Source organism: Helicoverpa zea, chromosome 23 (assembly GCF_022581195.2).
Source record: "Helicoverpa zea isolate HzStark_Cry1AcR chromosome 23, ilHelZeax1.1, whole genome shotgun sequence".
NCBI lineage: Eukaryota > Metazoa > Arthropoda > Insecta > Lepidoptera > Noctuidae > Helicoverpa > Helicoverpa zea.
The window spans coordinates 2,700,979-2,845,157 of record NC_061474.1 but is presented as its reverse complement, the minus strand read 5'-3'; the positions used below and the strand labels follow the sequence as shown (position 1 = coordinate 2,845,157).

Here is a 144,179-nt window from a genome sequence, read left to right as displayed (position 1 = left end):
GAGGACCTTGCCTCGTCAACGTTCGGTCGCCGGACGCTGGATGCCATCGGGCCTGTCCTGGATGGATGGCTCGATCCGCGACATGGCTGCCTCTCGATGCACCTGGTGCAGGTGCTGTCCGGGCATGGCTGCTTTGGAGCGTACCTGCACCGGATTGGGAGGGAGGAGACCCCAAAGTGCCACCATTGTGCAGCCGAGGTGGATACGGCAGAGCACACACTGGGGGTGTGCCCATCGTGGGCTGAACCCCGCCGCGCCCTGGTGGCAGTGGTCGGGGATGACCTCTCGCTCCCCAGTGTGATTGGTGCCATGCTGGGAGGTGAAGAGGCATGGGACGCGGTGGCCTCCTTCTGTGAGGACATCATGTCACAGAAGGAGGCGGCGGAGCGCTTGCGGGAGAACGACCCTCTCGCAGCGCCGCTCCGCAGACGAAGAAGGGGTGGAAGACGGCGAACACAACGTCCGTCCCCATCCGCCCCGGGGGGTGATCAGCGGGCGACAGGCGCGGGGGTGCCACCGCCTGCATTACAAGGATCGCCCCTTGTGCTCCGGCCATAATAGGGACCTCTCCCCACTGGGGGGAGGCATGAGGGGCCTGCCGTGAGGCGGGCAATCGCCGGTGGGGGACTGGATGCCATAGATTCCCAGACCCCCTCCACTCAGGCGAGGTCGGAGTGCCGCTGGGCCTTTTTAGTGGGTATACCGGGAACGTCGTTACCGGGGAGTCCCACATACCCCTCTCCCGTCCCCCGACGGGAAGGGCATGCGTAATAGCATTTTTTACCCAGCGACAACAAAAAAAAAAAAAAAGGCTATGCTGTCCCACTGTTGGACAAAGGCCTCCCCCATAGTCATCCATCTTTCCCTATCGGTTGCAATTTGTGGCCAGTCCTTGAGGAGGAGCGTACTTAATTTGCTTATATATTTTTTGTTTCTACCATAAAAGCTCTGAAACTGCTGTTGGTACAGGTAGCTACATTATTCTCGACAGTAATTCACCGAATGAATGGTTAAAGGATATTTCTTGATCCACACTTCTTTATGCTTTACCCACAGCACGACTTAATGTCAATAAAAATAAACAACAAAGTATTCATGTTCTTAAAACAATAAAACAAAATCTAAATGCAACCAGGAATGCTAGTTTTCACTTTACACTGGAGTGCAAAGAAAACAACACCTACAAACTACCCAGCTGACTTAGGAGAGTAAGAACGCAGCGAGTTTCTCAAACTCAATTTCTTTAACACCAATTTCAATACAAATATACATACGTAATAAAGAGGATTTTTTTGTTTGTTTGTACCCTGAAGGCTCCGAAACTACTGAACCGATTTGAAAAAATATTTTTCTTTTGGAAAGCTGCACTCTTCTCGAGTAACACAGATTATTTTATTCCAGTACGGGTAGTTGTTCCCACGGGACGCGGGTTAACTGCAAGAAAAAAGCCAGTTCTTGATAAAAATCAACAACACAAGCCTTAATGTTCTTAAACAATAAAACAAAATCTAAATGCCACCAGGAATGCTAGTTTTCACTTTACACTGGAGTGCAAAGAAAACAACACCTACAAACTACCCAGTTGACTTAGGAGAGTAAGAACGCAGCGAGTTTCGCAAATTGAATTTCTTTCAACACCACACATAAAACATTTACGAGGTATTTCAATGCAGTGTTGTTGAAGACAGAAATAATGGGCCAGTTGGAAGATAGTAAAGTTTTTGAAAGGACACAGGAACTGTATTGGTCTTACCACAAAAACTTAAACATGTGTGAAACACTTGTCTAAAAAAAGTCTGGCTGCAAAATGGACCTTATTTCAACGTCATAATCTGACTTTTTTAGACAAGTCTTAAACTGACGTTTAAAAGTTGTTGTGGTAAGACGGTATGAATTTAATCATTCTATAACTGTTTCAGTGGGTGGTAGTTCAGATTTTTTTATCTCAGAATGATTTGCCCCATTTTGTTTGTTTTTTTTTTTTATAGTAAAACTAATAGCAAACTGTATAGTTGATTGGCAGAATAGGCCATATACAAATTAAATAAATCAATACTCTCTTCGGTAAAAGGTTTTCGAATAATTTTCATTCCAGGTATTTTCTGCTGTCTCGAAAAATCTGAAATATATATTTCCAGCTAGTTACTGAGCTGTTTGTATAGTAAATGAAATATCGAATATATAGGATTTCCAGGATTTTTTAAACAATTCTTCGAAAACTTCGGAAAGTCTACGGATAGTTAATAAAATAAATAACGAAACAATTGGTATATTTACTTTATTTTATCACAAGAATTCTTACTACTTAATATTTTGTTATTAAGATTTTTGACAGAGAAACTGTTATAAAAATACTGTTCGTTTGTAGAAGAGTTATTTACTTAAACGGTAGGTAAAGTAAATAACTCTACCTATCGTTTCAAATCATCGTCATCATCATGCCTTTTCATCCGCTGGGCTGCGGCCTCCTTTCACACAGAGAAGGATTGAGCGTTAATCACCACACTTGCTCATTGTTAACTCACATTGTAACATTTTAAAGATATTTCATATTTTAGTAAACTGAAAATGAAAATAAATAAGTTAATTCACTTACTAGTTTAAGAGAAAAATTATTAAAAAATCCTAAACAAACCATAACTTTAACTGATTTTCTTGGTAGATAATTCTGCACGCCAGTGTACACACTCCCGAGAGATAAATATTTCATGTCTGCCGACAGTCATCGTTTGTTCTTTGACTTCGACTAATTCCGCCAAAAGATGTACATTTTCATGTACAATTTCAATATTGATATAATGTGTCTTGATTTCACTCATTATGAGATGAAAATGACGGTGCAATAATGTTGTTCGCAATATATTAATTTTGTGGAAAAATCAGATCTTGACAAATAAATCATGGAAGTTCAGATGAATTTTGGTTCCTTGCTCTTATACGCAAAAACTACTAAATGGATTTTGATAAAACTTTATAGTAATATAGCGTCAACAACTGCCTAGTCTTTTCTCAACTATGTTGGGGTCGGTTTCCAGTTTACATGGAGCTACTGCCTATCTGACCTCCACAACCTAGTTACCCGGGCAACCCAAAACCCCTTGATAATTTCCGCTAAGTACAGTAATATATAATACCTTAACTACTTTTCCCCGGGATGCGGGTAAAACCGCGAAGAACATTACAGCCCAAGTCATTGAAAACAATGACAATGCTGATTGCTGAAAACGTACTTTTACTTATTCAAATTCCCACCACGAAATCTCTCAGTATATACTCAAAACATTAGTAGCAAAAAACCAAAGATTTTTCTCGAATTTTCTTTCTAAACGACCGTGCCATTTATCTCTGAAATTTGGAAACATTAGCGGCTCAAGCTTACGGTGCTTACGAAATGAATAAAATCTTCATACATACGTTATGTTATCTATGTATTATAATGTTTGATTCCACGAAAAGGGGTGAAATTAGGCTTACTAAATAAGCAATTTTCACGTCAAATTACATAAGACAGCATCCCCAAAAACTCATTCACCGCTTCCTAGTGCTAGTGGGAGGAAGAAACCTGGATAAAAACATCCCAGCAATATCTTACACAGCTGTCTATTATAATTAAATTGTTATACATTTCAGTTTATTACAGTAGTATTATTATATAATATGTAAATGTAAATGGTACTTTGTCTTTCTATGAGACGGCTACCCGGCAGCTACAAAACGCTCTTCGCATACAAAGACAATGTACATGTGCACTTACACACACAAGCATAGCTCACTCGCTTTCGTAAAATAAAACGTAAAGGAATTTAAAAGTGACTAGCAGCATTTAAAGTTAGCTCTGTATTAAGTTGTAAGTAGAAAATGCATTTTATTTGCCGCCGCAAACGTTAAACAAGAGCCCACGTTATTTTTATTTTTTACTCCAGTCTAGCTAAATGCATTAAAATGTAAGCGTTTTTGGACTTTCTGTTTGTAAAACTGGTTTAAGAGTTTTATATTCTAATCTAGAGTATTCAGAAAATTTTATCCAAGCAAGGATTTTAACCACAATTTTCTAAACGACAAAATTCATTTGTATACCGCAAGTCTATCTCAATGTTCATTCAAATGTAATTTAAGCCAAATAATCCAGTGACTTAGGCAAATAATCTACACCCACAGAGTAAGAAAAATGAGTGGAGATGCCATAATGCAGGTAGGTCAGGCACCTTCCTATAGGTCAAATGTGTACGGTGGGCTTAACCAAAATTATAAGTTACGAGTGATCTAACGAGGCTTTCGGCTTCTTGGGACATCTGTTAAAGATTTTTGGTATTAAAAAAAAAATCGGGTCCAAAGAAGGCGTATAAGGGACAAGGGATATAGAAGACAGTAACGTTCCTCGTCGCTCGAACACCCGCATTTTGGCGCAGTACTTTTTTAGTACATTTTCCGTTATGGCACCTTTTTTTATTGGAAATCATCAAATGACCCTTCCCGCTATGCGTCAGTCAGCTTGAGGGAGGGAGTGTCACTCTTACTGACTAAAACCCATCATGTTTTTATATACGAGGGCCGCGGTAACTCTTTCGAATAATCTGGCAGGCTTTGCCCCTGGTGGCCCCCTTCTGTTATGGCACCTTCGTTAGTTATTTTGTTCTCCATGTCTACACTGTTTATCACGAATCTAGGCCGAAATACCGCCCTAGGCTGCACTATCAAAAGCCTAATATATCATATACAGTCCCTGGGTGCGCATTAGTGTCACTTCAAGGCATTGAGTCAAAAACAGGTAGGCTGAGCATTTGGGATAGTGGCAGACACATAATTTTGGTGTTTTAGGGCTGTAAGATGGTAAAAAGTGCATTCTTGTGAGAATTATTCTGTGTGAGTTACTTCTAGAAGAATCCAGATCTGACCTCAAAAGGAAGGCTATTTGATGCAAGTGCAAAGCAAGCAGTATTGAAAAGTTAAAAAGAGAAAAAGAGGAGAAAAGTTATTATGTCAACTTTTAATTAACGACTTAATCGATGGAAAAATAAACATGGCAGTAACTTCAAGAGACCGACTTCTAAAGTGAAGTATTTACACATATTAGTGTATCAAGCATTTCAGAAGAAAGGTATTGATTTTTCGCTTAACTACATTTTTGTTGGAAGTGGGGTTTTAAACACTAGTATGACGAAAAGGGTGAAGGTGAAAGGCGGCCGTTTTGAAGGCTGTCTTTGTATCCATTTGTGTGATTTTTTTTGCAGATTTTCAGCGTAATTTGATTAAATAATGTTGATTTTGAAAATACTAATGTTGGTTGAGTACGAATCATTGTTAGTGGTCGGTTGATAGCAATTACGTAGTTCATTTGTTATTAGTACCTACGTGTATAGCTGGGTGCGATTTAATATATCCTTTCTAAGAATAATACAACTTATTCCCGTAGTCCCTTAGTTAGGTAACATATAGGGAAATGTTACAAGTGATATGGGTTCACCAAAATATTGCGTTTTCCTCTCCCATCCTTCTCTGTCAACCGTCTATCATCCACTTCCTTCTTATCCATGTCACCTTTCAGACAATCAATACAAGGTATATAAAAATCATCTCCCGAGCCTTTTCCCAACTATATTAGGGTCGGCTTCCAGTCTATCCGGATTCAGCTGAGTACCAGTGCTTTACAAGAAGCGACTGCCTATCTGACCTCCTCAACCCAGTTACCCGGGCAACCCAATACCCCTTGGTTAGACTGGTGTCAGACTTACTAGCTTTTGACTACCCGTAACAACTGCCAAGGATGTTCAATGACAGCCGGGACCTACAGTTTAACGTACCATCCTAAACACAGGCATTGGTGTCTAAGATATATATTATGTACTTAGGAAGGACATACAACCTTAGAAAAGTTGCATTGGTACTTGCCTGTTCTAGAATCGAACCCGCGCCCTCATACTTGAGAGGTTGGTTCTTTGCCCACTAGGCCACCACCACCACAATAAATACAAGATATAAAAAACTCATTTTAAAAAGTAGCTTGAGAGAATTAGATTTCCTATCAACCTGTCTAAAATCTGAAACCAATTGTTTGAAAATTCACATCTCCCAAAACAAGATTTATTGGTCTAAGTGAGATATTGAAAAAGCAATGCCAATCTATTTTATTTCGCTTTTAATTTGTCTAAATAAGGAGTGACAACCCTGAGAGAGTGATATATTTGTACCCTAACTCTGTACGGGAGATTTATTAACACACGCAGTCTGGATTAAGAATTAGGGTTGTGTCTAAGGCGTATAGACTTTTATTTGTTTGGTGAAATTATATTTATTGTGCTCTAGGCGCTAGGTTTATGATGTCGCTCTTATTGTATTCATATACATAAGTAAAGACTCAACTATATATATCTGTACCAATATATGTATAAAAAGGAAATATTTGATTGTTTGAATCGAATAAGCTCTGGCACTGCTGAACCTATTCGAATGATTCTTTCACAGTTAGGAAGCTACACTATCTGTGCTGAACATAGTCTATGTTTTATCCGGGTAGGGAAAAAAGTTTCCCCGGCTAAATTGTCTTTGCTAACATGGGCTATTTTTTATCCGGGTAGGTGAAGAATTGTCCCGGGTTACTGGTGAAACCGCGTGGAACAGGTAGTCATTCAATCAGAAAACATACCTATTAATGAATGATATAAATTCTAGATCACGGACAATGTTTGTCTGGACATAGGATGCTGAAATGGGTCATGTTTGCAGACAGACAGACGGTCATTGAAGCAAATAAGCTTAGAATGACAGCGTTTAGGCAAACGTAGTGAAATGGAGAACTGAGTTTGAAGACAGTTTGAAGTACATATATTGTTAGAAAGAATACAATCTATAGAATGGCTTCAGAAAAAATAATGGAAGCAGAAGACCAAACCGACAACAAATAAAAATAGAAAAAGAACAGGAGGACGATAATGTAAATACAGCAAAAGGTAACTAGAAGAAAATACTAGAAATCAAAGAGTGTCGAATATTTTTTTCGATATTTCACCAGGAATAACAAACGTCCAGGTGAAGCCGTGATTAATATAGCTCAGCCTATCAGCCGAAGCAAGGGCAGACGTCGGCTGATAAATATTATTTATGAACAAGATTTATTGCTGAGGAAATGTACTCGAAATGTGTTGTTGGATTGTTTAGGTTTGGAGGGTCGGGCTAGGTCGTAGGGATAGTTATTGACAGTATTAATTATAGTGTCCAGGCCATGATAGCTATTTTTTCTATGGAGATTAGCCATGCATAGGACATACTATAATGCACGAGCATTTGCGCGGACACAGATGCACTCTCTATTCCCTTACTTTTATAGCCCGATAAGACGGCAATCTGGCACGAACGGTGAGAGATTAGTAGCAGGACCAACTTCACAACATCTTACTGGCTGCTTTGTGAAAGTTCCTTATAACCCATAAAGCATATTTCAGCTACACACAAAAATCTCGCTATGAGACTAAAAGACCAAACGACCGAATGTAACCGGACTTTCATGAAGCTCTTAGGGTAGCCCTTTGGGAGTATTTGGAGTCTTTAGCAATAAATGACATACATGCGATCAGACAAACTTGTCACTTTCTTTTGACTGTTAATTTCTGCTTCTTAAACCACATCAAAAACTTCAAACCTGTTAAAATCCAGCCATAAATGACCAATTTCTAAAAACATTAACTCTGCCTCTTCCAGACATTTCCTACTTACCAAACAGACAAACAAACAAAGAACCAATCGTATCAGAATCAGTAATAAACCGTGCTAGCCGACCTGGAAAACTGAAACATCTAATGACTCTTATTACCACACAATAAGGGTTAGAATTGCTTGGCAATGGTATAGCAAAAACAAAAGAGAGATTGGCGTGGTTATTGTTGCTGAACGTATGTGCGATTAATGACTGCCACAGAGTGGGGCTATTAAGTCAGCGGGTGTGTTTGAAGTGGGATTTTATGCGTATTTTGAAGAGCTACTAAAAATGTGCTGAAAAATAAAGCAGCTTATGACTTTAAGTATCACAGTCAATTGTAGTATTATAGCTGAAAAGCTAGTTTGGCTGAACGTGCTAACTCAGAACTGGTAGGTAACTGAAAAATTATTTCACTGGCAAAATTTGAAAAAATATTTCAGCGTTAAATAATATTCTATTTTCTGAGGATTATCCGGGTAAGTGGAGAAACCATGTACCACGGGCAAAAGGTGTGTGAAATTAAGTAGTTTTGTAATACATGCCTCAGTTAATACTAAATAGATCCTGGGTTTTGTTTTTTGCAAGAAGACATTGTTTAGCCGTTGAGTTTGTCAGATTGTTTAAATAAACTTTAGGAATATTTCTGAAAAAGAATGACGATAACTTATCTAAAGTTTGAAACGTAAAACTTCTCATAATCGCACTTTTCAAACTCACACTCGTGTTTTATTCCATCAACATTCATTAAACCATCTAAATCTCAGCCTTATTCAATCGCGATAAAGTTCATAATCTTTCACTTCTAGCATTCGTTAAAATGAATGAAGGTAATTTTCTTGTAGAAAGAAGTTTATCAAAGACCCTTTGGGCCGAACGTTTCCGAGTGTTGCCGAACGCGCCCGAACCGGAATCAAAAGAAATCTCTTGTTTGACTGCGATTCCTGTTTCATTTTCAGTAACTACCCCTTGGGTTTAGTGGTTGCAACTTAGGCTGCAGTGCATGGGGTTCCGGGTTTGATTCTTGGCCCAAAAATAAAAAAAATCTTTGTGTGTTTTTGGACATTTTTACACAACAGCTGAAGGTCAGTTCTTAAAGTACATAAACGGGTGTTACACCCTCTAGTAGAGAAAGTGGGTAATACCCGTATACTTTAATCTGCCTGACCCATCCATTGAGGCTGTCAGGTGAATTTTAAAAAACACTGACACTATGCTTGTTAGGTATTTAAACATGCAACGCACTTTATGAAACGAAGACAAATATGTAAGAAGGTACATACCTATTCGTTAGAAGTTTAATGGCCATCTGCACTAATATTAAAAAGCTGAAGAGTTTGTTTGTTTGAGCGTGCCAAACCCACTCACGACTGGAACAATTGGAAAAATTATTTCAGTGTTAGATAGCTAATTTATCTACAAAAGCTATAGGTTGTTTATCCATGTGCACGGAGTACTTCCTATGAGATAAAGCTAAAACCGCAGACGGAATCTAGTAGCCTATATCTACCTACCGTAAATATATGCAAAAAGATAAGTCAATATTATCCATATAACTTGCAAATACCGATGATATAAGAAAATACATGCACAAAGAATTCTTTTGAATAAAACATTCAATGTTCAAAGATATTGAAATTGGATGTGGAAATGTTAAAAGAGGTTAGAAGTCCTGTTGACGTCATGGGATTTCAGAGAACCGCACTTTATATTTACAATTCTACATAATAGCAATTCTACATACCGTGGTTTCACTCGTGAGTCGGCGGAATTCTTTTTAGTACCAGAAATATATCAACAAAATTTTAATAAAAAATTATGAGCGGTTCCCATTTTTTTTTCAAAGTAGTTTCAAAAGATCCGAAGATAACCTAACATACCGTCAAAAACTCGTCTACTTTACCTGTTTTGACCATCGATATATCGTTATAGAACATTATAAATAATAAAATGGCGTCCTACGATAGCTTTCCAACTCGTGTTGTGACGTGTGCTAGTTAATTTTCAATTACCTATAAAAAGGTTTGTTTTGACGCTAAAAATGATTCAAGCAAAAACAAATGTTACAATTCTTTAACCGACTTCCCAAAAGGAGGCGGTTCTCAGTGTTGTGGGAGCAAGTTTTTTTTGAGACAATATGAAACTTGTCTTTGAAGAACATTTATTCCCACGCATAACTTTATCGAATAACCACTTATACGTGGGTAGCTAACCAATATTACTACAAAGCTTAAAACCAAAACTTCACTAAGTACACAGTAACAATAAAAGCAAAATACATCAAAGGCATTTATTAAAACATTACAAACTCCCACGTTATGTCTGGAACGACTGAAAAAATTACGCAAATTAATTGTAACTTAATACTAACACAGATTATATAATAGTTACTACGTAACAGATAAATCACTCCATACAAAAAAGTCCATACCATAAAAAAATTTGTATGTAATGGGTTGGTACAGTTCATGATCTAAGTTTGCTTCTACCTACGGAAACCTTGATGTGCGAGTTTTATTTCGTCTACCTTACAACATACTCTCGCTATGATCACAAAAATTATCAACTCCTACTAGTAATTCTTTGAGGGTAGGTTGGGAGGTTCGCCTGGGTCGACACTAGCAAAACTTATTACAGCATTGGGCCAGAGGCCGCCGGGGCGCTTACCTACCCACCTAACTGTACCTACTTACTGCGTTTATTAAACGAACCATCGAAATATGAGAAAATAAGTAGGTACATACTATAGGTAATACGGCAGGCTAAAAAACGACAGTTCACTGTTTATGGTTGTATTAGAACAACCGTCCACTGAACAATTATAATACGACTTTTTTTGTTGCTCCATTATTACTTATTCTTTTGTTATTAAAATTAAAAATATTACAGTCAAATTACAGTTAGGTAGGTATCACAACGCGTGCACATTTATCTACCTTGTGTGTGACGCGCGTATCTCATGCTACGTTCAGACGCGCGCCGCGCAGCCCGGCGGGCTGCCTGGCGGGCAGCGCGGCGTGCAGCCCGTCGCGGGCAGGCGGACATTCAAGCTGTTCACACGCGCGCCGTCGTGTCAGTCAGTGCAAGAATGGCGAGCAGCGAGGATCTTGGTGTTGTTGCTGTCATAGCCTTTGGCTTAACTTATTTTTATTGGAAAAAGAATCAAAATGATGAACGACGTTAACAATTCCGCCATGTTGTAATCTCCGATCGTAGCGACTTTCTTAGAACGTTTAATCGTCACGAAAGCGCAGGAGAGACTGACTGCCCGCGCGCGTGTAAACAGTCGCCGGGCGCCCGCACATTCATCCTTTGAACTTTGCCAAAAAACCGACACTCGCCCGGTTCGCGGCATTCACGGGCACGGGCGCGTTCACGGGCTCGGGCGTACCGTTTACACGCTCGTGAACGTGACTGTGCCCGTTGAATGTCGATTTGAACGCGCGCGTGTGAACGTACCATCAAGAAAGCGGCAGCCGCGCTCGCACTGTTTTGAGTTGTTTTGAGACAGCGCGTCTGTGAACACGCACACATAGACACCTGCGTGACTCGAACGCGCTTTATATGTAGATTGACTTCTGTACCTATGTATTTTGTGACCGTGCCGTGGCCGTGCTTAGGGTTGCTTCTTACAATTTATTAATATTTAAATAGGAAAACAAAGTCACGCTTATTTTAAGATAGCCTTTTTTAAAACGCGAGTTTTTAAATGAAAAGTAAGTATCAAGTAGTAATTAAGAATATTTTTCTTTAGTTAACTATTGTATTGCCTACTAAAATGGAGTATGGGTACATATTACTAAATATTGCCTAATACGTAAGCATAGGTAAGTACTTAAGTAAAGCTTTCGTCAAAATCAAAGGCGGTTTCCAACTATTTTTCGAGCACAAGTGCCATACCCCATATGGTACAACTCCGTCGAGTGTTGATACATACCTAAAATTGGTTTCTGCGTAGCGACACGCGTAATGTTCCGAGTCATCATTAAGTTGGACCAGAATTATACCTACTTACACTCGAGATGTGTTTTGAGCTACAAAACTCACAATACAGTTCATATAACTAAGTAGGTATCTAAAGTATAAAAATAAGTATCTAATGATCTCTGTTGTTAAAATTATAAAGTAGATAAGTATTAATTTATTTAAATAAAATATAGAATTACTAGATAAGTTGGTACATATAAAATGTTTCTAAATCTTACAATAGTCGCATATAAACCAACACAACTCAAAATAATCCATCAGTTTGTGAGGTAGCTTAAAAAACCTAATAAAAACCAACAGCATAACATGCCACGAAATAAAAATAATAATACCTATTGGAACGCGCGCGGCGCGTGTGACTGTTGAAAGCCCTGAGCCGCGTGGGGCTACCGGTAACCCAGCGAGCGGTAGGCATTTATCGAGCGCAAGTACGTCGAGTGACAGAGGCCTGATACTAACTTAATTAAAATCACTATTTAAGAGACACTGGACGTTCGAGTAAAAGTAACAATATTGGTACAAAGTATTTAAGGCATTCATAATGAGAATCTGATAACCTAACATTAATAATAATGCATTCCAACTCTGTGAAACTGAGAAAGAGAAATAAATAAAGTATCTTGACTTAGCGCACGAGGTTGTCGCCATGTGGAATGCCGACACGGCTGTTATTGTGCCGATTGTCGTTACGGCCAATGGTCTAATAGCCAAGAGCCTCGACGAACACCTCATGAGGCTCTCTTTAGGCGGCTGGATCAAGAGACTGCTACAGAAGGCAGTACTCCTTGATACGGCGCGTATTGTGAGGAGGTTTCAGTCTCTGGTACCCTAATCACCGGTACCTTGGACCCTGTTCCCGATATCGGTGGCCATCTTTTTTTGAATTTGTTATATATAATTAATATAACAGATAAACTGTGTTTACAGTTTTATTGGACATTTTATATTTTTTATAATGTAAAATGTACCTTCTAAGCAATAAATAAATAAATAATAATAAAATTAAAAAATGTAAGAAATGTGTTGAGCAACCAATAAATGACAAATGCGTTCCAAGGATATTAACAACCAGACTTATTTTACGCGAATATTTTACAGCGTTTTCTCACTTTTCGATTTTCCACGTATCAAGCTGTAATAGAAAAAAGAGAATGAATGTAAATATGTGAAAAAAAATGGTTTATGATAGATATCCTAGAAGTGACATTCTTACCGCTTTCACGTTTCCATTACAATATTTTAAAAGGACTGCTCAATACAACAGGATTAGTCTAGGTACACTAGTCTAGTCTTTAAAATATCGTTATAGTGTCAAATTTCAAAGTACCATAATAGGTATAGTCTCTACAGACGAAGACATTCACACATGCATTTACATAATAAAGTTACTTTCGAATTAATAATTTAAGTAAGAAGTAAGATGATAAATTAAAACTTTCCGTTACAAAAGTTTTCCAAGTACATAAAACATAAGTTTCGAAGTAAAATCATTTGTTTTACTATCAATAAACATTCATATTTGTTCTACATCTTAAATACACATGCTCAAAACATTTCTAACAGTTTAACACAAAAACTTTTTGCATATTGAAAAACTTTTTTTTGAAAAATAATTTCACGAAACAAAGTTTTAAAGACAATCCCAGGAGGACTATAATTTAAAATTTGCCCAAAAATAATATGATTTCTTATGCGTTAGCTAAGTTTTTAGCTTTTTCTTATCCAATTTTTGGGCTATTTATCTTTTGGGTCTGACTTAGATTTTGGTTTCGACATAAATCTCCAAAAGTCTGTATTTTCTAGCTGACTAGTTAAAGTAATATGTTATTTGGAATTGATTTTGACATTAAATTGTGATAAAATACTGTATTCTATTATGATGTATTACTGGATTGATAAATTACTCTTTGTGTTTGTCAAATATTCTGTACTAGCTACCCGCCCCAGCTTCGCGCGGGATAACAGTATTTCCCCACTATTTAATGGGTGTTATTATACATACCTTCCTCTTGAAACACTCTATCTGATATATATTATTTGATATATAGATTTTTTGAACATTTAAGCGTAGAAAGGGACAGAAAAAGCGACTTTGTTTTATACTATGTAGTGATATACTATGAAAAAGGTTTGGTTTGTAAAAAAATATGTATTTCATTTAGCATAATACAGTAAATAACCTTTTTTTTTTTTTTTTTTTAGCGACGTAAAATCATCAAATGACCCCTCCCGCTGTGGGTTAGCAGCGGTGAGGGAGTGTCAGACTCTTACTGACTAAAATCGTCGTGTTCCGTCATAGGCCTTTTATGTACCAGGGCCGCGGTATCTCTTTCGAACAACCCGCAGCCCCGGCAGGCCTTGGCCCTGCTGGGCCCCGCTGGACAGTAAATAACCTGCAGTTGAAAGCGACCTGATAAAAAAATACATTTGTATAATCATGAGGTTAAAGCACCCCATGATTAATTAATATTCCTATCGATCGATTAATTAATATTCCTATCGATATTATGATTTCTCAATACTTGTTGTCGACAGAGCAGCGGTATTACCCCAATGCGGTGTTGAGCGCAAGACGGCTGGCAGGAGCTGGATGCGAGCAGCCGAAAATCGATCTCAGTGGCGTGCACTTGGAGAGGCCTATGTCCAGCAGTGGACTGCTATAGGCTGATGATGATGATGCGGTGTTGAACTTTTGGATTAAAAAGTAGTATATAGTAGTTTTATTCCGTCGATTTCGCGGGAGGCTACGCGATACCACGCAGTGCAACACGAGACCGCCTACTCGTATTTTTTGTATTAGTTTATAAGTATTGTAATGTCATTCACCTATTGTATTTTCTATCGGCCCTGGTTGCCTGCAATTAATAAACAAATAAAAAATATATATATAGGTATAGCCTTAGAAATCGGTCTCATAATCAAGATTCAATCAAGTCCAAAAGAAACAAATTCTTCAGCTTCATAGTAATTATTACATTAGTGTAGGTTGAAGTTCAAGACCTCAAAAGCAACATGCAAATAGAAATTCTTAGAACTACCTACAAATCTTATTTACGAGGAAATCATAAATAGAAGGAACATACAATTTAGTAAAGAGCTCGAAATGCACCTTTCACATCCTATTGAATGAAAGTTCCTGAGATACGAACTTCAAGGAAAACGATACATTTCCGAGTAAGAAAACTGATATTTCTAAAAGGTAACGTTGCACTAAAATATTAATAAGATAAGATATTGCTTGCTTTGAAATGACTTCCTTATTTTGTGTTATTTTGAAATAAACTTGCAGAATATTGCAATATAAAGCATTCATTAGCATGATGAATTTCTTAACTATGTACTTAATTGTAAACTCCAAGTATGTTGCTTTGTTAATTTAGGGCTTTCTCAACTAGTAATTATATGCTGGATTTATCCACCATCAGCCTTTTTATCGTCCCACTGCTGGACATATTCCTTCTCTCACACAGAGCGTTAATCACCACGTTTGCTCAATGCGGGTTGGTTGCCGATTGCTGACTTTATTATCCAGGTTGCCTCGAGATGTTTTCCTTCACCTCTTAACGAGTCAGTGGTGTACCTACAATATACAACACGTAACTTAATTAACGCACATCCTGAAATTAGTTTGTTCAGAATCGTTTACTGAATCGATTTATATCATTTTTAATACAAGAAATGACAAATTGCGAGCGTACATTCTGAAAATCTTGGCAAAACTGCAGATTTCAAGTACGAACACATGAAGTGGACTCTCACAGATACGTACATTTTGCCTATTCGTGAACTAATGCAAACATTTCGGTGGAATCCCGGCTTAGGCCACCACATTAGGCGTGCGCGATCCTCGGGCATGTGAGTAGCGCGGGCGCCGCGCGTGCGTCGCGAGCGCGTTGCGTGAGCGTCGCGTTTTGCTGCCCTGCGGCATTTGCAGCGCGCTCGCGGCGCGCACGCGCCGCTCTCCTTGACGTTTAACTGCTAAGGCGTTTAGCGGGCGGCGGGGATAGCGGGCGAAGGGGTAAGTACGCAACTCGAGCGCCGCGTGCTCGCCGCGAGCGCGTCGCTTGCACTCTTTACACATGCCGCAGGGCAGCAAAACGCGACGTTCACGCAGCGCGCTCGCGACTCCCGCGCTACTCACACGCCCGAGGATCGCGCACGCCTGATGTGGGGTCAGCCTTACCATAGTGAGTAAGTGAAACTATCCTACCCTATGCACCTGCTGATGATGATGACTCATTTTATCATCCATCCAGCTATTCCCCAACTATGTTGGTGTTGGCTTCCAGTCACCGAATCCGTTTGAGTACCAATATTTTGCTTGGAGCGACTACCTATCTACCTATCTTCAATCCAGTCAACTACACAAGACGATATCCATGGTAAGACTGACAGACTTTCTGGCTTCTGATTAGTCGCAGCAGCTGCAGAAAATGTACAAATGACAGCTTTGTCAGACTCAAAGCATATAGACATAGATTATAGCTGTTTCCTGTGAAAATTACTTACGCACCATACGTAATAATTTTCCAAATTGGCTGACTAGATCCAGAGATATTCACAACGTCACAAACTTTACTTCTTTTGTTTAGATAAATGGTCACATCCACAACACAACCTTGATCATGAATCTATGCGACTGCTAAGTGCTAATCCTAATTATACTGTCACGTGAAAGAATGCACCTACGCCTACGGGATAAGTAGTATTTTGACTATTATATTGCCCACGCAGACGAAGTTGCGGGCAACAGCTAGTTTTTAATATAGGTAATTTTTTATTCCAAAAATAATTAAAACTACGTAAATTATTGTCATATTAACCCTGTACAGTCAAAACAAATTCAAATAGACCGTAACTCAAAGTAATAAGACTTCGTGTGACAATACACGAATCTTTGGCTTTTTCCGTAGTTTCGTTATGTTGTTTCGAGTCGAGCGGCGCGCGGCGCGATATTTGCGTGCGTAATAGTATGACCAAAAAGTTCTCCAAGAATTGGTATAACTATAGTTCGGCCATTCAGAGAATGCGTTCCTGACACGTCGCGATTGAACTGACGACGTAATAACATTCATTGATTATTGATATAATAATGTTGTTTTAATGCTCCTCAATTGTTAAAACGGTAAACAACCAGCAAAAATATTTTTATCGTAACTGCAACGCCATTGCAAAGTTACGTCGTCAGTTCAATCGCGACGTGTCAGGAACGCATTCTCTGAATGGCCGAACTATAATTTAGTAAATAACAATGCATATACATGTTAAATTAAAAATTCAGTGCATGTATTATGATTATAACATAATATTCTAATTGGGGTGTTTGAGGGTGTGCGTTAATTACGTTACATGTTGTATACTTTAAAGTACGTACAAACTAAGAAAATTTGCATTGGCATTGGTAGGTTCTTAGGGTTCTCCAATCGGATGTAAACGCGCCACGATCGTGAACTTACTTTCTCTTTCAATCAAGGTACTAATAAAGGTTAATTAGTTTAATCACACCATCAGCCAAGCCTTTTCCCAACTATGTTGGGGTCGGCTTCCAGTCTTACTGGATGCAGCTCAGTACCAGTGTTTTACACGAACTGATTGTTAGTTTAATCTTAAGTACGTAATTTTATACCTACTTAAAATAAAAAAAAACAAGGTGTGTATACTTGAAATTAAGACCAAGGTTCCAAAAATATTTTCTGGTTGTAATTTAATTCCAGGACAGTTAAACAGTCAAGTGAAAATGTCCACTTTTACCTTAACGATTCAGGAAAATGAAGTCAGCTCTTTAACTGATAACATTTTTGAAACGTCACCAAAACGGGCCAAGGATAATTGTGAAAATTCTAAGGAAAATTAATAGATTTTATTTGGTAAGAATTATGGGGACCACGAGTTTAAAAAATAGTTGTACTTTGTTTGTAACCGACCTGTATGTTTGTATGTAAGTATGTGTGTTTGTGCGTGATTATCACACGTTTGGCTAAACTCATTTTGATGCCATTTTCAGCGTAGTATTTGTGAGACTACAGAAAAGGCTTTAGGCATGTGCAATTGAAATTGGTTTTATGTTTTTATAATTTATCATAATAATTATAAATGCGAAATTTCTTAATAAATTGATGGATTCGTATTTATTACTCTTTCAAACAGAAAACTACAATAAAAAAATTGTTAAGTCATTTAGGTGGAAATACTAAGCCTATTCTAAAAGAAACAACTAGTAAAATATAAACATATGGGTGAATAAACATAAGAATATACAAACATACGAATTGATAACCTCTGTTTTGGGAAGTGGTTAAAAAATCAGCTCCGTAATTGATGTCTCCGTGAGAATAAGTAGTATTACACATCCCTTGGGATTATTACACCTTGTTCGCATTTAGTGCAGACAATTGCCTTAATGAATCCTGTAAGAGACCGTAATTAGTCCAGTGTATTTAATTACGGAAATCACCCTTTATTTCTGTTGTCCTTTGAGGCTCAAGTTCACCGAAAACACATACGTATTTAGGTACTTCACCTGTTACAGCCTTTTTATCGTCCCACTGCTGGGCACGGGCTAATAACCACTCTTGCTCAATGCGGGTTGGTGATTTCAGACTACATAGTCCCGGTTTCCTCGAGATGTACTTTACCATCATTTCTTAAAAACACTATTTACTATTCACGTACAACATTCAAAGAAAACAGTGCTTTTTAGATAAACGGACGTCTAGGTTAACGGTGTACTTGGGCCTTTTTTTTTTTTTGTTTTTTTTTTTTTTTTTTTTTTTTTTTTTTTTTTTTTTTTTTTTTTTTTTTTTTTTAGCGACGTAAAATCATCAAATGACCCCTCCCGCTGTGGGTTAGCAGCGGTGAGGGAGTGTCAGACTCTTACTGACTAAAATCGTCGTGTTCCGTCATAGGCCTTTTATGTACCAGGGCCGCGGTATCTCTTTCGAACAACCCGCAGCCCCGGCAGGCCTTGGCCCTGCTGGGCCCCGCTGGGGTTGCTGACATCTCTTTGAGGAGCGCGTGGAACAACGCGCGCCGTCGACACGGGTCTGTCGTCTAGAAAGACAGAGGGACGATGAGCCACCCGAACTCACCGCCCACAGACCCACGCCTACGGTGGCCGGGAGTCATCTCGCGACACCCGGCGCCCATGGTGTCTACCTGGTCCAGCGCGGCGGCCGGGATGAGAGGTGCGAACTCTCTGGCGTTCCGCCTCCTCCTTCTCGAGCATGACCGCTTCGCAGAAGGAGGCGACGGCATCCCATTCCCTCTCGCCCCGGACCATGGCCTGAACCAGGGCCGGACGCGAGAGGTCGATGTGTACTTGGGCCTTACTGAAATAGCTGTTTCACTCGGTAAGTACACGCATACTTCATGATTTAGAATATAATATAGTTCGACTATACCTATTACAAACTTCGGGAATTAATAATTACATGAAATTGTTCCAACAAATAAATTCTGTGTTCGTATCTACACCTCGTAGATATGAAAATGTCATTTAATTGGTCTTATCCTATAAAAAATATATTTTAAACCAGCAATTTTTTTTAATGAAATATAAATCTTATCATATTTTATATAAATTGGTATTTTAAATAAAAAAAACTCACTACTACACAAAGTGAAAATAATGTGTAGTGTGTCTACACCAGCGGTTCCCAAATGGGGTTCCGCGGAACCCTGAGGTTCCGTGACAGGCCCTCAGGGGTTCCGTGGAAAATTCAAGATTTCCATATGGTAAATCGTTTCACTTTTGGCAATATTAAATTATTATTCATTTTCAATTAAATTGATTTAAATATTGCATTCCAAAATTCCATTTTGGCACCTTGTAGGTGGGTACCACTCGGGAGTGTAAGTCTCGTACTTTCGCAACAAGTGGCGGGGAAAGCCACGGCAGCAGATAATTTAATTCCGTTTTTTACAAATTGTGGATTAACTTAATACCTCCAGGTCTTCGGCAATCGGCAAAAGTAGGTAGCGAGTCGGCCAAAAATCACCGCATTTTTTGGGCTTATTTCATCGCCAGGATTATACGTTTTCATATATTTGACAGGACGTGAAATGAAACGGCATACGAGTATTTCCAGTGGCTATTTTTACCATGAATCAAAGTGTGACATTATTTCTAATTTTTGCACCTCCGCGGATCCGAAAATTTCGCGCTCGCTTCGCTCGCGATGCCATGTTACGTGTGATGCTTTGATGTTCGTTTAATTACTCAAGTGTCCAACACAGAAAAAATTTCGCGCTCTTCCGTCGAGGTTTCCTTTGATGTTTATTTTTTATTCCTCTGGTTCAGAAAAAGCGCTTTCTTCGCTAGCTGCTGCTTATTCGTTTGCATTTGCTTTTTTGTGTGGATATTGTACTTTTTGAGACCTTATTAATTTACAGTGGTTTTGTTTATTTTGTGTAGGTACTTAAACTAAAAAAAATTCGCGCTCGCTTCGCTCGCGATCCCGGTTACCACTGAATGTCTTTCAATGCTAGCGGGTGCTTGGAACTTCTTCTTTTAGTTAATGCGTCGCACCTGTACAAACCCAATCTGTTTCTTTTTGCGTTTACTTTGTCAGTCTTCAAACCGAAAACTATACACATAATACACAAAGTCAAGGGCGGCTCAATTGTTTTCTGGCCCGTGTGGCAGATAGCCATGCTGCGCCTGAGTATAATGAATATGTCTCTAACCATATAACCATTTGGTGCGCTACCACACGCCACGAGCCGTACCTAAGTGTATTTACGTCTTTAGTTTACTTCTTACTTAAGCTAAGGTTCCGCCGAAAAATGGTGAACCGAAAAGGGTTCCGAAGCCAAAAGAATTCGGGAACCGCTGGTCTACACATTATTTAAAATTTCAAAAATTCGATTCCATTTTTCAAAATTAAATTACTTATTTATTATTTTAATTAGAAAGTAAGAAACTTTCTCGTTACATTAATTGTTTCAATATACATTTATTTTGTCACAGACGTGGGAGTATTTGAATTAAGAATTCCAAATTTGAAATTTATCGCCATTTTAGATTTTGGAGAAATTCCTTCTATTTTAGTTCTCGTAGATTTATTAGGAATTTTATCATATTGTAGGCATTCTAGATTAGTGAAATTGATTTTTAAAAAGTTATATTTATTGAATTTAGTATCAATTTATAAGTATTTTAGCCCTTCTATTATGTATGCCTACTACATTCTAAAACTGTTTTTTTATCAACTCTCAAAATTTATTTGCCAAATATTTTTATAACTATCCAAAACAGAAGTTTTCTTGTATGAAATATATATAAGACGGTCTTTTTTTTCAAGAGAATGAAAGATACCAAAGAAAACAGATGTTGTCCTTTGTATTCATTATTTAAAAACTAAACAATATATTAGCTGCACAAATAACTGAAAAATATACTGCAAGATATATCACTACAAATAAACAGAGTAAATAATTTACTCGTAACTACAGGACTGAGTTTCAGTTACATTAATCTTTCGAGTTTTTAAGAGCTTTCTAGACAGAACAATTATTTTGTAGTAGCTTTTGTACTTTTCAGTTTATTACTAACTGAAAATTGTCTGGCTAGTTTGTTTTAGAGTGTGATATTAATCTATATCAAAAAGAAGAGTGAATTGATGTTCAACCAACAGTTCAACGTTCAACGAACAATTTAACTAATTCCCATGTATGGAGAAAAGTTATCCCATAAAATCTGATCACAGCTAGGTACGGGGTACAGGATGGTCGAGTAGGTTACGGTAAATCACATCATTTTCAATTCCTCATGGTTAGGGCACACCAAGATATGAATTGTATGAAAAGACCGGTTGGAAACGATCTGCGGTTAGCGTGTACCTGCAACCTTTTATCAACTAAACACCTCTTGGTGGACCTCATCATTATCATCATCAATGACCTTTTTACATCTATAACAGATGACTTAAGCTGTACCAAGTTCCTGGGTGGACCTACGCGAGAATCCTTGGTCAGCAACACGCATGCCTAGCGTGCGCGGTGAGTAAAGGTCAATACTAGCCTTGAGAAGGCAGCAATCTAGCAGTGGACGTTTTTCGGCTGTGAAGACAACTGGAAAACCATATTTACCAGCTTTCAACTTCCTTCTATAAATACGCTTTGCCCAAGTACTCGTAAAATAAATAGATTATTACCTCAATTTACCTACTTTAGGATGCAGTGCAAATAGACACAAATCTTCCTCTTTAAGCATTCCTAGAAGCTAGTACCATTTCAACACATAAATAAACAAAACTCAAGCTTGTAATAATGAGCAACATGGAATTTATTTAATAAATAAATTATATACTTCTTAATGTAGAATTTGCGTAATAGATCTACATAAGTTCTCTGTATAGATATTACCTAGATGCTTTTATATACATGAAATATTTCATTAAACAATCGATTTCACGCGTATGTAGATTGTTATTGCTTTAATGATAATGCTTTAGATTATTATTTAAGAAGAAAAAAAAACACTTATTAACACAAACGTGCTATCTACTTATCCTACTAATATTATAAATGTGAAAGTTTGTGAGGATGAATGGATGTACATATGTTTCTTATTCTTTCACGTAAAAACGGTTGGACCTGGATTCGGTTTCGTCAGCGGAAGCTAGTATATATAATAAGAATCTCGATTCTCAATTTCTATAAAAAATGTTACTCTGCTCAACGATTCTGGGAAACAAGCTATTTTGTCTTATACTTATTTTAGTACATTCCCACTAAACCACAACTAAGTACATATACAAAACTGAGTAAAACAGGCTTACATTCCCACGAAACCACAATATACATTTTTTTTTTATTTTTTTTTTTATTTTATTTTATTTTATAAATATCAAGCTATGTACTGATATATTCTTGGAGAAGAATATCAATGAACAATACTAAAATAGAAGTAGGTTCTAACAGCTGTGACGTTGGACCTGAATATTTAAATAGGTCAACCTATTTGGGAGAAAGATGTAGGGTGACCGTAAGGTACGGTTTTGTGGGATATTACTGAGTTGTTGAAACGAAACGTGCTTAAAAACGCTGATGCGAAGTCAAAATGTTTTTAAGGTTAGCTTGCGCTCTTACTAAAACGATATTAATTAATTATCTTAAAAAGGAAAGTGACTACAATGTGACCCACAAAGCGCCATTCATCATGAGTGATGACATTCACTTTATTACTTTTCTACAAGTAAGCGACCCGCCCTGGCTGGAGAATGTAGGTATACTATTAAGTACCTTCTTCAAAAATCAATCTCATTTATTGGAGAAAACTACAAGAAAATCCATTTAGTAGTTTTGACTTCACCCGGCACAAACTGCCAGGCAGATGCAGCGGAGAACATTGTTTTGTAATATGTAGTGAAATGTGCTTACATGATTAAATGGATTGTTGTCAAGTAATGTAAACACATAACTTGTTCTAGGTACTTTCAGGCCTCTATATGGGACTATCCCACACAATCCAAAAAGCATAATCACCCTACAACATGCAAAATACTAAAAAGGTCAAACAATTCCAATGGTGCATGCTGCCACTAACTTTGGACATAAACTAATATTATTTTGCAAGTTTGTTTGTGAACCAAACATGTTTGGCACACAAATGTCTCGTAGAAAGTACTGTTGTGATTTATTTTAGCTTTTCTTTGTAAGTTTTGTGAGAAATTGTCATTTTTAATGTGAAGGAGTAGATATAGATTGAATATTGCCATGAAATACCGAATAGCAATTTTTTTGATTGCTTTTAAGAATTACGTATTCATTTGGGTAATTTTAGTAACTATAACATACATTTGATAAACACATGCAGATTTTTCTCTTCAGTCATTTTCAGAAATTCATACATTTTCTAGCAATTTCTTCCGTTTCACGCATGCGTTACTGAAAACTAAAAGTTGCGATTTTTTTTTTTATCTTTCTTGATCTCTTTATAAGTTCATTTTAAAGGCATTTAATTATGGTAACACCAATTCTAAAAACGTTTGTTCAAAATCACGTTTTTTTCATCTTTTACAACAAACCAAAAAAATAAACTCTTAATAAATCAAATAAAACTTCACCAAGTAACTATTAATAAAAAATGAAGTTTTAAAGCGAATCTCGACTGTTAGTTAAGTTGTTTCTTGTTTACTGTTAAAGCTAAGTTACTAAGTCTAGGCGCTCGCTAGTGAATAGCTATGTTTTTCTTTTCGGACTAACTTCAAGCTAGAAAGTGTAGACTAAATAAGTTCAGTCGGTAATCTACATGTTTCTTTTTGTTAGGGTTCCGTGCTTATAAAGGAAATATGGAGTCTTATGGTCTTTTTTTTAACGACGTCAAAAATCATCAAATGACCCCTCCCGCTGTGGGTTAGCAGCGGTGAGGGAGTGTCAGACTCTTACTGACTAAAAACTGTTGTGTTCCTATTTTGTTTTTTCTCTGGTGGCTTGCTAAGACATTTTTCTCAGGAACTGCACCATTAGAATATTATTTCCGTGTAAGTATATCTGTCGATATAAAAGCCATCTTGTAGCACAACTTCTGAAATCGGCTTAGGATTGTATGTACATTGTGTGTTGTGTTTATTTCTTTTGAGACAAGTATTTTGTACCCAATGTATGTACGGAACCCGAGGTACGCGAGTTTAACACACACTTGACTGTTTTTGTTTTAGTTTGTGTCACATTACGAAATCTTCTGAAAAAGTCTTTCAAAACATTGTTAGATACTACAACAACCTACAGGTTCACGTCTTCATTCGCATTTTATTCAAACTATGTACACGTAGATTTAGAAGACCTTATCAAATTAAAGCTTGTGGCACATTATAGCAGCACCGCAACAGCACGGCTGCAGCACGGCGTCGCCTCGAATTAAGACTACGGCGAGCGGACAGCGCGCCAACCACGCGCTGTCCGCTCGCCGTCGGCGCGCCGGCCGCGAGGTGTAAGCTTGCTGTCACAGCAAACTCAATATTATTTTAAGACGATTATGATTGATGTTATGATTGAACACGACGTAATGGCGTTGTTTCGCTGCCGGCTCGGAGTCGGCGCGCAATTAGCACGCCGTTGGCGCGCTGTACGCATGAGGTCAGCACGCGGGCGGCGAGTCGAGTTGTGTGGAAGTGGCAAGCACGCTGACTGCTCGCCGTTGGCTTTTTCATATTGACATTACGAAATATATTATAATATACACGATTTAATGCTCTAAATTGAATGACAACTTAAATGCTGGTGTGGAGCCGTGCTGTTGCGGTGCTGCTATAATGTGCCACAAGCTTTAGTCTTACAAATAAGTACAAATGAAAGCCTAGTAACCCTTAAAGAGTACAGGCACACTACAAACTTTAAGTCGGCCGATAGTTTGTTTGTGCTTATAAAACAGTATAAAGATGAATGGAAATACACACGCAACAACGATCAGGTATTTGTCCGGTATCAGAACGACTAGAAACTTTTATTGAATTACTACTTTCTAAAGGTAATATATTTTTTGACCGTCTGTTTAGTCTGAAATGTGCGCGTAGACTAAGTCTTACAAATAAGTACAAATTACAGCCTTGTAACCCTTAATGACATGTCATTGACTAATTAAAATATTTTCTTAGACATAAGATTAGGGTATGATCAAAATAATCCCTTGTAAAGTCAATCACTTGGAGGTCAAAACTCAACCTTATGCCCCTTAATATAAGGTCAATATCTTTGATGTCAATGACTCGCTGACTCGTTTCTTTGATATTGTTTGTAACTCTTTTGTATGAATGTAAATTTTTGTGAACTTTTATAAGGTTGATATCGGAGTTTAATGAACTATGTTTACTACCTTACAATAGGCAAGATTTCGCAAATGTTTCTTCTGGTCTACTCGCTGTAGCAAACAGTAACAAATTGGGTGGGAACGAAATGTCCGCGAAACTTCATCTTTGTCGGGCAAGCACATGCTACTTACTCATCCTCCGAGCCTTTTTTCCAACAATGTTGGGGTCGGCTTCCAGTCTAACCGGATGCAGCTGAGTAGGTACCAGTGCCTTACAAGGAGCGACTGCCTATCTGACCTCTTCAACTCAGTTACCCGTGCAACCCTTGGTTAGACTGGTGTCAGACTTACTGGCTTGTGACTACCCGTAACAACTGCCAAGGGTTAAGGAGGAATTAAGGAAAGCACGGGCTACTATTGGACATATTTTTTCTTTGCGAACAAGTTTGTGTGGGATTTTGATAAAAGCACATCATATAAATACTTTTAACTTGAGTGCACCATTTAACTAAAATGATAAACGAACCACTTTCAGTTACTCTTGTCAAATCGCCGATTTGACCAATGGGCGGCAAGTATACGGCTGGTTATAGTCTGTTTATCGTTGTAGTTGAATGGTGCAATTCACTAGTATTTTTGCAGTAAATAAATGAATTCTACCATTCAATTTTAATTAAACAAAGTGAATCAATCTACATCAAGTTACCTACGCCTAATGTTCTAACTAAAACATCTCGAACATTCTAATATCTATCAATTCGTACCGAAAGATACTCTTGTGAATTGTGTACTTAATTTATTCACAAGTGATTAATTTGGACCAAGACTATTGGTTTTCTTGTTTTACTCGAAAACCGAGCATACTCTCAACTATTGAATTTTAATGACAAAATTCTAGAAGGATTTATTGTTATTCTGTGTAAATTGTCTTAAATAACCAACGACGGAAAATAACTTTAGGTAAGTACTAGATAAATAGTGATGTGCGTAATTCGTTTTAATATCGATGGATTAAAAATACTGACATTTTCATTTTCTCCACAGCCATAGCATAAGTCTTCTATAGAATAGAGATATGACGTAAAATTGTAGGATTTATTTTTATAACATGCATTGAGTTTTAATCCTATGCATTCATAAATTTTCAACAGTATTTATGTATTCAGTTTCTTGAACAACCCGCAGAACATGGAATTAGTTCCATTGTGTAGGTAATTATTATCGATCACGTATATTAAGGACTAAATATTTAAATCACAACAAATGTGATACAAATATTATTTATGAATATAGTGTGGGTATTTCTTACACCTTCAAGCCAAAACAATTTTACAGCTGCATCGACATTTTAAGTTTCTATATCAGAATAATATAATTATAGTCTACTTTTTCTCCGGTGTGGGATCTAAATACCGCCCACGAGTCAATGGTGAAGCGGTAGATAACAGGTTATATTATATTAAGGATTAAATAATATACCTACTTACTGAGTTTCATCTAGATCCGTCGTGTATTTACTCTATTTAAAGTACTGTAGCATAAAAATTACAAGCAATGTAAAACTATTGAAATAAAATGAAGTCACAAACTCGACAAAACGATCTTCTTCTACATTAAGTCAAGCTTTATCTCCTTGTAATTAGCGCAAAGTCTCCTGTCTCTGTCTCCAGAGTCAAAACGTTCTTTGTAGATTATAACGCGGTCCAGCAAATGTGTACGAAAATAATATTCGCTATGTTAATCGTCTGTTTATTCAGACTAATCTAGGATTAAGCTCTGTTTTACTAACCTAACGTTTCGGCCGCAACTTGACGAGATTTCGGGGAAAGGTTAATACTAGCACATTTAATATTTGCGCTCACAAATTAAAATAATTTCAAACGTAACACTAAAAAGCAGATTTTATTATTTTGTTTGGTCGCTGAAATGTTTTTCAAGTTTATTCAATAAACGAAATGTGTGCTCAAAATATTTTGTCGCAAATTGGGCGTTCTGTTTGTTTTATCGATATCGACATTTGTGATGTCAGTTGACATCACTATGTGAAGGATTTTATACATATTTAGTGCACAATTAAGAGTAAAATGCTAGTAGCATTATCGTTAGTTGTTTATTTTACTGTAATAATTATAGAGGTGATATTTGACTGTGTGATCATAAACTTAAGAGTCATTATACCATTCCTGTAGGTCTTTAGAACCTTAAATTACTAGAATTTGCGTCTGTACCCATTATAAGCTACGGCGGATAATCTTTCTTAAAAGATCATCTAGCTGTGCAGGACAATGTGACGAAGTCTTGTAGGGCAAAAGCTTAAGTGGAGACACAGGTGAACTCCCTTTTCGATAAGAGAGAGATTAGGCGCAAGGTTCCAAGGGATTTCGGCAACTGTGTATGTGCGAGGTATAAAATATCTGCTTTCAATCGGCGAAGTTATTCCAAGAACTAAAGAAAATGAGACGAATCCAAGACAAAAATACTGAAAATAAACTCCCACGTACATGTACTAAAACAGGTACCTTTACCAAAAAAAACACGAGAACGTGAACATCAAAATACAGGGTGTTATTTGTAAGAAAATTGACGTGTCACAAACATTTTGCTTAGTTAAGAACATTGGAGATACCAAACATGGATTAGAAAAGTTTGTTCTTAGGGCTGTCGCGAAGGGCTTTACAATTTTCCGACTGACAAGGGCTTATAAATGTTTTTGTTTTGTTTATGTTATGGGAAAATCTGTGAAATTGTTCGTTGTATGAAATTCCTAGGAAGTGTATATGTCGCAGGGATATGATAAAAACGGGGATATGATCAATTCCCTAAGGGATTTGATCAAATCACGGAGGATGTTAAAATAACAACACGATTTTATCTTTTCTCCAAACAAATCTAGTGAATTGAACAAATCCCTAAATTGGTTCAGTGAAATGACAAAAAAATTGTCAGTTCTTGTTTGGGTCGCGCTTGCAAACACTAGGCAAGCCGTAGGTGTCATAGATGTGCCTGTAAGAAAAATAATGTTTTATGTTATTCACGATGCCTCAAATCAGCTTCATGTTTTAATAAGTGATTATTACAAATAGGCATATCATACGCAACTAAAATATTTTTTAAAGAAATTTTTGTTGATTCTTTCAAAAATTAAAATATTGTTCTGAGTAATGGTGATTTTTTATATCAATATTTCCTTGTATTGCATACACCTGATTATCATAATTATGTAGGTATATCTTACCAAATAAACCTTTAAAATATCAAAGCAAAATTATTTTTGTCATTTCACTGAACCAATCTAGTGATTTGTTCAATTCACTAGATTTGTTTAGGGAAAAGATAAAATCGTGTTGTTATTTTAACATCCTCCGTGATTTGATCAAATCCCTTAGGGAATTGATCATATCCCCGTTTTTATCATATCCCTGCGACATATACATTTCTTAATAGCATTCATTAGGGGACACGAAACTACTCAACTTTTTATTAATATTCCGTATGTTTATTTATTTATTTTGTAACTGCTTGAGTAATAGGTATGGGTAAGGTGTGTACTAGCCAACATGATTAACTATTTGAATTGATTTTATATACAAATTTATGTACACAATGTTGTATAGTGATATTTAAATATTTGTATACGGTTCTTCAAACCATACAGACATAATTGTGTTGCTGGGGAGTTTGTTCCACCACTTCTTCTTCCCAGCAAAAACACATAGGAAGTGGTGAAGGGCGGGCGTTTTGGGGGCTGTCTTTTGTATTGACGTTCGAAAAGTGCTGATTTTCAGCCTACTTTGAATAAATGACTTTTGATTTTGATTTTGATTTTGATTTTGTTGTAGGTACAGGTATTATGTTTTGTAATTCAGAATCAATATTGACCCTATAGGCACAGCTAAACGAACATGGAAAGTTAAAGGTACAGTTGCTTATTTCAAACAATATCATATTGAACGACATTTTAGTGAGCATATGTGTGTTTGAACGTGTTTGTGTGTGTGTGGTATCCTAGGTATCATATCCTAGGTTATACGATAATGTACCTACGTATAACATAGGATATGTGTAACAATTCTGCATCATTAAATAATATTTGAATCATTTTTTATGATTTTTTTAATTGCTTATAATTTTATTTCCTAGTATATTTCAACATTTCCTAGAGTTTTTAATTTTCCGTTAACATTCATAAAAGACGATACTTTAATATGTTTTTGTTTGTCATGACGTGTTGTTAAGTCTTTTTCTTGTTGTTGTTGAATTACTTCCATGCTTGATTGTTTCTCCATTACGTATAATTTAGGTAGAAGATAACTTTCCCCCTTCTGATAAATTAAATATTTTTCATGAGAAATGATTATGTTTATGTAAATAATGATCTGCACGTGTGTTAGAGAGAGAGACTATGACCCTTGAGTTTGTTTCGGCATTTCTTCTCAGGGATCAGTCATTAGGAAATGCCGACCTCAGCGTTCTTAAAAATGACGTGTAAAAGTGATTTTATGTCCAACTTGCAAAATAAACGATTTCATTTCATTTCATTTCATTCCATTTTCATTTAATTTCATTTCGTTAGACACCTTATTCCCAATGTTGGACTAATTTAGTTGTAAGTTTGTGAATTTATTTTCATGAGTTCCCGGTTGGTTTAAAATCACTGGGTTTTTTGTCGGTATTTCGTTACGTTAGGCCTAGCTGATCAACAAAATTGTCGAATAAATCGAGTATTCAAGATTATGCTGTAATTTTTTCGTCTTTTTTTATATATTGTAATACTAGCTTCTGCCCGCGACTTCGTACGCGGATCCTGTCCCTTATGCCAGCGACTACGGGGTCAGCAAAATCAAAGATCTGAATTGTCTGATATTGAATTTTAAGGGCCCGTTGACTTGAAAACAACGGAATACGCATAACCATTAGAAACGTTCCATATATTTCATTTTTGTACTTTAACGGCAAAAGCACAGCAGACTAAACAAAACGCTGAGAACTGAACCGCAATAGACGTGACCATAGGGATAAAAGTAGTGATTCTAATTAGTCCGCATTTAAGTTGTGTGTGGCAAAAATATTACACGTATTATTACGTAAAAAACCATTAAATGTTACTGAGATGACAAAGTCGTGATGAGTTAGTGGAAGTCGTGGTGGTTTAGTGGGTAGAGAACCAATCTCTCAAGTATGAGCGTGCGTCTTTGATTCCAGGTCTGGCAAGTACCTGCCAATGCAAATTTTCTAAGTTCGTTTGTACTTTCTACGTATATTTTGAATACCAATGACGGTTATTTGGAGAGGATGTTAAACTGTAGGTTCCGGCTGTCCTTGAACATTCTTGGCAGTCGTTATGGGTAGTCAGAAGCCAGTAAGTCTGACCAGTTTTACCAAGGGGTGTTGGGTTGAGCGGTTAACCGGGTTGTGGAGGTCAGAAAGGCAGTCGCTCCTTGTAAAACACTGGTACTCAGTTGCATCGTGATTTGAAGTCGACCCTAACATAATTGGAACAAAGGCTCTTGAGATAATAACTACAATAATAATGAGATATAAGCACCGCAGGACATCTGAGGCTGATGACGGGGAGTAGCGACCCAGCGGGGCATATATACTGAGTTCTCCAGGGAGAGTATACTGCCCCCATCTCCGGCCGGTCGGAGTGAACCATGACGGGGGTAGGTCTCACGCCTCTGGTTTGGCTTGGCTGTCCAGAGTGGAGTCGCTAGAGCACTATTAGTAGCCCTGCTCGGAGGGTGGGTGCCTCATGGTAAGCACAGGGAGCGCGTAATCTGCGTTTAAAGTCCGCCGAGGTATCCTCACCCTTCAGCCGCTCATGTCCCTGTTGCCCTCTTGTTGCTATTCAGTAACTGGTTCCCGGGGGCCCAGTAAGTGAGGTGGCGAGTCTCCACCTGCCATTTTTACATGTACCTAATACATTGTCATCCACTAACATCCCATCACAATAGCCCAAGTAGTTTCCTCCATAGTTAGCAATAGTTTAGCACAGAACCGGGGATTGTCTTTTTTTTAACGACGTCCACCGGGGATTGTCCTTGGGTTCATTTCTATAGTGTATAAAGGGATAATCGTCGGTTTTGTGTCACCATTTAATAAAAGTTGTCTCAAAAGGGCTTCAGCGTGTTGGCTTCGGCCCCACGTTTGCCTACCAAAAATTCGGAACTCTGTAGTCCCGAGGTACGGAAGAGACATACAAAATAATAATGAGATATAACGCAACAAAGTCGGAGAGTGGGGAATCGGGACGCCACGTCTAGATATGTAAAATTTGTACTAAGCAGTGACTTAACACAAAATTCAAGCGTTGTTGCATCTTCGTTATTATTTGTTTGTGAGAGAGAGAAAAGAAAAATACGTGTCCATTATTTTAGGGTTATTTAAAAGACGGACTAATTACTTTTTTTGATTCACCATACCTATTTCATAACATTCATTTCTATACATTTCAAGTTTACTCTTGAAGTTCCACATCAAGTGTTCCAGATCTTCGATGTTTATACGTCAATAGAGAGTGCTTATCAGATTGAACCGCTTTTGCTAAAACGTCATGTCTTCATATGCTATAGTCTAGCTGGGCTCCTGGAGTTCCACATCAGGTGTTTTAGAGAGTGCTTATCAGATTGAATAACTTTTGCTAAAACGTCATAGTTATATATGCTATAGTCTAGCTGGGCCCCTGGAGTTCCACATCAGGTGTTTTAGATCTTCAATTTGTATAAGTCAATAGAAAGTGCTTATCAAATTGAACAACTTTTGCTAAAACGCCATACCTGTATATGGTACAGAGAAGCTGGGCTCTTGGGGTTCCACATCAGGTGTTCCAGATCTTAAAATTTATTATCTCAGCTGAAAATGCTCATCACATGAAACAATTTTTGCCATGGCATCATTTTTGTATCTCTTATAGTTTTGTTGGTCTGTTGGTGTTCTGCATCAGGTCTTCAAGTTTCGAAGATACATTATAGCCTATATGTTGACCAGGCTTAATACTGATACAACAAAGAAAAAATCATTGAAATCCGTCCAGTAGTTACGAAGATTAGCGTGTACAAACAAACAGACATACAGACATACAGACATACAGACATACAGACATACAGACAGAATTTTTTTTTTGGATTTGTGCTCCATTACTGTTTCTAAACCCCACCCAATTATTATTTTTTTAATATATTCAATGTACAGACACAGTTTTTTTACAGATTTATTATATGTATATAGATTGGGCAATTTTATTGTCTGCACTTAGTTGGTTTTTAGGGTTATGCACCCACAGGAACTTATCACTAAGACTTCGCTGTTCATATGAACTACTGTAGCAAGACATCACAAATTATGTATTATTGTTGTAGCTGTAACAAAAATACAAACAAATAGAATAAAATAAATAAATATTTAAGGGGGCTCCCATACAACAAACATGACTTTTTTATATAAAAATCTCTACAGTTTTTTAACTAAAATTACTTATATGTCATGTGCCTCAGTTCCTTATTTGCCAAGATAAAGGCCTCTTACACGTGTTACAAGTAAGTGCAAGCATTGCATTAAACTAAAAGTAAAATGTAAGACAAGTGACATTCAATCAATCAATCAAGCTTCACCCACTTTAAGAAACACGTGTGTTTTCTTTTCAATAAAATAAATTGTGTTTTGGTTCTTTACTTTCCGAGGCCTTCTCTGTAAGTATACAAACTTTGGTGTAAAAAACTGAGGTCATATAATAATCGAAAATTTGGGGATTATGTGTTTAGTTTTTAAGATTTTTTATAGACAAGTTGTTTTTATGTGCTTCCTTTTTTACTTCTGAATTGTCTCTGTATATTTTTTTTGCAAATCTTCAAATATATCTTCATTGGTATAGGTGATTGTAGATGCATTATTTTCATAATTAAAAACCCCAAGATGAACAAGAGTCGTGACCGATAAAAGTCAAAGTATTTGCCATGTTTTTTTACATGAAGTCAAACATTTATGATTTACAGCTTTTAATACACAGAATAATAAAAAAATACTGAAAACTCGACAGCCCTGTAATCCCGCAAGACGTACAGTACATACCAAATACGTAGATTTTATGTTTAACATAAATACGTGCTCAAAGTTTTGGCGACGACTGTACTCAATGTCTAGCAGATGTAGCACGTACAGTCGCGATGTTATGTGTTATTATTTTATTAGTTCATTAGGAGTGTAGGAGTAAGTTTAGACAATAGGTTTTGTGTCTGAGTTATAAATAGACTTGTTACCTAACCTACATATCTATCGGTTTTTCTCTGTGTTACATTTTATTCCTATACTCCGTTTGAATAGGTACTTAAGTAAAGTTAATTTTGATAAGACTTTTTACATTTACATAAATACATATGAAACAAATAATACAATTTATTAAGTCATCATCTCCCGAGCCTTTTCCCAACTATGTTGGGGTCAGCTTCCCGTTTAACCGTATGCAGCTAAGTACCAGTGTTTTCCAATTTAATTTAATTCAATTTACTAAGTGTTATTATTGTATTTACATAGATATTTGCCACATTTTTTTCAACTAAGTTTTTTTAATAAAAATTCGATTCTAAATTGTTTACGTTTCAATAAATTCCTTCTCAAACGTAGAATAGTTAGAAGGGTCCTGAGGTGTAAAGTACGTAGGTGGACGTATATAGGTACTTATTTGCTTATTTGAAGCTATCCAATAAGTAGCTCCTTAGTTAAAGACCAAAAATATTGTTGTACCTCGTAAAGTATCTACCTATCTAAGAGTCACAGTACAATACCGAATCATAAGATTTAACCCTTAAACAATACTACTATGTTATTTAAATATCTATTGTTAACCCTTTGATGCCCAGCTATTATCGTAACCGATCTCAGACAGAGACATTTTCGGTCCGAATTTAAAATTCACTGAACTATTGATTTTGGCGTCTCAGTCTAGATCTAGGCTGAATTATTCAGTAGCTAGCTAAAATGGCCTGGTCAGTTGGTTTATTTAGTTCATTAAGTATTTAATTGATGATAAACTTGACAAATATAAGTAGCTTTAAGCCCCTTGTAACATCATTGTAACATTATGGTATGCAAATAAATATGAATATGAATATCATCATAGTTACTTCAAAGATATTTTTGGTGAAATAATTTAAGAAGGACGGCTTTATAATAGTGTTTTAGCAAGTAGGTACATATGCCTATTTAGAGTACCCTAAAACAGTCGACAGTTGACGCAATGGTTGTCAATTTTTGTTTCTAAGAATCTCTTGATTCCAATCAAAGTTTTCAGTCGGTCTGATATTGGCTAAATTCCTGTTTTTTTTTTATGTAATTTGCGTACTACGATTCCACTGAATACTTTTCAAAGCGCCCAACCAAACTATCGGCCGACTATATAAAGAGTCTGTAATTTGCCCTTAATTCAATATTTTTATTAAAAAAACATGGTTGTAGAAAAGTAAACATATAAAATTTACTAATGATGAAATATTTACATAACTTATTTAAATAAAAGCCTAGAATATGACAAAGGATACCTACTTAGCTCGCATTTCAGTCTGAACGATGAAAAATAACTGAAAACGGTGAAAATTTTGATAAATGAACCAGTTCAAACGAATGACTTTTAATATTTTTGACACTTATTACGGAGTAAATAAATGTGCTTGACTTTTGTTTACGAAAATTATTGTTTATGACCTAGTATTTTTTCTTCATTAGGTATTTGAACAACTGGGCTGCGGGATTGTTCGAAAGAGTTACCGCGGCCCTGGTACATAAAGGGCTTAAGAAGGAACATGGTGGGTTTTAGTCAGTAAGAGTCTGACACTCCCTCAGGCTGCACCCACAGCGGGAGGGGTCTTTTGACCATTTCCCACCAAAAACAGGTACCAGAATAACCTTGGCCCCCAGATTCAGGCATTAGCCTAGTCGAGGGACTGAAAAAACTGTATTGTAATTATTTTTTTAACGAATAAATATTTATTTTTTATCATAAGTAGATATTCAGTTTTATATATTCTCGTGATTTTTATATTATTTGAAATGCTAGATATCATATATAACGCTAGATAATGCAGTTTCGTTACGAGAAAATAAATGAATTTATGTAGGTGTGTGATGCATGATCAAATCTTTTTAATTAAAAAAGGGTTAAATCTGGAATTAAAATCTCGCATACCTACCAATTTAATCTATCCAACAATTAAGTTTTTTTTTACCGACTGGCGAAAAAGACATGAATTTTTGCGATTAGTATTTTATTTAATTTCTATTTTGATAGAAATTCATTTTTTAAAACACAATCTTTGTAGATAACTGTTAAACTAATTGAGTGTTATTTGATTTTTTATTTTATTGTGACATAACCTTAATGTTTTGTATGATTTATTCTAGTGATTAACAATTTAATTTTATGATAAAGTTTCATAGTACGAGTAGTAGGTATATCAACTGTTTTTTTTTTTTTTATCATTTTATCATAATACATATTATTAACGTAGGTAACATTACAAATCGTCGTCATGTCAGCCGAAAGAGTACCGAATATGAAATTACAGACTAAGATTTGCATTACAAACTAATCGAATTTGTCAAGACAACATCATATAACTACCTAAAAAAAAAAACTAAAAAAATGGTCACGTTCTTGCTAAGGAAAATTCTAAGCACCTTGTTGACACTTCTAGTGACCCAAGGGCTGGTTTTTATTTCACCCAACGATTAAACATTGCCATTCAACCATAAGGACCAATATTTCGACGTTCTTTATTAGTTTTAAGTTTCTTTTTTATGTAAATATAGATTAAGATTACTTTTTAACAATGTACAGTTTATTTTTAACAGTAAAGGTAAAATATGTTATCAAAGCAAACCGCCTCCTATTTCTGAGAACACCCTATGCTAATACAGGGTGCGTCAATATGAGTAATAACGCCTTCAGCCCAGAGTTTTATTAAACGAAAGGAATGTTAAGAACACTGCCGCCGAATATTTCATTGTCTTTGCTTTGTGAGGGTTCTTCCCAAATCGGTTTTTTTTAATGGCACCAATTTTTTTACGATAATTCACTGTTTCTTTTTAACACTGATCCTGACAGTTAAAAGAAAAATAAAATAAAATAAAACATATTATCTGATACTAAACCTAGTTATATAAGTATACAGTGTTTTTTTTGCAATTATAATGTCACCAAAAATTTTATAAAAAAAGAACAACCTAAATACAGCTGTTATTTTAAAAATGCGCAATAAAATTTCTCATCGCTATCCTACTCTAAAGGAATTCACGAATGACAAATATTGCGCTCAAACAAAAACCTTATTACAGGGAAATTGACAGCTTTATAATGCTACCCAATAAAACTGTTTGAAACTTCAGCAGCTGAGTTAATTAACATAGCAAAACAGATAGACTGACAAAATAAATAAACAGACAAACAGCTATCTAATGATAAATGATGACAGCACTGTGTCAGTAATTATCTAAATGAACATGACAGCGTTAGTGTGAATGATGAATCCTGATATGCAACACTGATCTAATTTTAGGTGAAACGTTTTTGATAGCTTTTAAAGAATATATGATTGAAGTATTGCCAAAGTCAAAGTCACGAGAATCGTTCGATCGTAAGGTTCGATTCTTGGATGGGTGACCGTCTTATCATGACGAGTTCTTTCTCGTTTCGAAAGGTGGACAGCCAGTCTTACCAAATGCAGTCAATCCAAGTAAAGCACTGGTACTCAATTACGTCCAGTTAGAAAGAAAAAAACAAAATTGAATATTCTTTTTTTTATTTTTATCAGTTTTAAGGGTCCCATATAACGGCACACCGAAACGGAAAACTCCCCGAAAATGCCTGATTTGATATATTAAGCGTGGAAAAAAGCTTTCGCCGACTTAGCGAGATCAAACGTTCTCTCATTACTGACTCTTCATCAAAGTGTCTATTCTTTCTTTAGTCTGTGATTCAGAGCTGAAAGCATTTTTGGTGTACTTAATAATATTATCTTCATGTCCCTTTGTATTAGGAAATCATGTGGGAAGCTATAAGTGTCATTAAGACTGATTATAATATTCTTTGTGGGTCGAAAATTTTGATTTTCTGTAGTTATTTTGGCCTTTGTGGCAGTGGTATAATGTAGGCATATGATGATGTAGAGTGGGCGTTACAATTAGGAAGATTTCTTTGACCTTTCTGAGACGTCAAAATTATATACCCACTAGAAGACTAAATAATGACGGTCTAAATAATATACAGACGTAGAAATTAATATACCCACTATATTTTTTATTAAATAAATACTTATCACTTATTTTTGCTGCTTATTTCGTAGAATATTTAATATTGAAAGTCATGTTGTTAGTAAATTAACTATTTTATTAACATGTTCGTCACTTCGCCTACACTTGGTGCATTAGCTCGTTTCGTGGGTGCTTTTACAAAAATATAACACACGTGCACAAATATACAGCCCACGATACAATTTCCATTGGTTATAACTCTTTAGTAAAACTTTAGTAAATTGGTTTAAACTGACTGGCAAACGCAGCGTAGGATGGTCACCAGAGAGGTGCAATTTTTCTAAGAAGATCTGATAAAGGTCTCAGTTAGCCACTGGCAACTACTGCATATATTTGTATTTTTTTAATTTTGAACAAGTATTCAGAGAGTAAAATAATAAAAAGCTGAATTAGTATACTTCTTTACACTCAGTTGATGCTCTGAAGATTGGTTTTAGAGCACATACATATTATACATGTAGGTACACTGCTTAGGCTAAGCTAGTAAATCATCAGATATGAGTGCAGCGTGAGGGAGTGTCAGATTTTTACTGACTAAAACCCTCCATGTTCCTTCAAGAGCCCTCGATGCACCAGGGCTGTGGTAGGTCTTTCGAACAAGGGCTGCGGGTTGTTCGAAAGAGATACCGCGGCCCTGGTACATAAAAGGCCTATGACGGAACACGACGATTTTAGTCAGTAAGAGTCTGACACTCCCTCACCGCTGCTAACCCACAGCGGGAGGGGTCATTTGATGATTTTACGTCGCTAAAAAAAAAAAAAAAAAGGTCTTTCGAACAATCCCGCAGCGCCATCGAACTAACCCCATTCTAGTTTCCCTTTCACTATCACTTGTAAGTCATTACGAAAAGCCCCATTGAACTACTCTCAACCTTACCTTTCACTATCACATTCATTTGTTACAAAATCAGGTGTTTACTTATACTAAAATGATCCCCTAATCCTTCCTTACATTAGCGTAACACCATAACGACCCCCATGGGGTCTATCGCTCTCAGAAACCGCAAAAACCTGTTATTGATGACGTAATAAACTATTCCGTGTAATAACATCATTATTTCCCATAGAAAGAGATGCTGATCTAAGAAATGGATGATTTTGGTCTCGTTTTAATATTGATGGGTGAAAGTTTTGAGATTCTGTGAATGCTGAAGAGTTTTTGAGTCTTTTATGTGTTTTTCTGGATTTTACTGGGTATTACTAACATTGGGAGTAATTTCAAACTAGCTTCTGAAAGCGGTTTACCTGCTTCTCGGAGAAACTTAAACGTAAAAACCACCGAATGGATTTTAATGAAACTTGGCAGTCATTATCATCATCATCATCTCAGCCATAGAACGTTCACTGCTGAACATAGGCCTCCCCCTTAGATCTCCACAGATATCTGTTGGAGGCGACCTGCATCCAGCGTCTTCCGGCGACCTTTATGAGATCGTTTGTCCACCTCGTTGGTGGACAGACAACTTGGCAGTGATAGTCATATATTTATGTAAAGGTAGTATCAGAATAAAAAGTCGTGGTGGCCTAGTGGTCAAAGAACCAACCTCTCGAGTATGAGGGCGCGGGTTCGATTCCAGGTCAGGCAAGTACCAATGCAACTTTTCTAAGTTTGTATGTACTTTCTAAGTATATCTTAGACACCAATGACTGTGTTTCGGATGACACGTTAAACTGTAGGTCCCGGCTGTCATTAAGCATCCTTGGCAGTCGTTACGGGTAGTCAGAAGCCAGAAAGTCTGACACCAGTCTAACCAAGGGGTATCGGGTTGCCCGGGTAACTGGGTTGAGGAGGTCAGATAGGCAGTCGCTTCTTGTAAAGCACTGGTACTCAGCTGAATCCGGTTAGACTGGAAGCCGACCCCAACATAGTTTGGGAAATGGCTCGGAGGATGAGGTAGTATCAGAATAAAATAAAGGCTACTTAGTATCCAGGTGCGGGACGTACTTCGAGCATGGGTGAAACCGAGGGGTATAGTGTTGTATGTATGTTAAAGTATGCATGAAGCCTTGTTGTATGTATGAATCAAAAGTTGTGTGTAGTTGAAATGTTACCGAAAATTATAATATTACAAAGTAATAAATCAGCAGGTTTTGGAACAAAACTCATTACTTATTTTAAGAGAATATTAGAGTGTGTTTAGATGGTATTTTTAATTTCAAATGAATCTGTCTGGTCTTTTTGTAATATTAATTTGTATTATACCTGTATTTCTTTTGGTAAGTAATTTAAAGTTGTTAATTACTCGTAGGTGTAATTAAAATATTCATTAGAGTAATTAAAACTGATAATATATTTGCATCATAAATTATTCTACTTTGTTTTTCTTTGTAAAACAATCAGAAAACTGCTTTGTGTAACCAAAGCATTACATGCTATGAATATGTGGTATTTCCTCAGGTTAAAATACACAAAATTACACTTGTTTTTTAGTAGCAACAATCTAACAAATCCACCAATTTATATTAGGTACCAATAGTTAAAGAACTTACTACTTCAATAACAAATTAAATAAATCAGAAACCTTACTTCCCACTCCACACTCAACACTGAAAAAAAAAAAACCGAGATTATTCATCAAAAATATTAAACATTTCAGCTTCATACATCGTACATAAATACTTACATAGCTCACAAGAAAACAAAAACTTTAACACACACTCCTTACTAGCGTGGCTTCAAAAACAAAACATGGAAACATACAAACACATACAAATTGATAAAGAAGCTAATGATGCCTCTAATGAGCGCCCCGCTTCACTCCAGAGTACTTGTGAATGCAAGAAATGTTACAAATGTACACTTATGGCCATGGAGAACAAAATTAATAGCGGAGATGTCATAATGCAAAATCTGTTAAGAAAATAGCGCACCATAATGCAGGTGTTCGGTGGACAAGGAACGTTACTAGCTCCGTCACTCCGTCTTACACGTCTTCTATGGAACCCGCTCATCATCATTTCCTGAACCAACTATGATTGGGGAGGCTTCCTGTCTAACCAGATGCAGCTGAGTACCAGTGCTTTACAAGGAGGAATTGCCTATCTGACCTCCTCAAACCCAGTTACCCAGACAACCTAATACCCCTTGGTAATACTGGTGTTAAACTTACTGGTTTCTGACTACCCGTAACGACTGCCAAAGATTTTAAGTGGAATAAACACCCTCGTACTTGAGAGGTTGTTTTTTTTACCCACTAGGCCACCACGACTTTTTCCGCTGAATATTTTTCAAATAAATTCACCTTTTGAGGTTTGATTTGACAAGGAACCCGAATGTCTTCTTAGTTCTAGTAAGTGATCACGTCTACCGTACGTTGCTTGACCTACAAGAAGGATCCTGGCCTAGCTTCCTTATGGCATCTCCGCTAACTTTCCTTCCTCCGTGTTTACGACCTTTTGCATGAATAGTATAGGTAGGAAACACAGTGATAAAGTAAGATGGTGGGTGTTGCTCTACTAAGAAACCTTTGCAAAGATAATATTTATTATTATAAATGATAAAATAAGTTTTAAGTAGCTGTGAAGGTAAAATGTGACTTTAACATAGAATGGTTATTTTTAACATAGCATATGTATAAGCCTTATTTCTATTGCGCGGTATGTAAAATCGAAAAAAATATGGTCAAGGATTACTTATTCCAAGAAACAGTTCATTAAATATCCCAAAATAATTATACGATACTTTAAAACTTTAATCAAATTTTTGCGCACCATTCTCCAAAATATATTACTATAACTATTGAATAAAAAACTTGATTAACCCGAAAATGGCCGTGAATTACCTACACTCCAGATTACATTCTACATAATTTAAACCAGTAAAAAAAAATTGAACATATCCATATTTCAGTCAGCTGATTTAACGTAAAAAACTTTACAATAGGAATTTCAGCTCAATCTACATTTATACGGTTGAGAAATAAGAAAGTACTATAATCGTTATTCACAACGAATGGATATAAATTCCGGATACAACTCGTGAATTGCTCACGCGAAATTAAAAAAGAAAAATTGGTTTTTACGTGAGCTCCGTACACACTTGAGTTTTAAAGGTACAAATTAGATATTATAGTTATTATTTAGTTTTACCCGAAAAAAATATATTTAAGAATTGCCTGAAAAGCAAGTGAAAGTGAGGTGAGGATCTATTCACATAATTCATAGATAAAATAACGCAAACAATAGGACAGTAGGTAAACCTGCTAAAGGATTTGCAGTAGGTACAAATACAATACAAAACAAATGCATAAATAAATAAATGCTAATATTTTGAATTTGAAAATATACCTACAGTTTTCAAGTAAATTATCCTATTTATTAGTGGAAAGCTGCACCAAAAATTGGTCACTAGTTCATTTGTTGAAAACAGTTAACCTAGTCCTTGGTTTTATAAATTTAATTCTGGCTTTCAATATAAATTATAATTTAGGACAGAATAACCTTAAAGGGTTTAGAGCACTAAAACGTGAACATTTTAATGAGAATACCACAGATATTAATAACGACCAAAAATAATATAAAGCATTATAGCCTTATGTTCTCAGCAATAGAATATTTATGAATTCATTATGTACCACAGAGGAAGGAAAGTTAGCGGAGATGCAATAAGGAAGGTAGGTCAGGCGCCTTCTTGTGGGTCAAGTACAGTCGGCGTAACCAGTAACTAGAACAAACGAAGCGTTCGGATTCCTTGTGAACTCAAAACTAATCTGTCAAAGATTACTCTTGATTGATTGGTGGTTTTATTTGAAAATAATAAGCGGGTTCCATAGAAGGCGTGCAAGGGCAGCTGCAAGCTTCTAAGAACCATGGAGTTTGTTGCCTATTCTTCTCCATAGGAAGCTATAACTTTTGGAATGGTCAACTTGAATCAAACCTATTTATATTTTTGACGTTCTTGAGTGCTTGTAAAGGCCTAAATGAAATAAATGCAAAGTCAAATATTTTGAAGATTCAACCCCCGCATTTTCTTAGGAGATTTTGCATTATGACATCTCTGCTAGTTATTTTACTCTCCACGTTATGTACTGAGCCTAACTTTACGATTCGTATCGGATACAAACCTGCGTATCTCGGGAGCTGAAATTAACGCCCTCTAGAAATACAGGCTCGAGAACATATCATTTATTCACTGATGATGTCGAAATGTACGGTATATTGTTACTTTTAAAGGTTTGTAAAAAAGATCTCAGTGGCGTGCACTTGGAGAGGCCTATGTCCAGCAGTGGACTGCGATAGGCTGATGATGATGATGATGAAAGGTTTGTAAATTGTGCCGCTGTAATTGTGCTTGCCACTAAGTGTAATTTGTATCTGTGAAATTAGAGTCGAGGTTTAGGTATACATTTATGTACGTACATAATACTAAGAGGTATTTTTATGGGATTTTTCTAAGACCGATTGTTGTTCATTTTTTAAATGAAATAAAATAGTTATAACTACATTTAAGGATACTTACAGACAGTTCAGAAAAGGTATTCCTATTATAGGACAATTAAAAAAAATACTTCCTAACAATGAATCTAAAGATAATAAAATGTCACTTCTAAAATGATGGAAATGTAAGGAAGAAGAAAACATGTTGTGGCGACCATAAATAAAATTGGCAATTGGCAGGAGGATGACGGAGTATATCCAAAAAAAAAAAGAATTTAAACTCAAGTTCCTATTTCTTCCACCTTAATTGTCACATAAAACAGCTATATATTTAAACGTGGTTTATATACAAAAGGAAAAGTATCGACTTGACAAAACACGCTTACAGCGTGGTTCGATGTGAAGAGCACTCCCGACAGATTTAGATACTGATGAGTTTGTTCCGCTTGGTGCCGTGATATCAACCCTAGAGGTTTTTAATGTTTTAGAATATTTTAGTTTGGTATAATGTGATAAGAATACCGTGCAGGCCGACTTTCAGCCATGGCAGCTGTTCTTTGCGGAGGAGACAATTTACAAGCATACATGCATACGTGCATGTTATCAATCACCAACTTACGGACTCAATGCTCATGCTCATCAGGGTAAAAAAAAAAAACCACAAAGCGATTTCGGCCTGAAACGGGACTCGAACAAGGGCGCCTGCATAGCAGTCTAGGCTCAGTCTAGACCAGCAGGGCAGTTGAAATGTTCAAATTAAATCAATTCCAAGAGTAATGGACTAAGTGTTCGCATATTTTTTGTTTCTTTATCTTGGCCTAATATTACCTAGAACTTTTTACCCACGACAAAGTTTAAGACCTAGTTAAAATTCCTAATATTTTTACAGAAGAACAATTCTAATACCGACGACATTTAAAATGAAAATGGGAAAATAATTTGTTCTAATCCAAGTAATAAATATGGCTAACTTCCAAATTTTATTGTTTGAGTTATCAAACAATATCCCTAATGGTTTAAAGTTTAGAATTTATATATTTTAAGAGTCCTGGATTTAAATACGGGGGAATTTCGGAATCTGTTCGTTCGGATCGAAATGTGATTTTGATTGGAATGTTAATTAAAGCTGTTTCTAAGTTATTTCTTGTCATTTTTGACAGTGTCCTTCACATTGACAATTTCTGTAATTTTGGAATAATGATGAAGTAGATTAATAATCACTGATTTCAAGTGGATTTGTAAGTCATATTTAAAGTATACACACACTGCAGCCGGTCGACACTATATATACTATCGCCCGACGGTTTAGTCTGTCGAATAAAAAAAAACTTTTTAGTTTCAATGATATCTTATACCATTTCTTTGAAATAGTAAAAACTTCAATGTCTGTTAGGTATTATTTTTATCATATATGTATATTGCACTCTTTTTTCTATTAAAAAAAGAAATATTCGTTTTATTTAAGACTATTCCGTCTAGTTTTACTAATCCTTGAAAAATGGACAAGCATTGAAAAGAAAAACACCTACGCTTTACATTATATTGTTAGGTACCAAATATTCGAAACTGAGTTGCGTAGACTGTAAAATGCAATCGAATATAAATAATAGGTACACAATATAGAACCTATTTGCATAAAAATAGTATTGAAAAACAAGTTAAATATTTTCCAAAAATAGACGCAATGAATTTGAAAATTCAAATTCGTATTGAAAAAATATAAAATTGTATTGAAATGAATTTGTTCGGGAAATATGCACTTTACGACTATTTGCACTCTGCTGGAATTTTTATGAAGCAAACTGTATGATTGAATGATAAAAAATCTTTATTTTAAAATAACTCAGTATTTGCCTGAAGGTATGCTGAAATGGTATTTAATGTTTTAATAAATAAAAAAACATTGTTTTATTTTTGGCAGTATTGTCGTTGAATTTGTTAAATTTTTATGTAGTACTTACTGTTCCCCGCAGATCCAACCGTGGCCTGAGTCAACAATATCCCGCAACTGGTTAAAAAAGTAGCGTCCTTTACTGGGTTGAAATTTAATCTGTGTATAAAATTTACCAAAAAAAAAATGCGGAAAATATTCATTTAATTAGTTAGTGGATTAACACTTTTTTTATTAGCCCATACTGTCCCACTTCTGGGCAAAGGCCTTACAAGGGTTTACACAGCGATATTAAAAACATAGTGATAAGGATAAAATAAATGATGTAACAATTCCTTCAAGGACTGCTTTTTCTTGTATTTTAAAGTTTCAATACCTATTCATAATTTAAAATGTTACCAAGTCGCAATAAGAACAAACCTCTCGGCTATACTCGTGACCTTCCAAGGAGTATTATTATGCAAGAAACGTGATAACGTTGGATTTTAGCCAGAAAACTCCACCTAACCAGTTAGGTAATATTTTAGGTGTTAAAGTGGAAACAACGATTTGAGGTTATAATCTTTACGATCTATCTACACTTTTATTTAGTTTTTTTTATTCAATAAACAAATATACAAATACACATATTTACATAGATCATCATCTCCCGAGTCTTTTCCCAACTATGTCGGGGTCGGCTTCCAGTCTAACCGGATGTAGCTGAGTACCGGTGCTTTGCAAGGAGCAACTCTCTTAACTGCACGATGCAAGTGTAAGTTGTGGTGGCCTAGTGGGTAAAAGCACCGACCTCTGACGTGTGAGTGTGTGGGTTCGATTTCAGGTCGACAAGTACCAATGCAACTTTTCTAAAGGACGATGGGCGTTTTGGTACCCTGTCCAACAGTGTTGATTCTAGTACCATTGCGTAGGTCTTGGCAAGGCAAAAAATGTTTACTATGACGACTAGTCCCAAATCCTTGTCCATTTCGCGTGACATCGACTAATAGAATGTGTAATGTTCATAAATCATCAACGTAGATGTAGTTCTTAAATCGAACTGTATTTAATAAAAACTGGTAAAGTAACAAAAAACAGGAATTAGGCCTTCTTAAAATGTTTGCCTGCCCACTGCTTTAAAAAAAGACTGTGCAGACCTTTGCAGTTCACGCAGAACTAGGTTATGTATTTGATGAAAGTCTTTCAGTATTTACAATCAATTAAGGTTGAAAAGTTAGGAGACGATGTTAACATAGTACATATTACGACTTAATCTTGCTCCTCAAGAGTTGCTGAGATAATGATGAATTTCTTCTTAAAAAAAGATGAATAGAAATGTTTTGAACTTTTGTCAAATCAGATGACGATTGTGTTTCCGTAGTATGACTCCATAGACTATTACAACCTTTAGATTATAATAGAGTGTATCTCAAACAATGTAAGATGTCTATTAACTGAGTTTAAAATTATAACACTGACGACATAATATGCCTCTTAATGAATTTGCATATATGGATGACATACTTGTTTCTATGTCGATTCAATTTTTATCGTTACTGGGATCGGACAGCTAATTGAGGCAGGCCCCATAGTTTTCATTATTCTTCACGCAAATACCTTTCTAATGATATATCATACGTTACTGTTGGAGCGGGTACCAAATCCCATACAAAGTGCCCATTGTCCTTTGTATGTACTTTCTAAGTATATCTTAGACTCCAAAAGCTGAGAAAAAATAAAACATCTTGTTGAAACCTGGACAATAGTCTAAAATCACCAACCCGCATTGAGCAAGCGTGGCGATTAATGCTCAATCCTTCTCCTTGTGAGAGGAGGCCACAGGCCAGCAGTGGGACGATACAAAGGCTGTAACGATGCAAGTGAATCCGTCGAATTCGGCTAGTCTTGTATAATCGTGTTGTTTACAGGCCGTGTAACATTACGCCGTAATTAATATTTACTAGGCAATTAATGTAAACTTAATTAATAGCAATTCTCTTAAGGGATCGGCACTGGTCGTGCATATTGTAGAAATTGGTAATATCAAGTGAAATTATTTAATGATTGTTTACCGCATTTTCAATCGCGTCCCCTGGAAGCTTCTTCTCACACCCGGATAAAAAATTGCTTGTGTCACGTGGTTTCTATTATCCTGAGTAAATGTAAGTATTTAGGTACATACATAATATTATATATTAACGAAGTGATAAAAAATCATGATGAAATCTATTTTTACTAAAAAAAGTACCTAAGTAAAAACCTGCATTAAAACTCGATTCAGTATTTTAAATTAGGTATTCGTGTATATTTATATCGTAAAATATGTATGAACAAAAATATACAAGTTTTAAAATAAAAAGAAACAAAGTACAAGCCAAAAGTTTTCCACTTTAGTTTTATAACGCTACAGAACTGCATCTTTGAAATTTCACGTCACATACCAGTCGTTTTGTAGTCTGATCTCTTTGTCAACTTTTGGATGTAAATATGAGCATGTAGGTACACTGCAGTCATGTTAAAACATAAAATCTTGTGTAGTAAAAAATAAATCTTCAGCTATATAATAAAGTGAAAAGTAATTTGATATTCCACTGAAAAAAATAATCTTTAATATAAAATAAAGTACAAAGTAATTTAAAGTTGGACTGAAATAGCGTCTTTTAAAAGTTTGTCGTTTTGTGTTATTTGACTTCGGAAATGACTTAATTGTTGTACTAGCTATTGGCACGGGAACATTTTCCCGTACTGGGATAAAATATGGCCTACTTACATATGTTACTCGAGAAAAGTGTAGCTTTCCAACAGTGAAGGAATTTTTCAAATCGATTCAGTAGTTTCGGAGCCCTTAAGGTTCAAAAAGGGACCAAAAAAAATCTTCATTGTATTAGTATTGATAGTATAGACGTTTGTACAAGAACATAGGGTTAAAAGACCCATCAGTTTCCGACCCCAAACAGACAGTAATTTGAATATTCGATCACGTTACCAAAGGTCAAATCGAGAGCTTTGGATTTTTTTTTGGTACATCAAACCCTTGTCTTCGATGAAGGAAAATTCTACATAAGTACGTCTACCATGGAGCACAAAATAACTAACGGAGATGTCATAACGTAAATTCTCCTATGAAAGTGGCGCGCCAAAATACTGGTGTTCCATTGACGGATAAGACATGCTACTAGCTCCGCACTTACATGCCTTTTATGAAACTCACCCTCAAAATAAAATTACCAATCAATCAAGACCAATCTTTGACAGATTGGTTTTGCTTTGACAAGGAACCCGAAGATCTCATTAGTTCTAGTAACTAGTCACGCCCTCCGTATATTGCTTGACCTACAAGAAAGCGCCTGACCTACCTTCCTTACGGCATCTCCGCTATCTTTCCCTCCTCCGTGGTACCTACCCATGTAGTATTATTTATACCGTACGAGATTTCTTTTGTTTTTAGTATTCAAGTCTATTGGTACTCGCTTTGGTCCAATTCAAGTGTTGATAAGATCTATTTCAGCCTGTGTGATGTTGAGATATAAGATTTTCGCATCCCTGTTTTCTTTTTAATATGGTAAATAGAAGATAAGGAAGAATAGGTGTCGTGAGATATAAATAAATTGTTCAATATGGTAAAAGAAGGTACATATTTTGTATTTTGGAAAGTATAAAAACATTGAGAATAATTTTTAAACCACCGACGAAAAAACAAGGGTGTTATAAGTTTGACTCCTTTTTTTTTTCCGACGTTAAAAATCATCAAGTGACCCCTCCCGCTGTGGGTTAGCAGCGGTGAGGGAGTGTCAGACTCTTACTGACTAAAAACCGTCATGTTCCGTCATAGGCCTTTTATGTACCAGGGCCGCGGTATCTCTTTCGAACAACCCGCAGCCCCGGCAGGCCTTGGCCCTGCTGGGCCCCGCTGGGGTTGCTGACATCTCTTTGAGGAGCGCGTGGAACAATGCGCGCCGTCGACACGGGTCTGTCGTCTAAGCAGACAGAGGGACGATGAGCCACCCGAACTCACCGCCCACAGACCCACGCCTACGGTGGCCGGGAGTCATCTCGCGACACCCGGCGCCCATGGTGTCTACCTGGTCCAGCGCGGCGGCCGGGATGAGAGGTGCGAACTCTCTGGCGTTCCGCCTCCTCCTTCTCGAGCATGACCGCTTCGCAGAAAGAGGCGACGGCATCCCATTCCCTCTCGCCCCGGACCATGGCCTGAACCAGGGCCAGACGCGAGAGGTCGCCGCCGCCCAAAGCCTCGACGAGGACCCGGCGGTGCCCCTCCCATGCGGGGCACATCTGGACTGTGTGGTCCACCGTGTCCTCGGGGCTGTCCGCACAATGGTGACACCCGGGCGCCTCCTCACGACCGATGCGGTGCAGGTACCTCCCGAAACAACCGTGTCCGGTGAGGACCTGCGTCATGCGGTACGTGGGGGCGCCGTGACTCCTCCCGAGCCACTCCTCAAAGAGGGGACTTACCGCCACGATGGTGGCGTGCCCTAAGTTTGACTCCTATGTTCTTGTTTTATGTCTGTCTGTACATATGTAGAAATACTCCTAAACTGATGCACGGGATTGGATACAGTTATATTTTTACGCTAGCGGTGGTTCTTAAACATGTTTCATCAAGATCAGCTCGGCTATTTTTATCCATATTCTGTTCCATGCATGTACAAAATAATTCACTTAAAAATGCATATTTTCGGACTGCATAAATAAAAGGTCACGTAAAAAATGAAAAATTTATCCGTAATATCGTTTAAAACGACCCAGCACGTGTTCGACGTTATTCTAGCAGGAAATAAACAATCTGACCTTTTCGTATTTCGCTTGAAAAGGTTAAAATGCTTCGGTAACTTAACCTAACTTGAAGTTCATACAAATATTTTGATGCATAACAAATGCGGAGCTTAGGGGAAAGTCGACATCGATCTATGGAATTATACGGCTAAGTTTTGATATAATAAACAAGGTGAATTTGTTAAATTTTGTAATGTTAGTTTGTTATTTAACTGCTCTAATCTCTGGCCGTTTATTAATTAAGGAAATAGTGATTATTTTTTTTGCTACATGGGCTGAAAATATCATGTTCCAAAATAAAAGTACCTTCGAGTACCTAAGTACATGGATTTGTGTGAGTACCACACGGAGCTTTCAAACTTAAAAAAACAGTCTAACTAAATTGTAAGAATTTGGTTAGAACTATCGTAAAAAAATAATTCTTCGATTTCCAAAAATAGACCTTACTACCTCTTTATATAAGCTCGAATTACCTTACACCTATCTCTACATTTTTCTATCATTCGTGTAGAAACGCTAATTTGATTCTCGCTCCGTGTTACGTCATTTCTCAACTCTAATCAAAACTTTTTGTTTTCCTAACATTTTGATAAGTTCCGGTATTTTTTCTTTACCTATGTTTTGAAGTTTGTTCACTACCTGTAGGTAGATGTTTTTTTTAAATTGATTATTGTAGAAAGGTTAGCAAACTCATACTAATTGGCCACTAAAATTATTATTGGTAACTAAATTGAATTAAACAGAATGAATCGAACTAAAGTACAAGTTCCTTATAAGTTTTTAAAAATGAATAAATCTTCACAAATTTGTGTGTTGAAAGTAGTTATGTTTTTTATAATTTATAACTACGTAGTTTATTAATAAAAGCAGCGTAATAAAGGTTTGCAATGCACCTAAAACTTTACTCAATGAACGAACAATAACCTTCATCAAGGAAAAAAAAACTGTTTTTAGATAACATTTCCCAAAAAAGTTGTGCAAATTCCTCTACAGAGATCTCGATGTCACATTTATTTACTGAAGCCATATCGCCCATAAGAGATTCTGTTACAAAACTTTCAAATTGAGTTTGTGCAATTCCATGATAGATTGAGCTTGGCCTGAAGCCAACAGTCAGGCCCATGGAGGACACAATGACTAGCGGAGATGTCATATCGCAAAATCTCCAAAAAAAGTCATCATCATCATCATCATTCTCCTACCCTTATCCCAATCCTATTTGGGGTCGGTGCAGCATGTTTGCTCCTTCCATACTTTTCTATCTAATCTTCTATCCTAAGAAAGTAGCGCGCCAAAATGCGGGGGTTCGAGTGACGAGGAACGTTACTAGCTCCGCTCTTACACGTCTTTTATGGAAACCGCCCGTTATTTTCAAAATAAAATCACCAATCATTCAAGACCAATAGTTGACAGATTGGTTTTGAGTTGACAAGGAACCCGAACACCTCGTTAGCCTAGTGATGTCATCCTAACCGATTATCGACTACAGCGGCTGTTCTCATGTAAGGAGATTAGCCAATTGCGCAGGACATATAATAGTGCACAAGCATTTGCTCAGACACAGTTGCGTTCACTATTCCTTCACTCTCATAGTCCGATGGGACAGCAATTCGACACGACCGGAGAGAGACCAGGCGCAGAACCAACATTTTCTCTGATGCACGGGTGTATCAATCACTAACTTCCAAGCTCCGGGCTGCTTTGTGAAAGTCTTCTAAAACCCACAAAGTGATTTCGGCCCGACTCAGGAATCGAACCCGAGACTTCGTGCTCAGCAGCCGCACTTGCGATAGCTAGACCAACGAGGCAGTTACTAGTCACGCGTAATTGACCTACAAGAAGGCGCCTGACCTACCTTCCTTATGGCATCTCCACTACATTTCCTACCTCCGTGGCCAAGCCTAATTTATATTGCAAAGGCCTTGAGGCCAAAGTTTTAGGAATAGAACCATTTTCGCTGTTTTTTAACCGACTTGCATAGTGTAGCGGTTGCAAGCTCTAGTCTTCCTTTTAGTTTGAAGTGGTTTGCAAGGCTAATGTTGAAAAATCGTTTTTGCCTCTTTTGAAGTGGAGGTAGATTTTTAATGAGTTTTTGAGTAGCAGTTATTGTTTGCATAATTCTGGTGCCAATTAAAAGTTTTTTTGAGTTTTGGTGAGATACTGTAACGGATTGCCGTTTAGATTTAAAAAATATATATATATTAAAAAACATAGATCATATGAAAAAGCAAATAAAATGGCTCAGAGGTTGAGGTTAATCAAATGGACTTAATAATAACAATCGGAAAAATTAAGTTAGGTAATCTGAGATTATGGTTTCATTGAAATATAACTACTTTCATATTAATAATCATCTTTCAGATTTAAAATAATTTGTATTTCTTCAGCCCTATTCATGAAGATATTTTCTTCAGGTCTTTTCATAAAATTTTAAGAGCCCCAAACCTAGATGGCCCAACTCAAAAAACTTGATTTAAAAAATCATTTTGTCTTCACCAGCTGTGTACTTAAAGTAGGTTATAGGCCGCTCAGCATCAAGTTATGATCCTTTAGACCTAAGAGAAAATAATTTTGACAACCTTTGGTTTTGACTTTATGTAAGTACTTATTGTTAGTAGGTGTATTTTATTCAAAGTACGAAATTCACGAAAAAATGCTTGTGAGTACTTTTCTTAGTGATCAACATAAATTTGAGGATTTTAAGTTTGAGGGTGTCAGATAGGCACTCAATCTATGTACAACACTGGTTTAGTACCTGTGCTGCATCGGGTCAGACATAAGACCGACCACAACAGGCTCAAAAGAAGGCTGGTTAAGATGATGAGGATAATATTTTTGCAAGAAAGGACTGTGAGTGAGAGCCTGAAAAAAAATTTGAACATTTTCCAATAAGCAGGGGGCTGTAGCAATGTTAAATGTGGAGATCTCAAATGGTAAAATCTAAACTTTTATATTTATAGTCTAGTTCCGTACTTATTTTTATGAATACTGACATGACAAACGATATTTAACTGCTTCTAGACTATTGGATTTCTCAGATCATTAAGCACGTTCCAGTTTAAAATTTTCAAATATAATTCTGAATGAAGAAAAATGCTGGCTAGAAATCTAGATTTGCTTTATACAATATCAGGAAGAGGTTTTTTCTGGAAACTTTTAAATCTATGTATTATTAAAACAGCACCAATTCATATTACTATTTTATGATATTGCCACTTTTTCGAAGAACCCATAGTTATTTATGATTCATATTGCAGTTAGGTTTTAGTAAACAAATACAGCTGAGCCAATAGCTATAAACATTCTATATGGACGAACAAAATTACTATCACATATTTCATTCAAAATTGACCAAAAGTTTTAACATAAAACGCCAGAAACTAATAGTATTTACAAAACAGTCTTGAAAATTGTTTTTCTAATGAAATTTTAGTACTTACTTAACTTAAGCGTGCTAAGTTAAGCGCCCATTTATATTCCACGACCCTAAAATGTCTTAAATATTAAAGCTTCTAATCTAGGAATAATATTTGTGAGAAAAAATCCGTCGAGGTCAGAAAGCCATTGATCATGGTGTCAAAATTGGTGACGGGAGACTAGAAATAGGAAAATTGCTAGTCAGGTTTCCAAGGTCTGTTGTCACTGACAACATAAACTTCCGTTTTTCTTAAAACAATTGTTTACTTTGAAACTGTATACTGTTTACTGTGTTTTGGAGGGCACGTTAAACTGTAGGTCCCGGCTGTCATAGAACATCCTTGGCAGTCATTACGGGTAGTCAGAAGCCAAGAACGTCTGACAACCAGTCTTATTCTAGACCAAGGGAAGGGATATTAGGTTGCTCGGGTAACTGGATTGAGGTGGTTAGATAGGCAGTCGCTCCCAACATAGTTGGGAAATGGGAACTGTTTACTTTCAAAATTGAACGCGAAAATTCGTGGTATACCTACAATTGTTTAAAAAAAAGTGATTTTTAAGCTGATAGTGAACTTCAGCCTAAGTAAGTAGAACGTTAATAAAGGTTACATTACTGAAATAAGTACCTACTTCATGAAAATCTTTGAATCATTTATTTTTTATGAAGATTATTTTTAATTGGTACAGTTTTGTGATGTCTTGTTTCAATAATTATTTTCTTTACAGTTTGGATAAAAGACAATTCTTTTTTTATACCGTAAATTACCTCTGTTTATCTAAAGTACAGGTACCTTCGGGTCACTGGCAGACATGTGCCTTTAATCCAAGTACAGGAAAAATCTTCAGCAATTTTCCCAAATTATTCAAACATATTATATATGAAATGTCATACATGTTTCCTCAAATTAATCGTCATGAACAATTGTTTTGTAAACTTTACAAACAAAACATGACACCTCCTGTGTTCGCCAGGAAATTGCCTAAAGAGATTAAAGGCTACCTTCATCAGATTTGAACTTTATTAACATATCAAGGTACCTTACACCTTAATTACACAGACATAAGGTTGAAAATCTTCTGCAGTTTAATGTACATGTGTGAGTGTCAACTTTGCAAACATGCCAAGGTACTTTACACTTTAATGTAAGTGATATAAGGTTGAATTTTCTTAGCAGTTGAAAGTTTATGTGTTCAGTATAATATGTAAGCATGACAAAGTTTGCGTAGGTAGAAGTTATTAGATATAATTGATTGAGATAGTTCATTATTATAACTTAACAACATGCCAGTTTTCCCAGAAGGGGTTTGGCAGAGTTGTACATACAGTGCGCCCACGTTTAATTAATTGGTTTAAGGTCACTAGGTGTGTTTTTGCGATTAACTTTGCAAAAATTTGGGTCTTAAGTTGCTATTGAGAAAATTGGCCTCTTCTGGTAAAGAGAAGGAATGAGCAATTACTATGCTTGCTTAATGTGGACTGACGATTTCAGACTTTCAAACTGCAGGTTTCGTTAAGATGTTTCCTGCAACTGTACCAAAAATCATCAAAAGAAAATTTTACAACAAGTATGTTAAGGTTTAACTCATAAAAGTTACATTGGTACTTGCCTGACCGGGAATCGAACCGCACACACTTATGTTGAAAGTCTGCTTCTTTAACAGCCAAGCCATTACGAATTACCGAATAAGTATATCTTCAAAACCAAAATATTCATTCCCCTAGATTTTAGAACATTCAAGCGTAGATAGATAGATAGATATACTCTTTATAGTGTACACCAATTAAAAAAATAAACCGGCCAAGTGCGAGTCGGACTCGCGCACCGAGGGTTCCGTACAAATGCTGTATAGATAAAAAGTGAGTTTCGCGCCAACCGTTCAGTTTAGAACAATCATAGTTATGGTAATTTCGTGAGAGTCAAAATAGTTAATATTTTTTATTTTATAATATAACTAAAATAGTAGGCCAGTACCTTGTAAAAGTTATTTTATTGAAGTTATTTATATACAACATTTTATAGTCATCATTCAGAAATCTGATTGAAAATAACTAATTATGTCTTAAAGGTCATGGGGCATATCTGACCCGCTTTGTAAAAAGTGGCGGACATGAATCAAAGTAGTTTTAAATTGTGGAGAATGGTATGACGTTTCTTTGAATATAAATATTTTATTAAAATTCCATGGAGACGAATGTCCAGGATCGTTTGAAAAATATAAAAGACAAGCAGTTTCAGAGGATTGTACAGGTTGCAATGCTAGTTCTTATTGTTAAAGACATTTCATAAAGAAGGAAGGCGCCAGGATGACCAGGATCTGATGAGGATCTGGAAACCCTGAGAAATCGAGGGCAACTCTTGAATATTGTAGGCACGCATCGAGTCATAACCAGACATGTGAGTGTATTTTTGAGGGTACTGGTAAACAGTGAAGGTTTGGAGCTGATTTGATTATGGAGACTACAGAGAGTCAAGGGAACTCCCGAACGGTATGTTGCAACTACCACGTGTTTGGGCTTATTTTATTCGTATTGGCGAAGACTTTCCACAAAGATAGGTTTGACTGCCATTGTGGGATCGACAGCTAAGATCAGATATAGTTATGGGAACTCCTTTACAATTTATAACGTAACCTTGTGTTGGAGCTTATTTTATTTCAGGTGATGAGAATTCACTACTAACTTGGGTTAAAGCAGCCATTGCAGGAATGGGATCTTTTATTTTTGAGGGATTAATCACCTAAAGAGCCCCAGTTTCAGGTTTTTTTCGAAACCGCCTGACGACTTGTAGCTGTCGAATTGTAACAACGACTTCTAGAGAGTAGGATTCGGGGCTGCTGGCTTTGCGTTTCTAGAGCCTTGACAAAAATGTAATTCTGTCCCTTTCTTTGTTTTATAAAGTCGGCATTATTTTATTTTGTAGCATTTTACAAACAAATCCAACTTCAAACATATAAAAAAGCAACAAGAAAACAAAAGCAAGAAAGAAATTAAAAAGATGTTAGGTGCATCGGTCTAGAAGTCGGTGTCTAGAGGATGCATCTATATTTATTTAACCACCGAGATCTAGACCGATGCATATAAACAGTTTTCTTGTTGTTTTAGAAGTTGTTTTTTTTTTTGTAAAAAGTTTTTATTTTTAACTTTTGTGAAAAGTTCTCGTCAATACGAATAATATAAGCCCAAACACGACGTAACTAAAACATACCGAGTTCTCTCGACTTTCTCACCTCTCCATCATCAGATAAGCTCTAAACCTTCACTGTTTGATAGTATCACCAGACATACATCTGAGAATCAAGTTTTAATCCTATGCATGCCTACAATTTCTCAGGATTTCCATCATCAGATCCTGACCTGATGACAATGGAAATAAACGGCGAGTATACTCTTTCACTACAAAGAAATGATTTCTCAAATCCGTCAAACTTGGTCGTTTAAATTCCCCATTGAAATGAGGAAAATATTTGATGTTTACACCTGATTTTCTTTAGATTCCCATGGTTCATATTGATGCGACTAATGCCATAGTAAATCAGAGCCTTTATCATTATACTGTGCTATATTTCGTTCGTATCCGCCGTGGGTATGGTTTTCATACTAAGGTGTCCAATGACCTTTGAATGATTTAAAATTTTTCACAGTTTAGAGGCCATTATATTTAAGAAGTGTTTGATAGGAATTTCACTTTTTATTCAAAACTTTAATATCTCTACGCGTTCATGTGAAAAAGGGTAAGTAGTAAGTTTATAATTATTAAAAAAATATTTTATGTCATGTAAGCAAAAATAATATCTATACATATAATAAATCTGTAGAAAAGTAATTTTTGTACATTGCAGAAATTGACAAAAAAAATAGCCAGTATGTTAAAGGATAACTAACAGAACCCATTTCCATCATTTTTGTCATTTTTGTCTGTTTGTCTGTTTGTCTGTTTGTCTGTTTGTCTGTTTATCTGTTTGTTTGTTCGGGATTCACGTAAAATCTACGAATTAAATGCAGACAATGCTTATATACAAAAATTCTACGTAACTTGGGGTATTACTTAGTTTTTGTTTCATCGAAATCGATTCACTCTATCAAAAGATATGATTAATTTTGTGAATTCAAGATGTAAAATATTACGACACGCAATCTATTTGTCAAAACTGTACATTTGAATGTTGTACTTATATTAGTTGCTCGGCCTATTATTAATCTTTACACAGAAAATCACACCTTTATAAGTAACTTCGGAAGAAAAAAAAATATGAAAATTTTGTTTAGCCAAGGTTAAAGTAGCTCCATCTGTGGTAAATAAAATACATCATCAATTTGTCAAAGGAGCGAGGTGGTAAATGACAATATTACCATACATTCTTTATAGAGGATTATTATTTCAACAGATGGAGTTGTGTATTTTCCGTAATTCACCATATTTTAACACGAAGTGTAATTTTTCGATAGACATTTCAATAGTGTTTGTCAGTTTGCCGTGCCACATCAAAATCCAACTATAATTATTACCTTGATGAAAGGAAAATTAATAGTTCTCGGCCAAATTTAAAACGGTGCCATCTAAATTATTTTTTGAACATTATGTCAAAAATGATGACTTTAGTGGAACAATTAATTATCATTTAAAGTTACAGATGGAGTTCATATCAGGATTTTTTCATAAACATAGTTTAGCTTATCTTCCACTAATGTGGTGGCCTTAAAACAAATTACTTTGAGTGAGTAGTATTAAGTAGACCTTAATTATTTTTTCTGATGCAAAATAGAAATGAGGATCTATCTCTCGCAAGCGCTGCTAAGCGTGAGGTAGGTAATGTAGGATTCTGTAGCTTTAAAAACAAGCCCAGATACAAAATGCAGATAAGAAATGGGAGCTTTCTCGATTTGATACCATACACACGTAAAATGCTTTATGCGTCTGAAAACGTACAAATTACGCGCCGCATACCAGATACATGTTTACTTTCAACTTCTGATCGCAAATACACTGTTCACGATTACGAACAGTCTCAGTAAGATCCGAGCCAAGTCTAAAAAAACACCTTTTATATAAAACTACGTTTGATGTCATTTAATCACAAAGACAGAATTGTTCTCTGTTGCAAATCCTATCCACCTATATCCTATCCTAATCCAGAATGCATTGCAGGTGTGCATTGCACAAAAACCAATGGTATCCTATTCGAGAAGTCAAAAGAGTTGACCTGCCAACGTCAGCTTCTGCGCTAAGCAAGTGTTCTTAATAGTACCATCAGAATTACATTCATCGTTGAATGAGGTGAATAAATTTTCAGAAACCACAATAACAGTAGGAGCCAAAGCGTATTATCGCTTCATAGAGCTCTGATTGGCCCCAGGTGACCAAGTCAGGTCTGATTTGTTCGTTCATCAGATCTTTGAAAGTGTTTCGGTGGATATTTACTGTCGTCCTGTTTACGTGTGACACAAAATATGGTATATGAACGTCCTCCGCAAGAGCGAAATTTTCCCGGTGTGCGGTAGTGACGCACAGTATACAACACTTATGTTTCTTTTGATTTACACGTTGCGAGCGTACATTCTGAAAATCTTGGCAAAACTGCAGGTTTCAAGTACGAACACATGAAGTGGACTCTCACAGATACGTACATTTTGCCTATTCGTGAACTAATGCAAACATTTCGGTGGAGTCCCGGCTTAGGCCTCTCCCACATTAGGCGTGTGCGATCCTCGGGCGTGTGAGCAGCGCGGGCGCCGCGCGTGCGTCGCGAGCGCGTTGCGTGAGCGTTGCGTTTTGCTGCCCTGCGGCATTTGCAGCGCGCTAGCGGCGCGCACGCGCCGCTCTCCTTGACGTTTAACTACTAAGGCGTTTAGCGGGCGGCGGGGATAGCGGGCGAAGGGGTAAGAACGCAACTCGAGCGCCGCGTGCTCGCCGCGAGCGCGTCGCTTGCACTCTTCACACATGCCGCAGGGCAGCAAAACGCGACGTTCACGCAGCGCGCTCGCGACGCCCGCGCTACTCACACGCCCGAGGATCGCGCACGCCTAATGTGGGGTCAGCCTTACCATAGTGAGTAAGTGAAACTATCCTACCCTATGCGCCTGCTGATGATGATGACTCATTTTATCATCCATCCAGCTATTCCCCAACTATGTTGGTGTTGGCTTCCAGTCACCGAATCTGTTTGAGTACCAATATTTTGCTTGGAGCGACTACCTATCTACCTATCTTCAATCCAGTCAACTACACAAGACGATATCCATGGTAAGACTGACAGACTTTCTGGCTTCTGATTAGTCACAGCAGCTGCAGAAAATGTACAAATAACAGCTTTGTCAGAGTCAAAGCATGTAGGCATAGATTATAGCTGTTTCCTGTAAAAATTACTTACGCACCATACGTAATAATTTTCCGAATTGGCTGAACAACGTCACAAACTTTACTTCTTTTGTTTAGATAAATGGTCACATCCACAACACAACCTTGATCAATGAATCTATGTGACTGCTAAGTGCTAATCCTAATTATACTGTCACGTGAAAGAATGCACCTACGGGATAAGTAGTATTTTGACGATTCAATATTGCCCACGCAGACGAAGTTGCGGGCAACAGCTAGTTATTTTAATATTTTATGTAACTTCAAATTTATCATTTTCGCAATTTTTCCTTCATCTGTACTATATAACGTTGCTTCGTGCCAAATTTCAAGATTCTGAGTTTACGGGAAGTACCCTGTAGGTTTTGATTCCTTTGCGAGTGTCGAGAATTTGTTGAAAATATCGACATAATCGGTTGTATCTTTTGATTGGCTTGGCTTAGAAGCTTGATATTTTCACAGCCTAAAGGGACAATAGACCCGAGTATTTCATGTGAATTTCAGCTTGATACGTCCACGCGTTCTTAAGATAAAGGGTCTTGACAGACAGACAGACAGACGGACAACAAAGTGATCCTATAAGGGTTCCGTTTTTTCCTTTCGAGGTACGGAACCCTAAAAACAACAACAAAAGACTAACCTAAAGATTTTAAAGTCGGTGATACAATGGGCGTATGGGTGCTTACATAAAGAAACAGGTTGCCGGTACAGACAGACCTGTACGGGTAGGTACCGATCAGTGCAGGTACAATATTTCAATACAATCCTATTCACTCACTTATAAAGAAACAGGTTGACTTACCTGTCTTCTTGATCTTAGAGGTCAGATCAGAAGTGGTACTTGAAAATGAATAACACACGTCTATAAACATTTAACCTGGTAAGGTTTATTTCTTACACAGGATTTAGCAGAAGCCAACTTTTACCTGTTTCTTTATAAGTGAGTGAATAGGATTGTATTGAAATATTATACCTGCACTGATCGGTACCTACCCGTACAGGTTTGTCTGTACCGGAAACCTGTTTCTTTATGTAAGCACCCTAAGAGTGTAATCAATTTTCATTCAACTACAGCCAATCATTTACCTATTTGTTTAAACAAAATGATTCATATAAAATGATGTTTGCTTCCGTTTGGAAACATAAATTATTCACTTCCATTATCCGAATATTGAATTGGTATAACTGTAAAGTGGTTATTAGTTATAGTTATGCGTTTTAATTGATTTTGGTTAGCGTATGATTGGGTGTCATTGTTTTAATCAACTAGGGAACTTGCTAGGGTTTTACGCAGTGTTTTGTATCTGAAAACTACCGTAGTTTTTCCGATAAGTTTAGTTTACCATAAGAAAAATCTTTGAATTGAATTTTGTCTCTGCAAATCAGGGGTTTTTTATACAAAACTCTTTGAAAACAACCTTGTGGGTTTCCACGTTTTCGCATGTAGATACAGACATATAGATAGACTATATACACCAAGAATATGACAGTGTTCTGGAGGCCTAATAAGTTGTGGTAGCAATACCATATCATACGTAGAAATTCCCTACATATTTATAACTACAAACCTACTGTATACTGTATAGGACCGGGAGATCGCTAGCTTGCTCAAATAAAAAACTTGATTTTGAAATTACGACGTTTATTGTACGAGCTCGTGTGGTGAAGTGACAACTTCAATATAAAAATCCTAATCTATTCTTTTTCATGGAACGAATTTAAATAATTGTCCGGCCACTACCAAAATATAATAAACTAGCCGTTTTACCGCGGTTTCACCCGCGTCCCGTGGGAGCTACTGCCCGCACCGGGATAAAATATAGCCTATGTCACTCGCAGATAAAAAAGCTTTCCAATGGTGAAAGAATATTTGAAATCGGTCCAGTAGTTTTTGAGTTTATCCATTACATTCAAACAAACAAACAAACAAAGCTTTCCTCTTCACCCCCAGTCAGTCAATAAATGTAAAGTTAAAGTTCTATTTAATGTTTTCATTAAAATATCCCGAGATCCCCGGTCCCTAGCGCGCCACGCGCTACAATACTTACTGTAAAGCAGCCCCTTTGTACATCGGTACGCAACCCTTTTCGTCATGTGACAGTGCCTCTGCTAACCTTTTCGTCACGTGATGAGCACGTGATCACAAAAGTTTCCATCGAGTGTAGATCAATTAGAGACACAGACAAGTTTTGTTTTGTATGAATATTACTAATATCAAAAATATGCAAGTCTGTAAGTCTAGATTACCCGCAAAACACACAGACAGTCCGAGAAAGGACATATATTTTCTCCGACATTAGAAAGCCGTTCCCGCGAGATAGCGGACAAGAGCCGGTCGACAGGGGGGACCAGGGGGACAGCTAGTCCCATTTGTAGTCAAATCTATACTAATATTATAAAGCTGAAGAGTTTGTTTGAAAGCGCTAATCCCAGGAACTACTGGTCCGATTTGAACAATTCTTTCGGTGTTAGATAGCCCATTTATCGAGGAAAGCTATAGGCTACTTTTTATCCGGGTTCGTGCAGAGGTTCCCACGGGATGCGGGTGAAACTGCTGGCAGAAGCTAGTATTTACATAAACACTCCTAACGAATCACTCTTTATACTGGTGAAAATCGTATGTTTTGACCTCAGAAGTAGTTTATGAATATCAGTAGAAAATAACCTTTGTTTTTCAAAAAATAACCACCGTAAAATCAATAACTACTTAAACAAGGCCTACATAACATATAGACTTATGTATCAAACCCTTTTACCGGAGATGTATAGGCAACACAATCCTGATCGGTCACGAGACCCTTCTCGTCCCGGCTGTCAGTCACGAGGCGGACTATCCTGTTCGTCACGTGACTAGCGGGACAATGGATGAGAGAGTCCTAGTTATAAGTTTTCAATAAGTATGTTTTGGTTTTAATAAAGCTCTTTGGAAAATGGATGAAGTAAGAAATAATTACTTCAGAGGGAATCTGAAAGAACCACCAAAAAATGGAATCTAAAAGAAAATCAAGCGGTTGGCATGATAGTCTATGGGTATATAGTGACAGGGGATGTAGCACATGTGTCAAAGAGTGTATTTACTATGAATTTAGAAAGATCTATGGACTGTTTTTGAGTGATAAAAAGGCATAGAAGCCGTAAGCAATTGTAAATAAGTTGTTGGTGTGCCTTGTAAATAAATAAATAAATAAGAGAATAGAGCAAGAAGAAGAAAAGGATTCCTCATTAAATCGTTTATTAACTGGGTCAGAAAAAAACATGCACTTCTTCACATTTTTTGGAAACTTTTGATCGTACTTAGTGGAAAGGCATTAAAAACATAACTTAGTGCGAAATTAATAAGCTTTACCGAAATTCGAGTAACGAGAAATATTTTGTTATTGTATCCAACATTAATTTTGTGAGCGTTCGATAAATTCCGCGAATAATTTGAGTCATTTTATCAGCTTACCATAGAATGTTGTTAAATGGTACAATGTTGACTAGTGCTCGGATGAATTTGGTTTTGAACAACTTGCGTGCATCTTGAAGCTGTCAAGTTGTGTCTTCAGTTCTTCGTCCAGCCAAAATAATTATTGTAATTTATAAATACACACTATTTTCCATAATAAAAAGGAAACACTTTTTTGTTTGTTTGTGCGCAAAAAGCTTCGATACTACAGGACCGATTCAGAAAATTCTTTCACAATTATAGTTCGGCCATTCAGAGAATGCGTTCCTGACACGTCGCGATTGAACTGACGACGTAACTTTGCAATGGCGTTGCAGTTACGATAAAAATATTTTTGCTGGTTGTTTACCGTTTTAACAATTGAGGAGCATTAAAACAACATTATTATATCAATAATCAATGAATGTAGTTACGTCGTCAGTTCAATCGCGACGTGTCAGGAACGCATTCTCTGAATGGCCGAACTATAGGAAGCAACATTATCCCTCAGTAACACAGCTTATGTTTTGTCCGGGTACAGACAATAGTTCCCACGTAACGAGGCTAAAACCACGGGAAACAGCTAGTACATCTATAATATTAGTATACTTTAAAAAATCCACCACTATCAAATTCCCGATCATTGAATGTCTTGTACATACTGATACTTAGGTACTGTCAAGTACATTTAGAAATTCGATATTCCAAAAGGGTCTAATATTGTTACAAGGGCTGAAATGTTATCTTTGCTACTTGACACGTTATTTCATTGGGTAAAGTACTCTACGTATATATTTTCATGTTTGTAGTGCCTATGTACGGTTGAGTATAGGCGATAAGCATTATTGTGGCAAGTTAAGCATATAGGCAAGCATCTAGGGTAGTAGGTAGGTACGTAAGGGAATATATAAGGTCGTAGTTAACGGAGTACATAAAGAAGTATATAAGCAACTGTATGGGGAAGTATATAATGGAGTACACAATACAAGTGTCTGGGTTGATGAGCTTGAAAAAGTAGTATTCAGTGAAACTGGAAACCTACTAGTGATATACTTTACAGTATATTTCAATCTTTTTCGTATGATTTAGGCACAAAACCAAACTTTTAAATTACAGTCTTCTCCGCATTTTTTCTGCGGTCAAACTGAGATAAAAAATTGAATGTTCCAACAACAAATCTTTTAACTATTGAGATAGTGAGCTTTCAAGAACATAAATAATACTTAAACTGTAATATCTGTCTGTCTGTCAGTGCGTTGGTGACTCAAAAACCAATGTTATCAGATTTACGTGATTTTCATTTGAAATTCTGAGATTTATGTACCCTCTCTTTTTAGGTTAGACTTTTATTTTATGTGTTTTTGTGATGTTATTGAATAGGTACCTACTGGAGTGAAATTATATTTTTGGGGACAGAAATAATGTATAACAGTAGTGGGTTGCCTGGGTAACTGGGTTGAAGAGGTCAGATAGGGCAGTCGCTCCTTGTAAAACACTAGTACTCAGCTGCATCCGCTTAAACTGGAAGCTGACCCCAACATAGTTGGGAAAAGGCTAGGGAGCCTGGCCCTCTGTATTTAATATGTAATTGGGATGATGAGAAATAATGTATAACACTGGTACTCAGCTGCATCCGATTGTACTGGAAGCCAACCCCAACATAGTTGGGATAAGACTAGGCGATGACGAGAATAAAGTATCAATATGTTTTTTGCATGATTGAAATTGGTTAGTTTTTTCGTAACGTAAGTTTTACTTTTGTTTTTATAGACATGTGTTTCGAAGTTTTATGGGTAGATTAAGTGCAACTAGTTTTAAAATCATTGCGAAATGAATAATGTGTGAAATAAATATTTTTTCACACTTCATATACTTCGTACCTAGGAATAAAGACGTGTTAAGACACTTCAGACTATTTCTTTTCAATTAAAAACGAGTGTCAAGTTCCAGGAAAGTGTTTTGTCATTTTTTGAAAACGCGTACGGTACGGGTCTTTCACACTTGCGGATGGTTTACTTACGGTATAAGATTTTTTTTTATTTTTAGTCACTTCTATGAGGAAAGCATTAAATAAATTAACTTTTACACAAGTGGTACTTTAATAACATTTTAAAAGTTGGAAGTGACTTAAATCTTGGAAACTGTTGAGAAATGGAGATATAGGTACTATCAATTTAACATTACTTCCAAACAGTTCTCATACAGAGTAACAAAATCACTATTTTACAAATAGAACACACAATTCCTCATCGGCTCCCCGCCTATAATCTTAGTATAAGAGCCTGCAAATGGCTTCAAGTGTAAAGTACGTAATAAAACTTAACTTAAGGAATTGAAGCTTGCAATAACAGGCGTTAAGATAAGGGGTTTTATTTGCTACTTTCTAAGTTAACTGCCGCAATGGTAAGTTTTAAGTAAGTAACTGTTGGCACGTGGTCAGGCTTTGATTTCGGGAAAAGAAAAAGATTTTGTTGGTTTCAAGGAATATTTGTCATTACATTTAACTTACCTACATGCGAAAGCTTAACTTAGAGTTAAAAAACATAAATATATGAAGATTTCAGAATAAGTTTTCATTTATTTTTCATTAATGGATTGTCATGTTTTCAATATGTGGCAAAAAAAATCTTATAAAACTGTCGAAATAATATTTCTCAATGCATGCCGAATCTCGACCGTTTCTGTATTTGATTGAATCTAAGATTTCTTAAAGAGGGTGTCACACATTAGTCGATATAGCTCTTACGTACATCCGTACCTGAAAAGCAAAATAAATCACAGCAACTTAACATGTTACTATCAGATTTTCCTACCTTTGAGCATAAAAAGATAAGATCGCACGTGCTAAGCTAGGCACACCACTTTGTAAGCGATAACACTAAACATCGTTTGGCTTAGCTTCAGTAGGTAAATGGCTTTCCTATAGCCATAAAGTTGGGTAAGCACAACCATGGAATAAAAATGTTAAGGGTACCGGTATTAGCCTATATGGGTTAAGGACATCATTCATGAGAGTCATCATTATCCGCCTAGCCCTTTCCCAATTATGTTGGGGTCAGCATCCAGTCTAACTGGATGCAGCTCAAAAACAAATTAAAATTTACAAGGAGCGACCGCCTATCTGACCCCCTCAACCCAGTTACCCAGGACACCCAACACCCCTTTGTAAGATTGGTTGTCAGACTTTCCGGCTTCTGACTGCCCGTAACCACTGCTAAAGATGTTCAAATGACTTCATTACAGATACTTACATATAATGACCAAAAAATATACCTATTATATTAAATATTCATATGTTATCCCAAAATTAATCTAGACATAAGGCTTAGCAAAGAAAATAAGTCTGACTCAGCAACACTAGGACAGCATGATTTTAATGAGTTTTTCTGGGACAGTCCCACAATGACACGTTATTTCCCACATGATGAAATATACGACAATTCTCCCAGTAAAGGGTATCCGCAAACTGCAAACTTTTAGTCGGCCGATAGTTTGTTTGGGCTCATAAATCAGTATGAAGATGAATGACAGTACGCACATTACAAAGATCAGGTATTTAGCCAGTATCGGACCGACTGAGAACATCACTTGGAATCACTTCTTCTTTGTCATTGTTTTGCCTACCATGTGGGCAACTGTCGTTACGGGTAGTCAGAAGCCAGTCTAACCAAGGGGTATCGGGTTGCCCGGGTAACTGGGTTGACTAGGTCAGATAGGCAGTCGCTTCTTGTAAAGCACTGGTACTCAGCTGAATCCGGTTAGACTGGAAGCCGACCCCAACATGGTTGGGAAAAAAGGCTCGGAGGATGATGATGTGGGCAACTGTTTAGTCTGCAGTGTGAAGGTACACTAAAGGGTTACCCTATCCATTGTTTAGGCATTAACCCTTCACGCGCCGACGTGTAATATAGACAAAAAAAGCCCGCGGGATTGCGAAACAGAAATCAGTATTTGGTGTTGTAATTAAGTTAAGTTTTAGATAAAAAGAGTGTTAAAAGATAGAAGATTGTATTCAGGTTGGTACTACATGTTTTGTTTTCTTATTTGATTCGATTGTGATTTCGAGGTGGAATGCGCCTAAAGTATGAAGTTTGAAGGATGCTCATGCTGTCAGGGTAATCAAATTTTGCTGAAAATAAACTAAGAATAAACTTTCCATTACATAGTGTAACACATTATTAGCTTACATACTAGACAGTTACCTAATCTATTAATATGCTACACAAATACAAAAAAATAGATAAAAATCACTCCACAAAAAAACACATTGTACCTACACCTCAAAAATGACACAACAACACAAAATCCACATCCCCTACATAATAAAGATCGCGCTCATTCTGACAACAATAGGATAAAGTTGACAACGTAACAATAGCCAAAAACAAAAAGGCTACATGGCTATTTTCAGCCAAATAGCCACTGGTCAATCGTAACTCGGCCCATTACATCGAATTAGTAACATTTGAGCCAAACAACCCGAGGTTTTTTGGCTTAAACTGTGGTTCGCTAACTGTTTTACGGGAAAATCATAGAGGAAAGAAAGAGTGGAGATGCTATAAGGCTGGTAGGTAAGGCGACTTCTTTTAGGTCAAGTAGGTACGAGTAAAGTATGTAAGTTACGAAAACTAAGAGGCGTTCGGTGTCCTTATCAGATCAAAACCAATCTGTCAAAGATTGGTCTTGATTGATTGGTGTTTTAGTCTAGGTAAATAAAAATGGTCGAGCTCTAAAGGCATATGACGACGGAGTCAGTATCGTTTCTCGTCCCCCGAAGACCCGCATTTTGGCGCGCTACTTTTTAAGCAATTTTGCGTTATGATATCTCTGTTAGTTATTTTGTTCTCCATGGGGAAAATAAATGAAGTCCGCTTTTTATTCCGCGCGGGTAGGGGTTATTAAACGTGGGATAATAAACTTTGTATGTGAATAGAATTAAGTTTGTGTGCTTTTTTGTGTCTTGGTGGTTATAATTGATCAATTTCTAACCTTCATTTGTTGAAGAGATTATCGCTATTGTCAAAAACAATTATGATGCCAAAGTACGCCTCACTTTGAAGCTTTATCTCCTGTCTGCAGCCATGTCGTATTTTTACTACAAGTATAGTTTTTTTAAATATCTAAATGGATAGATACAAGTCGATATTGACTTGTATTATTGATTGAGTAGGTACAATCCTAATGTCCATTCTCAGTTACTGCGACTTTTCTCTGTTTGTATGTACTTTCTAAGTAGATCTTAGACACCAATGACTGAGTTTCGGGTGGCACGTTAAACTGTAGGTCCCGGCTGTCATTGAACATCCTTGGCAGTCGTTACGGGTAGTCAGAAGCCAGTAAGTCTGACACCAGTCTAACCAAGGGGTATTGGGTTGCCCGGGTAACTGGGTTGAGGAGGTCAAGCAGGGCAGTCGCTTCTTGTAAAGCACTGGTACTCAGCTACATCCGGTTAAGACTGCAAGCCGACCCCAACATAGTTGGGAAAAAGGCTCGGAGGATGATGGAGGATGATAGTAGATACCTACCTATACGTAATAGCACTCCCAAACTGCAGTTGAAAATGTGAGCCAAGTACAGAAAATTTGATTTTAAATCAAACTAGGTACTTAGCTGGCCTATACGTGGTTATCATCTCAGATAAAACTATGAGCCACCTAAAAGTTTGCGGTCTAAAGAATCTAAAGCAAAAATATTTAAACCAGTTAATTTACTAAAACCACGTAAAAGATTATTAAAACAGTGATTTAAAAAAGAGAGTTTGTTAAAAGAAAGCTACTAAGTCCTTAAAAGGCTTTATAAAAAGATCAGAAGACTTTGCTACCACTCGAACCAATCTCTTTGATGTTGAAAAAAGCCGCTGATTACGTAATTTTAACTTTAAGATAAAATTGACCTTAAGACCTTAAAGATTGCTTGAAGTATTTAAAAGTATCGGATAAAAATTTTGATCGCCTAAACAAATATTCAAAGCAATTATTAGACTTTGAAGTTTGTTTCAGTTAACTAGCTTCGGCCATCAGTTTTACCCATGTCCTGTGGGAACAACAGTCCGCAGCTGGATAAAAAGCTCTCGTAAGCTTACGTCATTAAATTAACTATGTAAAACTGAAGTATTTTTTGAATCAGGCCAATAGTTCCCGAGATACGGTCATAGAAACATGCGGAAAAACTCTTTAGCTCTGCAATATTAGCAGGTATAGATATTTATTTTTACGAGGGGTCCATAATTAATAAAGTGTTTCTGATTGCCTTCGTAAATAAATTTAATTTTAGGTATTTCGTTTATAGCATTTTGAAAGAAAAGTACTTGATGAAGAAGTACGTATCAGCGTTAGGTATGATAATAATAGTATTCCATATCAATAAAAGCAAAAAAAGGATTTTTTCAAAACTACAGAGTAACCATATTTTTTCCACGAAGGATTATCTATTGCAACCAGAGCTTTTTTAAGCCATTACTTATTCAAAACCTATGTACTACATACAAAGGTAACTAAGTAATAGAATAATATAAAATTTTACATTAAATAACTGGCAAACGTTAAGAAAATATATTAAAATCAAAGGCTTTGAAGAATACGGTTTCCTCAAAGAGCTATTATATTGGGAAAACATTGTGAATGTCAAAGTTCCTTCAAATCGAATAAAATTATGTAAATTCAGTATTTATAAGGCTTAGACAAAATCCTTATTTCGCATTTTGTTACATTGCAAACTTAAGTGTGTTAATTGTAAAACGGCTTAACTGACACAGATGCTCTTTTGTTTTCCAAGAGATGTCATACTGGGCTGTGGGATTGTTCGCGCGAGTTACCGCGGCTCTGGTACATAAAGGGCTTAAGAAGGAACATGATGGGTTTTAGTCGGTAAGAGTCTGACATGCTGCGCCCACAGTGTTTGGATGTTTTTCCACAAAGAAAAAGAGATGGAATAACGGCGATAATTCTCTGCTGAAAATAAAAGTCATTATACAATTTTTTTTAAATATAATTGAGGCATGACATATCCCTATTCATTTAAATCTAGACACGTTAAAAAGTCATTTTAAGTCGCAAGAAAATTGGTGGACATCTGTTTAGTTCCCAAAAAGTAGGAACGCCTAGTTTGTACCGTAATTTCCTAATATAACATTCAAATATTGACAAAAAATTACATTTTTGTCTACATAACGCGAATTGCTTAATAAAAATTGGCTTAGGTTAACGATATTTTCTGTAAACTCAATCCCACCCAAAACAAAAATGTGAAAGACTGCCAAGTTCGATAATATGGGAATGCTTCGCCTATAAAAGAAGTGAGATCTGAATAAGTACCAAGTTCCATACACATACCTCAGTTAAAAATAGTTACTTTTTAATGATGTTACTTGGAAAGTTTTCATACACCTTGTTATAAACCTACTAAACGCAATGAATCAAGTATTTAATTTTCTATTAAAACTTGGTCTCAATAGATACTAGAAATTTGATATGCGTAAATAAAATAGATTTTGAGTTACAGGGGGGTCGAATTTGGCCCGAAATGGTTCGTGTAATATAACCCACGGCCGGTGTGTCGCTTTTTTGCTCGAACTTGGCGGACACACTGCCGTGTGTCTAGATTTTACTAAGCTCTTTAGGTCTTAGTTATAATTTGGTAGAATAAAAATAAAAGTTGGTTTAAAGTAACGAAATTGGCTAGCCTCAGTAAGTGGGGTTGTCAACAAAAGGTAATTCAATTCCGTTTATGGAAAAATACTTTAATATATTTTTTGACAAGTAGAAGTATTTCGTTTATTATTTTGACTACCTCGACATACTTTATACTTACTCATTTTTATCCTTTATATTATCATCTTAGTAATTCCATATACCTATTAGTCCCCAGGCCGGCGAACAATTTTTTTGACACATATACATTTAAGACTTTGTGAGTCCCTTCCTTACGATGAGTCCGACAAACTTTTCGAATGCGCAAATTTAGGTGCCGCTGCGTTTTTTAATGCTTTTTTTTTTTTATCGACGTAAAATCATCAAATGACCCCTCCCGCTGTGGGTTAGCAGCGGTGAGGGAGTGTCAGACTTTTACTGACTAAAATCGTCGTGTTCCGTCATAGGCCTTTTATGTACCAGGGCCGCGGTATCTCTTTCGAACAACCCGCAGCCCCGGCAGGCCTTGGCCCTGCTGGGCCCCGCTGGGGTTGCTGACGTCTCTTTGAGGAGCGCGTGGAACAACGCGCGCCATCGACACGGGTCTGTCGTCTAGGAAGACAGAGGGACGATGAGCCACCCGAACTCACCGCCCACAGACCCACGCCTACGGTGGCCGGGAGTCATCTCGCGACACCCGGCGCCCATGGTGTCTACCTGGTCCAGCGCGGCGGCCGGGATGAGAGGTGCGAACTCTCTGGCGTTCCGCCTCCTCCTTCTCGAGCATGACCGCTTCGCAGAAGGAGGCGACGGCATCCCATTCCCTCTCGCCCCGGACCATGGCCTGAACCAGGGCCGGACGCGAGAGGTCGCCGCCGCCCAAAGCCTCGACGAGGACCCGGCGGTGCCCTTCCCATGCGGGGCACACCTGGACTGTGTGGTCCACCGTGTCCTCGGGGCTGTCCGCACAATGGTGACACCCGGGCGCCTCCTCACGACCGATGCGGTGCAGGTACCTCCCGAAACAACCGTGTCCGGTGAGGACCTGCGTCATGCGGTACGTGAGGGCGCCGTGACTCCTCCCGAGCCACTCCTCAAAGAGGGGACTTACCGCCACGATGGTGGCGTGCCCTGCACTGGGTTGCGATAGTCGCTCCCTCCAGGCCACCATGAGATCGCGCCGGAGCTCCGCCCGCTGCGCGACAACTTGCCGCGGCAACGGGGTTTCTCCCCGGCGCTGAGCCTCCTCGCGCCAGTCGTACAGGCGCAAGAAGACCCTCGCCTCCAGATCCCACGGTGGCAGTCCAGCGAGTAGGCCAGCTGCTTCGCGGGAGATCGTGCGGTACCCCCGGATTAGCCTAATGGCTATCACCCTTTGGGGCACGTTCAGGTAGTGCACAGCCCGCGGCCGTGCCGAACGTGCCCATACCGGGGCCCCGTAAAGGGCCATGGACCGCATGACCCCCGCGTAGAGTTTACGGCAGGGGGCGTTTGGGCCTCCCAGGTTGGGCAGGAGCCGCTTGAATGCAGCACCTGCCTTCTCCAGTTTGGGGCCCAAACGTCGGAAGTGCTCGACGAAGCTCCACCGGCCGTCGAGGACGAGTCCCAGGTACTTCATCGCCCTCTCGACGCCGATGGTAGCCCCCCCCACCGTGACTTGGGAGCCTGAAGGTGGCGCGTTCCGAAGCCCATGAAAGCACATGGCCTCGGATTTGTGCAAGGCCACCTCCAGTCCCAGCAGCTGGATCCTCTCGATGACTATCGCAACCCCGCGCGTCATTATGTCGGCCGCCTCCTGGTGCGACCTCCCTTGTGCCAGAACCAGCGTGTCGTCAGCGTAGCAGACCACGCTGACGCCGCTAGGGAGGTCGGCGCGCAGCACCCAGTCGTAGCCGATGTTCCACAAGAGCGGCCCCAGTACCGACCCCTGCGGAACACCGCACGACATCTCTCGCCGGTTCCATTCCCCGTTGTGACCAGGGTAAATGATGGACCTATCCGACAGATAGGCCTCGACCACGCGACGAAGGTAGGTCGGCACCCGGTGATACCGGAGTGCCTCCCTGATGCAACTCCAGGGAAGGGTGTTGAAGGCGTTGGCGATGTCAAGAGACACCGCCAAGACGACCCCCCCCCGGGACACAGCATCCCCCGTCGTGAGAGCTCTCACGCGCATGATGGCGTCCACCGTTGAGCGCCCCTTGCGGAAACCGAACTGGTGGTCCGCAAGGTCCGGCCCTATCCCCCCAAGGTGCGCGACGAGGCGGTGTGCGACAACTCGCTCAAAGAGCTTGCCCACCTCGTCGAGCAACACGATAGGCCGGTATGCGGACGGAGAGTCCGCAGGGCGCCCCGGCTTCCGTATGAGGACCAGTTTCCCTGTCTTCCAACGAAGTGGGAACTGGCCCCTCTCCAAACATGCGCTGAGAAGCCCCCTAAGTCGAGGCCCGAGAGCCTCAAGGGCCAGGACCCAGGCCTTGCCAGGCAGGCCGTCAGGCCCTGGGGCGGTGTTTTTGGCTTTCAGCCTAGCCACCGCCACTCTCAGGTCCACCCCAGTCACCTCGGGGACATCGTCGTCGTCGGAAGTGTGGTCCGTACTTGACACCGCGGGTTGCAGAGACATGGGCGGGGGAGAGTGTTCCCCGCGCGAAGGGAACAGAGCGCTCACCACCTCCTCCACCAGCTGAGGCCGAAGACTCTGGGTCAGCGGGGGGGCCCATGGGCGGAGCTTGCCCCGCACCATTTTGTACGGGCGCCCCCACGGGTCCCTGTCCAGAGACCCCAGCAGCTCCGCATTGGCCACCTCCTTGGCCTGGACGATGGCCAATTGGAGGGCGGTCTTCGCAGCTCTGTAACCCTCGTACAGCTCTGCTTCCCTGGCTTCTGCATCCGGAGGGCGGATGCGCAGCCTGCGGTGTCTGGTGTACAGGTGCCTCGCAGCGACGCACGCCTCTCGAAGGGCGGCGATCTCGCGAGACCACCAGTACACCTGGCGTCGGGCGCGTCCTGGCGGGACTCGGGGCATGGCCACGTCACAAATCTCGGACATGGTCTCCCGGAACCACTCCGCCTCGTCGTTGATGTCGGCGGGCCTGTCCGGTGATGACACCCAGGCCTGCACGACTGAGGCTTCCAGGAGAAGCTCCCGGTCAAGGTGCCTCAGCGCCCAACGTGGACCACTCGGGGTCTGCAGGACCGGCGCGCTAGGGTTCTGGGCGGAGACGTCGAACCGGATGTACCGGTGATCGGAGTAGGTCTCCACCCCCTCCTCCACGCGCCAGTCAAAGACACGCGGTAGCAGAGCGGGGCTGGCGAACGAGATATCCACCACTGACTCGCCCCGCATCCGTACACACGTGGGGACAGAACCCCGATTGAGGACGACCAGGCCTGCTTCCAGCGCCCAGTCCTCCACCATCCTACCCCGTGCATCTGTGCGTCGGGAACCCCAGGCCAAATTCTTGGCGTTGAAGTCCCCTAACACTAGCACAGGGAGGGAATAACTTCCGACGACGACGGACAACTCCAGGAGGGAGTTGTGGAACTCGGCGAGAGTTCGGCTCGGGGAGAAGTACACCCCCACGACGACTATCTCCCCGAACCGTGCTGCGACGCAACCCCTTCCACTCTTCACCCCTTCGAGGGAAGGAGTACCAGCGGCGGCCGACGATATGATGGTCACTGAGCCGCTAAGGTCCTTAACCCAGTCATCCCTGGGAAGGACAAAGTACGGCTCAGCGACCACGGCGATGTTGATCGACCACTGCGCCATGCTTTGGAGCAGCAGATCCTGGGCACGGGCGCAGTGGTTGATGTTCGCCTGGAGGAAGCGCAATGGAGCCAGACTAGCACTCCATCACGTCTTCCTCCTCTTGAGACGCAGACACGGGCGCCGCGACAGCAGCAGTGGCGACGGCGTTGACAGCGGCGGCAGCGTTGGAGGCGGCGGCGGCCGCAGGAGCTGCGGTTGTGGCCACTGCGGAGGTGGTGGTGGTGGCGGCGACGGACGGCCGGCCCTTGCCCTTACTCTTGGTCTTGGTGGGTGGGGCACAGGACTTGCTCCCCGCCCGGTGTTCGGCCGGCTTGCCAGCCGCCGCGCACGCAGTGCAGTGCGGCGCGGCGCTACAAGCCACGGCCTTGTGTCCGGGCTGACCGCAGCGGAAGCAGAGGGCGCTGCGGTCGACCTCCGAGGTGCAACGAACACCCACATGATGCCCGACGTGGCATCGGAAGCACCTCAGCGGTCGGGGGTCAAGCAGCTTGACCTGCGCCGACACCCAGCCAACCAGCAATCTTCGGCCGTCTACGATGCGCTTGGCCGCCGTCACGGGGCAGCTCACCGTGATGGTGCACGTGCCCCTGAAGTCGGGACGTATGGTGCCCGCCTTCACTTCGTCGGCAGAGCACCCACCCGTCCTAGCGACGGCGGCCACCACCTCCTCCGCAGTAACTGAGTCGTCCAGGCCCATGATGCGCAGATCCGCACACTTGTGGGGCCTGGAGACTCGGGCATCGTCCGCACTTATGGACGCCCTAAGCCTCTCGGCTAGAGCGTCTGCGGCGGGCCCACTGGCCGCTCCTGGGACCTCCAGCATACGGGCGCCCGTTGCGGTCACCCTGAGCCGGAGGCCGGAGGCGATACCCAGCTCCTGCAGGTTCACCGCCTCCTTTGCTTGGGCGAGCACGTCGCGGTACGACACGCCCCTTTTGACCGCGTCCGGCTGTAGTGTGACTACTACAGCCGCGGTTTTGGGGGCGCGGAGTTTCGCCGCGGCGGCTCGCTCCCTGCGCCGCTGTTTCTGGGCCTTCTTTTTGGCCGCTTTGGCCGCCCTCCGCCTCTTTTTCTTTTCCCCCACCACCTGCCACTCAGACTCAGTGGCAGAAGAGGTAGGGGCCGCAGACGGTGTCGGCTTTGGAGGGCGTTTCGCCACTGGTGCCGACGACGGAGCCGGTGCTGACGGTGGCACCGGGGGCCTCTGCGCCTGGACCGCCCTTGCGGTCTTGGGCTTTGGCTGAGCGGGCGCCCTCCTGGTCGGTCCGTTCGGCGCCGCGACAGGGGGCTTGCTCGGCGGTCCCCTTCTGGGTGGGGGTGCCGCTGCAACCGCGGCCGCATAGGAGGCCCTTTGGGCCGCTGGGGGCTTCGACGCCGCGAGGGGGGGGCGCAGGACCCTGCCCTCCAGGACTGAGAAGCGAGCCTGGAAGGCCGCCATCTCCTGACGGACTAGGGCCAGGATCTGGCTCTCAGCCGGCGCAGTCTGCGCCTGTTGCCTGGCCCCACCGCGCTCCGCCCCCTGCTCGCGCATCTTAGCGAGCTCCGCCCGGAGACTCCTGTTCTCCTCCACAAGAGACTCCAGGGCGGCCGTCAGACGACCCACCTCCTGCTGCAGTTTGGCCAGCTCGCTCACGGGAGCCCGGCCAAAGTTGCTCACCGCTGCGGCGGTGATGGAGGCGGTGGCGGCCTCAATGGCGCCGTCTTTGCTGGCCTTTTTTCTCTTTAAGGCCACCTGCCTGATGGCGGACTCCACCGTCTTCTCGAAGTCCGCCCTGCGCTCCCGGTCGGAGCCGATGGCCGACTCCTCCTCGGAGGAGGAGCTCCGATGAGCCGCTCCTCCGCCACCCCCAGAAGCCCTAGCGGACCCTTCGCTGACGGGCCTCCTGGCGACCTTTTTGGCCGAGGCCCCGCGACCACCAGAGGAGGACCCGGGGTCTTCCCTCCTCCTCTTGAGGAAGGCGTCGGCCCGGTGGTCCTTCTTGTTGCGGGGGAGCTTAAAACCCCCCGCATCCCCCTCGCTGGACACGGACTCGGAGTCCGAGTCCTCGTCCCACTCCCTTTCATCATTGTTTTTATTATTTTTTGTTAAGGTATCCATACAGTTCCCACGATTATGAGAGCACTAAACGTCGACCCCGGCAGTGGCCTCATACCGGGGCAAGCCTACATACTGTTGGGGGCGGCTGGCCCCAACAGGGGGGAGCGCTAACGACCGTGTCCCCCACGGCCATTCATCCCCTCGCCGCGCTCCCGAAACTTGGGATTGGGTGGTTTTTTATCAAGAGGTGTCCTTCCTCTGGGCCGGGCGATTAAGCCAAGCCCTCGGCGGCGGCATTATGCATGCCTCCGTCTGCTGTCCGGCCAACCCGGCTCAGCAAACCCGCCGAAAGGTTTGCTCTTCGTTGTACGAAGAGCAAACGACCACCGCTTTGGTGCGCCTGCACCTCCGCGGGTATGGCCGCATCCTTGCCATGTCCACTAGCGTGGACTGGTCAGGAGCGGCCCCTCCCTGGGTCCCTCTTTGTCTGGCCTCTCCCCTGAACCTTTCCGGCATGAGTATCTCTACCGGCAGAGCTTCAGGATCATTGAGGCACACAAGCCCCACCACGACGACAACGTGGGGACCCCCTCGGTGGGGCGTTTTTTAATGCTTGACTCCTGGAATTGTCGATATGACGTCACTATGACTCTTCGTACATACAAGTTTCATTTTTTGAAATTCGTTTAATAAAGTTAACTAAAAAATGGTGGTCAACTTGTCCGATAAAGATTATGCTGCATATGGAGAGTCCACCGTCCGGAAAATGTAGATATGACGTCACTGTGGCTCTTCGTACATACAAGTTTCATCTTTTGAAATATGTTTAATTAAGTTACTTTCAATATTGTGGTGAGCTTGTCCGACAAAGATCATGCTGCATATGGAGTGTCCACCGTCCGGAAAATATAGATATATTTTAAGATTTGGTATAAAGTACTGACAGTTGGTGTGAAGTATGTTAATAGTAAATGTTGCATTTAGAAAGTCGTTTCGAATGATAGGTATATGTATCATTACTACAGGAGGGATTTATTAACTTGAAAACACCTATCGATAAAATAATCTTATATAAGCTCTAGCTTCTGAAATACTAACAATTCGCCGAAGTTTTTTTTATATAAAATGTTGCATTTAAAAACGTCTTTTGAATTATGTGTAACTCATTACTAGAGATGGGATTTATTTAATTGAACTTCTATCAATAATTATAATTTTAAATAAGCTCTAGCTTCTAAACTACTAATAATTTGTCGGAAGTATGTTAACACGAAATGTTTCATTTGAAAAGGCTTTTCAAATAATATATAATTTGTTACTAAAGAAGTAATGGATTAGCTTGACAGAACCTATCGATAATATTATCTTAAAAAAGCTCTAGCTTTTAAAGTACTAACAATTTGTCGGAGTTATGCTAATACAACCTTGCGCTTAAAAAGATCTTTTGATTGAAATATGGCTCATAACTTCAAGTGAGATGTTATTCCTTAACACAATGTAAAGTATCAATAATATGCCTTAGGTCAGTTATGTCTTCCAAAATACTAAGAATCGGCAAGTGGTATGTTAAGACGGAATATAGCGCTTAAAAAGATCTTTCGATTGACATACGGTTCATACCTTGAGGTGGGAAATTATTCCCTAACATAGTAAATTCTATCGATAATACGCCTTATTTGGGCTATATCTTCTAAAATACTAAGAATTGATAAGTGGTATGTTGAGACAAAATGTTACGCTTAAAAAGACCTTTTCATTGATATATAGTCCATTAATAGATGTGGGATATTATTCCTTGACATAATATAAACTATCAACAATACGTCTTAGTCAGGCTACTTTTTCTAAAATAGTAAGAATTGGTAAGTAGTATGCCAATTTAATATACTTAAATAATGCACGTAAATATTTAAGTCAGAAATTGACAAAAAGAATAAACTTCTTTCAATTGTAATATTTTTTTCTCATTTTCTTGTCGAACTGTCTATTTAACTCAATGTATTTGTCGGACAAGCCCATATTTGCATTTAGAATAATGTTATATATGTATGGGGAGACACAGTGACGTCATATCAACATTTTTCGGATGGTGGACACTCCAAACGCAGCATGATCTTTATCGGACAAGTTGACCACAATTTTCTAGTTAACTTTATTAAACAAATCTCAAAAAATGAAACTTGTATGTACGAAGAGTCGTAATGACGTCATACCGACATTTTCAGGATGGTGGACACTCCAAACGCAGCACGATCTTTATCGGACAAGTTGACCACCATTTTCTAGTTAACTTTATTAAACGAATCTCAAAAATGAAACTTGTATGTACGAAGAGTCATAGTGACGTCATATCGACAATTCCAGGAGTCAAGCATTAAAAAACGCAGCGGCATCAAAATTTGCGCATTCGAAAAGTTTGTCGGACTCATCGTAAGGAAGGCACTCACAAAGTCTTAAATGTATATGTATAAAAAAAAATTTGTTCGCCGGCCTGGGGACTACATTAGTTACCTCTCATATATACGTCGAACCATTCAATTCAGTACATACATTTTTGTTTCATCAAACTTCTTCATTAAATTCTAAATGGTTTAAGGCCGGTAATACACGGACCACTTAAAGCAGTCAGGGGCGACCGCTTCAAGCTGTCGACCGCCCGAATCAGTTGCAACTGCTTGAGCGGTTCGTGTATGTGTGCCCATAGAACTCTGCAGTTCACTGTGCAGACGCAGCTTAAAGCTGTCGCACCTGACGGCTTCAAGCGGTCCGTGTATTGCCGGCCTAAGAGCAAAAATTTAGTCACTTTAAAGGCTGAAGAAATAATATAACCATAATTTTCATTAAATTCTTTATTTCTGAGATGTTTTATCACAAAATTCACAGTCCTAAACGACTGCTTACGTATACATTATTTTAATATTAATCACCTAATACAAAATAATTACCTTAAAATCTAATACTAGTCTAAATGATTCGGTGGCATGAACATTTTTTTTTGCGTAATTACAAGAATAATCTTATTAATAATGGCTGATAATGGGACATAATCATAATGATAATGATGATAAATGACGGAACACAAAAGATTTCATCTCAATAAGAGCGCGCGTATACTACAAACTTTTAGTCGGCCGACTGTCGGACCGTTGTTAAAAAAAATATTAAGGGTCCGTTCAGATAGACGGGCGCGTAGAGGAGAGCAAATTGAAAATTGAGAAGGTACTTAGTATTTGAAGTAAGGTTTATTTTTGCATGCGCACTGCTTTTGTCATTAAAAATGCTCGAAGGCGCTCGGTGTGAAATAATAAGAGGAGCCGACCGGCTCCGATCGGCTCCGATCGTGTACTTTTACTCGGTCTTGCTGACGTTTGGCTCCAATTGCATCTCACGCAGCCGATCGGAGCCGACTCCGGTCTGTGTGAAAAGAAAAATGCGCGCCCATGCTTTCCAAGCTGATCTATCTGAACGGACCCTAAGAATTCAATCATAGTTTTTAGTCGGTCTGACACAAGATACGTGATGATTTCTTTATTAAGTGTGTACAAAAATTTAAAATAATTACATAAAATCCAAGTCAAGTACCTACCTAATCGTTGTTACGTGTGTACATGTATTCATCTTCATATTGACTTATGCGCCCAAACCAACTATCGGCCGACCAAAAGTTTGTAGTGTGCGACGCTCTTAATACTCATTCCCAGCTTTCAATAATTGAGCAGACTCAACAAAGCTCAATCGACCGTTTCTGAGCAAAATCAACACTGTGATAAAAATCTTACTTATTTGAATATTTTAAAATCTTGCTCCATTTTACTGAATTTCATAAAACAGTATTTAATTTGGTCAGGAAGGTTTTTGGCATTTTTCAATGTAAGTACTCGGTATATTGGTTTTTGGCGATCTTTATTTTTGGCTGCATATTTTTAACAACAATAATAAAATTGCTCTGGCAGCAAATAGTACTAATATGCATTTTTTTTATTTTGGGACCCATCAACATATTTTCATGAAATCATGCTTGCGGAAAATAATCCGTAAATAAAAATTGACATCAATCACCTCTTTGCCAATAATTGGGTATTAACAGAATCATCATCTGCCTAGCCTTTTCCCAACTATGTTGGGGTCGGCTTCCAGTCTAACCTGATGCAGCTGAGTACCAGTGTTTAACAAGAAGCGACTGCCTGTCTGACCTTCTCAACCCAATTACCCGAACCCAATACCCCTTGTTAAGCCTTGTTGTCACACTTACTGGCTTCTGACTACCCGTAACGACTGCCAAAGATGTTCAAATGACAAAATAATGTAAGTAGGTAAATAAAAACAACAGTAAAGGAACACGTAATAAAACGTTTCACAAATTCAACCAAAAAATACGAGTGTTTTTCTACGAAACCATTTGTTTGACTGAACGGTAAAAACCACAGGAATTTACATTGATTAACAAATGTCGCTTTTAAGTTAATTAACGATTCACACAACAAAGCCTTTGTATGTGTGTGTGTCACGTTCATTAAATAGGAAACATACCTTTAATTACTTTAGTAGTTCATCATTATTTTTGTTTACTCGTGGATATAAGAATATCCTAGCGTGTGATAACATATCACCCATTCTTCAGCGTGCTTTCAAGTGAAGCCGAAATTCGCTACTAATAAAAATCACCATCATCTGCCTAGCCAAGATAGGAAAAGACTAGGCAGATTAGACTAGTTTTTATTCAAAACTAAAATTAGTTTCGTCATAATGCGGGTGAAATCATAGGAAAATGCTATAAATAGATTGTTGTCCAAAATAATCCGAATCTCAATTAAAATCCACAAATATTTTCAACAAAATGATTCGGCAATAGCAGAAAGCATAAAATTTTATGAATGACAATAATTTCCGTTCATTAAACGTGTACGCTTTCAGACGATTTTGACACAAATGGTCTCGATTTACAACAATTAATATCAACTTTGGACCATTTTTAGGGCTCCGTACCCAAATGGTACAATGGGACCCTATTGTTTTCGCTCCTCTGTCCGTCCGTCTATCTGTCATCAGGCTGTATCTCATGAACTGTAATAGTTAGAGAGCTGAAATTTTCACAGATGATGTATTTCTGTTGCCGCTATAAGAACAAATGCTGAAATCTATAATAAAATAAATATTTTGAGGGGCTCACATACAACAAACGTGATTTATTTGCTCATTTTCTAAATTATGGTTACGGAACCCTTCGTTCGCGATTCCGACCCGCACTTGGCCGGTTTTTTAGTTTGTTCATAAAAAGAAAAATGGCTGCCGTAAATCAGAATTCCGTTGTTTCTGCAAATCATCGAACTGTCAAGTGAAATTAATGTTTTTGATTCAGCGAAAAAATTAAAGTTTCATTATAGGCCAGGTCTAGCTTTCAGAGTTATAAATTGCTGCCCCAAATGAATATGATTAAGTTTTGTTTAGTTGGCTTTTCAAGGATTTATGTTGTTGTAAGTACCTTTTATTAGATTTTGTGTTAAAGGCAATTTTCCTTTTACATTGCTTCTGGTAATAAAGACTTTTAACAGTCACCACTGATGGTAATTTTAACCACTAGCTAGAGCGTTAATTGGTTCTAAGACATAGTCGAAGTCAAATCATTTTATTTCACGTAGGCCTTTACAAACACTTAGGTATGTACCTACATAAATGTAAATACATACAAACATAAAATATTCGTAATACCCGGAATGTGTCAACTTGAGGACCGAGCGACATAACAATATTTTCATTCTGTCTCATATGTCTGATTCTCATCGAGTGAGCTGCAGGTTTAATCTCTCAAGCCGTGTCAAATATTTCGACGGCAACTGACGAAGAAAATAACAACAATACGAAAGTCGGGGATATTGGCTTATACCTACTTCCAAACTCCAGGCTGGTTTGTGAAAGTTATTCTATGTGGTGGCCTGGTTATGGCCTGTGTGCTGCGGGATTGTTCGAATGAGTTACCGCGGCCCTGGTACATAAAAGGCCTACGACGAAACACGACGGTTTTTAGTCAGTAAGTCTGATACTCCCTCACCGCTGCTAACCCACAGCGGGAGGGGTCATTTGATGATTTTTGACGTCATTAAAAAAAGGGGGTGACTTGTGTCAAATGTTTCATCAATAGATGACCTACTAAAAATCTTGACGGTTAAAAAGTTCTTAGCAATCAGCACTGTCTTCGAAGTATTTAGGTACATTCAATCATTCCGGCTACACATTTTTACAGCAAACGATTTTCTCCGTATCCATGAAACTTTCAGACATGAAATACATAAATAAATATTTGCAGGAATCTAACATTTTACGATTATTAGATAACATGAAGAAATTTCCACGATACCCTCAGGATATCTGGGTTAATACAAGATTTTTGTCATAAATGGTTTATCGAAGTTAAACTTTTATTATAGAGAAGGAAAATTTCCATTTATTTCCTGTGTACAGATATAAAATCTGGTCGCAAATATTTGATGTTCTTTTGTTTTTATTCTTTTCAATTATTGAATTTCTTGAATGGAGTTTTTTTTTGTAACTTTGTTACAACGATCTAGTATGAAACTCATTACCGTATCGGGAAGATAGGTAACTCAAATATTTTTTATTGTTCCGTGCCCAAAACGTAAAATGGGACTCTATCATGAACCACTATAGACAGCTGATTTTTTTACAGATGATGTATTTCCGTTACCACTTTAACAAAAAACGCTGAAAACTAGGCAACAGTAATTATTTCAGGTGCGGAATCAATCGCGAGCGAATCTAACTCACGCTTGGCCGGTTTTTAAATTTTATTAATAGTCGAGCTAGTTTCATAAAAATATTTTTACTAACTGGAAATTCTTTAGCATGGCATGGACACGGGTATTTTTAATTTTATAAATGCAACGTAATTTTGTAAATGGTCGTGTAATTTTTTTTTTGTTTTGTTCACTATTAGCTGTCAAATTATTGCCGGGAGTGCTTCTCTGAAAGTTTTGGCTATTTTCAATCACAAAAGGCTCGTTTTGGCAATTATTGTATCAACAGATTTTAAAGTTCCCAAAGCAATATGGTAAAATGGAACGCTAATAGATTACTTAAAAATAAACTATGAATGAATTAACTTGTACCACCTTGTACTGTGTATAGGGCGCGGGTTCGATTCCAGGTCAGGCAAGTACCAATGCAACTTTTCTAAGTTTGTATGTACTTTCTAAGTATATCTTAGACACCAATGACTGTGTTTCGGATGGCACGTTAAACTGTAGGTCCCGGCTGTCATTAAACATCCTTGGCAGTCGTTACGGGTAGTCAGAAGCCAGAAAGTCTGACACCAGTCTAACCAAGGGGTATCGGGTTGCCCGGGTAACTGGGTTGAGGAGGTCAGATATTCAGTTGCTTCTTAAAACACTGGTACTCAGCTACATCCGGATAGACTGGAAGCCGACACCAACATAGTTGGGAAAAGGCTAGGCAGACGATGACTTATGTAATAATATCTTTACTGTCTTATTACTTAATTGATGCGTGATTGTGTTTTTTAGTTATTATTATACAGGTATATTGTAACAATGTTTTTTACTATCTATGAGATCGATGTTTTTAATGGGTGATCAATTACATACTTATATGACATAGGTACTATAACCATGTTATTTTATCATTACAATAGTTATAACTCTTGTACAAAACCATTTTATTTACAAACCGTTATATACTACTTACCTATTAACTGATTATTTCTAAGTAATTTTATATTATGCTAGTTTTTTTTAAATAAATTAATCTCAACGAATCAGCCTTAGCTTCATAATGTGACAATATTAGCAAATTCCAGTGCAGAAATAGCGAAAATTATAAACTGCATTTTTGTGATACATCTTTTACACTCGGGGACAACAAAATTGGGACAAGATATTTATTCTCCTTAAGTTAAACTGTATGAAAATCTAATAGCGGTTTTTCTGCGTGTTTTTTTTTGTTAAAATTCATGGACATAATTAACTACAATTTTTGCCGCTAAATGATGGAAACAGTCACAAAACAAACATTATAACAAAATAATATGCATTTGCATATGAAAATGTAGTAATCTGAAAAGGTCCATTTAAGCGCCATTTTCTTAAAATATTTTCTTACCAAAAAAAATACATTTGACACAAATACCGAGATGCTCGTTGATCAAGAAGCGAAATAAAGTCACAAAAAACGCGTATTTTACCTCATTTTTATTCATTCGAAATGGTTATAAATGTACACCATATTTTCATAGTATAATTTTGATAGATGAGCCGTAGACTCTTCAGCATTATTTCTTGGAGAAGTTCTAAAAAGGTTTTTGTTGTTTTATTTCGAACCTCTTCTGTGATTTTAGGCCCATAAATAAAGTGTTGGCGGGAAAATTATTTATTTTGTAGTGTCTTGTTTATGATTTACTTGCTTATTATGGTCTTGACATTGTCTGTATTGTTGGAACTAGATAAACAAGAGAAGAAAAAATATTAAACTGTATTTGAATCCAAGTAATAAAATCTTTATCTAAGAAATTAACTGAACTCAATGTTATATTACATAAATATTAGTTTAAGCACAAAGAAATGGCACAAATAATTTTATATATGAAAATGGAGCAAACATCAAATTACATTTGAAATCGATACAAAACCGAAAGCTGTCGAAACAACGAACAAAAGAAATCAAATAATAATGCAAATAGAGTATTATTGCTATTTATTCAAGAATCCGTATTTCAAGATAAACAAGCAAACACACTACACATAAAATTAAACCTTATTCCTTAGAAATAGGATCGAATATCGATTGCTCATCTGTAGTAAAAGAAACTTATCAGTTTGTATCAAATCTTTATATCCCATTCACTGAATCCCATTTATATGGTACAACATAAACTATAAGTAGCTATTACTATTGAAAAAATAACTTGTATTAACGTTTATTTCTCTTACATTTTCGTATGGTAAGCCTCCAAAATGCTACTCTGAAATCAGGTGAGTAGAAAGCGTATATGAATGGGTTAATCGCTGAGTTAAACCAGCCTAGCCAAGTGAGTATATACATAAGTACAGGATTCACGTAGTTCGTAGGTATGAAAGGAGTAAGAAGGTAGTACAGAAAAAATGGCAGCCAGCAAGCCACAAAACCGCCAACAACGAGACTTAACGTTTGAGCAGTTTTTGTTTCCCTTCTCAAAGAAGATACCCTATTATTCTCAACATGTTCTTTCATAGAATGAGTGCGTCTAGTCGTGTTTTTATACTTAAAATTGGCTTTAAAAGTCACGTCGTTATTGTAGAACCTAGATTCTTTTTCCTTATTTCTGTATTTTTTCTTCTTTTCGGGTCTGAAGCAGCAAGGACATTTGTGGTCTTGAGAAGAACAGTCGCTCGGTTGTGTGGAGTTTTTAGAAGTCTGTTTGGAAGCCGATTGTCGTAACGACATCTTGTCGGAACCGGATTCGGATTCGGTTCGTATGCAGGACAGTTTTCCTTTCTGAAACAAATGGGGTTGGTTAGTTTTTTTGTCCGCAAGTGTATTTTTGGGTACAAAATTATGGGAGGTTTTTTTCAACTTATAAATAATAGTTTTTTGCCGTAAGGTAGAGTAGAATAGTACATAATTTTTTGAAGTTGGTTATAAACAGAGCTTGTATCACTAGATAAACTAAATATTTTTCAAATACCAGGCACTGGTTCATTATCAGAGTCAAAGCTAAGAATTTTAGTGTAAATATTTCATTTTCGTAGTAAAAAATTTTTTTTTAAGTCTTAAGACATTCTTTAGCTTAAGAAATAATGTGGTCGTCAACGTTTTCTTTATAAAAGCTTCCTACTTTATTATTTGGAGCTACTTTACCAATTTTTCTAGTTTGATAAAAAATTGAGGTTACCTAAATATGTTTCTCAAGTTCCTTAGTTTTTCATTACGTCGTGTTTTCTTTTTAATTAAGCTCGAAGTAACATTTTTGAAGTATGATGAAAAATGGGAGTTGTGTTTTTTCTGATTCATTTTTTACTTTTAAAGGCTTGTCGTATAAAAAATACAACTATAACTAGCTAGTTTTTTATAGCTAAAAATTTACGTCTATACTAAAATCGGCAAGTATTGATTATTATCTATTTGTAAATTAACTAGCTTTTTCCCTGATTGTTCATCTGCGTCCTGTGGAAATTACTGCCTGTGCCTGGATAAAATATAGCCTACTTACTCGGTGATAGTCTGGCTTTCCAAGAATGAATTTTACAAATTGGCTCAGTAGTTTCGAAGTCTTTAAGGTACAAACAAACAATCAACAAAAATGTTCTGTATTACGTCTGTATTATGTTAGTATAGATTTATTATAGAAGTACCTTTTTTTTTTTTTTTTTTTTTGTTGTCGCTGGGCTAAAAATGCTATTACGCATCCCCTTCCCGTCGGGGGACGGGAGAGGGGTATGTGGGACTCCCCGGTAAAGACGTTCCCGGTATACCCACTAAAAAGGCCCAGCGGCACTCCGACCTCGCCTGAGTGGAGGGGGTCCCCCACTGGCGATTGCCCGCCTTACGGCAGGCCCCTCATGCCTCCCCCCAGTGGGGAGGGGGTCCCTATGATGGCCGGAGCACAAGGGGCGGTCCTTGTGGTGCAGGCGGTGGCACCCCCGTGCCTGTCGCCCGCTGATCACCCCCCGGGGCGGATGGGGACGGACGTTGAGTTCGCCGTCTTCCACCCCTTCTTCGTCTGCGGTGCGGCGCCGCGAGAGGGTCGCTCTCCCACACGCGCTCCGCCGACTCCTTCTGTGACATGACGTCCTCACAGAAGGAGGCCACCGCTTCCCATGCCTCCTCACTTCGCAGCATGGCAGCAATCACGCTGGGGAGCGAGAGGTCGTCCCCGACTACTGCCACCAGGGTGCGGCGAGGGTCAGTCCACGATGGGCACACCTCGATTGTGTGCTCTGCCGTATCCACCTCGGCTTCACAGTGGTGGCACTGTGGAGTCTCCTCCCTCCCAATCCGGTGCAGGTACGATCCGAAGCAGCCATGCCCGGACAGCACCTGCACCAGACGCATCGAGAGGCACCCGTGCCGCCGATCGAGCCATCCGTTCAGGACAGGCCCGATGGCATCCAACGTCCGGCGACCGAACGTTGCCGAGGCAAGGTCCTCGGCCCAGTGCCCAGTTATTACCTCCCTCGCTTCCTCCCGAACTTCTTCCCGTTCTATTGGGTCCGGGTGCCGGTCTAGAGCCCTCTGTGCCGCCTTCCAGTCGTACACTCTGGCGAGCACCCAAGCCTCGAGCTCCCATGGAGGGGTTCCCGCCAGAACGCACGCCGCCGCAAAGCTCACTGTACGGTACGCCCTCGCCACCCGCTGCGCAATGACCCTCTGTGGCCTTCGGATGGCAGCGGCGTTTCTCCGTCTGCACAGTGAGTCTGCCCAGATTGGGGCCCCGTACAAGGCCATACTCTTGAGTATGCCGGCGTATAGACGACGGCATTGGTCGCCGGGCCTCCCGATGTTCGGGAGAAGCCATGAGAGGGCGCCCGCGGTCTTCATTAAGCGCGTCGACAACCCGCTGAAGTGGGCGCTGAAGTGCCACCTGCTGTCGAGGACTATGCCCAGATATTTCATCTGGGGCTGCACCCCAATGCGGACTCCGTCCACATGGATATGAGCGTCGGGCGGTTGGTGTTGCCGAGGCCCGTGGAAAAACACGGCTTCGGTCTTTTGCAGCGCCACCGTCAGCCCTAAGCGGGAGATTCTGTCCACCACTAGTGAACCGCCCGCCGAGGCCAAGCTGGCCGCCTCTGCAAAATTTCTCCCCCGGGCAGTCAGAAGGGTGTCGTCTGCATAGCAGATGACAGACGTGCCACGGGGGAGGTTTTCCCGCAAGAGCCAGTCGAATCCGATGTTCCACAGGAGTGGCCCCAGAACAGAGCCCTGTGGGACACCGGACTCGACGCCGTAACGTCGGAGCTGTCCCGTCTTGTCCACAAGGAGGACAGTGCGGTCCCTCAGGTAGTCCGCCAAAAGTCCCCGCAAATACGGAGGCACCCCATGGAAGCGGAGGGCCTCCAGTATGGTAGAGTGGGGAATAGAGTTGAAGGCGTTGGCTATGTCGAATGACACAGCCAACAGTCCATCCCCCGCATCCATCGCCTCCTTCACCTGATCCTTAAGTCGAGATAGTGCATCAACTGTCGAACGCTCAGCTCGAAAACCGAACTGGGCGTCCGCTAGATCTGGGCCGATTGTACTCAGGTGCCTGTTGATTCGGGCGGCGAGGACCCTCTCGAACATTTTACCGACTTCATCCAGTAAAACGATGGGTCGGTATGCCGATGGGGAGTCCGCCGGCCGCCCTTCCTTACGAAGAAGGCACAATTGGCCCTCCTTCCATGGCTTCGGGAACCTCTCAGACGTGAGGCACGCACTGAAAAGGTCCCGAAGCCTTTCTCCCATCTGGGAGGTGGCGATGGCCATCACCTTTGCGGGGACGCCGTCTGGACCTGGGGCCGTCTTTTTCCCCCTGAGGCAGAAAGCTGCCCTTTCTATCTCGTTCTCCGTAACCAGCGGGACCTCCTCGGCCGACGACAGAGCCGCACCCCGCGGGGCGCTCATCACTGGTGGGGTGAAGTTGTCCCTGCCCGGAAACAGGGACTGGACCACCCCATCCAGCAAAGACGGCTCGAGGGTTTCGGCAACGGGGGGACCGTACGGGCGCAGTTTGTTGCATGCAGCCTTGTACGGCCTCCCAAAGGGGTCAATGTCCAAACCTTCAAACATTTCCGCCCTCGCGCGATCCTGGGCTGTGCCCATTCGCGCCGTCAGTGTCGACTTAGCCTCTATGTAGGCTGCATAGAGGCGGTCTTCGTTGTCAAGGTCGCGAAGGCGCCGCCGCCGGCTTCTCGTGTAGGCCCGCCTGGCTGCCACACAGGCGGCCCGTAGATCCCCCAATTCCTCTGACCACCAATAAACGGCACGTCTAGGTTCCGGACGATGAGACCGAGGCATGCTAGAGTTGCACACCTCGGTCAGGGATACCCTTAACTGGACCGCTGTGGCGTCCACATCACGGACTCCGACAGAAGGGGCCAGCCAGTCCTGGACGAACGCCGCCTCTACGGCGGCCTCCCGATCTAGGCGGGAGAGCGCCCACCGTGGGAAGTGCGACCGACCCTCCTGGGTCCCCTGGGAGTCTGGGGTGCAAACATCAAACCGCACGTATCGGTGGTCGGACAGCGTCTCCACCAGCTCCACCCGCCAGTCCACTACACAGGCCGCCAAAGAAGGGGATGCAAAGGCGAGGTCCACTATGGAGCCCCCCTGCCGCCGCACGCAGGTGTGTACTGTTCCTCTATTCAAGAGGGACAGACCGGATGACACGGACCAGGTTTCAACCTCTCGTCCTCGGGCATTGGTGGTCGGGTTACCCCATATTATCGACTTGGCGTTAAAGTCGCCCAAGACCAACACCCGGTGCTGTACCATTCCGCCTGCCACCCTGGCGAGGACCTCTAGAAAGTTCTCGAAGTCCGTGAGAGGGCGGTTTGATGAGAAATACACCCCTATAAGGGCAATGTCACCCCACGCTGCGGCCACGTATCCCGGTCCCCTCTCTAAGAGCGAGAGGGGAGGAGAGTCCGTGGAAGATCGCGCCATCAATGCAACCGAGCCGTTGTCGTCTCCCAGCCAGCTGCCAGGGACAGAGTACGGCTCGGCGATAACCGCCACGTCCACCAACCACTCCGCAAAGGTTTGGACCAGCAGGCTCTGGGCTGCTCTGCAGTGGTTGATGTTCGCTTGAAGAACACGTCGTCTTTGTCCAGCCATCAGTCGGTGTTCATAGCGCTACCCTCGGTGGCCGGCACTGAAACTGGAGTTACAGTAGCAGCGACAGCGGCAGGCCGCGCCGGCGCCTGCGATTTGCCCTTCTTTAGTGGCGGTCGGCATTCCCTGCCCGCCATCACGTGGTTGGCTGGACGACCACTGGCAGCGCATACCGCGCAATGCGTGGTGGCAGCCTCGCAGGTGGCCACCCTGTGCCCCTCTTTCCCGCAGCGGAAGCATAGTTTCCCACGATTGGCAGTGGACGGGCAGAGAGGCCGGGTGTGCCCGATGCCGAGGCACTTGAAACAGCGCATCGGCGCATCCTCGAGCACTCGGACCCCACCCGAGCTAAGTCCGACCGGAAGGCGACCCTTAGCCAGGACCGCTTTGGCAACTACGACCGGGCACTCTAATCTCGTAGTGCCCATGCCCCTGCGGCCAGGTCTAATGGCTCGGCCTTTGATAGATGCGACGGTGCAACCCCCCGCCGCCGCAACCGCTGCCACCACCTCCTCTTGCGTGACTGAGTCGTCGAGGTCGGTCACCTCAAGTGTCACACACTTGACTGCTCTCACGACCTTGGCCGTGTCCGAGATAGCCTCTCGGAGCTTCGTCACGAAGAGGTCCGCCTTGGCGCCGCGTTGGGCCCCCGAGAACTCGAAGATTCGGGCCCCTGTTTGGGTCTTTCGGCACGTGACTCTGCCAGCCCCAAGTTCTGTAGGGTCGACATTTGTACGAGCCCGCCGCAGCACGGACTCATATGTCTCCCCTCGTTCCGCTGCCTCTGGGGTTAATGTGACCACGCGACGGCTGCAGTTCTTGGAGGAGGAGCGAGCTTCCTCCTCTTGTCCGCTAGAGCTGCAGGCTTGGCTGCAGGGGGCTCAGGGGCCGACATTTTCCCTCTCTGCTTCCTTTTTACCACCTTTATCCAAGGCTGGTTGGAAGGTGTGGTGGAGGGCAGCAGTACGTCTTCCGTCACCGGTTCGGGAGGGAACGTCTGAGTAGTCGGGGCCGGTGACGTCTTCTTGCCCTTGGTGGTTTTTAGCACCTGGAGCTCCGCCTGGGCTGGTGCCGTTGAGGGCCCCGGTGTGATGGGCATCCGTCCGGGCGCCTTATCCGCCGCGAGTGGAGGGCGTAGCCGCGGCTCCGGCAGGAGCCGATCTTCGATGCCGGCGAGACAGGCTCTGGTGAAGGCCCTCTCCTCCATAACTACCTTGCGGATAATATCCTCAAAGTAGGAGGAGGGAGGCAGCGGTGTTGGACCTTCTAACGTTCCCTCTTGCCGAGTCGTGGGCTCGGCAATACGCGCGTGCAGCGCAGACACCTCTTTCTGCAGGCGATCCACCTTCGCCTGCAGTTGCCGCGTTTCCTCGGAGGTGGTGCGCTGCGCCAGTTCCTTAACAATGCCGAGCAAGCTCGCTGCCCGGCATTTCAGGGCCTTCTGTAAGGTCCCCTTCAAGTTGGAGGACTTGGAGGCCACCTCGAGGATTTCCATCTGATCCTCCAGGGCCATGCGCTCCATTTCCTCCACTGTGTGGTCCGCGTAGACGACACTAGAGGCGCCGTGGCTGGCCTTGGCTCGGCTTCTTCGCGCCGGCTGTTCCTCCAAGTCGTCTTGTAAAACCGCCCGCTTCGCCGGCTTCTCAGCCGCATCTGAAGAGCCTACGGAGCCCCGCTTGAGGAAGGCCCTCTTCCTGGTCTGGCGGGTTGCAACGCCGCTCGTGCCACTCATTTGTGACTCCGTGTTGGACAAATCGGTGGACACGACGTCACTATCTCGCATGAGACTAGCCGCGGATGGTGCGCGGCTGGTCTCTGATGCCGAAGCATCTCGAGCCATGGTTTGGCCCCGAGAAGGGCCTTTGGGTTGGCCCTGAGAAGGGCCTTTGGGGAGACAGCGCCCGGAGGCGGCCCTTACAAGACGTGGCATTGCCACCCACAATATCGAAACGCAAGACTGTTGAAGATGTTTCGACGCACAGCGTTCGTTAGCCGCCGGCCTGCCACTCCGTTACGGTGGTCAGGCGCGGCGTTGCCCAGGGGTCACTACGTGGAAGTCAACGCTGTGGGGGGGCCCCCATTATAGAAGTACCTACATATTACAACATTAAAATTTAAACCATAACAATAAGATATAAGATGATGTAACCGACCCCTAGTACATAACACCCCATTAAAATATAGAAAACCTTCAAATTCTGAATCTATGACGTCATAAGCCATTTTACTGAAAAGGATTGCCGACATTGCGAAAGAGTTATTTCGAAATCGCATTGAAAGTCAAAGAATAGCTTTATAAAGCGTTTTTATTTTTAATTCTGTTATAAGGATTGGGTTACACAAGCTTTTATGAAGAATTTATTTTTGGATATAATACAATGTTGCGTTAACTGGTTTAAAGAAATGTTACGAAAATAAGTGCTCTTCTGCGTTACGTAATATTAAGTTAAAAGGTTAAGATTTTTGTTCAAAATATCAAATAACTTAATCGCGTTGCAACTTCTCAATAAAATTGTTTTCCTAGTGCGCTCTTTTTTTAATTTTTTTTTTTTTTTTTTAAGTCATAAGTATTTTCAGATAATAGACGTAGGTACAGTAAAATAGTCTTGCTTATTAAATGATGCTTGTATGTAATTCTAAAGGCAGAAGTTTCCACGTTTATAATTTTCTTAGAGACCAGTAAATATTCTAACCGGTCTCTAGAGGATTGCAACATTTCCACAAACACAGCCAAAGCTAACTTAAAGTAAATAACGACAAAATAAACGTACCAACGTACATCACATAAATATATACAGTAACATATGCATATCTTTACTAATCTGCACTAATATAATAAAAAGCAAATATCTTTTTGTTTATTTCTAGTAAAGTCACTACATACTATACAACAAAGTCGCTGTTTCTGTCCCTTTATCGCGCTTAAATCTTCAGAACTACGCTACTGATTTTCATGCATTTTTTTTAAATATGTAGATAGAGTGATTTAAGAGAAAGGTTTATATGTATAATAACGTTGCAAATAGCATTGCACGCGTGCGAAACCGGGGTGGGTCACTAGTATAGTATAAGGGCTCCGAAACTTCCGAACCAACATGAAAAATTCTTTCGCTGTGGGAATGCTACACTCTTTCCAAGTAACGTAAGCTATACTTTATCCCGGTACGGGAAAAAGTCTCCAAAACCGCGGAAAAACAGCTAATATAAATATATACCAGCAACAGATGTTTATCAAGTAGCTACCTATATTTTATGTGGGCTATGAAAACAACTTATTTCCCTCACTAAGCTGCGATTAAGAACGGTTGTTTTCCTTCCATTAGAACGTTTGAATATTCTTGTTTACCTACGTTATTTGACTGGCTATGTGAAACGATCTATGTCAACGGTATCTTTATTATTGTTTTCATGGACCTACTTTTGACATTTTTATACTTTTTATATTTATATCGATATGAAAATGATAATTTTTACAATATATGTTGTTTCTCACGAAAGCGGGTGAGCTTTACTTATGTGTGTAATATACATAAGGGCATTGTCTTTGTATGAGTTAGCTTAAAAGCGTTCACTACACACAAGTACCATTTCTTGAGATAAAATATCTTATATTTTTCCACCTATGTATGTATTTTTTATATATCCTCTTTTTTATCACAAATCCCAAATCTTACCTACCAAAAAAAACTTGACTAATTTAAACAATATGCTACCATTTTAGCTCAAACTTACGATTATCCCAGACATCGTTTTTGGTGAAATATATTGTCGCTACGTTTTTCAACGCCTCTATACTTAAAGGCCATTTTCTTAAACTTGAAACTTTCATTTTAAATGTCTGGGAACGTATTGAGTCAGAACGCAGTGTAGGCGTACCTACAATAAATACTACTTTCAAGGGTTCAGTATTTAAAGGGTAGAAACAGGGACCCTATTACTGAGGATGTTTTTTGATCGAGCCTTAATCTATACTAATATTATAAAGCTGAAGAGTTTGTTTGTTTATTTGAACGCGCTAATCTCAGGAACTACTGGTCCGATTTGAAAATTTCTTTCAGTGTTAGATAGCCCATTTATCGAGGAAGGCTATAGGCTACTTTTTATCCCGGTACGGGAAGTAGTTCCCACGGGATGCGGGTGAAACCGCTGGCAGAAGCTAGTCTACATATAAAGTAGAATGGATTGGTCGACATAATCAGCAGAAATTTTCTATCGACGTCGGTCAATTTTTTTACATCTATTGGTGGTACAGATCGGCTGTCATGTGATAAATTTATTGTTCAGCCAGATCAATTAGACTGGTAACGCTTTGAAATTTCACTGTCAATCCATCTGTCACAAGCCACAAGCCAAAACAAGTCCATATAACAGGAACCTGTAATAGCAGACAGTTAAGTAATCAATTATTTTATAATTTTTAACACGCTTATATTAGCTTCACTTGTAACTATGAATGTAGGAAAATCTTGTAATCTTAATTTGACCCATTTTCCGGTCTTCGCTTAGGATGAAATTTTGCACACGCTCTGAGTTCTGATGACAATACATGACTAGCATGTTTTTTAGTTTTTTAATCAGAGTTAAGCTCGATATTAAAACAGGTAAGTACGGAACCCTTCGTGCAAGAGTCCCACTCGAACTTGGCATGTTTTTTCCAAGTATATGAGGTTTATTGGATACGGGATTCAGCCCTCGGGGATCAAAGCTAACGTGAGGCTGTGTGGTCGGTGTGTCGGGTAGAAATAACAGCTGCCTTGTGGAAATTGCATGGATGAAAAACATCTGATTTTGAGGTGCCTTTTTCTTTTAGAAAACCTTGCTTTTTTCTGAATGGAAGCTTGTTAATTTTTAGTGTTCGTAGATTTCTTGTTTTTTTTTTCTTAATTTTGAGCAAAATATACGCAAACAAAAAAGGGGTTTCTTGTAACTTTTTCTATTTTCTAAAAAATATATTATTTAAGTACAGCTGTAAACTTTTCCTTAAAACTATTTTTGTATCCTCTTCTTATCGAGTTCATTAGGTAGCTATTGCACTTTTTAAAGACATAGCACCTTTAAATAAGACAATTTGAACCTCTAACAACACCCATTTTCAAAACAGACCAAGATTATCATTTCGCATGTATTTTCAAAGACCTAAATTTACAATAGCGTGCACAAAAATCTAGCCCCGAGAATCACACCTGGAACTCAGAAACCAATCGTTTTGCCACCGCGTCAAGCCATCAAAAGGATTGAAATTGCCAATTTAAAAACAGTTTTTGAAATAGAAACTGCTTTCGGAACGGAACACCGAATTTCGAGGACGTTTCGTGTTCGCGTCTTTTTCTCTTTTTTTTATGGCATGGTGTCAACTGTTTAAAACTTCAATGGTTGTCTTATTTGTGGTAGGTAAAGACCTGTGTATTGGGAGGTGGATTAGGAGTGATTTTCAGGTAATTTTGACTGGTTCACGGGGTAAGGCGTAACGGTAGCTTATACAGAAATGTTGCCTTACTTAGTTGGTGTGTTGTTATTTTTGTGTGCATGTGGTGTTATCAGAAACTACTATAGTACATAAACTGTTTATAATAGAGTGAATTGTGTGTTTTAACTCTTCGATGCTACTGTTGTAGATGTTAGTCAGAAAAGTGGTTTGTTTTATTCGCATTAGAGGGCTTAAAAGTTCAGTACCTCCACCAATGCTCGCAATTTAGTCTAGTTTAGCTTAGAGTTCCTATAATCTTTTTCGGGGGAGTTTGACACCTCTTCTTCTTTCCAGCAAAAAAAATTAAGAAGTGGCGTAGTGTTCATTTTAAGGGCTGTCTTTTGTAAATTCAACACAATCTATTCAGCAGCCAGGCACAAATGAGAATTAAAAAATACAAACCTTACTACACTTAGTACTGCTGGCCAACTGCTGGTGTCTCCTGGCCACGACACAGGAGATCCTGGCATACACGTACACCATGACAGCCATGGGTAGGAAGAACGACCCCATGGCAGAGAACACCACGTAACCAGGGTTCTGATTGTAGCGGCAGTTCCCGTTCTGATTGTGGTCTGGTTCATACCTGGGGGTGACAAAGTATGTAAGGGCATTTTTTATAATTAAAATATTTAAATTAGACTAATTTGTTGATTTATTATTTGCAACAATTTACAACTTACAACTATGTAGTAAGACAATGAACTATTACGTATGGACTTCCATTCCATTACTTCCAGAGAGGATTTTTTATTTTTTCAATAGGAACCTTTCAGTAGATACCGTCTGGTATGGATGTATGTCATGTCTTATTTCAGAAAAGTCTTTTTTCCTTTGAAAGGTTAATTTTAAAAAGAAACTTATTAATATTATAAATGCGATGTATTTTTAGATTTCGATCTTTGGCGCAGAGATAGATGGTACCTTTAATACGGAGAAAGACTGAATTTTATTCGGGTATGGTACTTCCACTGTTATACCAGTAAACCTATAACTATTATACCATAAAATAAATAAATACCAATAGGAAAAGAAGCCTTAGTAATAAGATACCCAAAAAATGGAAACAACATCAGGTTAGTTACAATATCTAATGTGTTTTTTATACCTTCATCGAATAAGCAATACACAAGACATGTTTATCTAGCACTACAGTGTTTATATCTCCAAGAAAAACAACAAAATCGTATAAATAGAAATAAAACTATTCTATTCTCTGTAAGAAACATGCTTTGCGTGTCTAAAACGCTTCTCCTAGTGGTAGTCGTAACAGTTCTATGCCGACAAAATTTAGATAACCATCGACACGCCACTTAGAAATAAGAATCAACAAAATATTTATGTAAAGTACTCTGATTTAAGGCAACAATAACCATTAGTAAACGCGCTTAAGTGATTGTAGGAATGTAGGCTCCATTCATTTTTACCCGACTTCAAAAAAAGTAGGTTCTTCGTCTGACTTGTATGTATGTATATTTTTGCGAGATTATTCACATTTCCCTGAAGCGATTTTGATGCGGTTTTCAGCATTTATTTGTCAGTTATTGAAGTCTATTTTATATTTTTGTAAAAACCCTTTTTACTTGTTACATTGTGACAGTAAAAGTCCTTGTCCAAAGTCCTTGCAAGGTAAAATGTATAAAGTTACTGTCTATCTGTCGCGATTTCACACCAAAACTATTGCTCCTACTTCAATAAAATTTGGTACCTACAAAGGTGATCTAGAGAGCCTGAGAAAAGACATAGTAAGGTAAGTAGTTCCCTCGGGACGCAAATAGAACCGCGGTGAACACTTAGTTAAGTACATGTCTATGAAAATGACATAACCATGGTTTTCCATAATAACACACTCCACATATGGTCAGTGGTTAAAGCTTTAATTAAATGGTGCGTGGAGCAAATAAACGCTGTTACGAAGTGGTTTTCATATGAAAAATAGGTCATTGAAAATTGGTTTATCAATCAATTTAATTTGACTGGCCATCTTGGTAACGGGACATAAGTGATAATTCTAATAGCACCAAAAATCCTCCTTCTAAGTGATTGTTTTAATTAAGTCATAATAGGGTCTATTGTCGTAGAAAAACTCCTGTCAAGTGGCAGACAAGTATTGAAAAATATTTTAATCGTGTTGGTATTTTGGTTACACTTTCTAAATTTATTGAAGAGGAATATTTCAAAAACCTATGTTTATTTAAATAAATAAAATAAAAAATAAAATAAAAAATAAAATAAAAAAGCCTTTTATTTCCTTCAGAAAATACACAATTACAAAAGTTAGTTGTTTTTTGTAGTATCAAAAAGTTTTATAACACAAATAAAATAAAAATTTAAATAAGTTAGTAGTTCCACGTTTTATATGCACGCTTTTACTACGTAATATTATGTTTTATTAATCTGTAGGAACCCCTCTGCAGGTAAAGGCCTCCTCCAAAAATAGCCAGTTTTCTCTGGATTGCGCTATTTGCATCCAGTTTGGACCCGCTATGCGTTTTATTTCGTCCTCCCATCTGTTGTAAGGTCTCCCTTTCTTTCTTTTGCCCACTGGCCCTCTCCATTCTGATACTTTTCTTGTCCACCTGTGATCTTGCAGGCGTGCTATGTGTCCGGCCCACTTCCATTTTAACGCCAGAGCTTGTGCTAATCCGTCTGTTGCTTTTGTGATGTTACGTATTTTTGTATGTCTAATTTTATTTATTCTCTTAATGTTAAGCATACTCCGCTCCATTCCTCGTTGGCACGTTATAATTTTTTCTCTGACGTTTTTGTTGAACTTCCATGTCTGACAAGCATAGGTTAGGCATGGTATAAGGCAGGAGTTCATGACCTTTGTCTTCAATTTAATTGGCATGTTGCTCTTAAATATTTCTTTGAAGCTCCAGTACTTATTCCATGTCAGCTGGGCTCTGCGCTCAATTTCCTGGTAGTTGTTTAGCCTGTCGAAGCTTATTTGTTTGCCTAGGTAGATGTATTTTTCCGTATATGGGAGAGGAATGTTGTCGACGTAAATTGGTACCTTGGTGTTATTGGTCATTACCATAGTTTTAGAGAGGTTCATTTCTAGCCCAGCGAGCTTGCTCGCTTTATTTAGTGACTTTACCATGTGTTGTAGTTCTTTTCCTGTCTCTGATATCAGCACCAAGTCGTCGGCAAAACGTAGATGGCTTAAATACTTTGATTCTACTTTTATACCACATTTGTTCCAGTTAAGCTTGCTTATTATCGACTCTAATGTGGCTATAAATAGTATAGGGGACAGTGGGTCACCCTGTCTCACGCCTCTCCTTATAGGAAACCAAGAGCCGGCTGTTTCTAGTTTAACTCTACTTTTGCTCTTCTTGTATATGCTTTTGATTACTCTTATATACTCATTTTCCACATTCTGTGTTGCTAGAGTTTCCCAGATATAGTTGTGTGACACCGAATCGAATGCTTTTTTATAATCAATATAAGCCAAGTACAGTGGTCTACTTCTCTCTTGGTATTTCTCAATGAGAAGTTCGAGTGTGTGGATGTGATCGATGGTGGAGAAGCCTTTTCTGAATCCTGCCTGTTCGACAGGTTGTCTTGTTTCCAACGAAGCGCTAATTTTTTTGGTAAGGATTGTAGAAAATAGCTTGTATGTACTCGGCAGCAGACTTATTGGTCTATAGTTCCCTATATCGTTCGGGTTGCCTTTTTTGTATAAGAGAATTATATTAGATTCAGACCATTGCGTGGGTGTCTCACCATATTCGAGGATAGAGTTAAACAAATTTGTAAAAGGTGTAGCTAGTACTGGAGCGGCTATCTTTAGAGTCTCGTTTACTAGGTTATCCGAGCCCGGGCTTTTGTCTAGTTTCAGTTTATTCAATGCCTCAATGACGTCATTTTCATCAATTTTCAGACTTTTTTGTACGTTGCCATCACTGTTGCAACATAGGTTCTCGTGGCTAGTGTCTGTTGGCTCTTTTGTGCTGTAGAGATCTCTATAGAACTCTGTCGCTATGCTGATGATGTCGCCACGATTCTTTTTGGCTATTTCACCTCGTTTCAGCTCTTCTATCCAGGTTTTATTTGATTTCAGCTCTTTATATGCCTTTTTCGTGCTTCCAGTTTGGCGTAAATGTTTTTCAATAGTTTTGTATCTATAGTTGGCGTAATCTTTTTTTATGTATTTGTTTACAACTTTGTAAAGCGCCGAGATTTCGTTTTTTGTTGCTCTAGTTTTATTTGAACTTTTTTGCAGGTCTTGTCTTCTTTTAAAAAGTTTTAATGTACGCTCTGAAAATATTTTGTGGACTTTCTTTGGGTTTTGTGCTGCTCGGGCGTTTTGTAAGCTTAATGTGATGATTTTAATTAAGTTGTCGTAATATTTTTGAACTGGGACAATAGTCTCAGCTAACATTTGGTCTTCCGATATGTAAGAGTTTAGGTATTCTTTGAACTTGGAGATTTCTTCTTCACTTTTTATTATATTCTGTTGACAGTTAGCAAACTTTGTTCTACTTTTTTTGAAAAGTGTATCGTGTGATATTGTAGCTCTTACTGGCCTGTGGTCCGAAGGGTAGTTAATGTTCAGTACTTCTATATTTTTGAACAAACGTGGTCGGTTTGATAGTACAAAGTCGATTTCGTTTTTGTACGCTCCATCCGGTGATCGCCAGGTCCATTTATGTTTGTGTTTTTTCTTGAAGAAGGTGTTTAAAATTGACAGTTGGTTTTCACTGGCGAAATCGATTAATCTTTGTCCTCTCTCGTTTCTAATTCCGTATCCGTGACCTTTCATGATTAAATGCTCCTCTTTTTTTGGTATCCCAATTTTAGCATTTAGGTCACCCATCAATATGAAGTCTTTATGTACTAGTTCCATTGCCCTATTTACTGTCGCATAGAAGTCATCTATCTCATTCTCGTTTGCTTGTGCAGTAGGGGCGTAGACTTGAATGATGGATAATCTAGTACTCTCAAATTTCAGGTTCAATATGGCTACTCTTTCAGAAATGCCAATGTAGCTTTCTATATTATTTTTAAGATGGTTTTTAACTATAAAACCTATTCCATGTCTTCCAGGTGTGTGACCTGTGTAGCAGAAAATGAAGTTTTCGTACTCTTCTATCATGTTTCCATTCCTTCTTGTTTCTGCTAAACCTAAAATGTCGTATTTAATTTCTTTGAAAGCTTCATTTAGCTCTATCAAACTTTCATATGATGAAAGTGTTCTAACATTGTATGTCAGAATATATAACGTATTTTGTGGGGTTTCATTTTGTGGAGGGTAGTTTGGAGGGTTTTGGTCATGATCTTCCACGGTGACCAGCCGGCTTGGAAGATGAGTTAGGTTTTCTGATAGTGGTTGCTGTTTGTTCACGTTGCGAGAGGGGGGCGGTAGTTGCTATATATTAACTTTGTTATTTTGCTGTAGATCTGATGAGCTGGTAGTGTTCCTGTTGACCAGGTAATTCAGCATGCCCGGTTTTGCCGGTTTTAAAATGCCTTCCGATAGGCTTGAAGTTCTTCTTGTTTGCGTTTGAGATTTATTTTTCTTATTAGCCTGTGTATTTGTTTCAGCTCCTTTTGTAGTTTTGTTTTCAGGTGAAGTTGAAAGCATTCTTTTGTTATTTCCAGCTGTTTTGTTTTTTTCACTTATGACAAGCTTATCGTATTTTATTTTTACAAGGTTTCCCTTTTCCCTTTCGATTTTTGCTTGTTCTTGAAGCTCTTTCCTCTTCTCCAGAATATTTTGTGGAAAATCTTCAGTTATATAGTAACCGGTATCTTTTAGTGCATTTCTATTTTTAAATAAATTTATTTTTGTGCCAAGTGTACAAAAAGTGACAATTATTGGTCGAGGTCTTTCTCCCTTCTTGCCTATTCTTCTGACTTCTTGAATATCCCTGCGATCCAGGTCCTGAGAAAAATGTTCTTTGATAAAGTTCATTATGAGAATTTCTAGGTTAAAATATGATGTTTCCACTTCTTTTATTCCGAAAAAGACGATGTTATTTTTTCTTGCCTGTTTTTCCAGAAAAAACAGTCGCTTTTCTTGGTTTTCACATTTTTCCCTTAGATCTTCGTATTTTTCATTGAATAGTTTAAACTTGTCTTCCAATATACTGTTTATATTTTGCGTAACTTTTTCGGTCACTTTTTCCCCACTTTTTTCTATTGCGGTTTTCTGTTCGTCCAAATCTCTTCGGATTTTTCGAAGCTCGTGCATTATTTCCTCCATCTCTTAACTTGTTCTGTACCTACTACAGTTGTTCAAGTGGTTGTTTTGGTTAAGCTAGCGCCCTCTTGTGTTCCTGAGTCAGCTTGCTAAGGTTGTTGGATCGCTCGTAGATCGAAGATGGTTTTGACTTGTATTAGTGATACGGGCAGATTTCCACAGGTGTCGCTAGTGTCTTTGTTGATATCTCTGTTCACTTAGCAGATCGATCATAGATCGAAGATGGTTCCGACTTGTGTTAGTGGTACGAGTAGATTTCCACAGATGTCGCTAGTCTCTTTGCCACTTCTAAACTTCTAATTTGTGCAAGTCATCCCGGTATCGATGAAGTAGGGTTATTTATATCACTTTTATATTGACAAACGGTTTCTAGAATTATGAAAGCTCACGATTTGCATCAGTTTTAGTTAGTCCTTCACTTCAAATTGTCTAAATTAAGGGAGATGTAACTGTTTAAACACGAAACACGGATAGTTCACATTCACGCAATTCTCACTGTTTACAGAGTTTTCCCACAATGTAAGACGTTATCCACGATATATGTTGTAAGTCACTTATTTGTCTCTTCACTTTTGTCTTTTCCACTGAGTAAGTTCACTTATTTTTATTTTGAGATCACTTTTAATACGGAGCCGAAGTAAACATTGGCACAGTAGCGCCCTCTATGTTTATTTACCTACTGTCAAAGATAAAAAAAAAACAGATTCGTAAACACAAAGATTCTCACACTAAGGTCCCCCTGTGAATATAGTAGAAATAATAAACGCATCGTAATGTCAAAGTCAACTGACAGCTGTCACTGATTGTCCCTTGTCACTTTCTCTTGCGCACGGCACCCATAGACATAATATTAGTAAACAGGACTGCGCATATAAACCCAAAAAACGAGCCGAGTGAAACAGTTAGTACGGAGGCTGTCTGTCCCTTTCTAATACGGTGACTATGAGATTAAGCTATGTGAGACAAATCCGAATTTGCTAAGATTATTAAACACAGATTAGTATTGAAGTTTTAACTTACGCAGTTTGTGACCTTAAGATACTAATAAAGGCTTTTAATAATTAGCGGAAATTAGCAGTATAAAAGCAGGAAGATTCGAAGTGAAGACTGTTTTTTTTGTATTTCTACTTCATATATAGACTGCTGAGCCATTTATGTCGCCTTTCTTCATTTTTTGGGAAGCTATAACAATAGTACAACAGTTTTAAAATCCATCACCCATATTTTGACTCGTTACAAGAATTCATGGGCACCCTAGTTGTTTGGTTTACGAAAATGTTATTATTAGCTAACCTGTGGAACGATATATTGCAACCACCATAGGATTCACTTTTGCAAGTAGAAACGCAACACTTTTTCACCATTTTAATAGTTTAAATTGATTTAATACAAAAAAATATAAACAAAATTTTAAATGCTGATTACGCGCCAAGAATGTTCAGGGTTACCGCTAGAAAATAAAAAAAAGCAAAATAAAAATTTATGTTGTTTATGTTTTAATAATAAATACGAATAAATTAATGCGATTTTTATTAATTTGTTGACTTACAATTGTTAAAATAAGATAAAAATATAAGTGATTCAATTGTTTTTGGGAAGACAAAACTTTTGATCACAACATTTTTTTATGCTGGCAAGGTGTTAGAAAGAGACAAACAGCCTCCGTTCGAACTATCCCTCTCGGCTCGGATTTGCCTCTGTGTATTATGCAACCAATTTAGTACCTTATTGCGTTAGAATAGAGTTCATTTTCGTAAATATATATTTTGAGCGTGCGCAATCTTGTTTAGTAATATTATATCTATGACGGCACCTGACACGTATTGTATATTGCTTTGATTGATTAAAAACTACCCATCGACATCTCCGCCCTTTTTTTAGAGTTCCGTACTCAGACTAGAAAACGGAACTTTGCTATGTGTCTTTCAACAGGCTGTATCTTATGAACCGTGCCAGTAAAAGTTTCATAGATAATGTATTGTGAGCCGTTATAACAAAACTTACTTAAATCCAGAATAAAATTAATAATTTAAGGGGGCTTTTTAAGGTAATTCTTTTGGCCTTTTTATAGATAAGGTATGTAACCCTTCGTATCAAATTCAACTTACAAATTGGCCTGTTTTTTCTTAAAAATCAGAACATTACACTCCTACCGTCCTATACAGGAACCAAACACACAAGAAGCTTTCTGATAACCACTTTTATTAGTCACAACTGAAATCTTTAATATAAGCCATAAGGTATTGAATCCAAAGCTCCGTTTTTTTCAAGATTTTTCTTAAGCGTCCCAAATTGATTGCTCGCCAATGTAAATTGATGGTAACATTAGGGGTCCAGCTAGACCTTAAACGCTTGAATGGTTACTCTCTCATCCGTGTAAGGGTAGGGTCAGAAAATGTACTGACAACTGGCTAAGAAGGGACTGTGCCTAGGGAGTAGGGACCGTGTTTAGTTTACCTTTCGCACCTTTTGAGAGCCTTTTGCTGATCCTTTAATTTATCTTTAAAAAGGCAAATTTTGAGAAAAAAATGTGGGTCAATGTGTTACACTTTCATAAAAAAATAGCGGAGTAGAATGGTAATTATGCACAAAATACAAAGCTTAACATTACAGCAAAGTGCAAAACCGTGAAAGTTTGAAATGCACCAATCTATTTCATTTCACCGCCAAAACGAAGTGTATCAAAATTGAAAGATATCTCGTTAATTAATTATAAATTGATTTCATTCACATTTTGTATATTGGAGCCATAATATTTGCGACTGATAGAAAAAATGGAAGTAAAAATCATGCTGCACTGATCTCATATAAAATTTTGGTAAGAGCAAGGGTATGATGACATTTGCACTCAATTGTACTTCATATATATATTCTCACATACCAACTCAAGTATTATATTATTATAGTTCTGTTATTTCCATTTATGACTACAGTAACTGTGTTAGGAATAAGGTCAGAACCACTTGACAATTTACACTCGGAAATGTGCAATATTCTAGCTTGGCGATATTTCCGAGGGGTTTCGGAATTTTCGGAGACTTGCATAACGTAATGTTAGTTCTGTTGAAGTAAGGAAATGTTGAGCGGTGAATCTATTTGCTACAGTGTAAGTAAGAAGGTAGAAAAATATAGATATTTAGCCTGTCTATCGGTAGCTTTTTTGACAAAATTACTAAACCGATTTATATGAACCATAGAGTATACCTAGAGAGGTAGTCCAGAGCCTGATAAAACTTATGGGCTACTCTATACCCAATTGCGGGAAATAGAACCACGAAGAGCAAGCCTGTATCAAATACTTAATAACTTTCCCATTTTTTTAATTTAGGACTACCAAGAAGATTCTACAAATCTTTAGTGTATTTGGAAAAAATCTACAGTTTCGTGGAATTTTACACAGCATTTATTTTAATTTTAAAATTGGAATATCAAATTTTGTACCAACAGAAATTTAAATAATCAAGTGAATTTAAAGATACTGACAGAATTCCGAATAACATTTAAAGGAAAATATATTTACATAATTTGTGTATTAAAATTGATCTTGTTCTGCCAGAAGATTTTATTCATAAATATTTCGAATTTTGGGTTAACTTAATTCACATTTATTTTTTGTTGATTTCATATTTTTATTTCAAATTTACCATCTCTCAAACACCCGGCTCAAAATTTCTTAAGTCTGTATGATCACATCTAACCTAGACAGTCATCATAATCTAAATGGGTCCAGCTTTTTTTCTGTAAGTATAACCAAATGACATACAAACGCATACTTATTCATTCGTAAGTATGTTTCCATAAAAACATACATATTTTGACATAGAAATTACACATTTTCTAGTTTCCCACCGAAATACGGACATAACAAACGACAGATGGTACCAAAACTGTAGATCCCGGCTGTCATTGAATATCCTTGGCAGTCGTTACGGGTAGTCAGAAGCCAGTAAGTCTGACACCAGTCTAACCAAGGGGTATCGGGTTGCCTGGGTAACTGGGTTGAGGAGGTCAGATAGGCAGTCGCTTCTTGTAAAGCACTGGTACTCAGCTGAGTCTGGTTAGACTGGAAGCCGACCCCAACATGATTGGGAAAAAGGCTCGGAGGATGATGATGGTACCATTCACATACATATAAATATTATACGTATGTTACCTATGATGTATGAAGGTACAAATTATTTACGCATCAATGCGTCTAACGAGGTGTAACTCCTATCCAATCATAAGCTGTTTTATTATTCAAATATGTCCCACATAAATAACAATACAGGTATTGTTTTTTTGTTTATATTATTTGTTTATGCCCAGTTTCTGAAGTTCTCAATGTATCAACTACCTAATTATATTTTGAAAGATCATTATTATGGCGAGTTTCTACATTGTTGCTTATTTACAAAACGCTCTTACAATAACAAGGAATGTTACCCTGTAGTCTGTAATCGTAATAGAATAATCGTGTGCTAATCATATAGATGGACCCTTGTTTCACTAATTGAACCACAAACATATTTTTTACTGGCTCCTTTTTATACAAATGTTCAAATGCTTCGCATTGACCAATCTGTATTACTCGTACGAGTCGTACGTAACTCATAAATCGTTTAACTGTTAAAGTAGTACCAGCTATCAAACTTCATATAAATAAAACAACGAAATTTTACTTACCAACCAAACATAGGTGGACAAGTAATAGCTCCCGCGGCGATCCAGACAAAAAATATCATCGTCAAAGCCAGCTTCTTGGACCTTCTTCTTCTGGAGTACGTAAGAGGCCTGGTGACAGCTAGATAGCGGTCCACACTGATGGCACATAAGGATAGGATGGAGGCGGTGCAGAGGAGGATGTCCAGACTTATCCAGATGTCGCAGAGTATCCAACCGAGCTCCCATTTACCTGTGAACAAGGGTTGGATTTAGTTGGTTGCAAATGTATTGCAGTATATATGATAGTGGATTCCAGTCTCATCAATGGGTATTGAAGAAGGTCATATAGGCCGTTGCTCCATATAAAACATTGGTACTCAGATGCATACGGTTGCAGCTTGGAAGCCGATCCCAATATAAGTGGCGAAAAGATGTGTAGGTAGTAAAATGTATCTAGCATGATGACAATGTAGAATTGTAGATATTTTTGCTAAATTATGTGAAGAGTGTAATATAGTATTCACACAAAAAACGTGCAAACATTAAAATATGTACACTTTACATTTTTTTTCGATTCAGTACTTTGGTTCGAATCGTTTTATCGAATCATGCATCAGCAATTATTTAGAATTGAGCAAAAGTATTGTAAAAACCAAATTACAAAGTGAAGTAATAAACGATTTATTTATTTATTTAATTTAATGATTTCATTCCATCCTGTTTTTTGTTGTAAATATATTTGTGCATAAAGTTTGAGAATTTTATTATTTCTCTTCAGATATATTTCTCTCAATTCATCATCATCATCATCACCCCCATCATCATGATCCCACAGTCAAACCATTACAACGGTTTTGTGGGGCTTAGCTTATAATATGGCTACCTTTGTAAATTAAAATAAATAAATAAATAAATAAATAATAAATCATCTCAGCCCTAGGACGTCCACTGCTGAACATAGGCCTCCTCCTTTCTCTCAATTAATTTGAATAAAATATAAAGACAGAAAATCTCGATTCACAGAACATTATCAAAATAATAAAATTTTAAACGCACACCTCCCATTTTAAGTATCTAACCTCGAACACACGTCATATAATAAAATAAAATTACCTTTACAGTTATGTTGTAGATAACGCATATAATATAATGCCTATCAACACAATACATATTCAAATGAACAAATTGTTATGTAAGAAGAAAACAGTTTCTTTTGGCTATGTTCATTTTACATCTTCGGGTCTTTTAACATATGTAGTTTTACGTGTACATATTTCTTCAAAGCTGTGCATGAATTCTGAATTTTATTATAATACTGAACAGTCAAGTTAAGCTCTCTCGGTACGTGGTTGAAACTGAAATAATAAGTTAGTACTGAAATAACGTTATAATATGTTTAAAAATATAGTCGTTGTTGCCTAGTGGGCAAAGAACCGACCTCTCAAGAATGAGGGCGCGGGTTCGATCCCAGGTCAGGCAAGCAAGTACCAATGCAACTTTTCTAAGTTTGTATATACTTTCTAAGTATATCTTAGACACCCTTAGCTGTATTTATTAGCTGTATTTATTTATTGCGCGTTAAACTGTAGGTCCCGGCTGTCATTGAACATCCTTGGCAGTCGTTACGGGTAGTCAGAAGCCAGTCTAACCAAGGGGTATCGGGTTGCCCAGGTAACTGGGTTGAGGAGGTCAGATAGGCAGTCGCTTCTTGTAAAGCATTGGTACACTACTCAGCTGAATCCGGTTAGACTGGAAGCCGACCCCAACATAGTTGGGAAAAAGGCTCGGAGGATGATGTTTAAAAATATAGATATGACATAAAACAAACATCCAACCTTTATAGTTTTTGATTTTTCTCCTTTGCGAATATCAATAAAACGGGGACCTGAGTACAAACGATCAAAAACGCTGTGTCTTAAAAAATATTCTATATATTATGCAACCTATTTAAACCTCTTCAAATAAAAAAATACATTTGCATCAATTCTCCCACACTCGTGTGTCAATCAAATTAAGTTACACTGCGTTACATAAAAAACGGGGCGCTTGAACGTATCATTAACGTGGAAATATATTTGTGACATTTCGAGTAACAATGTGCTCGATTTTGGAAGGAAAATGTTCTCGAGTGGTCATTAGGTTACCTGTGTTTTTTTTTTATTATTTGTATTTTTTTGTGTTACGAGGGCGCTCAATCATATTTTTAAAGAGTGCGTGAAGAGTGACAGGCTTTTAGGAAAGGATTGGTATAACAGTTTGTACTAACTTATAGTGTGGTGGGATCTTATGATTAAGTAATGCTTTTGGCAGTCGGTCTTTGGATGGGTGACCTATCATGGATGTGGTGTCAGATCAGTTTTTCCGTGTTTCGGAAGGCATTTTAAATTGGTGGTCATTTGAACATCTTTGGCCGTCGTTATGGGTAGTCAGAAGCCAGAAATAGGTACTGGCAATTAGTCTTACCTAGAACTATCGAGTTGGGATAACTACATGTTAGGGGGGCAGATAGGTTAATCCGGTAAGATTGGAAGTCGATCCCAACATAGTGGGGAAAAGGCTAGGTATATGATGAATAGTTTATACTAAACTTACTAGATCGCCAAAAAAATAAACATATTTACCATTATAAAGACACTGCGTACTCAAATATAAAGACATACCTACTTACTTTTTGCTTACGGTAAAATCGCCACATTCTTCAAATAAAAATCCCTTCAATATGTTCGACAAAGTTTTACATAGTGAAAGATTAATAGCAAAAATTGTACCCAAGAGGTCCCATTTTTGGGCCCGATCAGCATGTCGATTCTATAAAATATCACAACTCACTTCGACATCACTCTCACTTCGACTTCGATCTAAAGGTAGAATTCCGTGGACGCGACAATAGTCAACCTATGAAAATGTATGGCACCGTTGTCGAGGCCCGTGACAGTCGCGCGCGGCCGACGAATTTCGTAAGCTGCTCGCGGCATTGTCAAAAATTTAATTCTGGTTTTACTAAAATTCTATAGATGTTATTAAGCGCTAGACCATGTTGAGAAGCGTACTGACTGTCGCAGCCCTCGGCAGCGGTGCCATACATTTTCATAGGTTGACTTTTGTCGCGCGCGGCTGCGACAATCGCGACCCACGGAATTCTACCTTAAAGTTTCGTGATTGACATTGTCAAACTACACTAGCGCTACACTATCGAGCGTGTTGACAAGTTGAACTAAATCAAAGTCGAGATTTTGACAGATCTGTCAAAATCTGTCTATCTATAGGGGAGGTAGGGGAGAGATGGGCAGTTGGGAGACATGATCAAATCAGAATAAAAGGGGGGTCCTTTTATTCTGATTTCTGATCATAGTTTTGTTTTTTTTTTATTGGGTAGTTTACGTTACCGACTGGTAACGGTGTTCATCCATAGACTATCTGTCATTTCTGTGAGTTGTCAAGAACAAACACTCGTAAAAGTACTTAAATGATTCTCGCCGCAGGTTGTTATTGGTTAGCACGTGTGCCTAGAATTTTCAGTTTTTTCAAGTGTTTTAGTGACCTTTTGTGACTTATTGTTGTGTTTGTGTGTTGTCCTTGTGTTCGTTACCAGTGTTGTACTGTTGTTTCGGTAAATAACTAGTTTTAATTAGCGATGGATCGCAATAAACCTCCCGATCCCGATCCTCCCGACATCTCTGCATATGCTCCTCTTTCCCCTAACTATCCATTATCCCAATTCGCCGATGTTGCTTGCAGCATCGCGGACTCCCATAACTTATCTGCCTCGAATGCCAGGAAACGCTCCGGAGATGATGCAAACATTGTCGTGTCAACCCCACCACCGAAACAACAAAGGAATTTAGTTGGCCGCAGCAGGTACTCTGCTACAGATAAGGCACCGTTTATTGTCCACGTGTCTCGTTTGGAACCCCAGCCTAATGTCGGTACTTCTCTGCATCCGGTTACCTTTGGAATATTTCTCCAAAAACAGAATATAGTTAACATTGTCCGTGATGGAGTTAAAAAAGTTGGCAGGAACCGTGTTTCTGTGGAATTTAAATCCCCTCAGGATGCAAATGCATTTCTTATTAATAACATTCTTCCCAAGAACAGCTTTGTGGCCTCCATCCCTACGTTTAATATAACCCGCATGGGTGTTGTTACCGGTGTTCCTACTGATTTAACTGAAGAGGAAGCCCAAAGATACCTACAAGTCCCCTCAGGTTGCGGTGAAATTCTCAAAGTTCGTCGTATAAATAGGAAAATGATAATTGATGGAGTGACCGAATTTAAATCCACAGAAACATGTGTCCTTACCTTTGACGGTCAGGTGTTACCGCCAAGGGTGTTTTGCTGCTACACTTCCCTCCCAGTCCAACAATATGTTTATCCCACCATCCAGTGCCGTAAGTGCTGCAGGTTTGGTCACGTGGAACTAGTGTGCCGGTCTAAACCCCGCTGCAGTAAATGCGGCCATGATCACCCTGGTGATGGTTGCAGCATTTCTGAGGCGGAGGCATTCTGTGTGCTTTGCTCGGGGAATCATTTTGCAAATAGCAAATCATGCCCAGAGCTGGGTAGACAGAAGGCCATTAAGACTGTTATGGCTGAGAAGTCCCTCTCTTATGCTGAGGCCAGCAAAACTGTCCCACTCGCTTCTCGCAACTATGCGAATGCTACAAAAGCAGTTCCCACCTCCACTCAGTCATACCGCAAAACCGTTTTCCTCAAGCCGAAGACCCATGCCCCTCTATCTCCCTCTTATGATAAAGCTGCTCATCAGCAAATTATTAACTCCCCTGCACCTTCACAGCCTGATGGCTGCGCTCTAAATAATCCATTCACCGGCAATAATGCTTCATCAATTATAGAAATTCTTATTAAACTCTTAACTACTATTGTATCTACTAATAATGCTGAAATACCGTCCAACGTTGCCTATCAACTAGTAAATCTCCTTTCAAAAATTAAAAATGGCGTCCCGTCAAATATTCCTGCAATGGAATGTGAGGAGCGTGTGGCATAAGAAACACGACCTCATATTCCTTCTTAATAAATTCAAGCCTTTGGCTTGCTCAATTGCTGAGACTTGGCTCACACCGAGTCTCAGTTTTAATATACCACATTTTAATGTTCTCAGATGTGACAGATCTGATGGCTATGGAGGGTCGGCTCTCCTTGTTAATAATCGTGTTCCACTGTCGACCTTGGCACTTTCTGCTCTGGATGGTGATATGAATATAGTCGCAGGTAGAGTAGAAGGTATCACAGTTTTATCTGTCTATATCTCCCACCCACAGCACAGGTTCTTAGCTACTATTAGGGATATTCTGAACAACATTGTAGGACCCGTGCTTGTCATGGGTGATTTTAACTGTCACCATTTTAGATGGGGTTCCAATCGCTGTGATTCCTTTGGGGAAGGTTTGGTAGAAATCTTAGATGACCTAGACCTTTGCATCCTAAATGATGGTAGTCCTACTCGTAGATCCCTTCCCGGACAGCAAAAGAGTTGTGTAGACCTCACATTCTGTTCCGTAGAGTTGGCGGCATCAATTCATTGGCAATGTACTACCCTTACGCATGGTAGCGACCATTACCCCATTGTCATAACTTTTCTTAATAAAACTTATTTAGAGAAAACTTCTCCTCCACTATTGAAGTACAACTTGTCCAAACCCGATTGGTCGAGGTTTGCATCTTTACTGGAGGAGAAAATTAGTATGCTTCCAAATTTAACTTCAAGTTTCCAAGATTTTAATGGTCACTGCCATGCTAAGAACTGCTACGATGGCTTTATCTCGGCCATAATTTCAAGCGCAGACTCTATCTTTCCGTTGCGCAACTGTGCCAGAAACAAGATCCCGTCACCCCCATGGTGGGATCAAGAATGCACATCGGCTGTTAAAGAAAGGAAAGAGGCCGAAAAACAGTACAATGATGCGATGAATAGCGACAATCTTATACGGTACAGACGAGTGTTAGCTCAGTCTCGGCGTCTTCTTCACAAGAAGAAACGTCGAGGTTGGGTCAAGTTCTGCACTTCTCTGTCCCCTTCCACTCCCATATCAGCAGTATGGAAGAGCATTAATCGTTTTAGGCGAGGCTGCTCCCCATCTATCTCTTCCCCCATCACGCGAGAAACTGCTGAATCCTTTTTCGACAAAATTGCTCCAGCCTATGTTCCTTCTTCCTCAGAACTTCTGCTCCCGCCTGTTAATATTTTGAATGACCCCCTGGATGAACCTTTTTCATTGGAGGAACTTGATGCGGTATTACGTCATGTTAGGGATACCGCCCCTGGCATGGACGGCATACCGTATTCATTTGCAGCTCACTTCGGTTCTGATGCTAAACAATATTTTTTAGGAATTATAAATTATTGTTACCAATTTGGTTGGGTTCCTGACCAGTGGAAAATTCAGATAGTCATTCCTCTTTTGAAGCCCGGCAAGACTGCTGATGATCCGAATGGCCTTAGACCAATTGCGTTGTCCTCAGTTTTGGCCAAGTTACTTGAACATTTAATTAAAAACAGACTTGAGTGGTTGGTAGAGTCGAGGGATTTACTGCCGAGTAATCAGTTTGGCTTCAGAAAGGGGCTGAGTACCATGGACAGTGTGGCAATTCTGGTTACCGATATCCGTACAGCCTTTTCCAAAAATGAATCCGCTGTAGCCACATTCCTTGACATATCTTCCGCATACGACAGCGTCCTTCTTCCAGTTCTCAGGCAAAAATTGCTACAGCTGAGGATTCCGGGTAAGATGGTTCAATGTATATGCGCTCTCCTCATGTCTCGCTTTTTGATGCTCAGAGTGCAGGGAGAGGTATTTGAGGTGAGACAGACGTGGAAGGGCCTTCCTCAAGGTTCAGTTTTAAGCCCTCTACTGTACAACCTGTACACAGCAGACATCGGCTCCTGCCTCAATTCTGACTGTCATCTTCTACAATACGCCGACGATCTGGTGTTGTATGTAGTCAATCCGTCAATTGCGGACGCTGCCTCATCTCTCTGTCTCTCCCTGGACTCTCTGCACACATGGCTTTTGGACCATGGCCTCCAATTATCTGCCCCAAAAAGCTCGGTAGTGATTTTCTCCCGAAAACTGCTGATCCCTCAGGTTTCCGTTAACATCCAAGGACAAGGCATTCCCATAGCGAAAAAAGCAAAATTTTTAGGCGTTTACTTAGATTCCAAATTATCCGGCATTCATCACATAAATTATTTAATTAAGAGATGCGAAAGAGCAATCTCCATTCTAAAAGCTCTCGCAGGTGTCTGGTGGGGGGCCCATCCCTTCACCATGAAATTAGTCTATAATGCTTTAGTCCGCAGTATCCTGGACTATGGGTCACACCTGGTGATTCCAGGTAACAAAGGTGCCTTGGCCGGTTTAGATAGGATTCAGTCTCAATGCCTTCGTATCATCTCAGGTTGCATGAAGTCGTCGCCTATTAACGCCTTACAGGTCGAATGCGCTGAACCCCCCCTAGCCCTAAGACGGCAGTATCTCGCTTCCCGATTCCTATCCAGGGTTATTCCCAAGTCATCCCACCCTCTCATCCCAAAACTCAGAGAGCTTGACACCCTATGTCACAGTTCAAAATATTGGGAACATAAAGAACTCCCCCTTTTCCTAAAAGCATTCCGATTTTTCCAAAATTTAGAATCCCCTATTACATCACATCCCAGACTTCCCTTATTTAATTACTCCTATGAAGTTCTTTGCTTTACTCCTAAAATATTTTATAACATTGGCATATCTAAAAACTCCCCATCGGCAAATTCGGCCTTTAATGCGGTTTTGGGTGAACGATGGACTGGGTTTCAAAGGTTCTTCACGGATGCTTCCAAATTTAATGGTGGTTACACTGGGGCCGCGGTTTATTATCAGAACTCGAAAATCATTCTTAAATTTAGATGTCCAAAGGAGTCTTCTATATTTACAGGCGAGTGCGTGGCATTATTGGAAGCTTGTCGCTTTATAGAGTCCCATGAGATCAACTTCGGAGTTATCTTTACTGACTCCCTTAGTTGTCTCCAAGCCCTATCCCAGAATTCCTTTCGAACTAAACTCCATTGTCCTATTGTCCTGGAAATTAAAAAGTCCCTTTACTCCTGCGCTAGGCAAGAAAAAGAAGTCCACCTAGTTTGGATTCCCAGTCACTGCGGTATAAAGGGAAATGAATGTGCCGACGCCTTGGCCAAAGACGCATGCACATCTGAGTCAGCTGACCTTGCACACTTCTCCCTTCAAGGGCATGACCTACTAAACCTCCCTAAATTGAGTCTTGACACCTCGTGGCAGGAATGGTGGAATATCTCCAGCAAAAAGAAAGGCAGCTCCTATTACGCTATCCAACCGGTTGTAAAACCAAAACCGTGGTTCTCCCATTTTAAAAAATACCCCAAACAGGTTATTTCAGTCCTGTGCAGAATACGGATAGGTCATTGTTGCACTCCGGTCTTTTTGCGCAAAATTCGGGTGCAGGATTCGTCCCTCTGCGAGTGCGGATTGGATGAGGGTACCCTGGACCATATATTTTTTAACTGCCCTAATAACTCCTCTTTCGATTTATATGGTCGTCTCCAAAAAATCAAAATTCCTCTCCCTATTAATTTCCGTTCCCTCTTATCACACTCCTGTCCAGAACTGCTCCAGTTGCTGTTAATGTCTATTCATCGAAACAACATTAAACTATAAACTGTGGCCTATTTTAGGCTACAGTTAGGTTGTGGTATATTTTATATGTTATATGTTACTAACATTTTGTTGTTATTTTTATATATGTAAATGTATTTCTGTTTGTTTCAGTGTCGTCCTACTAACAAGTTAAAGTTACACAAGATCGGCTACAACAGCATCTTAAATTTCTTTTGTTTTTTGTTTTTTTAATCACAAGCACGACTTGCTTCTCATTTCACTTGTCATTGGCAGAATCGTCGACAGTGACATCGACACGGATTGCCATAAATAAAAATAGAATAGAATAGAAGTACTTAAATATTTTGTTGCGGTTTCGGATCGTTATAAAGAGAAAACTAATGAAAGGTATGTGTATTTTCTATTATTAATTATTGATTGTCAAAATCTCCAGTTACAATTATAGTAAGTCGATGCAATCCACACCTATTATACCTTTAGAAGAGAGTACTACAGCAATAGTTAATGGGCCCCACGTTTTTATTTAGTCTAATATGACCGGGACCACCTACGTAGGTTGACAGGTAAGTAACTATTTTTTATTTTCTAGTTTTCAGTGCACATAAGATAAAACCGTTTAACTTAAAAGTTTTTTTACCGATTTTTTTTTCATAAACTAAGTCAAAAGTGTCCAATGCTCCCTATGGTAGGGAGGCTTGGACATACCATGTAATGTATAATTTGTAAATTTTTGGTCTTCTTCGTCAGTGAAAATTTGTGAGGTTATAAATCTGCGCGAAAAATCCTTTATAGAATCTTGTTTCAGGTACCGTTGCCAACTTGATCTAGAGACTATTATATTTAAAATAGTGTTTAAATAAAGTTCTAAGTGTTTTAAAGTGATTAAGTGCCTACCTTTAACGATGGCTAGAATGTTTTTGCTTAAATCTTTATTAGAAGAAGCTCATGCTTTAGATAATTTAGAAAAGCGTCAACAATCTGCTAGAATTCGTAGTTTATCTTTATTAACTCGCGATGATGACTATGTGAGCATATATAGATTGTCAAAGGAGCTAATTGACCAACTGGAGTCTGATTTACTGCCCCTGATAAAGCCCACAAAACGTCGAGGCAAAGGACTTACAACTCGTGTAAAAGTAAGTATTGACACAGTTTATAGTTGAAAAATTGTAATCAAGCACACAATAATAAGAAAAACACTTAGTTCTTAATAAGGAGTATTCCCTTTATGTGGTTTCCCCGCCAGCTGATATGTTTTCAAAAGACTCTGTACTTCAGTTATAATATTGGTATTCTCTTAAGCATGAAAATAACCAAATTGGTCTCAATTTTGTTTTCACTAAATCCAGATAAAGTAGGTATTACATTTTTTATTGATTTATTGTTTCACAGATACTATGTTACTTTATCATTCTTGGCTAGTGGCGGTTACCAGAAGGTTATTAAAGAGGGCATCAGAACTTATTTATCGCAACCGTCTGCATCTCGTTGCATAAATGAAGTAGTGGAAGCTCTGAACAATCCGGCCGTAGTAAAAAAATATATAAGGTTTCCTCAAAATCAGCAAAAAGGCAAATTGGCGCTGTCAGTATTTTTTTTCGTAGGGTAAGCATAGATTATATTCACAGCACGAATTTAGAGATTTCTGTTTATTTTATACTTAAAAGCTGCCTCAAATTCCTTACAATAACAAATTATAACTAAAACATCATATTTAGCTAAAATTCTGTGTCAAAACTGATAAAATTAAAAACTGATTAATCTCGGTTGACATTTTGTCGAGTGGGGAAGTCACTAGCACAGCATTGGTCGATGTCGAGCTCACTTCACTTCGCAAGTGATTAGGTGATGTTTACAGAATGCAAAATCAAGGTCGTTCTGAATCGAATGCGAAGTGAGAGTGAATAGCGAAGTGAAATGCGAGTTGTTGTTCGAATTTTATAGAATCGACGTGCAGGCAGGCCTTGGCCCTGTTGCGCCCCGCTGGGGTTGCTGACAGTATTCTACTTGTGTAGCCCTTTCATTTGATACCCATATTGAGGGGGCTGTGCCATTTTGTGCCGGCGGCCATATTGGATTTAATTAAAGGTGTATACAAAATTTCAGACCAATCGGTTGACAGGAAGAGGGTGAAATTTGAATTACTAAATTTGATCCAAGAATAAGTAATAAAACAAACGGGGTGAGCTAAATAAAACCGTTTAAATATCTCGTAATGTTGAAACTGATTGTAATTTTTAGGAAAGCTCTTTCATTATATCTAGCCGAATATAAGAAATGGCAATAAAAGTTGATAATGATCTGTAAAATCTGATTTTTTATGCAATAAATTGTGAAAAAGTGCCCATCCCTCCCCTACCTCCCCTAAAGTATGAAATGACATTACGAATCGAAGTGAAATGCGAGTTGTTGATCGAGTTTTATAGAATCCCAGTACAGGTAAAAATATAAGCTTCAGTTTCTTCAAAGAGATTTCAGATGTGGACAAATTCAATTTTTACTTTGAGGTCGGGATTTTCGGTTTCATATGAAAAATAAAGGAATTTTTTGGAAGTATTGACATTCGTTATATCTAATAACTATTTATTTACCTTGCCTCTATTAACGAAAAATTGTAACGTAAAAATGAAATGTTAACATTAACTTGAGTATCAAATAATTATGAAAACGTATAAAATCCAATTTAATGAAGCCTCGTTATTATATTACATTTACCACGCATTTCAGGCTTAACAAAAATATTTCATTTTACTTATAAAAATGTCGACTGGATTACTTTTAACCTTCATAAAGGTACACGAAACGTTTTATGAAAAAAAAATGGCTAAGTACGAGCTATATTCGTGAAGGAAGGGTTCCGCATAATTTTTATCATTATTAATTGTATGACAGAACCTAAAATACTTATTTTGATGTAATATATCTTTTGTAAAGGTAGCGGCGACAATAATACAACATTGCAAAAATTTCAGCTGTCTAACGCTGTTCATGACATACAGTCGGTGACAGACGGACATCAAAGTGTTACTAACAGGGTCCCGTTTTTCCTTACCAATACGGAACCCTAAAAAACAGCAATTATAATAACTTATACTAAAAATCAGACATCAATCATTTGTTAAAAAGACCCTATTTTCGTGGGTCAACAATAATCAAGTTCTTCGATAGGCTTTTAGGGAATTTTGTTGTAAAGAAAAGTACCTTAGGACACTTTCTTTTTCTTTGGAAAAGTTTTTTCAATAGGTATCGGGACGCTGAAATTGGCCATAATTTGAGGGTTATATAAAATGTATGCGGGTTTCGGAGGTACGTTAATGTACAAAATGTCGGTAAAGTTGGTTGGGCAAGACAAGTGAATGTTAGTAAGATCAGAGGAATATTTAATGACAATTCGTGTGACTATGTTTTTTTCTATGAAGAAGGTTTTAGTGTAAATTGGTACATTTTATGATACTATTGTAGTTGTAATATTTTTCTCAAAGAAAGGTCATCATTATCATCAAATAATTAAAAACCATTGCTTACCAACCAAAAATTATTATTTTGCTTTATACTCGATACAAATAATGTCAACTTCATAAATCTTTACGAATATTTTACAAGTACATACATATTCGGCAAATAACGAAAAAAAATACTCACAAATCCTTACACACCTACATTTAAGACAAAAAACTCAAAAAACTTTGAATTCCTTCATTTTTTTATCTCTAAATAAAAATATAAGTACCTATTAAATTTGCCTGCAAACCTAGACCTCAAAATAACAGTACCTACCATTAACATCACAAAACGAAACGGCAATTAGCCGAAACCGGCTCCCAAGAAAACTTACAAGAACAGTTTTGTAGGTTAAGTGCTTACAAATGGACACAATTACAGCTATATAAGCACTAGAACATAAAAACGCCCAGTGCGATTAAGTAGCTTAGTCATTATTTACTACTATAAAAGAATACTGGAGAGAAGATGAATAAAGAAAACATTATAAAGTCAAATAGCCTTTTTCCAACTACGTTGGGGTTGGTTTCAGTCTAATCGGATGCAGCTGAGTACCAGTGTTTTACAAGGAGTGACTGCCTATAAACTGATCCTCTCAACCGGGGCAACCCAATACCTCTTAGCAAGACTGGCTGTCAGAGTGCCTAGCTTCTGACTACCCGTAACGACTGCCAAAGATTTTTAAATGACAGCCAGTGACAGTCAATTTATCATCATCCTCCGAGCCTTTTTTCCAACTATGTTGGGGTCGGCTTCCAGTCTAATCGGATGCAGCTGAGTACCAGTGCTTTACAATGAGCGACTATCCTATCCGACCTCCTCAACTCAGTTATCCGGGCAACCCAATACCCCTTGGTAAGACTGGTTGTCAAACTTTCTGGCTTCTGACTACCCGTAACGACTCCAATTTATCGTGTATGTTGAGATATGGACAGAAATATTATGTCGATGGCACAAATGGGCCTAAGAAAAGACAATAGCGTGAGCTCCTGAAATTCAAATTAACTTCAAAATTAATCCAAAAACAAGACAAATTGTACCACGATATAGCAAACTAAATAAATTAAATGTAAACAAACAAATTAATTATTTTCCCTTAAGAGAACAATGTCAATATACATAAGGAAGAGAATAATTAAAGATTCAAGCTTTCATTAAGTATACCAGCACTCTGGAAACTAAACAGTCGGCCGACTGTGTTCGTTCCAGGTCAGGCAAGTACCTATGCAACTTTTCTAATTTTTTATGTACTTTCTAAGTGTTTCTTGGACACCAATGGCTTTGTTTCGGATGGCACGTTATACTGTACGTCCCGGCTGTCATTGAACATCCTTGGCAGTCGTTACGGGTAGTCAGAAGCCAGCAAGTCTGACACCAGTCTGTCCAAGGGGTATTGGGACGCCCGTGTAACTGGGTTGAGGAGGTCAGATAGGCAGTCGTTCACAAAAAAAACACTGGTACTGGTACTGGTACCCAGCCTCATCCGGTTAGACTGGAAGCCGACCCCAACATATGTAGTTAGGAAAAGGCTCGGGAGATGATCATTTGCAACTGTCGGTTTAAATGTCGTCCGACTGTTTAGTCGCCAGTGTGCGGGTAAAAGACAGACATAATGAAATAATAGAGATTTCAAATCAATTCGTTATATTTTAATTTGATGAGTTCGTGTAATTACTGCTTCGGCTTCATTAATTAATTTTATGCTATATTTGCTCGACGGCTGCTGTCTTGTTCATTTACCACATTTTAAGCTACGTTTTCAAGAATTTCATTTGTTTTGTAATAAAATGTAATAATGTACTTTTCCATACAAATATAATAACTATAACTAATCTTATGTAGGTAATTGCGAATTGAGAACCTCCTTCTTTTTTTAAGCAGTATTTTATTATTTATGTAGTTTTTACAGTTAAAGATATGTTTCTGAGGGCACGGCAGAGTCGCAGCCAAGTCATACAAAGCGGTCACAACAGTCATCCTTGCCTTGATTTTATTTTCAAACTACTATTGAATTTATTACCCTGGCTTGCCTTGCCGGGGCTGCGGGATTGTGCGAAAGAGTTACCGCGACCCTGGTACACAAAAGGCCTACGACGGAACATGATGGATTTTTAGTTACTGACTAAAAAGATTGACATTCCCTCACCACTGGGGGAGGCTAACCCACGACGGGAGGGGTCATTTGATGATTTTTACTACCTATCATTAAAAAAATGCTGTCTTCCAGCGAAATCACGATCGGAGGTTTATAATCATGCCCAGAATGGTTTTAATATGGTTTCTAACAATCTGTCTTCATAACAATCTTTTAACGTTAAATTTAGATAAAACAAAACATATTTTATTTACGATTAGAAATAATAACATTCATGTTTTTAAGAATTTACGTGATATTGCCGATTTTAAATTAATTAGACAGGTCTATTTGGCTTTGTGTCAATCCATTATTACGTACTGTATAACTTCATGGGGTGGCGCTGCAAAAACAATTTTATTGCCTTTAGAACGTGCTCAAAGAGCAAATTTAAAGGTCGCTACCTTTCGTCCTTTTAGATTTCCCACTCAACAGCTTTACGCGGTATGTAAGGTACTAACAGTGCGACAGTTAGCCCTTCTAAACATAGTATTGCATCAACACACTGAACTTCCTTATGACCGAACACCTTCAGATAAGAGGAGAAAAGACTTCGTTTGTATGAAGACGCAAACCAAACGTGTTTTTGCAAATAGATTCTACGTGTTTTTAGGACCCTACCTATATAACAAGCTAAACAAATTACTTAAGATCTATAATTTAAATTATAAATTATGTAATACTACTCTATCAGAATATTTGGCGAAACTTAATTACGGAGACACAGAAAAATTGCTAGAAATTTTAGTATGAATTTAACATGCATAATAGTTTGTTTCCTGTACTCGTTTATTTAATTAAGTATTTATTATCTTAATGAAATCGTTTGTTTGCTTAGTTTTTTAATCGACTAAGTTATAAATAGTACATAACATAAATATCTACCCCTTGTAACTTTAATGAAGTGATGGCCTGAAACACAGGTTTGTATAAACCTACATCAGGCAGGTCGCAACATACTACATTTGAAATCCTAGTATAAACATCTTATGCCTGTAATTTATTTAAATTAATCATACAATTGTATTAATTATAAGCTGTAATTTGACCTTTATTGGAATTTGACCAACTGTCTGTGCTATATAAAGAAAATTCTGTGTAAAAAAAGTTTTACGTAATAAATTACTATTTAAAAACTTTCACCATTACAAAGTTATTTTCTTTTAAAATAAGCTTTAATGTACAAATAGGTAGCTATTTTACTTTACATAGCTTACCTACTCAGTTTACCTACTTTAGCTATCTGTAGGTTATTCTAGCTTTAAACTTTTATTAGTACCTATCAAGTTATTGGATAACAATTTAAACTGACTATTCAATTATCAAATAATGTTTAGCGATAAACCTTTATGTTAGTTTCGACACATTATCGTTTCATAATCGACTGTGAAAAACGGGTTAATATTTTATGTAGGTAACTTTTATTACATTTTATGGAAATATCTATGTAGATGTATTTTAGTGTCTAAATATTAATATCATTTGAGTATTTAAAATGCAATTGTATTAATGCTGCAAACTAAAAAAATCTGAACAGTCACAACTGTTCCACGCGGTTCCACTCGCGTTAAATGGGAACTGTTTAACTTATGCCCATTTTCACCAACAAATACCAGGGATCCACTTAAACCACCAGACTACGTGGGAAATTTGGCGCTGCAACTTTCTGTCTTCGGTCAAAGATCACGAGGCCGCCCTAAGATCAGATGGCGGGACGTGGTTTCGAAAGATATGAAGGAGTGCCAGGTGTCCGAGAACGATATCGTAGATATAGCGAAGTGGAGAAGACAAATTAGGAAAGCTGACCCCAACACCATGTGGGATAAATAGCTGGAAAGAGAGAGAGAGGGATCCACTTACAGCATTTAGGGAACACTTAATACGAATTTCGTTTTCACCTAAGTTTAAGTGTACCTTATAACCTTAAAGTATTGGGGGCGCCCTTATTCTAAGTGACACTTAGTTAGGGAAACGTTAAGAGATTGTTGGCGAAAACGGGCATTAAAAAAAATAACCTGTATTCTTTTCAGGTTCTAGACCATCCTTTGTATTGAATTTTATTTAAATGCTCAGCAGTTTTAGCGTAAAACCAGGAGAGAGATACAGAGTTACTTTCTCATTATTAAATAAGGAATTTCCCCCTAATTATTTACCTCACTCGACATACCTGTAAGTACCATCGGCAACAAAATTAAATCTCTAAAACCCACCATTAACTTAAGAGGGTACAAGTGACTCCTAGCGTTTAGAAAACATATCGAGTTCGCAGTAAGCAAATATCACGTCTTATCGACAAACACATTTACTTGATCGCTTCGTTACAACCAAGGATATCATTAGATTAGATGGGAATTTTGTTTAGGTAGGTAAGATTTCTTTTTTATGTATATTATTTTCCTTGGGGCCTATTGGACATATGTACAAAGGTGCGAATGTATCGATCATGGGTTTAAGTAGGGCTTGGCGCGCTCGGTTCGTAGATGGGTGACCATCATGATGAGTCCTTTGTGTTTTGTGAGGCACGATAAATATTTGGGTCCGGGCTGATATTTGAACATTTTTGGTTGTTAGAAGCCGTTAGTATAGGATTGCCCAAACAACTGCATTGAGGAGGACAGATAAACTGTCACTCCATGTTAAACTATGGTACTTAGCTGGTAACATTCGGTAAACTGGTAAACCGATTCAAACATGGTCCTACACCGGCAATGAAAGCATTTTTCTTGTTCTAAATATAGTTCTTTTATTTGTTTGTCTAAACGTACCCAGGAAATAACTCAACCTCATGAACTTTACCATGAATATATGATACAAAACCCGGAAAGCCGTTACACATAATATTCTTACATACACCTTAAGCTTCAAACAATTTCCTCGCAGCAAGATTATTTCCTGAACTTTTACGACATTTCTGAAATTATTTCCTTATCTTTTACAGCACTTTCTTAAAGAATTATTGGACACTTAGATACCCACAGACTGTAGACTAAACAGTCGGCCGACAGTTGAGCCGATGGCAGACAAAAAAGTATTTAAAAGAAAATCCAATGATTCCAATTTAAGCTATCAGTCGCTCTATTATCATCATCACAGCCATAGGACGTCCACTGCTGAATATAGGCCTCCCCCTTGGATCTTCACAGATACCGATACCGGTTGGAAGCAACCTGCATTCAGCGTCTTCGGGCGACCTTTATAAGGTCGTCTGTCCATCTTGTTGGTGGACGTCCTAGGCTGCGCTTGCTAGTCCGTGGTATCCACTCCAGCTTTTTTCGGCCCTATCGGCCATCTGCTCTGCGAGTAATATGGCCTGCCTATTGCCACTTGAACTTGCTAATACGGTTAAATACTAAAGAGTTCTTTGTAATGTGCGTACTACCATTCATCTTCATACTGATTTATCAGCTCAAACAAGCTTTCACCGACTAAAAGTTTTCAGTGTACGGGACCTCTAAAGTATAGACTCCGCGACCTTTTGGGTCACACAAATCAGTGGCCCTTTTCGAAGACAAAAAGGACTCTAAAAGATAAAAGAACGTTTATTGGCCTACCCACAGATCTATCCGTCAAAAGAGCGAAAGTAATAAATCTGATACATTTTCCTTACTTTTTGTGAGAGTTCCGTAATATATCCTGATATGTTAGAGAGAGGTTCTTTTGTTTTCTATATAGGATCATACCTACTATGATTTGGTTCTACTGTTGTTAAAGTGTTGAAGTTACAAAAAGGAACTTGTAATCAGGATTTGTGCTTGATGACTGTAATCGTAGTGTAATCTCGCCCTTATATTATTAATACTAATAAATTATGCTAAGTATTATGCAGCTAAAGAGTTTGTTTGATCGCTGGAACGTGCATATCTCAGGAGCTACTGGTCTAATTTGAAAATGTCCGTGTTAGCTCATCTAAATACTTTTCTAAAGTTCATTCAAAATTTAAGGAAAGCTAAACACTCTTTTTTATTCGGGTGCGCAAAATAGTGCCAACGGGACAGACAGAGTTAGGTACTTTCTCATTTATTATACATACTTCTTTTAAATAAAGGGTGTGCCATATCATGTCTTTGGTAAGAAAAACGGTGCCTATTTTATAACATTTTATGCTAAGATTTTAACAAAAGAAATGTTCGCTGTGGTGTGAAATGCTAAAGGGTGTTCAATAATACGACCTAAAAAGGTTCGTCACGGGTTTTTCACACGTCATATTAAATGTGGCCTGTATTAATAGAATTTGAATCTTATTTCTTAGTGGTTAAGAAGCAAATTGGATCAATTAAGGCAATTTTCATAGCATTTGTATAGTATTCTAATCGAGTCTTTATCTAGATTTTATTTTACTATTATATAGACCTGAATTAAAATGCTAATTATCACTTTTATATCTCAGTCTTCCTAAATCCTGAAGACGTTTGATATTATAATTTTTTCATTGTGATTAATTTTTTCAGAAGTTTTTTCTACCTAAAAAGAATAAGAACTGATCGTTTTTTGTTTTTCTTGAAAAGAAAGGGAAAGTTTTTCAGTTGTTTTGTTTTCATAAATATTCCTTCTTTTGTAGTTTATTAAGTTGGACAGATTTCTGTTTAGTTTTTGTTAGAAATTAAATAAGTAGATTTATCTTTAGCGAAAGTTTTTTTGGAGTTCCTTGTAGTTAGATAACACAACTATCTAAGCAAAGACAAATCTATGTAATAAGTCCTAATATTTACACCTAAAAAACAGCTAAACCGATTTAGCTGAAAATTGGTGGGGAAGTAGCTGCTTAAATCCAAGACAGAGGAGTTTTACCCGTACCTTTTCGGGTACGGGAAGTAATTCCTTCTGGACTCAGGTAAACCGCGGGCTAAGGTAAAACTTGATAAATAAAACTAAAACTTACCACTTATATGCACAGCAATAGCAGGCGGCATCACAAAAATCCCCACAAGCAAATCAGCGACCGCCAAACTGGTCACAAAACAATTCGTCACCGTCCTCAACCGTTTAGTCGTCACAACAGCAGAAATAATCAACGTATTACCAATCACAGTCACCACTATAAGCAAACACAGAATAATAACCACACTTATTTCGAAGCAGTCATACGTTTGCTCGCCACATGTCACCCCTACAGAAGAATTGACCGTGGTATTGCATTCTTCTTTCTCATCTATTCTTGTAATGACGTTGTAGAAAGTGTTCGTTAGGTTGTATCTTTCTTCTTTGGCGTTTTCTATTGTTAGTTCTGTGGTGTCCGTTCTGTTCCATATTGTTGGTTCTATGTCTGGTGGGGAGATCATCTACGCCCGTTCTTTTTGCGTTCTTTGGTGTCGCATTTTCTGTAACAAGAGAAAGTTAGGTGTGAAAACCAGCACAAAGTCATTATTCAGTAAATTTCCTTGCTTTTTATACAGGAAGAGATGGCGGGACGACCTGGATGCCTACGACCCTGATTGGTGGGAATACTCAAAAGATCGAGAGGTGTGGAGATAAAATGGGGAGGCCCTTGCCCAGCAGTGGGACACTACCGGCTAAAAAAAATATACAGGAATGAATTTTATCCAGTGCGCAAACTTTGTCAACTTATAGTTAAATAAGTTTTATAGATACGTATATTTTTATTTTGTAGTGTTTTAGTACAAAAAAGAAAAGTTATTGATATCGAAAGATGTTTATTTTGTAACCGATAGTACGGTCACAGTCGTCATAGTATGCACGGCGGCAACGCGAAACTGGTTTACTGACGGAGCTCCGCTCGGCGCGCGTAAGAATAGTTGGTATCCATATTTTGCTGATTTTAAGGCGGACAAAAGAATGAAAAATTTTTTTTTACTGATGATGAAGATATGTTCTGTTAACGATTCTGGACCACCAGTTTTTTTTTGCGCACTGCTTAAAATTCATTTCTGTATAAATACTATGTTAACAGACTAAGTTAGGTTAAGTTTTTGGTAAGATTTCGTTGCCTAAAAATCTGCTTCAAAAATGTGTTTTTTAATTAGACTAAAAGATATTTTGATTGTCAGTCTACAATTTAAGTCTAGCAATATAAAGTTAATTAAAATACTTTAAGTGTTTCTACAAAATATATTCTTAAGTAGAGGTATAATCATTTGAAGACCTACTTTAATTATTTGTCCAATCAGAGCTAATTTCAGAGGAGCATTATTCATTTAGAGAGTTTATTACATTTATACACTGTGATACATAAAGTAATACAATATAGGTGTGGCTGTTTAAAATGAATATATTTAATAAGAGAGCAGGTAGGATTCGTACAGTGGGAGCATGTATTTACACAACCAAACACGCTATAACCTACATGTGATTGCATTTCTTTTATCAATTACAGTAGTTTTTGAGTTTATCCATTACAACTAAACAAACAAACAAAGTTTTCCTCTTTATAATATTAGTATAGGCTGGCGACCCGCCTCGGCTTCGCACGGGATAACAGTGTGTCCTCACTATTAAGTATGTTACTATACATATAAACCTCCTTATTTAACCACTCTATCTATTAAAAAAAACCACTTGAAAATCGGTTGCGTAGTTTTGAAGATTTAAGCGTACAAAAGGACATGGAGACAGAAAAAGCGACTTTGTTTTATACTATGTAGTGAAGTAACCTGTACGTCGATTCTATAAAATCTCACAACTCACTTCGACATCACTCTCACTTCGCATTCGTTGTAAAGGTAGAATTCCGTGGACGCGACAATAGTCAACCTATGAAAATGTATGGCACCGTTGCCGAGGCCCGTGACAGTCGCGCACGGCCGACGAATTTCGTAAGCTGCTCGCGGCATTGTCAACTATTTAATTCTGGTTTTACTAAAATTCTATAGATGTTATTAAGCGCTAGACCATGTTGAGAAGCGTACGGCCGCGAGCGGCTCACGAAATTCGTCGGCCGCGCGCGACTGTCGCGGCCCTCGGCTGCGGTGCCATACATTTTCATAGGTTGACTATTGTCGCGCGCGGCTGCGATAATCGCGACCCACGGAATTCTACCTTAAAGTTTCGTGATTGACATTGTCAAACTACACTAGCGCTACTCTTTCGAGCGTGTTGACAAGTTGAACTAAATTAAATTCGAGATTTTGACAGATCTGTCAAAATCTGTCTATCTATAGGGGATGTAGGGGAGAGATGGGCAGTTGGGAGACATGATCAAATCAGAATAAAAGGGGGGTCCTTTTATTCTGATTTGATCATAGTTTTGTTTTTTTTTATTGGGTAGTTTACGTTACCGACTGGTAACGGTGTTCATCCATAGACTATCTGTCATTTCTGTGAGTTGTCAAGAACAAACACTCGTAAAAGTACTTAAATATTTTGTTGCGGTTTCGGATCGTTATAAAGAGAAAACTAATGAAAGGTATGTGTATTTTCTATTATTAATGATTGATTGTCAAAATCTCCAGTTACGATTATAGTAAGTCGATGCAATCCACACCTATTATACCTCTAGAAGAGGTACTACAGCAATAGTTTATGGGCCCCACGTTTTTATTTTAGTCTAATATGACCGGGACCATCTACGTAGGTTGGCAGGTAAGTAACTATTTTTTATTTTCTAGTTTTCAGTGCACATAAGATAAAACCGTTTTATTTAAAAAAAAATTTACCGATTTTTTTTTTATAAACTAACTCAAAAGTGTCCAATGCTCCCTATGGTAGGGAGGCTTGTACATACCATGTAATGTATAATTTGTAAATTTTTGTTCTTCTTCGTCAGTGAAAATTTGTGAGGTTATAAATCTGCGCTAAAAATCCTTTATAGAATCTTGTTTCAGGTACCGTTGCCAACTTGATCTAGGGAGTCCATATTTATCAGCTGTTAATTTTATTTTTTAACCTTTTGATACCTCTTGTATTGCTCGTTATATTAAATCTTTAGGAATTTCCCGTCGCAAACCATTCTTTTTAACCCCCGACGCAAAAACGACGGGGTGTTATAAGTTTGACGTGTCTGTGTGTGTGTGTGTGTGTGTGTATGTGGCATCGTAGCTCCCAAACGGATGATCCGATTGTAATGCGGTTTTTTTTTGTTTAAAAGGAATGTCATTCGGGAGTGTTCTTAGCTATGTTTGGTGGAAATCGGTTCAGGTCTTCAAGGTCATCAGCTCGTTTGTTAGGTGTGATAGGAATGTTACACGCTCAGTTTACTTGCAAGCATATGTGGGATCTAAAATTTGAAATACTAATGTCTTCTGGAACCACTGAGCTGGTCTGCTGTTAGGACACGAAGATAGGAGACGTAACCCTGAACTGCCTTTAAGTAAACCCATCGAGTTTGGGCTCGTTTAATTTGTCTTGACTAGTTTTCTTCATGTTTCTAATTGACGAGAACCTAATGCTGGAAATGGGATGTGGCGGATGAAACCCTAGAATGGTATATAACCCTGGATCAACAAAGGTCAATCTTTATTGTTTCTCAATCTGTGCAATTCTCCCAGAGCCAGTTTGTCATGAGGATTGTTAAACAGCTTCCTTTGGCTGAGATCGCATATAGCGAACCCATCGTAAAAAGAAGGAAAAATTAAGGAGCTCCTTTAAAAAACCATGAAATAAAATAAAATTATAAATTTAAAAAAAACCCCGACCCAAAAAAGTTCGCAATTATTATGACAAAATGTTATAAACGATAAACCCTATAAAAAGCAAAAAAAAACTTTAAACAATACGTAAGTACCAACTAAAGCATGTCACACTAAACAAAATTTTGACGTGTCGACGGTTTTTTTTAAACCGTTTAAATATCTCGTAATGTTGAAACTGATTGTAATTTTTAGGATAGCTCTTTGATTTTATTTAGCCAAACATAAGAAATGGCAATAAAAGTTGATTATCTGTAAAATCTGATTTTTTATGCAATAAATGTGAAAAAGTGCCCATCCCTCCCCTACCTCCCCTAAAGTATGAAATGACATTTCGAATCGAAGTGAAATGCGAGTTGTTGTTCGAATTTTATATAATCGCAGGACTGTAATAAAATCTTGGAAATAAATGATGACTATTACATAGAAACCAAATAAGTAAGTATTACCCAGTTCCAATAATAAACATATAAATAAAATAATCCAGCATTTTTATACTCTTTTCTTAGAATAGAAACACAATGTAATAGTTAATATTAGAATCAGATATTCATTCACAATACATTATTTAAAGTAAACTTTATTGGCCTTACTACAAAAACTTTAACCCCTGTTTTACACTTGTCTCGTCACTTGTCAACGTCATAATTTGACATTTTTTTAGACAAGTCTTAAACTGACGTTTAAAAGTTTTTGTGGTAAGACGGTATATGTCAAACCGCAAAATATATCTTTCTTAATAAAAACCCACATACTAAAATAACCGTAAGTCATATTAAATGAATAATATAATATTCTAGTCAGTCCTACATTAGTAGACTTCTGTATATAAATATATTAGCCCAGATTAGTATTCTGCGTCTTATTTCAGTAGTGAGTTAAAACGTGGGCCTATTTCAAACGTTGCCCTTTCGAAAGCAAAAAAAATTACTTGACTGTTATATTATACGTTGTTTAGAGAGAATATTTTTTTGATCACAAGCTTAAAGGATGGTCTAGTTTATGTAGATTCAGCCACGTCATTTTTTTTAGAAACCTTTATGTTTTTACGTGCATATAACAACTTTAATCATTGTTATCTCTCAGTAAATGTAAAACCGAATTGTATTTTAAAAATAGCTTTACGTCATTTCGATATACAGGTTGTTACAAAAATATACCCCGTAAAACTCCTTGTATTTCAATGTATTAACAATATTTTTAAATTGTTATAACGATATATTGTGACCAATCACCGAGTCTTTTTTTTATCATCATTTTTTTTAGTAAAATCATGAAGAAGAAGATTTTTATAATACCTATTAGTGTGATGTAAGATATTTATAAGCAAATGAAGACTAGGTATTTAAATAAAGTTAGATACGTAAGTAGTTATTACCTATAAACTTTTGCGTAAATTCAGAATCTAATTGATACCGTCGTATAAGTTTCGAATCAAATTGACAATCTCGATATCCACGACTTAACTTAATTAGGATATATTGTACAAGAATGTCCTCTTATTCTGATATTCGTCGCAAGAATATAAAAGTTGGGAATTCAATTGAGAAAGTTTTTCTTTTTAAGATGTGCTCTGTATAAGTTGAAATTCATTTATCTCTCTTCTACTTTAGAAATATATTTTTTCTTCAATTTATGTAGTACCTACCTACTAGTTGTTTAACGCAACAGAGTTCCAAATCAAAATATCATCTGCCTAGCCTTTAACCAACTACGTTGGAATCGGCTTCCAGTTTAACCGCATGTACCTAACCAGTGTTTTACAAAGAGTGGCTGCCTATCTGACCTCCTCAACCCAGTTACCCAGGCAACACAACACTCGTAGGTAAGACTGGTTATAAAACTTACTGGCTTATGAATGACTAACAGTAACGACTGCCAAAGACGTTCAAATGATAGGCGGGACCTACAGTTTATCATGGCCTCCCAAAAACTTTGCAAATCAAGACGATACCCTAAAAATAGCTTACCTCCCCACTCAGAGACATTTAATGATTACTTAAGTCACTCCTTAGTGACGGAATGTCATACAAATCCTTCACCAAGGAATGGCTTAAGTAACCATTAAATGTCTCTGAGTGGGGAGGTTTGTCTACTACCATTTTCAGTTCAATATATACCTAATAAATAATTAATCACATTTTGCATTAAAATTACCCATATGATAATATGATTAAGTTAGGACAGTTACAATATTAATAAGGTAGCAAAAACTATTCATTATTAACACTAACTTACCGCGATTTCCTGCACCACACATAAATTAAAAAGCAGCCTATAATATTATTCTCATATATTTTATAGACCTACACCTCAGTTAAGTCACCGCCAAGTTTCATCAAAATCCAGTCAGTAGTTTTTGAGTGATAGAGTAACAAACACATCTACATATATTTTCTAACAAACGTTTGTATTTATAATATTAGTCAAGTAAATAAAATACCTATTGTTTAAAGGTTTACCAAAAGTATCAAAATTAAGCACCTACCTAATTACGTCTTCAACTACCTAGAAAAAACTTAGATATTTATTTCACCAGCTTTTATTCTTATTTCATGCAACCAAACCCATTTAATTTCAACATTTGCTAAATAACTCGAAATGCGTTTTTGTACCCAAGAAGAGATAATGAAAGAAAGCATTATACTTGCTGAGTTAATACAATAAATTTGACCTTGACCTTGACCTCTCAAGGTCATTTATTTTCAACCACCCTTTACTACGTGGGTAGTTAGTTAGAAAAGCTTTTGCTTCAATACTGAATATTAATGTTAATTTTTAATTGGTTCTACTGAGCTCATTCAAATTTTGAAAAGGTAGCTAATCTGCTCTGGAAATGTAAATTCAAAAATGTGGTCATCTTGAACTAATTACCTTTTTTGTTTTGATTAATAAGTTTCAAGTTAGATTTTCATTATTTTTTATCCCTTTTTACATGCGCGACTTTCTTAAAACCTATATAAAAATGTATCACTATTTCATGCTCAATAAATATATCGCGAAATCACAACCTCTCTCCACCAAAGTTGGGTAAAAACAAAATCACAGTTACCAACGCACATTGGCAGCAAATTCAACGAGCCCACGGAGTTAGTAGCAATATGTACCTAATAAGCGTGTTATCGCTCGCACGTACTCGCACGTGTCGTCGGCAGATATTTACGAGGGAAACGAGGTTATATACCCCGAAACCTTTGAGAAGTAGGGTTACAGTAATGTGCAAGGATCGATCGGTTCTTTTTAGGCTTAGTTTAACGTGGTCTGTCCAGTGATGTTACCTTATCATATTTATCTATACTAATATTATACAGCTCAAGAGTTTGTTTGTTTGAACGCGCTGATCACAGGAACTACTAGTCCGATTTGAAAAAATCTTTCGGTGTTAGATAGCACGTTTATCGAGAAAGGCAACTTTTTATCCGTGATCGTGCAGTTTCCCACAGGATACGGGTGGAACCGCTGGCAGAAGCTAGTATTAGGTATTAAAATTGTGTAACTCCGCCTGTCTGTGCGACTTTTACGTCTGTGCGAATATGAAATTTCGTACACAGATAATTTTGAACTTGAGGAAAGATATTGGCCTAGGACGAGTTGGATCTAGTTTAAAATAAAAGACCAGTGGCAAATGTGTCTAATCGGCAGATTTTCATGCGGTTTTCAATCTTATATAGGATTCTCGAGGAAAGTATTAGTATATTATCATTAATACACGCACAAAACCGGAATGGTCGTTAGTTCAATAGAAATCGTACACCAAATAAACCACATCTGCAATGTTAGGAAATATATTCCGTATAGATAGGCGAAAAGCATTATTTATTTCCAATACTCCAGTTGGTTGAAGGATTGGATTCTTTTACCCAATAAATATACGAATCACGTTTTACCCAGAAAACTTGGGCAAATAAATCATGGTATTATTTACAAAAAAAAAAATATACAGATATAAAAAATATTTCTATGTTAACCACCCTGTGGAGCAATATATTATCTGAATCAGTTTAATAAAGATACAATATATAAAAAAAAAAACAGAGCTTGGTTGTAGTTTATTTGGATGAAGAAAAAACTACTTGACGCACCTGGATAGGAAGTAGAATATATTCTCCCTTGATTAGTCTATTTAACTCTAAAATCTTTTTTTCAAATCAGACTAGAGTAGGTCCTGAGATTAGCGTGTTCAAACAAAACAACAAAATCGTCAGATTTATAACATTAATATAGCCAGATGTAAGTCATAACATGCAAAAACCGACCAAGTGCAAGCCGGACTCGCGCACGAAGGGTTCCGTACCATTATTTATAAAACGGACAAAAAATCACGTTTGTTGTATGGGAGCCCCCCAAAATATTTATTTCATTCTAGTCTAGTTTCAGTATTTGTTGTTATAGCGGTAACATAAATGGATACTCTGTGAAAATTTAAACTCTCTAACTATCACGGTTCATGAGATACAGCCTGGTGACCGACGGACGGACGGACGGACAGAGGAGCGGAAACAATAGAGTCCCGTTTTACCCTTTGGGTACGGAACCCTAAAAATGAAAGAGAAAAACTTTTACTTCCATACATACGTTCGTGTTTGCAACAGATATCGCGGTTTCACAAACTTTTGTTTATTCACGAATAACGTTGTTTTATGGCCAAATAACTTGTTGATATTGAAGACATAATAACGTTGAAATGTATGTTAATGGCGCGTTATATCTTAGAAACATGATAATACTTTATTTTCTTGGCTCATTTGTAGAGCTATTCTTTCTTGTTTTGCATGAATGTATATTGCTTTATTCTGTTTTATTTTTGGGTAAGGTATTTCTTGTGCATATTTTTTTTCCTAAGAAAAGATAAATAGTTGAAGAAAGTATTATAAGTGCTAAGTTAGTACAATATATTTGACCTTGACCTTTCGAGGTCATTTATTTTTAAACACCCTTTACTATGTGAGGTCTTAGCCACAAGAAAGAAAAAAAAATATTTCGCACTGATTATAAATGTTATTTTCTTATTTATTCTACTGACTACATTGGTGTATTTACGCAATAGGTCAAAGCATATTCTTAGTAGTCTCAAGGGAGCTCCTTCCCACACCCGGGTAAAATAAAGACTATTTATTGTAATCAAGCATAAATAGCAGGGAGACCGTGCCCAAAGAAAACAAGGCAATCTTTTTCTATATAAAGGACACAAACTAACAAACATACGTCATTCTAATATTAGTAGAGATTCTCGTTGATATGTTCATTTGTCAGTTGGCTGGGTTTACGAGCAAGCTGGAATGACGTACGTCTCAAAGGTACGCATATGTGTTTAGAACATGGAGAATGGAAATAGCGGTGATGCCATAAAGCAGGTAGGTCAAGCGCCTTCTTGTAGGTCAAGTAAAAGTCAAAGTCAAATCATTTAATTTAATTTAGGCCTTTACGAGCACTTATAAACGTCAAAAATATAAATAAGTTTGATTCAAGTTGCCCATTCCAAAGTAGTTTCCTATGGAGAAAAACGGGCAAAAAACTAAACCGTTACGCTTTTTAAAAATAATTAGGTATTACAGTTTTAACATACGGTAAGTAGGCGTGATCATTACTATAAGTTATTAAAACTCAACGTTCGGGTTCCTTGAGACATTTGTCAGAGATTGGTCTAGATTGATTGGTGATTTGATTTAATGAGCGAGTTCCAAAGGAGGCGAATGAAGTTGGAACTAGTAACGTTCCTCGTCCTCGAACACCCGCATTTTGGCGCGCTACTTTCTTAAGAGATTTTGCGTATGACATCTCCGCTAGTCATTTAGTTCTCCATGTCAGAAACAAATATGGCGGAATCTTACGTCAGAACATTTTGTGTACTGAGTTGTAGTGAATTATGTATTCTGACTTTTATTATGTAACGTTTTCTTAGGTAGTAAGATTTGGTTGGTTTATTTTTAGTATTCTGGGCTCCTAAAGCAGGTAGGTACTAAAGAGGACGTACTTTGTACCTTGTTAAAAATAATGTAGTGTATGGTAAAGGGCTGCAAAATGAAATTCTACAATTATATTCAACGTCTTCTGCTCTATTGGGTCAGACAATTTGATTGTGAAGTCAGGGTCAGTCAGTCGTTATAGCTCCAGTCTCTTGACAAAGTACACCCGTCACAAAGCCCGTGACAAAGGTGCAAGTACGATTCCAGGTCAGGCAAGTATTTGACACAGCAACTTGGCTAAGTTATGTGTACTTTCAAAGCATATATTGGACACGGTTTTCCTGACCTGTACACATACCTTGAAAAAGTTACTTTGTGACTTGTCTGACCTGGAATCGAAACCACATACTCTTAGGTGCATGAACCACTAAGCCACCACTACACCACTGACATAAAAAGGAACATAAAACCTTAATAAAGCGACACACTAATTAAAACAATTTAACGACACGACCACTTAAAAAGTTTTCTTCCATAAAGATAAATAACATTAAACTAGGCCATTAAACATTGCCAAGGTAGAAAGGTATAAAATTAAAAATAATTACACTACCTGCCATTAATAAAGACTGTCGCGTGACACTAAAAAGTTTTTTGTTTTACACAAAAGGGAAATTACAAAGAGAATGAATGAATAGTAGGCGTGCAAAAGAAAGTACTTAAGGTACACGCTTAAGTAGTAGCGGGGAATTCAAATAAAAGATGGTTTTTTGATGCTTTATCTAAGTAAACAACAAATGAAATTATAATCTTTACTTATAAACTTTTTAACGCGAAATATGACACAACTACATAGCTTCTGCCAGCGGTTTCACAAGGGTCCCGTTGCAACTTCTCCACCAACACTGATAAAAAGTATCTATAACCTTCCTCGATAAATGGGCTATCTAACACTGAAAGAATTTTTCGAATCGGACCAGAACTTCCGGAGAAAAGAGCGTTCAAACAAACAAACAAACTTTATCAGTATAGAATATATGGGATTGCATTTGAAATGTAAGAAATTAAAAGAATTTTCAGTAGAATATAAAAAAAAAAAAAACAATTTTATTTCGAATTTCCCGCTACTAGTAGCATTCACCTTAAATAGAGAAATTCTTAACAATAGTGGCTTTTTATTTACCTTGATGTACTTTTTCTGTCTCGCAATGTTTTCAGTGAAAAGAAAATGGTGAGAAAATCGTGTTTTTTGTTGAAATAAGTTTATGAGGTTATTCTTGATTCTTTACTGTTGAAAGTTGTAAGAAATTCGTGATGAGATTTTAATTGCATTTTTGTACAAGAATACCTGCGTTTGGATACGTTTTATTGTATTTGGTTTGTTTATTTTTACTTCTAACGTTTGTTTAAGAACATTGTCTTACATTGACTTTTAAAACTGTGACTGACGACACTTTTCTGGCATTAAATACCCAGCTACCATGCTTTAAAACAGTGGGGTTTTCATAACTTTAGAAGATTTTTCTACAACCAACCACCAAAATCCAACTTGCAAACACACAAACAGACTTCAACGTTTCTTAAAACTATTGAAGCTCTACATAAATTTTCAACCTTTCCAATTACAGAAATAAGCACTTTCACAGACACTAATTTAACCTAGCCTAAAAAATCCAATAAAAATCTTAGTCCTAAAAAAACGCGAATCGAAACATGATTGATGGTAGTTAGGCACAAAGTAGGTCTCAAATCGATTATTATTATTACTGGTAATACAGGTTATAGGAACCATTTATCATTGCCAAGCCCTAATTTAGATGTAGGCGTGTTTTGACATTGGCTTAATAAGACTAGCACTTTTTTTGCTACAAATAAAATAGTATTTAAAAGTAAAATGATGATTATGATGCCCTCCTAGCCGATTGTGGGCCACGGCTGCTGTTCTCATATAAGGAGATTAGCCAGCTGCGCAGGACATATTATAGTGTACAAGCATTTGCGCAGACACAGGTGCACTAACTATTCCTTCACTCTGATCGCCTGAAGGGAGGGCAATCCGACACCACCGAAGAGTGATCAGGCGCAACACCAACATTTAGGTGCTCTCCGATGCACGGGTGTATCAAGCACAAACTTCCAGGCTTCGAGCTGCTTTGTGAAAATTTCTTCCACAAAGCGATTTTGGCCCGACCCGGGAGTCCAACACGAGATCTCGTGCACAGCAGCCACGCTTGTGATAGCTAGACCAACGAGGCAGTTAAATCAGTTGAATCACCACATATAGTGCCGGCGGCGTGTCGCCCGGGTTCATGCAGAATGGTTATGTCCCCGCTATATACGAAGGCAGGCTGGCTACTGCCGTTGATTCTACACGCACTGGTGTCTGTGTGTATGTGTGTGTGTCTTAAGGATAAATATCTGCTTTCAAATCTGTTGGTTTAGCCCAAATAACAACTTTTGATGCTGACCGTAAGGTCAACAACTCAAATTTTCAAATGGATGAATAATTGGTTGGCTTTAAAAATTTACATTTGTTCAGCTACTTTTAATATGTTTACAGGAAAGTAAAGCAACTGAAGTTGAGGAGCTCCGAAAAGTATTTACTCTGTGTAAAACACGGGTAATCAGATGCATTGGAAGCCGACTAACATGGTTTGAGAAAAGGAGAAACTAAGAATATTTGTATAGAGTTCTGGACCCAGCTATAAGAATTTTTTTAACCTGATTTTTATTCACACAAAAATCCTAATAAATATAGATAAAATGTAAAGCAGACATCATTAATAATATTTTTATATGTCACCCAATATCTTCGTTATTTCCCAATAGATAATAATTATCCCGAAGTTGTTATTCCTGTCGCTTGAAGTAACTGACAGATACTTTATTAACCTTTGCTTGAATATTATTTTGACCTTAGTTTATTATTAGACCAGTTTCTACATACTAACTGAGGAAAGTTTATCTTATCGATCATATTTGAAGACACGGCAGGTTTACCAGAACTTGGCATTTTTTTACATTTAATGTTTTTGGTAGGTTCATTTTAGCGAAACATCCACGCTCAGAAGATAGGTTACCCCGAGGGTTACCCATACAAGAAAAAAATGCAGGGACACACATTTGGTAAAAACTTAAACATTGGTAGTCGTTACGGGTAGTCAGAAGTCAGAAAGCGCCCCTCTAAGGCTATCTATACTAATATTACAAAGCTGAAGAGTTTGTTTGTTTGTTTGAACGCGCTAATCTCAGGAACTACTGGTCCGATTTGAAAATTTCTTTCAGTGTTAGATAGCCCATTTATCGAGGAAGGCTATAGGCTACTTTTTATCCGTACGGGAAGTAGTTTCCACGGGATGCGGGTGAAACCGCTGACAGAAGCATTATTATTTATTTATATATAGATGGACCTTTTTTATACGAGACCGCGAAATAATTCCCATGTGATGTTTGTGAAATTGCTGGCGGAAGCTAATCTTCAAAATACATCCGTCAGCCAATTTTCTAAGTAGTACAACAGACCGTTCAAAACTACTCATCCATAGAACTACATAACACAAACTAAATTACAAAATAACAAAGCTTACATAATGTAACCTTTAGTCTGAGTTGGCGTTCGTTCAAGTATCGGCTTCACATAAAACCAGATGTATATAATAGTCTATTACCTAAGAGATAGGTAGGTTCTACCCACGTTATTTCCAAAAACTTAGCCTAGCTGTCTATAATTACACTGTTTCTGGCTAGGGCCACAGCTTCGTGCACCTGGATAAAAAGTGGCTTACGTCTGCAAAACTTTTCAGTCATCAAAACTTTTCAGTCATCAAAACTTTTCAGTCATCAAAACTTTTCAGTCATCAAAACTTTTCAGTCATCAAAACTTTTCAGTCATCAAAACTTTTCAGTCATCAAAATTACAGCCCTATCGGCTTAGCCATCATTATGTGCCAAGTTTAATAAAACTCTATGCTATATTTTTGCGCGAGAGAGTAACAAAAGCATCGATATATTCATACTCATACGCACATACCACATTCATACCTATATAAAGTGAAAGAAAAGAAAGAAAGAAAGAAAATCCATTTATTTCGAACACACGAATGACGCAAGAAACAAATAAATAAATATGGCACAAAACAAACAATACAGTGAACGCGTCACTCGTGCGTGAAAGGGACAGCGCTCAGCATAAATGCTGTGTCTCGCGCACGCAGGCACGAGACAACAGCGCTGGTTTTCAGCGCTGACCCACAAACTTTTTAACTTTTTAACTTTTTAACTTTTTAACTTGTTTAATGTCTCAAATTGAATTGACTGTTCCGGGGAACGAAATTCTTTCACTATTGTAATCTATAAACGCAATACTACCCCCCATTCAAGTCCTGGCAGGTAATATTAAAGCACCTTATATATGTGAAATTCCAAAAATTTGAATTTTCTTGCAAAAATGACTTCAAAATGCAGACGAACATTATAATTTTGGTGGAATTTTTGTATGCAGTTCTCTAACGACCGCGCGTGCATTTATATAAATGTGAATTAGGCTGCAGTGCAGTGGATTCGCCGCATTGTGGATGAATTTATGAATATTTTACACTTTTTAATGTAAGTTCCAACATTTAAGTATGTAAGAGTTTGAGTATCTGTAGTAAAAAAATAATTAATATATTTTAAGAATAGTAAACTTCCCTATAGAGCTAAGAAATTGGATATTTTACTTTTTGAATAATTTGAAAATAGCGCCCACTTTGACTATAAGTCAAATTAATGTAGCGACCACACATTTGTTAAAATTTCTTCTTTTTATGCAAAACTAAACGAGGTACGTAAAAATAATTATCGGTGCACTTTCGTCAGGAAATAAATATATTATGTACTTTCTGAGAGTCAAACCTCGTAAATGAACCTCGTAAAGAATCTTATTTTAAGCTGCATTAAAATAACAACTGCCCAAATCAAATAAAAATTCCACAACTCACTTCAATTTAGCAAAGAAACCTCATATTTATTTTAAACTCAAACTCTTTATAAATAAACTTATTTCTAGCGAAGTTATTTCGAAAGCGCAACAGTATTTCCGAAGTTTTATTCAATTACCCACCCAACATTGGTTGAGGGAGTTTGTGAAACCGGGCCGGCTGTAAAGTAAGTTTAATGTTGAACCGATCGGGTTACGTTATTGCTACTATTTTAATGTTTTGTTAAATTTAACTGTCTGTCTGGAGTTGCAGGTTTTAGTTTTCTGTTCCAAAGGTATTATGTTATGTTGATGTTTTAAAGTGGTTTGAACGCACTAATCTCAAAAACTACTGCATGGACCACTGTGGAAAAAATCATCAATGTTCGTTAGTCAATTTATAAGTTTTTAACCATTGTTTCAAGAGCACCACCTCGGGCACCCACATAATAAGTAGCCCCGATAAATATGCCATCTAACACAAATTAATTTTCCAAATCGACCCAGTATCGAAGCAAACTTGCAAAAAAACAATATTTTGGAATATTCAAAAATAAAACTGATTCAATTGTTACATAGAAAAACAGTCAAACAATTCATCATCTACATGAGAAATCAGTCAGGATGTGTTTCTGCATTTAACAGCTTATACACACACATTTACATGCTTATGTATTCACGCCCGCATATTGGATTGTTGAACAAAGCAGCAATGTGTGCATTTACACCTGATATTTGTCATGAGTTTAATAAACATCACTGTATCATCAAGTACTCATATCATCATCAGCGTTTATTCTATTTAAAGCGATCTTAGAGAGCTTTCACACTAGCGATCTTGCCGCACGTAGGTATACGCGCAAATTTTCTACGCGCTACACAATCTGCGCGGTAAAATCTTGTCGCAGGAATGCTTTATGATACACAAGTGTGAAAGCACTGTAAAACCATACGACAGGATTTTTTCCCCTGGGAGTGTGTCAAGAGTAAAAAACTAAGCTTAGAATCCACTAGTGTGAAAGTATTTATTCTCAGATTGTGCCACCCAAAAAAACGGACGGAAAATCCGCTAAAGTGAAAGTGCTCTTAAAGAGGAAACTGGAATATTAATCGGCGCTATCTGACATCGGAAATTGTACTGAGCAGCAATGTTTGCTCATGTCTTCGTTGTGAGAAGCGAGGCAGCTTGTGCCAGAAATACTCCTTAATTAAGAAACATGTTCAAGACGAAAATACGAACAGAAATGTACAAGAAAACATTCTATTTTCGACGTTCCAAAGTTGGATTTTAGTGACTACGTAATAGTCAAAATGTACGAACTAACGTAATTGCTAATGACTTGGGTATTCTGGAGATAGTTGTTGCCTCGTTCATTCACATATTTTTTTTATGATCGTTCTGTTCTTATATTTAATAAACTATGGAGGATTTACCTACAGCTAAACAAAAACAAAACAATAGAAGGAAGCCATAGTCGACAGCCTAGAAATAATAACGTTAGTGTACCGTTTTTTGGAGTAATAATATCAATTTTATACCAAATATACATATTTTTTTAGAATGGAATTGTGTCCAAAACATACAAAAATGTTATTCAAAAGCATTAGATAGATAGATAGAGAGCACGAAAATAGTTTCCGTGGATCCGTTAGTTTAGGTGGAATAGCGTAGAATATCTAGTGAAATATAAATAAAACGTATCTCAGTTATCCATATCGCATTTTGTCAATATAAATATTTGAATTGAAAATTCCTTTTGGAAAAGCAAAATAATACGTGTATGATATTTTTCTAACACCAGTTGCGTTACCTGACCTTTTCACAGGGAAATACCAATCTCTTTTTGTACAGGGCCGGATTTGGTGGAGTGCAAGTGGACATGGTCCCCGAGCGCTTAGGGATTTTAGGTGTGTGAACGATCATCATTTACTTTATACTACTATATACTTATTTACTTTACAAAAAATATATATTATTTACTTAAAATAAATAAATTAAAAAAAGTAAAAAAAAAGTAAAACACCTACTAACTAACGCTACAATTAACCTGACAATGTTCACTGATTTACATTATTTACCTAAAGGATTAACTTTCAATATCTAAACAACACACATTATTGTAGTGTAAAACAAAAAATATCAATTTTCCTAAATTACCCATTTTCTTTGTTGGGGCCCCTGAATTATTGAAATACGTCCCTGTTCATATGCAGTTCGTACTATGTAGTTGCAGTTCGGACCGGCACGAGTAACCCCACAACATTCAATTTTCAATGAACAATTCTATTCATTCTTTTGTATATTTCAATGTTTAGAATTGTTTTGAACTGTTGACAGTTTTTGGAAAGACGTGCCTGAATTTTGATAAGGTGATAGGTGCGCTAAGCCTTTCTATAATGTTCGATACCGGCCAATAATGTTAAGTCGAAATTATTTATTATAAATATATATAAAAGGAAGTTGGTTTGGCATTCTAAAACGTTGAGACAATAGAGATGAAACATCGTATGGAGTTAGGTGACAACCTGGAGACCATAGTAGATGCATACGTATGTTATATATTTTATGACCATCTTTAACTGTTCATTTTTATTTATCATTTACGTAACAGTAAGGCTTAATTTCCTCACTTTTCTATCAGCAAAAAAGGGCAAAACAAGCAACAAACATAAGTAAAAACGGCTCCAATTTTTGAAGTAAGCCTAAAGAGTTCTCAAAACTTGAATAATGTACAACAAAAGTTACCCGTTAACCGCCTATCTATCACACTCAAGTATCAACCTTAAATGTAAGGTCACAAGGTACGATTTCCTTTAAAGGTTGTAAGTTTCAGGTATGCATAAATTGCCTTCATATACACGTTTGTGAACAATTGTTTGTAAACTTGTTAGTGCCTGCGGCTTCGCCTGTGTTTCAGATTATTGTGTGTTGTCTTGCCAAATAACAGTAGGTGCTAGGAATTGGTTGCTTGCAATCTTAGTTTGATGCGTATATACTAGGGTTTTATTCTTTCTTATTGTTGCGTATGTTGGTATTATACAAATACAATACAAAATACAAATGTACCAACATATTTTAACATAGAGCAGAACGTGAGTTATTTGTGAAGGATTTTAAGATAAATAAATTTGATGTAGGGGTTGTTCAATCTATTTTATCTGTACCATCTTCGATGATCATGAAAAAGTTGTGCTATTTGATTCTGGTCCTTTACGAATAACAAGCGATAAAGTATTTTCTAGACTAATTGATAGAAATAGCCAATTAATGTAAAAAGGGTACGATGGGGCTGACATATCTTTGATAAAGCCTCTAAATAAATTTAGAATACAAAAAAAAAAACATTTAATTTGTGATTGGAGCCTCCTTTAAGCAAGTAATGCCTGTGTTAGGAGACTCCGCTCTTCCATTTTAGTCTTGACAGAAGATAGAACGATTTTCAAAATAAACATTAGAAACTACTAAACAGTCTAACTAAGCAGACTTATCAGTCTTAAGTAGGAACAACGGTAGGACTTATTTTAAAAGTAAAACCTGAATTCAATCAAAGTTTTAAGTCGGTATGAATACCGGTCAAATACCTGATAATTGTTATGTGCATACTACCGTTCATTTTCGTACTCATTTATTTGTCTGAACAAACTATCGGCTGACTATAATTTGTATTGTGCTCTTAAAGTTTAGAAGTCAAAAACTGAATTTCCCGCTAAAGTAGAATAGTTTCCATAATTGCATTTAAAGACTAGATTACGAATTATTTGAATATCCCTTTTACTACCACAAAATTAAACTTCAAATCCTAAAATTAAGTTTAGTTACCCTTTCAAACAATAGTTAAGCTCTTAGCAAATTCTTCTACAATATTCAGATCAGTCTGATAGCTAATCTTGCTATAGTCT

At 38.4% G+C, this 144,179-nt stretch overlaps 1 protein-coding gene and 1 long non-coding RNA gene across 3 annotated transcripts; one reads left to right on the top strand and one right to left on the bottom strand.

Moving 5' to 3' along the window:
- Positions 1–85,280: 85,280 nt before the first annotated feature.
- LOC124641957 (octopamine receptor 1-like) lies at positions 85,281–126,113 on the bottom strand. The gene is made up of 4 exons (XM_047180229.1): positions 125,714–126,113; positions 106,570–106,798; positions 96,099–96,282; positions 85,281–85,912 (listed from the first exon to the last, which is right to left on the bottom strand). Exons 1-4 carry the CDS (start codon positions 126,111–126,113, stop codon positions 85,349–85,351), a joined length of 1,377 nt encoding a protein of 458 aa, XP_047036185.1. The 3' UTR covers positions 85,281–85,348.
- LOC124641958 lies at positions 110,110–131,041 on the top strand. 2 transcript variants are annotated; one of them, XR_006985721.1, is made up of 4 exons: positions 110,110–110,158; positions 115,350–115,530; positions 124,410–124,414; positions 131,030–131,041. It is a non-coding gene; the product is annotated as an uncharacterized LOC124641958 (long non-coding RNA). The 2 variants fall into 2 exon arrangements; XR_006985722.1 differs by lacking the exon at positions 110,110–110,158 and adding an exon at positions 111,723–111,792.
- The last annotated feature ends 13,138 nt before the right edge of the window (positions 131,042–144,179 follow it).

Excerpts from the sequence above, each read along its gene's own strand:
- LOC124641957 (XM_047180229.1), bottom strand. The coding sequence starts at position 126,113 with ATGATCTCCCCACCAGACATAGAACCAACAATATGGAACAGAACGGAC. Across the intron at positions 106,799-125,713 it reads TATTGCTGTGCATATAAGTG|GTAAATGGGAGCTCGGTTGG; the intron begins GTAAGTTTTAGT and ends CCTTGTTCACAG. Across the intron at positions 96,283-106,569 it reads TGTCCACCTATGTTTGGTTG|GTATGAACCAGACCACAATC; the intron begins GTAAGTAAAATT and ends TGTCACCCCCAG.